At 36.6% G+C, this 122,007-nt stretch overlaps 4 protein-coding genes across 15 annotated transcripts in view; 3 read left to right on the top strand and 1 right to left on the bottom strand.

Moving 5' to 3' along the window:
- The first annotated feature begins 8,653 nt into the window (after positions 1 to 8,653).
- Positions 8,654 to 94,325, top strand: LOC129757913 (extended synaptotagmin-2). 12 transcript variants are annotated; one of them, XM_055755297.1, is made up of 14 exons: positions 8,654 to 8,736; positions 9,273 to 9,411; positions 51,123 to 51,302; positions 55,089 to 55,530; positions 59,824 to 59,865; positions 59,933 to 60,073; positions 60,148 to 60,558; positions 60,832 to 61,002; positions 67,043 to 67,093; positions 68,182 to 68,279; positions 89,913 to 89,961; positions 90,036 to 90,212; positions 90,276 to 91,253; positions 93,368 to 94,325. In XM_055755297.1, exons 3-14 carry the CDS (start codon positions 51,298 to 51,300, stop codon positions 93,455 to 93,457), a joined length of 2,655 nt encoding a protein of 884 aa, XP_055611272.1. In that variant the 5' UTR covers positions 8,654 to 8,736; positions 9,273 to 9,411; positions 51,123 to 51,297; the 3' UTR covers positions 93,458 to 94,325. The 12 variants fall into 12 exon arrangements, with proteins under 12 accessions (XP_055611272.1, XP_055611273.1, XP_055611274.1 ...); XM_055755298.1 differs by having other exon boundaries at positions 8,675 to 8,752; XM_055755299.1 differs by having other exon boundaries at positions 8,684 to 8,700.
- On the bottom strand, positions 47,230 to 47,787 carry LOC129757915 (uncharacterized). Its single transcript, XM_055755308.1, has 2 exons — positions 47,615 to 47,787; positions 47,230 to 47,497 (listed from the first exon to the last, which is right to left on the bottom strand). The coding sequence occupies exons 1-2, from the start codon at positions 47,769 to 47,771 to the stop codon at positions 47,274 to 47,276; spliced, it is 381 nt and encodes a 126-aa protein (XP_055611283.1). The 5' UTR covers positions 47,772 to 47,787; the 3' UTR covers positions 47,230 to 47,273.
- On the top strand, positions 82,532 to 88,502 carry LOC129757912 (uncharacterized). The gene has a single exon (XM_055755294.1). The coding sequence runs from the start codon at positions 82,820 to 82,822 to the stop codon at positions 88,148 to 88,150; it is 5,331 nt and encodes a 1,776-aa protein (XP_055611269.1). The 5' UTR covers positions 82,532 to 82,819; the 3' UTR covers positions 88,151 to 88,502.
- A 26,719-nt stretch (positions 94,326 to 121,044) lies between the features above and the next one.
- Positions 121,045 to 122,007, top strand: part of LOC129752987 (uncharacterized) — a 5,265-nt gene continuing 4,302 nt past the window's right edge. Inside the window, exon 1 of the mRNA XM_055748780.1 lies at positions 121,045 to 122,007. This exon is cut by the window's right edge and continues 4,302 nt beyond it. Coding sequence (XP_055604755.1) covers positions 121,045 to 122,007 — 963 coding nt within the window.

Raw genomic sequence — 122,007 nt, 5'->3', positions numbered from 1 at the left:
CACTCTTTCTATCGTATTCCACTACAACCATCTCCAGGTATTGAAGTCGTTAGTTGCCAAGCTAGAATAAAAGGTCAAGACCTTTGTCTAGCCTCGGTTTATATTCCGCCATCTTCAAGCGTGAGCCGGAACCAATTGGCGAATATCATTTCTCTTCTCCCAGAACCCCGGTTAGTTCTGTGAGATTTTAACTCCCATGGCGTGGGCTGGGGTAGCTCACGTGATGATGATCGTGCTAACATTATTTATGAGCTGTGTGACGACTTCAACATGACTGTCTTAAACAATGGGGAAGTGACTCGAATTAATGGATCCCAATCACAGCATAGTATTTTAGACCTTTCTTTAGCTTCTTCCTCTCTGAGCTTGGATTGTACGTGGAAGGTAATCCAGGACCCTCAGGGAAGCGATCATTTGCCTATCCATATTTCTATCATCAGTGGTCGTAGTCCACCCGGAGAAATCAATATTCCTTATGACCTCACAAAGAATATAGATTGGAAAAAGTATGCATCGGGTGTTAGCGACGCCATCAACTCAACGAACGAACTACCTCCGGAGGCAGAGTATGGTTTCATCTCCGAGACGATTGTGGAATGTGCAATCGGGGCACAGGTCAGACGTAACGAAAACTCAACGATCCTGAAAAGACCTCCTACTCCGTGGTGGGACGGTGAGTGTTCTCGCGCGGGAAATGAAAAGCGCAAGGCGTTTGTCGAGTTTCGCAGAACCGGATTGCCAGAGAAGTTCCAGCGTTACTTAGCTTTGGAACGCAAGTTCAAGAACCTGATCAAGGCCAAGAAACGTGGATACTGGCGGCGGTTTGTGGATGGGTTATCTCGAGAAACGTCTCTGCGCACACTTTGGCACTCCCTCGAACGAAAGTGAGGAAAGTTCGAGTCGATGGCTATTAAAGTTCGCGAAAAAGGTCTGCCCGGACGCAGCGCCAGCTCTGAAAATATATCGGGATACAGAGAATAGCTCCGACACCGAGGATAAATTCTCGATGGTCGAACTTTCACTTGCGCTCTGGTCCTGCAACAATTCAGCTCCCGGACTGGACAGAATCAAATTCAACTTGTTGAAGAATCTGCCAGACTCCGCTAAAAAACGGTTATTGAATTTATTCAATAAGTGTTTGGAACTGAACATTGTTCCGCATGACTGGAGACAAGTGAAAGTCATCGCCATCCAAAAACCGGGAAAACCAGCTTCTGATTACAATTCGTATAGGCCGATTGCAATGCTCTCGTGTCTCCGGAAATTGCTCGAAAAAATGATTCTCTTTCGGCTGGATAAATGGGTTGAATCAAACAATCTGTTGTCAAGTACACAATTTGGATTCCGTAGAGGCAAGGGTACGAACGACTGTCTAGCATTACTTTCATCAGACATTCAATTGGCGTTTGCCCAAAAAGAGCAGATGGGGGCAGTATTTCTGGACATCAAAGGGGCATTCGATTCGGTGTCCATAGAAGTGCTATCTAGTAATCTTAACTCTTGCGGACTTTCACCAATTTTGAACAATTTTCTATATAACCTGTTGTCTGAAAAAATCATGCATTTTAGCCATGGAGAAACCAATATTGAACGAATTAGTTACATGGGTCTACCCCAAGGCTCATGTTTAAGCCCCCTGCTATATAACTTTTATGTCCGAGAAATCGATAGTTGTATGGCACAAAATTGCACGCTACGACAGCTTGCGGATGACTGTGTTGTTCATATCACAGGTAAAAAAGGCACTCAAATTAAACCTCCGTTACAAGAAACTCTAAATAATTTATCACATTGGGCCAGGAATCTAGGCATCGAGTTTTCGCCTAGTAAAACAGAGTTAGTAGTTTTTTCAAGGAAACATTCCCCTCCTCAAATAGAGCTCCTTATGATGGGTAGAACTCTAACTCAATCTCTTAGTTTTAAATATTTGGGTGTCTGGTTCGACTCTAAATGCCTTTGGGGAAAACATATTAGGTACTTGACACAAAAATGCCAAAAGAGAATCAATTTTCTTCGAACGATTACTGGAACCTGGTGGGGTGCTCATCCACAGGACCTCATCAGGTTATATCAAACAACGATACTGTCGGTCATAGAATACGGAAGCTTTTGCTTTGAGTCCGCCGCGAAAACTCACTTGATCAAACTAGAACGAATACAGTATCGTTGTTTGCGTATTGCCATGGGTTGTATGCAGTCGACACATACGATGTGTCTCGAAGTACTGGCGGGAATAATGCCGTTGAAAAATCGGGTTTTCGATTTATCGCTACGTTTCCTAATTCGAAGTGAAACTATGAATCCTTTGGTGATAGAAAATTTGGAAAGGCTTATGAATATTAATCCGCAAGTAAAATATGTAGATAATTATAAAACTTTTAGTCAATTAGAAATAAATCCTTCTTTATTAAATTCGGACACGAGTCACTTTTACCCGAGTAGCAGTTCCTTGATAAAATTCGATCTGTCCATGACCGCTGACATCCGTGGAATACCAGATCACGTCCGACCCAACATTATTCCTTCGATCTTTGCTTCAAAAGTACGTGAAATTGATCCTATAAAAATGTTCTTTACTGATGGTTCTAGAATCGAAAACGCGACTGGCTTCGCAGTGTATAATGAGGGCTTTGAAGCTTCGTTCAAGCTCCGAGAGCCATGCTCCGTTTACACTGCTGAGCTAGCCGCTATTTACTGCACCTTGGAACACATCCGCACACTGCCCGTAGACCACTATTTCATCTATTCGGATAGTCTCAGCTCCGTTGAGGCAATTCGATCGATGAAACTGATGAAGCGCTCTTCCCATTTCTTGCTGGAAATTTCAGGGTTATTGGGCGCTTTGATCGAAAATTCGTATAGAATTACCTTAGCTTGGATCCCCTCTCATTGTCTTATACAAGGCAATGAGAAGGCGGACTCATTGGCTAAGGTGGGCGCGTTACATGGTGAAATCTTTGAGAGGATAATAACTTACAACGAATACTTTTCAATACCTCGCACTTTAGCGATTAACGCTTGGCAGTCTAGCTGGTATAATGGCACAAAGGGACGTTGGCTCCATACGATTATCCCTAAGGTTCCGACGAAGGCATGGTTCAAGCATTTTAACTTGAGTCGCGACTTCATTCGCGTGATTTCTCGGCTCATGTCAAATCACTGCCGGCTTGACGCGCACTTGTTTCGTATTAATCTCGCTGCAACCAATGTTTGCGTTTGTGGGGATGGCTACCACGACATCGATCATGTTGTATGGACGTGTGAAAGGTATGGTCAAACGAGGGCTTGGCTACTGGATACCCTTAGGGCCCGAGGTAGATTACCTGGTGTTCCAATTCGAGACATTCTGGCAAACTTAGATTTTGGATATTTGTTCCCAATTTATAAATATCTCAAGCTGTCTGACTTGGTCGTTTAGTCCGCTTACCATGTAAACTCTCCCCTTATGTGTTCTTCATTTAATGTCTGTTTTGTTTGTTTAATTCTTAGTTCCACCTCTCATCCAACGGGTTCGACAATAACGTAAAGAAGGCTGGCCAGAAGGAAACCAACATCAAACCGTAGCCATCGAAACTACAGCTGCAGGAGGCCACCACTGAACCCTAATGGAAAACTGTTCTCGAAGAATACCCCCCTATAAACCCCCTCCTTCCCCTTATTTAAAAAGTTCTAACAGTTGAGTCGCCGCGACTATTACGGCCCCCTACCCTACTAACCTAGTGAAACGAATACACTCGGCACATTGAAACTTGTAAAAGTAAAAGGCCTTTAATAAACTAGTTGTTAAATAATAAAAAAAAAAATAGGTATAAAGATATTGACAGATAATTGTAAATAATACAAATGACAAACGACAAGAAAAATAAAAACTGAGTTGATTGGTTTCCCATGATTGCAATGATTTTGTTTTTAAAATCGTTTCTTACGTGTGATTAAAAAAAAACCTACCCCCTGAAAACCGAAAGCAAATGTGCATTGCGATCTATTGAGCCCGCGATCATGATATTTTCAATGCATATGTTTTAATGACGATTTCGATCATGAAAACTAACATCAAAAAGTTAAAAAAATAACTATGAATTATTGATTTCAATCTCTCTACGAACGAAAATCCGAATCTTCAACTCAAACGTCAAATCCGTATTGCTTCACCTGGTCCCAGTCTAGATTCTCGTCGACAGTTCGGATTTCAGCGGCTAGGCTTCGCCGCCACGACTTTCTTGGTCTGCCTTTACTTGGATGTCCTTCTAGATTCCATTCAATCCATCTCCACTTACGTTCCCAAATCTCGATTTCTAGCGCCTTTGATGACACCGGTGATGTAGTTCCTCATTTGAAATCCAGTGCCAGACCACAAAGCGCGGATCATACTCCACAGGCGCGGTTTACAAATACGTAACCGCATATGTGCACCAAGTTTCGCACCCGTACAGCAATACGGATTTGACGTTTGAGTTAAAGATTCGAATCTTCGTTCGTAGAGATATCGGACGTGAACGCCAGATGTTACGGAGACTCGCAAATGCAAATCAGGCTTTTCTGATCCGGGTTTTGATGTCTTTCTTGGTATCACCATCAGATGTTATCTGACTACTAAGATACTGGAAGCACTCCACTTCCTCAACTTGTTGCCCAGCTACCATGAAACTGGAGGGATTTTCTGGGTTGATCTCCTTCGACTTGGTCTTTCCAACATTGAATTTGAGACCTGCTGCCTTGGAGCTTTCGGTGAGGTCGTCGAGTTTGCTCTGCATATCCGGGTATGTTTGAGCTAGCAAAACAATATCGTCTTTTTTTCATTAGTTGATCACCCAGGTGGTAAATCTTTTTTAGGGATTGCATTCCAAGGCGGGGCGAGCCACCACGTCCCCCCAGTTTGCTACTCTGGGTCTATGGGTGCGATTGGTGACTCTGATACTGCGTACCCCTACACCATAAAGTCCACCTGGGGCCTCTGGCCATATTTCCAATCCGGACCTGCAACAAAGGCTATACCCGTGATGGAAAGACCATACTCGCGCAAAGCGCTTCACGGCAATACTCGTTTTTAAACGTCCTACACCAGCAATCGTCATCCACTCTTTGTCACGATTCGCGACTCACGGGTTGGCAGTCCGTTCGCCGCTACTCGTGACTTGAGTCCCACTTACGTCCTCTTGCCACAATTCGAGACGTCTTGACCCACCTCTCCTCGTGACTCGAGACCCTCTCACACTCCTCTTGACACAATTTGATGCGTCTATACCCACATCTCCTCGTGTCTCGAGGGCCCTCATTCGAAAGGTCTCTTGACCCAATTCGAGACGAGTACAACTCGCCTCTCCTTGGGTCTGGAGATAACCTCACACCTATCCTGTTCTCCGTCTCGACTCTTCGAGACTCATTCTGAGGCCCATCTACTGGGCGCCACATATTACGGCACAAGGCCCCTCTGCCCGTCGTGAGTCGGTCATATCCGCGAATCGGGGCTAGGACCACCCGACGCGCGAATTCGACCGACACTCTCTCGAACATTTGGTCGTCCCGCATATCGAGGTCGCGACTACCCGATACACGTTACGACCCCTCCTTCTTGCAACTGAGCACTGGTACCAAGGTGCCCAGTCGCACCACGTTTTTGCCACACTCGTCACACAGCTCGTCGGCAGCTGGCTGCACCAAGTGTGACTTGTAGTTCTCTTGGCCGTACGCCTACAGGTGACAAGTCTGTAGACACGTTTGCACTCTGCACCACGGGGAGGCGGGACTACATCGCAGAGCAAGGCTGGCTACACCAATTGTGACGTGTAGTTCTCTTGACCGTACGCCTACAGGTGACAAGTCTGTAGACACGTTTGCACTCTGCCCCACGGGGAGGTGGAACTACGTCGCAGAGCAAAACAATATCGTCTGCCAGGTCAAGGTCGTTCAGTTGCTCCATTGTTGAAGGGTTCTATGGCAATCCTTGTTTCGAGGCACAGTCGATCGATCTAGTCAGAATCTCATCCATTACGATTAGGAAAAGTAGCGGTGATAAGATACATCCCTGTCTCACTCCAGCAGTTACCGAGATTGGATCGGACAAGACACCGCCGTGCAAGACCTTGTACAAAAATGCCTCGTACTGTGCTTCGATGAGATGGACTAGTTTCTCTGGGACTTCTCGTCGTCTAAGAGCAGCCCAGATGTTTTCGTGGTTTAGTCGGTCAAATGCCTTCTCGAAATCAGCGAACACCAGCAGAAGAGAGTCCAGGAACTCGTTGATTTGTTCCATTATTGTTCGAAGCGTTGTGATGTGGTCCACACATGATCGTCCGGATTGGAATTCAGCTTGTTGCCGTCGGAGTGTAGCGTTGATTTTCTCCTGAATCCTGTTCAGGATCACTTTGCAAAGTACATTGAGGGTTGTGCCGATCAACGTCATGCCTCGCCAGTTACCGCACTCTGTCAGGTCTCCTTTCTCCGGGACCTTTTTGAGGATACTCTGCATCCAGTCGGCTGAGAATGTTGCAGTATCCCAAATGTCAACGAAAAGACGGTGCAGCATTTGTGCTGACAAAGCAGGGTCAGCATTCTAGCATTAGTCCTCGCACCACTAAGGCGGCGAGAAATGTCATAAAGTAATCGGGCTAGGGAGTCTTGTCTCGTCGTCAAGCTCGTTTAACTGTCTTTTCCAGCTCCGCATATCGTTTACGGGCGACTGCTTTGGTTGACCCGGTACATGCCTGCTCAATTCCGACTTTCGTCTTTCTCCGATCCTTCCTAAAAGTTTCATCCGACATCCATTCACTTCTTCTTCCACAAACTTTAGTAAGAGTACCATGGCTCTCGTGATAAAGGTATTCTTGATTTCACATCACTGTGCTTCGACTGTTCCGTCTGTCAGCAATTCCGAGGCTCGGGATTCTACACTGTAAATTTTTGCCTCGATTTCCAGCAAAAAAAATTGCTGGAAACGTTCAGCAATCCAAATTTTTGCTGGAAACCAGCAATCTGTTTTCGAATTGCTGGATTTTTCAGCATTCGGTTATGTGCTTGTCATTTTTGCTGAAAAATCAGCAATCGGTTTTCAAATTGCTGGTTTTTCTAGCAATTGATCTAGTTTGCTGGAAAATCAGCAATCGAGTTGTCAATTTGGAGTTTGTTTTTGTTTCGTACGCTGAAGTAAGGTGAGATTCTATTTTACGAATTAAGGTTAAATTAATATAATTATTTTATTTTCCTCTATATTGTAGCAACCAGGCATCAAGTCAAGGGTAAGTTTTTATTGTACAGGTAGATATTCCATAGAAGATACTTATCAAAACTATTTTTACAGGTGGCGGATGATCAACATTTTGGCACAAAGCGGCCACCCCAGAGCCGGTGTGAAAGTTGTGAAAAAAAAAGTTTTTTTTTGGAAAATAAATCAATCCCTTATTGAAAATGGGAGAAAATAATTGTTTTTATTGCTTATTATATGCACAGCCAATATTAAACTTTGAATTGAATATAAATTTCATACTAAATACTGCCGGTTGTGTTGAAAGAAATAGCTGGTTTCCAGCAATCTGGATTGCTGATTTTCCAGCAATTTGAATTGCTGGAAACCAGCATTAACGTTTGCTGTCCAGCAATTTAAATTGCTGGAAAGTCAGCGGGACAAAAACCAGCAAAATTTTGCTGGTTTCCAGCAAAAAAAAATTTGCTGTGTAGCTGTTCAACGTATATCCTTTTCACCTCAGGATTTTTCAACCGGCGGACTTTCTCCTCGCGCCGTTGGACACGCGCAACTCTCAGTAGTATCTCGCCAAGGACGAGGTGATGATCAGATGCAATGTCTGCTCTTCGATTGTTGCGGACATCAATTTAAGGCTCCTTCTCCATTTTCGGCTGATGCAGATGTGGTTAATTTGATTTTCTGTTCGGCCATCTCGGGATCGCTCATCTGTCCTATACCATGGCGCCCCATGATGCGCTCAAGGTCCTGATTGTCGGAGTCAATCTTTGCGTTAAAGTCGCCAAAATAGATTTGAATGTCACCCTTCGGAATTTTCTCAAACACGCTGATCAGTTGACTATAAAACTGTTCTTTCTCCTGCAAGTCGGCAACGTCAGTTGGCGCATAACACTGGACTTTTGTAAGGTTTCTAACCCGTGTTCTAAATCTGGCTACGATTATTTCTTTGTTTATCGGTTCCCATCTAATGGGGGCCGCATGGACCTCGGCAGATGATCTGTTACATAGTCGATTTTTTGTAGTTGTGATTAGTGGAAAATAACGTCACAAACAGTCAAAATCAAACGGTAAGTTAACATTAGGAACACATGCCAAATTGGGAACACCCACTCTACTTGTGAATTCAAAATCGCAATTATAAACACTTTAATTATATTTCATTAATCATCGTTAATTTGTGTGCTTATTGCATTATTTTTTACGACTAAATATATTGGTGATTCTTCCTTGTTTAGCGTAATATGAATTTCTAAACCATTTAGAATTTAAAAGAGATTTGTTTTTCTCCGAAACTGCCGCTGATTCAAGATTTCGTGTGCGCCCATTGTGAGAACCCGCGGCTCCCCATCGATGCTCTCCCCAAACAATCTTCCATCCAACGGCTGTTTACAAGGGGGCACATGTTTCACGATTCGTGCATCGCTGGGGATCTGCACGTTTCGGTTCTCTCATTCGTGAGTTCGCCATTGACCGGGACGGACGTTTTCGCTCGGGTTGAGTTGGTAAAGTTTAGTTCTAAACTGGCGCTGATCCATGCGGTAATTTTGAGGGCGGGTGGGTGTCTATGGTGTGTATGCGTTGGGGCTGCCGAAGGGTGTTTTCAACCATCCCAGAATCAGTAGCAGCATCAGCATAATTTCGGTCTAGGTCGTGTCGTGTATGTGATGATGTTTAGTGGAAGGTGTTTTTTTGGCCCCAAATGCTTGGAATATTCCATGAAGAATCGTGTCCTCGACGTTTGGTGAAAAGTTTATCTTCAGCCGGGCCTTCTTAGATGGAATTTTTAATGAGTGAAATTCATTTTTGATGGCTTAATCAGAGGATCGTGACACAGCCAGATGAGTGGATATGTGAATTATATTCCAGGTTGTGTGGAACAAATGTTAGTTTGGCTGTGAGAAATATCCGAGTGTGAAGAAACAAAAAAAAAGCTAGTAGCACTCTGTTTGAATAAGTCCCAAATGATCACGCATGTTCTTATTTGAGTGTTTGCAACTCAAATTCGTTTTTCTTTTGCAAACACACACAAAAAATTCCTAAGCTCTGGTACACAAATGTTGTCAAATATTTACAGAACGCACTTAATCTTGGATGTTGATACAGATAGCGTGCTATAGGGTGTATGAAAACAACTTCCCGCTATACATGGCAGCACTCGTGCGATTGAACAACTGATAGCCCGCTATATCGCATAGTAAAAATCAATCGAAAAGGTAATTATTAAAATCGTTATCGGCATTATGGCTCAGCGGTGTCAACGTTGATATTACCAATTTGAAGTACTTTTTGTGTGTGTCTTCGGTAGATAAGCAATGATCAAAGTGATGCTTGAGCGAGCGATATCAGTCAACCCAGCCACACGACACTTACTTGACAGTTGTTGAAGAAGGAAATGATTGAAAAGGTATTAATTGTTATTAAAACTATCAAGTGGTGAAACGTGAAACAGTTTTTTATGATAATTAGCATAGTCCCGTTTTAGGGAGCCTTTAACCAAGTTGATGTCGATGATAGATAAATATTTTCCAATATGTCAATACTTTGAAATATCAGTCGATAAAAGATCAATTTTTTTTTTTTTGAATATTTGAGACAAACATGAACATTAAATTTGCATTTAATATACATTAGATGCATTTCTTATATGTAATAGGTACTGCAATGTTGAATTAATACTAAACTATATCTTTCTTTTACTAACAGCACAATACTTTGGAAAAATTTTATAACAGTTTACGGTTTGAATAATGTACAGGGGTAGTGTCATTCGATAAGCCAATTTCATTGATATTTGCCTTCAAGATAGTAACTATGCAGCAACAAATCATTCACTCGTAGGAGATTTACATCTTTTTCTATAATTTTATAAAACTATTTGAGGAAAAAAATCAAACCACATTTTTACAGTATTTGCACTCGCAAGACAGCTACCGGATTTAGGACATTAAATATGTGATCCCAAATGATAATAAGGCCTTCAGTCAGACCCAAAGCGGTATAAGTTAAAGAACGATTGATTTTGAGTTTTGAATTGCAAATGATTCTTTATATTTTAAACTATGTATGGTGATTTTTTCAGATTTTAAATTTTTGTTTACATACTTCGACGGTCGAAAAATATACCAGGTTTTTGAAAAATATATCTATAATAGCAGGACACAACAAATTGAAAACTTTTTTTCTCAAAAAAAAACTCTTATTTATTTGTAGCCCTTTGGCTTTAAGGGGTTCAAATAAGAAGTATTTTGTAGAATGGAGTTTTTCATCATCTTTAAGGGGAAATTCCCGTTTGGAAAGTTTTTCTAACTTATCATTCTTATATTCTAATATGGAGTCGCAGCAAGCTTTGGTCGAGTGCGGACGAAAAAATTTTATGGTGTCAGAAATTTTAATTTTGTTTTTTCCAAGTTGAATACTAACTGGTTTGATTAAATTTTATTGAAAATTAAGTGCATTTTATATTGATACCTCCCGTGAAGTGATGAATAGTTGTAAAAATGTGAAAAGACTTGAATTCAAAGTTCGTAATTTGAAAGGGCCAGTGCTACGCTACCCGGATCTTTCCTGGCCTATTGATCAGCTAGGTGGGCGTTCAATTTTGAAGAAGCGCCTCATGTATATACCCATAAGCTAAGTGGATTTATTGTTTAATTTATTTCCAGTTGTACGAGGAGATTGATAGATATTTCAATTTTTGAAATATGTATTTTAGATTATTTTCTCCATCAATATTTTGCACCTGTCTTGAAATATTTCACCTAGTTAAACTTCACATCCGACTGATCCAACCTTTTCATGAATCTTGTATACAAGTTAACCCAAGAAAAGGAGTATGGTGAAAGTTCCTTCCTTTGAGCTTTGAGTGTTGCTGGAATGGTTACGTATTCTCTCAAAAAAGCATTGAGCATTGATGTTGAAATAACCAAATAACTGAAACTATATTTTTTATGATGAGTGCAATGTAGTAATACAATGTAGTATTAGGAAGCTTCGTAGATTGCAAAAAATAGCTCGAGATTGATTAAAAATGCTAATTTTATCAAATTATTCATAATTTCAAGCGTTCCTAGTTGTATAGACTTGTTTTAATTGTGAGAATAAAATTAAATTATGATTATGAAATTTTTTACCATTGACAAAATCGAGATGAATGATACCGCAGCAATCGAAATGATTCCATCTTTAGCAAATTATATTTTCTTAAATCTACAACAATAATACATTGGTACAAGGAAAGTAAAAGATTGTTTCATGATTGATGAAGTTAAAACAAAGTTATGATTATATTAGCCAGCATTATAATTCATCAAAAAAGTAATTATTGATTAAACAAATTTTTTTTCGTGTTTTGTGAAAAAATAATTTAAAATATAAAAAAAAATCGTTTGAAAACAAATGCAATAAAAAAGGATTGGTTGAATAATGTTAACAAATAAGGAATTTCAAGCAGGGAAAGAAGATGTTCAGTGCATTTTTTTTTTGGTTATTTGTTGAAAAAAACGTGAAACACAATACATTTGAATTATAAACATTTTACATTCCTTCAGAAACCAATATAAGTTTAGGATAAAAAGATTTTACAGTTTATTTAGATCTTTACACTAGTCAAAAGTGTCTCCTGCTCATATCCTTTCACCCCATCCCAGAAAAAATATTTGCTAGGATGCAGAGGTGACCTCGGTCCTAAAGCGCAAAGTTATATCTTTCAACCCTTTCTACATTTTTCCCAACTATCTATTGACTACTAGGACGTGGCCGGCGCCGTTATTGATGTTCAAAGAGAGAGCATCAGTTTTGTACAATGAGAATGAACTGCTAATCCCAAGTACCATTATTTTGACCTTTGTACAAAACTGATGGCCTCCGTCAATCACGGAGTAGCAACCATTGGCGATGTGGAATCATTTCTACTGAGCCACGCCTGTGATCATGGTGTTCGGAATGCATAAATAAAAATGATATAAATCAAGATATATTCGTAAAGTACATTTAATTTAAAAAGTCAGCAACATGTACAGAAACATAACTAAAAAATCTTTTCAAATCTAATGATGAGGCATTTCGGATTCAATGATTAAAGGTGGATGTGAGTAGTCAATCAAGCTAAGCTAAGCTAAGCTAAGCTTATCATTCTTATATTCTAATATATCAGAAAAGGGGTAGGCTTAATAGCGGCATGTTATCTAAACGAACAGAAAAAATGTGAAAATATGTTTTTTGCAACTTGCTCCTGCATCAATTTTCATGAAAAAATTACATTTTTCGGGGTTTGTGATCATATTATATACCAGTTTCTGCACAAAATCCCCTGTTTACAAAATATCACGTTACTCGATCAACCTATTTTCAAGTGAATCGACCATGGACATTTGGTTTATTGGTTCAGCATTTTCTGTGTCAAAATTCGTTGGAGAAAACAAGACTTATTCAGCGGTTTTCAGCTCATCATCGTTGGTTTTCGACGCAACATAAAAAAAAGAGTTTTTGAGAAAATAGTGCTAATTTTATTTGTCCAAATATATTTTTTTTGTAATTTCAGCATTTGATAGGAAGTGTAGTTAAACAAGCGAGGTCAAGTTATTTTAATCAATATCCTGAAAGAAGCAATTGTTTTCTTTGGATGTTGGAACTCCAAATCTGTGAAATCTAAATTTAGAATATGAATCTTAATTTCCATCTGAAACTGAAACTAACAGTGAAAAACAGGAATTCCCCACTTTCGCGGTTTTTTTCAAGCTGATGCTTCCAATTTATAGTTTTATAACATAATAGTTTGACATCATCGTTTTTTTCCCAAAAGAATAATTAGGTGTACCATTAAATTTAAATTTATACCAATTTGGATAATTTCAGTACAACGACTAAATATGACCCTGAAACCTTGTGAATGGAACGTAGAACTAGAACAAAAGTTCAATCGTTCGTAACTAATAAAGTTCACCTATCCCGCCACCGCTACACAGATACTATATAGTTGCTTCCATCTAGTCGAAATAAACTTAGTGTCTCGTACTTTGGGCACTAAATCGAGTCTCCTTGAGGACGGAGTAGCATTGAAGCGGAAAAGAGCACTGACGGAAGTTTACTACCTAAGTAGTGTTGTGTTCTTTTTACCCCCTTTCTGACGAGCTGTTCTTTCATGGTTTAGCTGTCCAGATTGGTTCCATCCATATAATTCCAGTCATCGCAGCCAGTCTGTTGCAATGCACCTTTTGCATAAATCATGAACGGATTGAAGGTTTCTGTTTTCCGAACATTTCACTGTCCGTTGATTACTATCGGGATCAAAAGGAATGCATTTTGCGGATTTAAAAACAGTTCGATGTGACGGGAATGGTATTCTGGAATTGAAATTCAGAATTAAGAACTTCAAAATAGGGTTATAGATTCTGGCCAAAAAAAGCTTAAACGAAGACAACAGACTAAGAACATTATCGTTTTTTATTTTTGTTTAATGTGATTGTAAATCACTTTGCTAAAAACCTATCCCAGTGCAGTTTTAATCAAAATTAAATTAAGAAAATCTATGAAATCCGTAAAAGAATTTCTAGAATAAAAAAATGTAAACTGTAACTTTGACAAAGTTTGCTTAAAAATCTGTAAAATTTTGATTTTTTTTTTGTGATTTTGACAGCCTTTGCTCAACATGCAACAATGTAATGATCTTATCATGAATTTAAAAAAAAAAAAACAGTTTTCACTGTTTGAAGGTAAAAAATCGAAGCTTCGAGGAAAAAAGAAAATAAAATTGTAAAATAAGTTTTCAAAAATGCGCCCAGAAAAACGATTTTAGTCATAAATTTCATTAACGATTCAATGCGGAGTAGTCAGTGATTTCTTTAACACGTTCGTCGCCACGTCACCCATATTTGGCAGACGGGTGTATTTCCTGGGGGGCCCCGTCACATCAAAAAGCAGGTGACGCTCTCTTACTGGAGTTTACCGCTCAGCTTCGCCACACGTTTCAAATATGGGAGTTCTCCCTCTTTGCTTTCTCTCTCTGAAAATTTCTTTGGGCCCGGCTAGCAAAACTACCAAAATGAGCGTGGCGACGAACGTGTTAAAATGTATTTTTGACACTATTAGTTATCTTGTAATTTAGTTCCATACCAGTTTTAACCCTTTCCTTCCCATGGTAGCACAGGTGATCCACAACTTTGCACAGCTTGTATCTGAACTGGGGGCTTTGGATCAACACCATCAAATGATGGTTTACTTAGATTTCATCCAAAACACATAAATTTTCGAAAAATTAAGTGGTTCACTAATGATACACTGGGAATAACGTACATTTCTTCTTGTGAAGCTTTTTATCAATATTCATAAACATCACTCTGCCAAAAAAATCGCTTCAGGATAGTTATTTAATCTGCTAAAATGAGTCTCGAAACATTTGTAAAAGTTTTTGTTTTTTTTGGAGAAACGGCATGTTTTGTTTCTCTGGCGCAAAGTGTCATGGCGCTCATTGCTCAAAGTAACAATAAACACAATATTTAAACTTTTTAGGGATGGTTGAACCAAAGAAATATTTTACAAAAAAAGGATCGTTTTATTTTGTGATCAACGAGGTAATGAAATTACAAGTATTTTGCAATTATTTCTTGTTTTTCACTCTATGTGTTGTTATCTTCCCAATAGAACATGATCCACCTCAAACTCCAAATTTATCAAATGGATCATTCAAGTAGCCTAAAATTATGTATCTTTTGTTGTTGAACTTTAAGCGTAAATCAATATTTCTATTTTCAAAATGTGGAAAACCTCGTGGGAAGGTAAGGGTTATATATAAGTTTTGACGAAAAGTACCATTAGTTCGAACAAAAAAGGGGTTTTTCCTAGGTTCAAACCTTTTCACGAACATTAGAAAAACCTTCATTCATTTTCATTTTTAATAAAACAAAAAGTGAAACAATCGATATTTCTGTTTGTAAAAATGAATATTCGCTAAATTTAATTTATTTGAATAATTTACATTTTAAATCTATTTGATCTTTAGATTTAAAATGTAAATTATTCATGTACCGATTGGTGTTATCCATGTTGTATTTAAAAATGGAGTTAAATTGTTATCTGTTTTCTATAAACACATGAGTTCATTTTATTTTTCCCATTTTCAGTTATATTTTTGTCAAAAATTTGTCGTTATAAAAATGACGAAAAGCTTTGCCAGATATTGTTAAGTATAAGTTTAAGTGCTGCCACCAAAAAGATTTTGAATTCAAATTGACCCGTTGCCTCAAAAGTCATCCCTGGTTAAGTCACAGGTCTAAGACGCATTGTTTCGGCAGAAATTTTTTTATGGTTTATGGTTTAGCGTTTATAATTAGCTCCTGATTTGGGTCATTCTAGTACAAGGAATTAAGAAAATGTTCAAATGAATTCAGACTGAATGGATTTGTTATTTGAACAGCAACTCACTCAAACGGTCTAGAAGCACATAAAAATTCAACTGTATAACACAATTTTTCATTCATGTAAGCCCATTAGTAGTTTTACCATTTTAGAACAGTTCTTCGAAGTGACAAGTTAAATTATATTTGAATCACTGTTTCCGATGACGCAGTGTTTTCAATCCACATTTTCTACAATGCCTCTTTAAAAGAAAACTGTTTCCAATTTTTTAAGAATAATCCATCCACTGCTGAGCTTACTATGAATATATATGATATGAAAATGTCAATGAATCTTGGACTGATTTGAAAATAATTATACAGATAGTACAATATTTGTGCAGACAAGGCGGGGTCGGCTTTGTACATTTTCGTGAAAATGTAATCTATTCCAGACAGCCTTGTTGGGTTTAGAACCTAAAAAATAGAAAAACAAAAATTAAATTTCAATGATAAATTACACCAAGTTTGGAACAAAAAACGCCAGAAAAACGAAAAAAAAAATTACAAAAACTACCAAAATGTACTCAAAATGGAAAAGATTACGAAAAATTACATCAATGGAAAAACGACTAAGAACGACGAAAATGACAAAAAAAGGCAGGAATAACAATAAAAAAGGTTAAAAAAGAATAAAATGACAAAATTTATTGAAATTCTGAAAATATCAAAACATAGTTTCAAATTACAAAAATGTCAAAAATGTAAAAATTTAAAATTGCCCAACTTGACGAAAAATTTTCGAAACATATAATTCAACAATAGGTACAATGTACAGTAGGTAAAAGGTGTTCGGATCAAAAAGTGGTCCAACTAAATTCCGTTTAAATCAATTTTTGTTTTTTAATAAAATCAAAGTATCTTTCTTTATGAAGTTCAATATGTATAAAAGACGGAATAAATACTTAGCTAGGATTCCGGTCGACCTAGTTTAAATTGGCAAGCTTTATCCGCAGTCATCTAATCCACTTTCTTCGCCGTAGAAAGCCAGTCCAGGCTATGATCATTTAGAATCCGGGCAGTTACAAACGTGTGTATTTTAAAAAGTATTCGTTTGATCGAAAAACTTTCTATGGAGGAAATGAAGGTGTTAATAGGAAATTAAATGTAGTAATATAAAAAATAATTTTCGTTGATTACAAGTAATGCTCTTACTTATCATAAAAACTCTTTTTTTTTATCTTTGCACACTTGTTTCAGTAATGTATTGATCTATTATTTTTACTACAGAAGCAAAATCACACAAATTCACCTGGAAAATCCAATTGAAATCTGGTTGGGACCTTTTAATGAATAGGCATTTCATAGAATTTGACCTCTTAAATTCGGTTTTAACATAAATTTCTTGTACATCAGAACACATCTGTCACAAAAAGCAACACTTTGTTTCGTGAATAACTTTTAAATGCATGGATGGAAATTGAAGAAATTTTAGTGAAGTGATATAACGTACACAAAATTTGGTAGCAATCTGTCAAGGGGTTTTGAGATAGCGTCCAATAATGAAGTTCATTGACAAAATCTTTTGGGCAGGATCGAAAAAATCCAGATTAGTCCCAGTGGGAGACCCAAATATAGCAGGAAATCTATTCGACGAACTATTCGACCAAAGTTCACATGACAAATCGTTAAAGAAGTCCTAGAGGACCCAGTAGTGAGCTAAAATATGGAAAAAAGTGAAAATTGTTGATTCCATGAAATGAGAGGCGTGTGAGATTTTCTCAAGCTCAATCCGAAAATATGAATGAGGAAGTGATGAAAAGGGCATTTTTTTCTGACTGGTTCGTCTAGCTGACTTATAAATAGGCTTGACTTCATTTCTACAAGGTAGAAAAGCTGTCTACCGGTAAAATAAAAAAAAAATACGGTGGTAAAATCGTGCGCAAAATATTTGGCCTTCTTGTGGAGAGATATTTTGAAAAATTTCGTAATGGACAGCTAAATGAACTCTTTAGCGGTGACCTGGAAGGTTTTCTGCCAGAAACTTTTCGTTGTTAGGTCTCGCCTGTATATTCCGAAGATTCGTGTCATAACGCAAAAACGGTGGTGGAGTGATAAAAAGTCTAATATGTATGCTGTTTTTGTGCCGAAGGAGGACAATCGGCTAAATTTGTTATAACTTCGACCAAATTCCAAATTTTGAGTTATTTTGAAGGTCAACAAGCTTCAGGAAACATCAAACGTTATCAAAAATAACCTTGATTTCAAAAAAGATGATTCATAGTATGCATTGTAGATGGCGCACGTGTTGCCCAAAAATTAAAGTCGAAAAATTTCTGCATCTAACGCTATCTCAAAAACAACTCAAAAACAGATCATCACAAAAATTTGCATATGTAAACTTTACATTACCAAGTAACTTCGCTCAAAATTTTATCAAATTCCATCCATGCATGCAAGAGTTATTCACTAAACAAAGTGTTGCATTTTTTTCGAATACACTCCTTAGGCAACACTTTAAGTTTATCAGAGAAAAAATTGTGGGACATTTCAGCGATCTACACTTAGTTTTTCGCTTATTAAAAATTTAAAAAATCTGGTATGACACTTGGCTTTACTGATGACACTTAACCGTAGTTGTCGATCATATGCTCCACTCCAATGCTTGATTTGAACTTTGTGGACATTTTTGACAGTGTTAACATACTTTTCCACCACTCACACACAGTAATTTTCTGAATAACCAACGGTTTTGCCAGTTATCAATTTGATAATGATGGATTTTGAAGGAAACTGTGCAGATTTTTTTTTCTCTTGCATCGAAAATATTTAAAAAAGCGTAAATTTTAAATTTTGAGATAGTAATTTTTATAGGTTACAAAATACTGTCAACATTTTGAATGTTCGATTACTAGGAAATGAGCTTTCAGCAAAAGAAAGTATCCCATTTCTAAAAGAACTAAGCTTTACAAATAAACTATTATTGTTTTCACTACCTCATTTTTAGTCAATTTTTGGCCATTTTACGTCATTTTTAATAATTTTTACCATGTTGTAGATGCATTAAGGACTTTTCTTGTTTTGTTCATAATAAATGTTTTTCTTGTCATATTTGCAATTTTTGTTATTCTTTTTAGCAATTTTTTGTAATTTCTAGGTTTTTTCTAGAATTTTGAATGATTTAAAATTTTTGTCTTTTTTGAGTGTTTAATGATTTTTTTTTTTAAATTTATATTTTTGTTGTTAAATTTTTTCACCATTAAAAAGGTGAAAACATATGTATGGTGTTTGTTCACATTATATTGGTCCTCTTATAGCGAACAATATTAGGTAATGTTGTTTCAAAAATCGAATGTAGTCAAAATCGAACAGGATCTGTACTGTAGTTGTGATTTTATATGAATTTTGAAGATTTCATAAAATTTTCAAGTAGAATAACTTGAACCAACTACTAGCTTGACAAAAGCAGGGCTCAATATGCCTTTTATTTTTGTGGCTCAGTGTCACGTAATATTCAGGGCAGAATTTGACCGTTTGTTGATTCTTGTGCGTGTTATTTTTCGTTCTGAGAGCAAAGTGGGTGATGGCTGAAATGTAGGGCAAGAGGCGGGAGGGGCCTAATGTTTTTGGGGTTTCTGTTTTTCTCGACGGGACGAGTTTTGGCAGCGAATCGAGAGAATCTTCTGCTGAGACCCGACCAATGAGAGTACCCATCAATACGACGGACGATATCCAACCGTGGCGAAAAAGTATTCCGGTTCCCAATTCACGACGACGATTCCACAAAGACGACGACGACGACGTTCGCGATGGGGAACGAATAGCAAGCATATTGTATATTCTCAAACGCAGTTCAGTTTTAGTGCCGGCATAAAATCGTTCGAGTTGAGACGTGGTTTAAGATATTTCCGTCCATTCGTTTGCCCCGCGGTATCCAAGAACCTGAAAGTCAATTTTTGTGGAAGTGAAAAATTTGCTTTCATGGTCAAAAAGTGATTCAATCGATCGGTATGATTTATTTTACTAGTGACCTATTGCGTTGCTGATAAGTTTGGAGTACATTGAATATTTTTCGATTTATTGAAGGATCACAGAAGGAAGTTATAACGAAGCTGAGGCTCACCGAGTGAATATGTTGGGTCGACAAAAATGTGCCGATGAAAATTAGCAACGATTTTAAGATATGCGTCATTTACAGTCAAATTAGGCATAACAAAATCATTGTTCAAACTTCCTAGGAACAAAATTTGCACTGTAGTATCACTATTTTGCGACGTGCTAGCCGGATAAATGCCGGCATGATGATGTCATATTACGGATTTACCTCATCCTGCACGTTGCAATTTGTGTGTTCTCTGCTCTTTGCTGCTTAGAAGCATCAGTTAGTTAGCCTTCACGAGATCGATTCTACCCAACGTCGACGACGACCGAACAGCTGTTTGCCCGGATCGATAAATAAAAGGGGTACATTCCCAGTGACACAATTATGAAATTCATAATGTTTGCAACATTTTTAAAACAAAATGATTGAATTTGTTCAATACAGCACCGACAGTTGTTTGATAAGTGCTAGGTATTATTCTTTAGCCGTAACATATTTGTCACGTTGCACCTATTGGTTCTGTTTACCATGAAATATAATTGACTTCAGTTGAATTAATTCAACAAGAAACGAATACTTTAGTTCCGTTTCCCCTCGAGATTTTGTTATGAATCGGAAGATGTAAATAGGCATTAAGAACATGCGAACGGTTAGCTGTGGCGCACCAAAACAACAAAGCGATGTTGTGCGGGGAAAGGGAATCAGCAAAGGTCAGCAAGATTGTATATTTTTATATGAATGAACTCATCGCCTTCGGTAGGTGGTATAAGTAATTGACAGAGTAAAAAAGCATCTCCTATGGAGGGTTCAAGCAGGTAACCTGTTTTGACATTGTTAATTTGATAAACATCACTGTTTGCCGAAGATTTTTCACAGTCAAACTTTTATCAACAGTTATACCTCCACTTACTAATACTTTCATCAAATTGTTTCGTTAAAATTTTATAACTGGGGTTGAATTTTACTGTCCAATTTCTTCATTACCCTTCTACTACCCTCAACTCTACCTATTGTCTACAATAGGTCACAAAAAGTTAGTCGCAGTAAATCTTCTCATACAAAAATAAAAACCCTCTACTGCATACTAACTCATACGAAGTTTTTTTAACATGTTTAAACTTAACTCAGTACTGTGAACTATGTATCTAAATGCATGAAAAATCAATTATCAATTACGAATCCTAAATAAAATTTTGAATTTTTTTCAAATCGTTCCTTAGATGTTTGAAACAATTAAAATTATTGAAAAACAATTCTATTTTTTTTTATATCAATTTATCAGTTATTTGAGATCAATGAAGCTATTTCATTCAACAGACTCATACTTCATGCGGTAGAGGGTTAATAAAAACGTAACCGGCTGATTCATTCTGACTGTTGGTCAATGATTGTAAAACATTTTATCACCACAACGTGTTTTCCAAAGCATCATTTCACCTACCTAGAAAGAACGATACTTCATTATTCTATGAACGATTATTTACAACCTGACACATCTTTTCTGTAGAAAAACGAGCATTTCAATGTATTGAATTATTCTCTTATTATCTGGCAAACTAGCTTTAAATGTGATTTTGAAAGAATTGAGTTTTATTTGGTTCAGTAGTACTTATCTTCTTCATTTACCCCCAACTTAATTTTTTTCTGAACTCTGCATTTCAATTCGAAGGTCTGTTTTTCTGATTTCTAATTTCTGATTCCTGCTTCCTGATTTCTTATTTTTTATGTCTAATTTTTTATTTTGATTTAGATTTCTGATTTCTAATTTCTTATGTCTGATTTCTGATATCTGATATCTGATTTCTGATTTCTGATTTCTGGTTTCTGATTTCGGATGTCTGATTTCTGATTCTGATTTTTGATTTCTAATTTATGATTTCTTATGTCCGATTTCTGATTTCTGAATTCAGATTTTAAATTTCTGATTTCTGATTTCTGATTTCCGATTTCTGATTTCTGACTTCTGATTTCTGCTTTCTGATTTCTGATTTCCGTTTTCTGATTTCGGATGTCTGATTTCTGATTCTGATTTTTGATTTCTGATTTCTGATTTCTGATTTCTGATTTCTGATTTCGTATGTCTGTTTTCTGATTTCTGATTTCTGATTTTTGATTTCTGATATCTGATTTCTGATTTGTGGTTTCTGATTTCCGATTTATGGTTTCTGATTTCTGTTTTTTTATTTCTGATTTCTGATATCGATGTCAGATTTCTGATTTTTGTTTTCATAATTCTTATTTCTGATTTCTGATTCCAGATTTCTGAGTCCTGATTTCTGATTTTTATTGATTTTTGATTTTCGAATTCTGATTTCTGAGTTTTTATTTCTGATTACAGATGTGTGATTTCTGATTTCTGACTTCTGATTTTGTTTTTTTATATTTTAGATTTATGGCTTCTTATTTCTGATTCCCAGTCTCCGATTTCCATTCTGATCTCGATTTCAGATTTTTCTTAGGTTTTTAATTCAAGATTTCTGATTTATGATTCCTGACTCATAATTTCTGACTTCCTATTTGTGATTTCTGATTCCAATTTCTAAACCTAGAAAAAATTCTTCCGCTTTCCTCTATAAATCAAATGAGCAAGTCTTGAGCAATCTTCATAAGAAAGTAAAGAAAAATTTAAGGTCAAATTACTTTAAAATATTTAAATTTTTCATGATTCGCAGAAAACTAACAAAGTTGGTAGCATTTTTTTTTAAATTGTTTTTGGTAAAAAAATTTAATATTAAATTTTTTACCAAAAACAATTTAAAAAAATGCTACCAACTTTGTAAGTTTTCCGCGAATCATGAAAAATTTCATTTTCAATTACGTAGAAATTGTTTTAGCTTTTTGGTAAAAAATTTAAATATTAAATTTTTTACCAAAAACAATTTAAAAAAAAATGCTACCAACTTTGTTAGTTTTCCGCGAATCATTAAAAATTTCATTTTGCACTGCGTAGAAATTGTTTCAGCTTTTTTATAAATTCAGTAATAACAGATCATACTTTTGTTCAGTCTAGTTCAAAACTACCTATATGGTAATTCACAAAATTTTAAGTTAATGATACCCAACAATCCTTCATATCTTAATAATTAATTGGTGAAGATTCAGTTTTTTTTTATTTTTTATATTTATACTTTTTTGATTGAGTGAAAACTACATATTACAAAATAAGTAAGAAATTGTTGAACACTCAAACTTTGGATCATGTTTATCCTTTAGTTCATGGGTTGCCAAAAGATGACCAACTTTTTGAAGCCTGCGAAGCTCTTTTGGAAATATCATGTTCTAAGAATTGAACATTTTCTTGGTCTATATCGTTAGGATAAAAATACCTGAATCTACACTAGTTACATTCAAAACAAAGATCTGAGAAATCTCTTCGTTATGATATACTATTAAAAAGGTAACCGTCACTGAATACAGAAACAATTAAAATTGACGTCCTCAGAGCCAAAGGGGTTGTTGTGTCAGATCATTTGATCTGACTTTCGGATGGGAAAGAAAAACTTGTTTTCCAATCGACTGATAAAACGGAAGAGAACTTTCCTTTTATTTTTCTTCAGCATTACAGTTTTTGGCGCTTAAATTATTTAAACTATTGATTACAGAACAATAAAACAAGCTGGCAACATTTAACATTTAAATTTATAGCAAACGGTTCAAGGGGTTTTGTAAAGATCACTGGATATTTGAAATCAGGGTGACCAATATGACCGAGATCGATCATACCGGCCACCTTAAACTACAGTTTAAATAATGGGAACCCTAGCCTGTTTTTAATCTAAGCTATAAAGAACAATGATCAAAACACACAACAAAATACTTGCAGCAGGAACGATGTCTACACCTTCGATCGAGGACATGGCTTACACAAAAACGTAACGGACCATGTTGCTGAACTGGACAATAATAGCTGGACATCGGTTATTTGTTGCATTGGAACTGGTAGGTAACCTCGGCTGCTCACCTTTGGAATCTTGGACATCGAACTTAGAGGTAGTTTGGACAATCGGCACCTGGATTCTGGCAGGATCGGGACAGTTAGCTTGGGATTCTGGACTTTCCTATTTCATGCTGTTTTGGTTCAGAATCTCAACTAAATGGTCAGTAAACGGCACACTAACTTCGAAGTACGTTCGAAGTGAGTGCTGACCGGACAGTCAGCACGGCAGTTTCCCGAATGGCTGATTGGCTGGGGCATCAGTGCAACCCATTCGAGACGATTTACTGACCGGGACAACGCATATCAGTTGGTAGGTAGCAGGCAGGGTGTCGAAATACTAGGGCATGTTGAAACCACAGCAAATTTGATGCGGACGGGCACTGACTGGCAGCCAGTACCGCAGGATCCCGGATGGCTGATGTTAGGCCGTCAACATCAGTGCTCCCATTCGGGTTGCATGGTCGATCCGCTGTGTGGTGGCGGCTTATAGAATACTACCACTGGGATACTGGTCCACGTCGTAAAAGGCGACTTATCCAGTACTTCCCATATGCGTTAGTCATTCTTCAAATGCGACTATCACATTGGGAGGGGGGAATCTTGGCTTGGTTCCAAGCCAAGTTTCTTCAGGGAGGATTCACCAATTGTGCTTATTGCTATTAATGAGCATGCACGAGTTGTATTCTCCTAAATTTTGTAAACACCCGCTTCAAGGTGGTTCTGTGCGTGCGGGCCCCAAGTGGGGGTAGGAGGGTGTATAATAATCCTATCTTAAGCAGAACGTTGTTAAGGTCTGCCCTACAGCCAGGCACTGGTGCAAAGGGCCGTATTTTTCCTGGCAACTCGTGGGATTCAGATTATACACACGATTTTAAAATTTTCATCCTGTATGGGATACCCCGCTTCATGCGTCGATATGATGGTGCAGGGGTTCTTGTGTGTGATGGGAATATGTGTGGAATTCTTTGATAGAAATGCTTTCTATTAAGGTTGCACAGATAAATCTGCAGCACAAAAGAACCGCTACACTGAACTAATGTCGTTTAATCCTTAATGGAACTGCATCAATCGCCTTGGTCCAAGAACCCTATTTCCGAAATGGAACTTTTTACTTAGGGAATTTGCTCAAACCAAACTTTACTGTGTTCAGTGTAATTGGAATGACTAATGCCCGAATAATGCCTCGTGCATGTATATTGATAAACAATTCTTTAAATGCAACACTTATACCCAATCTAACAACAAGAGATATTTGCGTCGTTCAGGTTTCGCTGCCTGATAGAAAATACGTCTACTGTTCAGCATACTCACCATATGAACAATCATCCCCTACGGATGATTTAAAAAATGTCATTTCATTCTGTGAATCACAAAATATACCTCTTGTAATTGGCTGTGATGCCAATGCCCATCATTTTGTATGGGGTAGCTCAGATATCAATCTGAGAGGCTTAAATTTAATGGAATATTTAAGCAGCACTGATTTAGAAATTCTAAATGTAGGAAATAAACCAACTTTTGTTAGGTGTGACAGAGAAGAGGTGATTGACATCACACTTTGTTCTAGAACAATTTCTCAGGAAATTTCAAATTGGCATGTACCTAACGAAGAATCGATTTCTGACCACAGGTTTATCTATTTTGAACACTCAGGTGAGTTTTTAGAAACAATTACATTCAGAAACCCAAGAACAACTAATTGGGACCTATATTTGGAGCATCTTGCTACTAAATTTCATGGATATACACCTGAAATTACTACTCCTCTTGAGTTGGATGAAGTGGTTGCAAAAACCACCGAAATTATTTTGAATTCTTATGAAGAAGCGTGTCCCTTACGAACGTTGAAATTCAACAAAAACAGTACACCATGGTGGAACTCAAATCTCAGTAAATTACGAAAAAACTGCAGACGCTCTTGGAACCGAAGGCGCACGGAAGGTTTTGATGCTTTCAAGTTGGCTCGCAGAGCTTACCGGAAAGCAACAAGAGCTGCCGAACGCTCAAGTTGGCAGAGCTACTGCACAAACATTTCAAGCTTGCACGAAGCAAGTAGGTTAAATAAAGTCTTAGCCAAATCAAAAGATTATCAGGTTTCATACCTTAAAACCCCTAGTGGTGATTATACATCAAACGACGAAGAAACATTAAGTTGTCTATTCAATACTCACTTTCCAGGATGTGTTGATCAAGATTCATCGATAGAGCCTGAGTTCTTTTCTGGAAGTCTAGATTCCTTGCATTTTGCTCGGAAAATAGTTACTACAGAATCGATCAAATGGGCAATCGATGGTTTTGCTCAATACAAATCTCCTGGTAGTGACGGTTTATTTCCAGTTTTGCTTCAAAAAGGTTTCGATCATTTCAAACACATATTAAGAAAAATAATGATAAGCAGTTTTGCTCATGGATATATTCCTAAACTTTGGCGGGAGATAGCCGTGAAATTCATCCCTAAAGGGGGACGATCATCATACGACGAAGCCAAAAGCTTTCGTCCTATTAGTCTAAGTTCATTTCTATTAAAAGCACTTGAACGTTTAATTGATCATCATATCAGGCAAGAATGCCTTGTCCAACATCCGCTTAATGCGACACAACATGCATACCAAACAGGAAAATCAACATTAACTCTTCTGCACAACGTAGTACACAATATTGAAAATAGTTTTTCACAGAAAGAATCATGTCTAGGAGCATTTCTAGACATAGAAGGAGCATTTGATAATGTCTCGTTTACATCAATAATGGATGCGGCACTACTTCATGGAGTGCCTAGTGTTATAACTAACTGGATTAGCGCAATGCTAAGTAACAGGAATCTTCATTCGTCTTTAAGACAGGCTTCAATAACAAAAGTTAGCACACGTGGTTGCCCACAGGGAGGTGTACTATCACCTCTTTTGTGGAACCTAGTTGCAGACGGCTTGTTGAGAAAACTCAATGACCGTGGAATACCAACCTATGGATTCGCTGATGATTATCTTCTGCTGGTAAGAGGTTTGTGCATAAGCACATTATTTGATATAATGCAACAAGCTCTGCGCTCTGTTGAACGATGGTGTTCTCATATAGAACTGTCAGTTAATCCTCTAAAAACTAATATTGTATTATTTACTAAAAAACGTATCACCCGCGGGGTGCGCCCTCTGCTGTTTTATGGTTCCGAAATCACCGTGTCTGATCAAGTTAAATATTTGGGTGTCATTCTTGACTCCAAATTAAACTGGTCTGATCACATCGAATTCAGAATCAGAAAAGCATGCATGGCCTTCGGACAATGCCGACGTGCAATCGGGAAAAACTGGGGACTCAAACCCAAACATATTCACTGGATTTACTCCACAATAGTAAGACCAATTCTGGCCTATGGGTGTCTAGTGTGGTGGCAGAAAGGAGAAGTTGCTACAGTTCGGACTAAACTAAATCACCTTCAAAGAATGTGTCTTTTGGGGATGTCCGGATCGTTCACTACAACTCCTACTGCAGCACTAGAGGCTCTGATTTCTATCAAACCTCTACACTTGTTCCTAAAACAGGAAGCCTTCTCATGTGCTTTTCGTCTACAGGCAGTTGGTCTCTGGCTGTCAGGAAATATCGAAAGATCATCGAGTCATACAAATGTGTGGCCTGAATTAGTTAGATTAAACAAGTTTAATCTAGCGCCAAACGATTTAACACTTTCGAGTAGTTTTCCCTACATGGGGTTTAAAGTCAAATTTCCTTCTCCTCAAGAATGGTTATCAGGTTTCGTAGAGGACCAAATGTCCTCTCATATTGTATTCTATACTGACGGTTCATTATCAAACGGCCGTGCAGGTGCAGGAATTTACTGTCACGAGTTGAACATAGAATATGCTCAACCTCTAGGAAAATATTATACAGTCTTTCAGGCTGAGCTATATGCTATTATGTATGGAGTGCAAATTGCACTTCAAAAGAAGATTATGTTCAGAACAATTTATTTCTGTTCAGATAGCCAAGCAGCTATCAAATCACTCAGTGCTTCCAGTTCTAGATCAAAACTGGTAATCGCATGCCGGAAAGCAATCGAAGAACTTGCTGAAGGCAATGGATTCAACCTTCTATGGGTACCCGGACATAAGGGAATTTTTGGAAACGAATGCGCCGACGAACTCGCTAGAGCTGGATCGGAAAAGGAATTTTACGGACCAGAGCCGGCTGTCCCAATATCACCATGTTGGTTCAGAAACCAAATTCAAACTTGGTCCTCTAACCAGCATAAACGATACTGGGAAGAATTGGACACTTGTCGCCAAACTAAATTATTTTTAGAAAAACCATCTCCAAACATATCGAGTTACTTATTAACTTTAAATAAATCTCATTGCAGCATCTTGATCAGAGCACTCTCCGGTCATTGTAAACTCAACTATCACATGCACAACATTCAGCGTGCTGAATCTCCAGTATGTGGTAGTTGTGAATCAGATGTGGAAGATCCCTTCCATCTTATATGTAACTGTCCCTCATTTGCCAGACTACGTTTTTGTACTCTGGGATCTTACGCTATAAGCGAATCTGAGTTTAAGAAATTAAACTTAAAAAACATTCTATCATTCCTTACCGAATGTAGAAAAGAGCTTTAATGCTAATAATCCCTAGTGGAAAGGCTTTATGCCATCTTAAATAGATTGAATTTATTTCTTCCTTTTATAGGTTTTTCAGGTTTCTCAGGTAAATGATGAAATCTTGGATAAAAAAAGGCTAGGCACAATTTTCCCGTTTGTTTGGATAACGTACCGCTATTAAGCCTACCCCCATTCTGATACCTGATACCTGAACCACAGCAAATTTGATGCGGACGGGCACTGACTGGCAGCCAGTACCGCAGGATCCCGGATGGCTGATGTTAGGCCGTCAACATCAGTGCTCCCATTCGGGTTGCATGGTCGATCCGCAACAAAGGCTGTCGCAATGTGGTAAACCAATTTTGACGGGCTAGGGTTAGGATGCTGGTCGCGATGAATAACTGGGCGTCTCGGATCGTCAATTAACAGGGTCCAACGTTGTGTTTTCTTACGGTTTGTTAATCAGGTACGGTGAAAATGGTCCGGAAAAGTGAACCCAGGGCAGGGTTGCTTAACGCTGGGCAGGGGTGACAAACTCCTGGCGAAAGCCTCCTGCATCCTGGTCACGGCACCAAAAATGTTGTGTCAGATCATTTGATCTGACTTTCGGATGGGAAAGAAAAACTTGTTTTCCAATCGACTGATAAAACGGAAGAGAACTTTCCTTTTATTTTTCTTCAGCATTACAGTTTATGGCGCTTAAATTATTTAAACTATTGATTACAGAACAATAAAACAAGCTGGCAACATTTAACATTTAAATTTATAGCAAACGGTTCAAGGGGTTTTGTAAAGATCACTGGATATTTGAAATCAGGGTGACCAATATGACCGAGATCGATCAGGGGTATAAGTGCAAGAATGATCAATTTGGAGTTGATAATGCCAAACGTTTTTTCATATTTCAAACTATATTTGGTAATTTTTTCCGATTTTTTTAATTTGATATAAACACTTTACGTTGAAATAGAAGTACAAATGATCGAAAAATATATGGAACATGGCCGAACAGAAAATCGGGTTTTCTTGAAATTGCCCTTTGGCTCCGAAGGCTTCAATTCCATTTTTTAGTACTCAAAATTGTACGGTATATGAAACATTGTACATTCGATCACATATTTTTTAAAAATGTTTTTCGAATAGTTTTAATATTTAGGAGTTTGGATTGCCTCAGAAAGATAGTAAGACCATATCAAACTCGTTTCAAAATCGTAAACACTCACCAAATCATATCCACATCACAATTAAAATTAAATCTTATAATAATTTCAACCATTCGTAACTTGAATTATATTTTGACAACTTCGTTCATCCATCAAAATTAAATAACTTTTGCAAATTATGCAAAAATCAAAACTTTGCTTTGTTAATGTTTTCTATTTTTTTAGCTAAGCTTTAAAAAAAGAGAGTAAATTTATGAAAATTAAACAAAATTCAAGTAGTTTTTAATAGGCAACGTGTTCTGTATTTAGGAACATCAATAATGAAAAACTACAAACTACACAGAATTTACAGTTGGGTAGTAGATTTCAACTGGAACTGTTTGGGTACTTCCAACTCTCAGGACAACAAAATTTTTATTTAAAAAGTTGCAATGAATATAAAGCAATCAAATTCGTATTTATCCTGTTTAAAGAAGGCTTTCCCAATACACTTATCAAATCGAGATATTTACTGGAAAATGGAATAGAGTTTCCACTGATTTTTTTTTATCTTTTTGGGTATTTCGATTCGAATTACCTAATTGATTAATTAAGGCTGAGGTCTGTACTTTGATAAAAACAATATTTTTCATTTACTTCATATTACTTTTTTATGGAAAAACTCTGAAGGCCCAAGAAAAAAACTCTCTAATCAGACCTTGAATGTCTATTGGACACTCCTGACTAGAACCGCTATATCTCTTTTGTTTCTCATTTTTACTAAATTTATGGTTTTGGAAACCTCGTAATGTAACTAATATATTTCTCAGACATTGTTCACCTAAAACACTTAAGTTCTTTGTTGAAAATCTAAGAAAAAAAAAATCCGATTAAAAATGCTACGGTATGCTAAAAAAAATTTCATGACCACAAAAAATGTAAAAATATGGTGTGAAAACCGTACTTTTCAATCAATGAACCGTCAAAGTTGTTTAAGTCACACTATATAAATTTTGTAAAAAAGGATTGAGAAGATGAAGTAATTTGCCACATTTTTGCATTTTTGGATTTTCAAAATACGAAACAAAGAATTTTTGACAAATTTTCAAAGGCAGCTGTTTTTTTTTTGACCATTTTAAATTTTTCAGATTTTTTTGCACTCAAATTCAACTTTGCACTGGATTTTGCGTATATTCACGCAAGATTATAGCAATAAATTTATATTCATCAGAAAGACGTATTGGTTTTAGTCAGGAGTGTCAAATTGACACTCAAGGCATGGATGCCAGGTGTTGAAGATGAAAAAAAAATGAGGGCAATCAGGAAAAAAGTATGTACCGTAAACTGGGGGAACTTTGATCAGCGGGGTAACTTTGATCAAGATGAAATTTTTGCAGATAATCATCATTAACTAAGTTTAAAGTTAAAATATCTGAAAACTGTTTACTACCTTTGAAAGCCTATAAATTAAGTTACAAATAAGCTAAATTTGGTTTTTATTAGAAGATTTTTTATATTACTTCAAATGTAATTTTAAAATCTTAAAATATCTTGGTTTTTGAAGGCTCACAAACAAACATCTCTCCTGATCAAATCTAAGCATTTAGGAGCAAATGGGTTGTTTAATGTGAAAGTTCCACTTTTTTCTTGGTTTGGGTTTAGTTTAAGTGTTATTTTTATGGTCATTTGATGATAATTTTTGGATATTGAAAAAAAATCGGTCATTTTCTATGAAAAAGCTCGTATAGAAAAAATGGCTAAAAACCCTATCAAATGATTAAGTTTGTTGAAAAAAAAAAGAACATAGGAACAGTGCGAGGACTCAGGGAATTGCATGAAGATAAAATTTCATTTGTTTTTGAGGCCAAAAAATATAAATAAATGTTTATAATTTTGCCCCTAAATGTATGCAGCAACATTGTACATCTTTTGAGTATATTTATTTTTGAAAGCAAACGTTGAAAAGTTCAATCGAGTCCAAACAAAAAATACTGTTATCGATATTTTGAGCCTTCTGTGCTAAATGGCATCAAAACAATAAATTTGAAGATGTTGAGATACGTTTAAACCAAAGTGATCAAAGTTACCCCGAAACTCGAAATCTGGTTTTGTAACAAACATTTAATTTTGGCCACAAATGTCGTTTGAATTTACTGCAATCAATGATCATGTTTGATACTCCTCACCTCAGTAAGGGTTTTAAAGCTTTTAGGTATTACGAAAAAGCAACCCCTTCCAAAATATTCAAAAATTAATGAAAAAAGTGATCAAAGTTCCCCCAGTTTACGGTACCGACGTCAGTAAGTCTGTAAATCTGTGCACAAGCAAGGACCATAAATTTGGAACCAAACAAGGGTTAGGCGATGCGTTTGAGCGGGGAAGGAGCAGCGGTTTTGGTGTATTCGGGTCATTTTCCAGTTAAGACTATATAACAAACACACTTTACCACGTACCATGCCGATCTGATTAAAAAAATTAGTTTTTAGAAATGATTCGTGAAATGTTAATGCATACAGAGAGATTTCTAGTCAAATTTGACACTTACGGATCATATTCGATACATGAATATCGATTTCATCGTACCATTTTGAATGTCTGAAAAATCTGGGCACTCTTAGCAAAAATCAGGGCAAAATCTGTGTCTGACCAATATCTGGACGATGGGTCAAAAGTCTGTGTTTTACAGACAAATCAGGGCACCTAGCAACCCAGACTCCAGGGACTTTAATCGTTAAAAATTTCTGGGACGGATGAGAGTTAAGACAATCGCCTAAGGAACATTTTTCTGTGTTGCCAGAACCATTTTCCGTATTTCAGAGATAAACCAAATGCATATCAGCGATCTGAAATTAGTTAAAATCAATTTCTAAATCCTTGGACCAAGAAAAAAAATTTGTAGACTTGTGTATAAATTTGTTGTAACCTTTTTCATGAGGAACGTGTACATAGTTAAACTTTTTTGTTGCCAATTGATTAATTGATGTGTTGGCTACATCCAGGTGTCTTCCATAGACCATCTTTGGCATCCATCATTTAGTATGATTTAAATGAACCTCAGTCAACATTCATCTATAACTGAAAATAATCGATGTACTGTGTTGGTGATTCTCCACAGCTTGATTTATTTAAATTTTTATCATTCTTAGTAGCATTTTTGGTTCAAACCAATCTATGTTTAAGTTCTCATATTTCTGAAAAAAACCCCGAGAATAAGGTTGACAGAATTCGAGTATCTTAAGTGGAATGGAAGTTTATTAAAAAGGAGTTTGTTCGGTTATCGAATGATTGGTTGCTCACACATGTAGTCTACCTATTTTTGACACTTATTCTCCAATGTCAAATTAAAACATTCCACGAAAACTTCTCGGCATAGGCGCGGGTAGCCTGGGTAGAAATTTTGCCAAAACTTTGAAACCCAGAGGAAAAGCCCAAATCCAATCTGATTCCACTTCAGTCAGCATCCTTTCCGCCGCGCCATGCCAGTAGATGGGATATCGAATCCGATACGGCGTGAATTTGGCTCTTAAACCGCCGTTTTATCGCTCGGGTGTTGTTGGAAGTTGGTGTTTCTTTGCCAACTTCTTCATAACAGAAGAACGCAGCCGGACCAATATTGTAAATATGTTCGCGACGACTGACTGCGGCTGCTTCTATACCTACCAAGTGCGGGTGTTTCGATGGTTTCGAGCGATATCAAATATTCATGGTGTGTTCCGTACAATGGGGAAAGCTAAATCTTCGGAACGGTTTATGGGCCACCGAACATTGGGTCATGAGCCCTTTGGAGAGAGCATTTTTTTTTCAGAACAGTGAAATGTGTGTCAATTTAAAAGTTCTTCCAGCAATGTTTTAATCAAATTCATAGAAAAAAAAAATCAATTAGTATAATTTAACCTAAGAAAGTATGTATGTTTTTTTTAAAATTTACAATACTTCCAACTTTGGATCACAGTTTCACTTGAACTTGACGACTTACATCGTAACTTTTGTGTGTGTGCCCTATTTATGTAGATCTTATCATCTCGTTAGTTTTTTTGCGACCCCAGATCGATAAGGTTAGAAAGAGGTTGCGAACATTCCAACAATAGTCGGTTACCTAGTAGTAGGTACCGTAAAAAGTTTTACAATATTACATCGACCGGTGCGATAAGCAAATGGCCAAATGGCACTGGACCTTCTAGAGTAGTAGGTATATGGCAATTTATTTCCTGGGCACTGACGACGATGACGATGGCGCCAGACAGTCACATTAGGTGCTGTGTATTGATTTTCTTTCCCACTTTCTACCAGGATCAATGGCCTGCAAATGAAGTACACATTTTAAAACTTATGAAGAGAGTATGGAGAACAGATAAAGAGTTAAATAAAAAAAAGAATCATAAGATTGTTGTGAGCTACACTTGACCTTTCTTGTTTTTTTTTTCGATAATTTCAGTGAAACTGCGCCTCACATGTTTGGAATTTGCTAGAACAAAACAAACTAATTGCTTGGCAAGTTGATAATCTCGCGTGAAGGACTTTTTCCTGAAGCGTTAATTACAGGTTGTCGTAACTTATGTATAGTAGAACGCAATTTTTCGGCTAATTAGCTTAAGAACTTGTAAAACATGTGCACTTTGAAAAGTACTTAAATTAAATTGGTTTAAGAAACTCGATAAATCAAATCGTATTTTCGAATCGAGGGATTGTCAGTTTACTATAAGAACTCACAATAACTATGCTAGAGATAAGTGGAAGTGTTTGATTTTTTTTTCATTTACCAGAATATGAAAGAGGCATGCAGTTCTCCAATCGAATCGAAATAGTCAGTTCGTTCGCGCACTCCATGAGCAATTTGAACGCATTCTGTTCTATTTTTAATCAACTGGCCACGCTTCCAACCCACCCACACGAATGTATGATGTCTCATGCTAAGTTTGTTTCAGTACTAACAAAACTAACCAAAATCATGTAAAATCGTAAATTGTCGTATCAAACTAGCCGTATATGTACAAATTACGACTCACGCGGCACGCCTACACTTAAAAACTTAATATGCATTTTCCCAGAGAGCATCAGTGTTCAGTATTGCGTCTCATATTTCTGTTGCTCTTCAGTACACGCAGATGCCGTATATCTCTACGAAATCACGATTTTTTTTTTGGAAGATTGGGTGGGGTAAGTAAACGTTTGGAATTTTCACGGATTTTTTCTCCTGATAGAATAAATCACAGGACACATTTCACCGTGACGTGAAATAACTTTCCCGGACTTTTCGAAACTTTTGTCATCCTAGAAGTCAACCAATTCACTTGAAAATTTAAAAAATAGTAGCAAACGGTTGCAAATTAAATTTCTTTCAAAATGAATATAATAACTCCTTAAAACCTTTATGTACACTTTTAAAAATGATATTTTGTAATTCTAACTTGTTAATTCATAAATTTTAAGTATCTTTGCCTAACTTTTTGCTTATTTTGACTGACACTTGAATAGCAATATATTGAGGAATCAGACGTTAAAAACTGTGTCTCACAGTCTTTATTTGAAAAAATCACCAAACATTTTTATAAAAAAATTTTTTCAATATTTGTGTTTTTTATTTGGAAACTAGCTGACCCGGTGTGCTTTGCAACACCTTTCAAAATCGAATGAAATTTTCAGAATTTATTCAAATTTTTATAGTTTTGTTGGCATTATTTTAAATCAAAATATAACATAATTCATAAGCAACCGCTATAAAATGAGAGTTGCAGCTGGGGTTTCGGATTGCTACAAAAAAATAACTTAAACTTATACTCTGAATCTTGATTTGTGTTAAAGATCTGATAATTTTAATCTGTTACTTTAAGCTTCGCCCTAAAAAAGAAGGGTTCCAAATAAATCGTACGCAAACTATCCAACTGATAAAATATGGTTGTTTTTGATTGATATGTTCTGGATTTATGCTCAAAAACTGATGAGAGAGACCTTCCTCCCCCCTGTCCTTCCCTTCCCCCTGCTGAATTGAGATCATGATGTTTAATAATCATACCCATTTTTTTTTCGTTCCCAAAAATCGTTTTGTATCAAATGTAGAAATTTCGGATAATAGATCCAACTACATCTATGTCTGAACTAAGACTACTCATGTTGCTGCCTCTTCGTTGGCCGTCGTCGTCGTTGCTTCGATGTCGTCGATTTTCGGCTGTTATTAATTCAGAGAATTTTTACAATTTTCTGTTTTTATTGCCACTTTTTCGAGTTCCAAAGAAAAATATTTTATGGCCTTTATAAAAACAAAAATCCAATTCCATGCCATCCATTTGGCCAATTCCATGCCAAATTTGATTCTATTTGCTGTTGTAGTTCTTGAGTTATGCAATAAAAATTGTATGGAACTTCCCTCCCTCTTTCCTTTCTCCCCGCTGGAAGAAGGAAGGAGTCTCAAACAATTATTAGAACATGTCAAGTTCCCAAATATCCGCACATGCCAAATTTGGTTCCATTTGCTTGATTAGTATTTGAGTTGTGTAAAAAATTAAAAAGAGGGCCCCTCTCCCCTTTATAACTCCCGATTGGAAAGAGGGAGGGGTCTCAAATAATCATAGAAATATTTTTCGTATCCAAATGCCTTCCCATGCCAAATTTGGTTCCATTTACTTTATAAGTTTTTGAGTAATGTAAAAAAATATGAAAAAGGCCCCTCCCCCTTTCAACTGCAAAGAGGGAGGGGTCTCAAATAATCATTGAAATGTTTTTCGTATCAAATACCTTCCCATGCCAAATTTGGTTCCAATATCTTGATTAGTTTTCGAGTTATATAAAAAATTGTAAGGTAGCCTCCCTCCCCCTTCCTATCACCCCACTGAGAGGAGGGAGGGGTACCTAATATTCATTGAAATATTTCCCGTTCCCAAATATCACCCCATGGCAAATTTGATACCATTTGCTTGATTGGTTCTCGAGCTATGCAAAAAATTGTCTATTGTTTGGGAGGCCCCTCTCCCCCTTCCTGTTAGGGATAGGGGTCCCAAACCATAATAGGAATCTTCCCTGGCCTCCAATACCCCCACCTGTCAAGTTTCTCGCAAATCGGTTCAGTAGTTTTCGAGTCTATAGGGAACAGACAGACAGACAGGCAGACTGACAGACAGACAGAAATTTATTTTTATATATATAGACAACGAACAAATTAAAAAATCAATTTATGTTCGATTTGTAAAAATTCCGACCATCAGGAGGGTCAAAATAGCTTTCAGAGCATATTTTTCTTATAAAATTTTACAAAAAAAAAACAAAATTTTGTGACGTGAGTTCACTCATTCGCGCTGTTGTTACTCAGCTGGATTCCAACCGATTTCTATAAAATTGAGTGTTTCAGAATCCTCTTATCATTTTCAAAGAAGATCTTATTTTTTATTGATTAACAATGTTTAAGTTTTCTCGTAAAATTATAAAGTTTCCTTTTTTGTTACGTGAAATTACTCATTTGCGAGTGTTTTTGTTCGCTTTTTAGAACAACCCCATTTGATATAAAAAAATCTTTTTTCTTAACAATGAAGCAGTGTTTTTGCTGGCTTCAAAACGTATTACAAAAACTTCAAAAAAATATCAATCCATATATATTAATTAATTATTTTGTAAATGTTGTCAACATTTACACTTTTTCCAACAAAAAAATGATTTTCATGATTATATAAAAGTTGTAAAAATTTTTTTTTCTCTTTTATCGTTGGTTTTGTGTGATTTGAATAAACAAAACTATTAACAAGTTTAAGATTTTTTGATACGCTAACGGCAGTGGTTTTCAAAGTGGTCCCTACCGCCCCCTTGGGGGCGTTGTGAGCTTCTAGGGGGGCAATGAGCTCAACTTTGAAGTTTTGAGGGCGTTGGAAAGGATCAGGGGGGGGGGGGGGTCCTTTTTCAATTCACATTTTCACAAATTATGGAACAACTAAGAATTGCAATGACAACTAGTACGTTCTATGCCCAACAATGAAACGACTTTGAAGAACTCTGATAACAAAATTATAGCCAGGTTGAGGACAAAATCTGTAAACTCACAGAGTTGTTAACCTTCCAAAGTCGTTCGGGTCAATATGACCCGAAGCACACATTCAAATCATCATAACTCTTCGAGAAAAAATCGCTAAAACTTGATTTTAAAAACCTCCCTGGGGAATCACGAAATACTCAATCTGTAGTACCAGGCAACTTCCTGTGACCACCGGAAGTGCTCCCTCAAAAAAATCCGTAATTAGTCTGTTCGGGTCTATATGACATGAGAGTTTGCGTAAGTTCCCCTGGCCGCAAATATTGACCGATTTAGATGAATTTTAATTCATTGTATAGATAATTTATTCTAGTTTCTCAATATTGAAAAACTTCCGGTAGAAAAAATTCTCACTTCAAAAAAGTCACCCAATATTGGCTTTGCATTGCTGCATCTTGCTTAACAATGGACCGATTTTCTAAATTCAAATTTTAGTTTTTTTTCGTTAACTTTATTATTATTTCCGTAGAACATTGTTGATTCCTCAAAAATCTCAGATGATCAGTATATTGTAATGAAACTCACATCTTTTTTGTCATTTTTCAAACTCCCCATCGTGTCGGTGGGTTTACGGGATTTTGATAGCGTGGTTTCTCTAAAATTTGAACTCAAATTGGTCACTTTTTATATACCTAGAGATTCAGTAGAATCTTCTCTTTCGATTGACATACTTTTTATGTAGTGTTTTGAAAATTTGTAGCAACGTTTTTCGAATTTACTGAAAGCTGCCAGATTTCAACCAGTTTGGCCCACGTTTTCAGTAGGTTGGTGTACAAATCTCGCTCCCCTTACGTAGCCGCGGGAGTAGGGGAAAGGTTTCCTAAATGGGCCTATCGGGTTAAATGACCCTATGGCTGTTTGATGAAATGGCTGAATAGACAGCTTATTTAACCAATGCATTTTGAGGGTGATACGCTTAAAACATAAGGCAAGAAAGAATTTTATGAATTTATAAACCCAAAAAAAATTAAAAATTCATACAAGGTTTTGATACTTTTTGTAATATTTTGACTTTTTAAAAATATACATAAAGAAGCTCAACATAAAAACTTGGATGATTTTTGTTTCTGATTTGAATGAACTTAAAAAATAAAACATATTTTAGCTTTTATGGAGGTTTAATATTAATTATATAGTGGAATAAGAGAGTGTTTTTGTATGCCCCCATCATGTTTGTAAAATGCCTCCATCCTAAAATAACAGGTTAAATAGGATAAATAAATGATTTTTATCATTGAAACTTCAAATCTTAGCTCTGATTAACATCTTACGTGAGAACTGAAGATCTAAAAGCAGATTTGATAAAGTTTTTCTCATGGATGAACTGCCTCCATAGTATGGCAACCCTAACTTTTGTTTTATTGCTTAAAATTATAATACCAGAGATTTTTATAAAACTTCAGCTTCGTCGTACAGAAGCTATTACTTTCTAGCAGTTTCAATGAAATTATACGGAAATATTGCCAAAAAAACAGGAATTTTGTTCAAAACATAAATAGGCGCATTTAGCCTGCACGATTTGAGGTTCGGCATTTTAGACAACAGTTATAATAAAATCGTTTTCTCGAAAACGAAAGGAAATTTTAACATAAAGATTACTCCAATGTATAGAAAACAGATGCTTGCACACGTGAATATAGTTTTTGTAGACAAATTCGATGTAATATTTGATTAAATAAGTGTTCTGCTTAATAGGCGCATATAGCCCGCTTCTCCCCTAACAAATCCTTTAGCTCTCTTTTTGTCGCTCACCAAATCTACCACCCAACCCAGCAGCAGGAGGAACTGCCGTCCGCGTGGTTTGTTGATTGATTTTGCTGATGCTGATTACGAAATGAATGCTTTATTGTTGTAGGTATTGCTTAAATCTTTTTTGATATTATATATAATAAATATTTTAATGGATGGGTACAATTTTTGATCTTGTTAATCGATTTTGACGAAACTTGGCCAGATACTAGATCAATCATTTTAACATATATTGATCAAATTTCAAGATTTTTCAATGAAAATTATCAAAGATACAGCAAATTTAATGAAGCAATTCAAAATTTTTCTTCTGTTACGGGAAATGCTGTATCTTTGTTTCCAGTCATTGTTAAGAATTCAAATTTTGCAGAGCGTTGGTTGGATAATTGAACTGAATTGTGTGAAAATTTCATGAAAAAATATCAACCGAGAGAGAAATGGCAGCTTGTCAAATTTGGAAGAGAGTGCGCAGCTTCATGCGATTTCATTCTTTTATGTACGCAACTGTATATCTGCGCCCCAATTTCAGCTTTCGTGCAGACGCTGGTAGCTTCCGCTTCAAAATATCCAAATAAACCTCCTTGGTCATGATTCTATCGAAAAAATCTAGTCCTTCAACGCCAGATAAAGCCATAGATCTCCAGACCGTGACTCTACCCAGCAAACATTTTTGTAGGTATATTTCTCAACAACTTTGTTATACGTTTCATATACTTGATTATAATTGATACTTGATGAATTACATATGAAGATCTGCAATTTATGGAGAAAAAGGCTTTTTGAAGAAAAATCCATCCTTGGTCGAGGTTTCTTTGAAGATTACAATCATTGGTACAAGAGGATCCAGTTTATTTTTGTTAGAAACGACAGAGAGAACAGACGAACAAGCTAGCACACGAAAAAAAATGTGGTCAGTTTTGAAAAGGTCGTATGAACTGTTTAGCATGTTTCAAGAAAATCGCTGTTGATGTTTCGTAACACTTTCATCACGTTGCATAACGGAAAAATATCTTAAACGTTAATTTCTTCAAGCTATTTGCTTCACTCAATCAAGTACTTCTAAATTTTGAACAATGGAATGCAAAAGCGATACACGAAAGTGATTCGGCTTGAGATGTCTAAAATCAGTTATGATGGGTAAGACTGCATGTCGGAATGTTCCTAATTGACGGGATATAGGGATATAAATTCTGTCCAGCCAAAGGTAACTCTTATTGCATTTATCTAGCAATGACTTGAACTCGTCTATTTTGTAGCGGCATTATTTGAATTATTAATAAGTTAATATACGATTAGGCCTTTTCGAAATCTGGGCACTAGACAATTTGATTAGTAACTTTTGAACGGCGCAATAAGGCATTTCCCCACTTGTTAGACGAACAGCTCATTTCTCATGTTTACATTTTCTCGGCATATCGTGGTAGGGTAAACATAACAACAACATTACGCATGTTCAATGACGAAATAGTAACGAAATAAAATTGGCAATGCAATTACAGTGGTTTTGCAAGCGCACCGTGTTGAGGAGAATATAAACTCTTTATTTAATTAATTTTAAATTCATAATATGTGAAGACATGAAGGTATGTTAATGTTTTTGATTAAAGAAATTTTTAAAAGAAAGCATTGAACAGTGCATATCATCAAAGATAAAAATGGCGACCAGTTGGTGTTTACATTTTTTAAAACAAAAACAATAAGTTACCCTTCCACAATCTGTCTCAGGAAATACTCTATAGATGACACTCTTTCAAGTCAATTTTTCAACGTATTTTTTGGATGTCAGCATTTGAAATTTTACACACTTTTTGAAGATTTTTTATTCGAGCTCTGTTCTCTGTGCTTCTACATCGTAAATAAGCTTCAAGAAGTGTTTTCAAGTATCGTCTCCATCACCAATAAAGAAGTTGATGACTTTTTTTGAATTCCACCGCAGTATTTAAAAAACAAATCCAAATACTAGTATTTTACTAGACCTGCAAGCATAGTTTAGCGTGGTTGCTGATTTTGCTTCAACATCACGTTTCAGATCTTATTTGTCTACTAAATAGTCAAGCTTCAAGGTACTGGAAAAGTTTTACTATTGTCATGGATTTTTGTTCGCGTTACGGCCATTATTTTCCAAACTGGTTCAAAGGATTTATACATGATTCGAAATTTTTTAAGTATTTTGATTTCTTATTGGATGATTTGCCAGCATCAAAAACAAATGAAATTCAGATTTAAATAATACTAAGGCGACTATGACTATTCCGACGCTTCACATGACTAAAGGTTTAGGCGAGATTGTTTGCTTGGATACTCATATTAGAGTTGAGCAGATTTGGATCCAATTTCACGCAGTTCTAAACCATTTGACAGTTAATTTATCACGAATGGTGTTGCCATTTATTCCACTGTGTTGGATCTAATTTTGTTGGTTCAATTTTTGTATAAATTATTGTTTTGATCTGCCTGCTTTATTGGATGTTGGTAGCCTTTATTTCTAGTATTTCTTCTTAAATCCCGATTATCCTATTCCAATTCATTCTGATTTCAATGCATCAGGTAAATCTTTATGTATTCCAATTGATCTGAATTGTAGTGTTTCGGAATCCAGTAAATCAGATTTTACAAATGAACTGTTAGTATGTAAGAGTTGCAGAACAATAAAATAAAAATATTAGGAAAGTTAGATATCGTTGAAAATAGCATATTTTTTTCGGGAATCAAATTTTCGAAATTTCCCAATACTGCCACTATTGATCAAAGTGACAATATCCTAATAAAATAAAATAAAATGCATAATTGTTGAAACACGAAATCTTATTTATCGTATTTTTTTCAATATTGTTTTCTGATCTTCCTCTTTTCCAAATCACTCTGTGGATTTTGAACAAAACCAAATAGACCCTGACATCACTTTTGCATAGTTAAATATCCGGTTTAAGTTGTACCAAGAATGTAGCTGGTGCCTTGTATTGATTGTTTGAAGATAGAAAGCATGCACCCTGTATTTAAACATGTTACGATTACAGCTTTCCCCGCCATTTTTTGTAAAATTAATGGCGCTAGCTTAAGGTCGAATTCACAGTGAGCGCGGTGCGAAGTGCGAAGCGAATTTCCAATTCGCGCGAAAAACCGCTTCTCATTGAAACACGTTGAAAAAAACATCGACCGGCCACAGTGCAAGCGAATTTTCGTGCGAAGACCCGGCTGGATCGCGCGAATTCATTCTGTTCATCTGGACATACACTGAAAATATTCTCTCGGAAATGTTTTATCGTAAAATGATTTATCAAAAAAATATTTTTCAAAAGTTTATTTATTTAATTATCATTGCCGTTTCTGTGTTAGTAATAAAAAATGTACGGTTTTTTAGCGCAGATTTTCGAAAGAAAAAAACGCGGTTTCAGTCTTTATCAATTGAAACAAATTCTAACTGGCAATAAACGACCGGTGGCATGGAAGCCCCACAATACGTGTATAGGGCGAAGGGGCTGAACGGATAGAAGTTGGAATTTGTTATCCGACGCCATCTTGAAATCCAATATGGCCCCTTCCACTCAACTTTAAAATGCTGGAAGTGACTAAAAGCAGATGAAACTCCCACAATATGGGTATTGGATGAAAGTACTCAATAAGTAGAAGTCGAATTTGGCTGTCCGACGCCATTTTGAAATAAAAGATGGCGGTTCCCGCTTAATTCAAAATGCAATAAAGAACTGAAAATCGTATGGTCCATCCACAATATAAGAAATGAGTGAAAGGGATAAAAATTTGATGAAAAATTACTGACAAAAATTTAACAAAATTTAAAAAAGCATGAAATGAATAAACAAAAATATGACAAGTGTTATAAAACTAAAGTAATATTGACAAAAATATAACAAAACTGTGGGAAAATATGAATAACTATTACTAAAATTAAAAAATATGACAAAAATAATAAAGACAAATGACAAAACTTTGAATAAAACACGACAAATGTGGTAAAATAATTATGCCAAAAATATGACAAATTTAAAAAAATTAGACAAAAATATGAGGAAAAATTCACAGAAATAGCAGCAAAACTATGACAAATGAGAAAAATGACAAAATAATAACAACAAATTTACAATAAAATCACAAAAATCTGACAAAAAATTAACACAAAATTAAAAAAAAAATGACATAATGTTGAATATGTTAAAAATGTAACTCAGTTGGCAAGTTAGTTCCCTCCTAAGCCAATGTCCGTGAGTTCAAATACAAGAGTAATCATCGAATGCAGTTGTACTGGGTAAGACTTTCAGCACTGACCACACTGACTTGACTCTTAGAACAAAAATTCAACAATTTTCTGTCTAATTTTTTGTCGTCAGATTTTGCAGGTTCGCAATACCGACGGCAGGTGGCGAACCTGAAAAATTTGACAAAAAATGCCCTGTAGGAAAAATGGTCCTGTTTAGCCCGATTTTATCGTAGAAATTGCGTGTTTTATTTTTAAAGTTGGGTGGCATTTCCTAACTGGGATAGCATTTCTTCAAATCGATCGATGCGCACTCTGGAATCGACATTGCGTACTGTTGGAAAAATGATTTTTTTTTGTTTTTTTTCTGGAAAACTTATCCAGAAAACGAAATCGAGTGTCCAGTCAGTATGGTCACCCAAGCAACCAAAAGTCGCGTTTTTACTTAACTCCGAACTCCGAAGTTCACATTTGGCTGAAAAAATGTATTACGAGAACTTCAGGTGACTCTTGTCGCGTGAAAGTTACTCAGGAACTTCCATCGCCCTTTGAAAGGTCAAACTATCGATAACGGAACTTCTAAGCGCTTTTAATGGAACTTCTTTCAAGAAGGTCGATAATGTTCGCGTAACATTCCAAAACGCACCATTAAGATACTTGAATGTGTTTTAAAGAACCTATATGGGAAATCAAAGCGACATGTCAAAAATGTTTTTCACGAAGGTCGATAACGTTCGCGTAACATTCTAAAGCGCACCATTAAGATACTTGAAGGTGTTTTAAAGAACCTATATGGGAATTCTAAGCGACATGTCAAAAATGTTTTTCAAGAAGGTCGATGAAGTTCGCGTAACATTCTAAAGCGCACCATTAAGAGACTTGAAGGTGTTTTAAAGAACCTTTATGGGAATTCTAAGCGACATGTCAAAAATGTCAATCAATTTCTTGTCATGGTATTTGTTTTGTTTATATCTGTACGGATATTTACAAATGGAATTCAAGAATTTTTCGAATTTTTCTTATAAATGATAAATAAGATATTCGAATAAATTTTTGATGATGCGAATTTTTGTTATGATTCATATTGTGTACTGAAAGTCCTTTGAACGAAATAAGGTACCTTCTATTGACCAACCCACTCAATCATCTCAAATGAGATTAAGTTTAAGTACTAATCATTACAGTGGCAATTAGCTATTGCTGGATTGGTCGAGAGGCTGGTGAGTTTCATTGCAACCTAGAGAGCAGCGGTTCAATTCTCTAGGCGTGTAAGCAGCTTTTGTAATCAAAACAATATAATTAAAATCAATGAGATAGACCATGATAGACCTAGCAATCTGACATGTGGTTGTCAGAGAAATCTGTCAATCGGATTTTTTTTTTCGGCGCGTAGAAGTTTCTTGACATTCTCTTAGAAGCTGAATAGCGTTCTCTACAGCCACCTAAACGAACTTGAAAGTAGCTTTCAGAACTTAAATTTTGGGCTGATTAGCATTCTCTTCAGACACAAACGAGAGCTGATTAAGCTTCTATGGAACCTTTTTAAGGGAATTCTGGTTGCTTGGGCAGTGCTTTCAGTATGAAGAGAAGATGTGAAAACGACTAAAATCGAACGAAAAAAGACAAAACTCACAATCAAATGAACAAAAAATCTGACAGAACTATGACAAAAATACGACAAATGAAAACATGACAAAATTATTACAAAAATTAAAATAAAATGACAAAAATCCTACAGTACTATAACAACCTTTGTCAACTGTTTGTCATAATTTTGTTTTCTTATCGTTGTTTTGTTAAATTTTTATCATATTTTTTCATAGCTTTGTTACATATATATTTATTACATTTGTAAGATTTTTTTTCATAGTATCGCCAGATTTATGTTATTTTATTGCAACATTTTGTCATATTTGTAAATTTTGATTACACGCAGAAAAAATTATTTTAGAAACAATAAGATTTCGAACGAAAATAATAAAATTTTTGGTTGGGAAAAAGCACAAATATATTTCTGGTAGCACTGACTAAAATTATCGATTTAATTTAAACTTATCGTTTGATTGAAAACGAAATACTCCCTTTTTGAAAATGATCCGCCATTCCAGAGTGCCTCCAGTAGGGTGGGTGCATACTGAGGAAAAGTAGGCAAGGGGTACTAAAAGTTTCTCATTGGTGGGGGGTGGAGACGGTGCGCTTTTTGACAGCGAATTGTTCGCCTACCATGCCTACGATTACGATTGCCTGTCACAAGGGTCACAAGATGGACGATTCCGTGCATTGGTATAAGAACACACCTAGCTTTACCCGCCTTGCGCCATTCTTGTCAAAATAACAAAAAAAATTTGATTAAACTAAACTAAAAAAATTAAACTAAAACAAAATGTGAGGTTCAAAACAGCGAAAAAAATCAGGTAAAAAATAATGCATGGAGTTAATGATTTGAAATAATTTTCTTTTTCTTTCAATAAGACAGAGCGATAATTTTAGGTTTTTGGATCTTTTCATTATATTTAGAATCCATTTTATTATTTAGTCAATTATTTTTTCAAACTTATTATTATTTTGGTTACTTTGATTTTCTCGGGAATCGAGTCATCCTCTTCAAGCAACAGCAGCAGCGGCACCTCCTCCATAACCGCGCACTGGTCAACAGCCCAACCGGTGTTGTTGCTGCTCGGTGGTCAAATTCGGCCATGTTCTAAAATAAAATAAAAATGTAAGAAGCATAAGATTTTTCAAATGTAAAAAAAAACATTACCTTCAAAACTATTCCTGCCGGTTCCTTAGGAGGTTCCAACTCTCGAAAAAATATCCTCCGCGATTCCACCGCTGCTGCTGGCCTCCTCCCTCAATTTTCGCAGTTTTCGCCATGGTGTGTTCGTATCAGATGAATCATAAATTTCTCAATCTTTTTTCTTTTTTTGTTTATGTTTATTTTGTTTTTCAACTACACGTTTATTTAAAAACAACTAGGTTTGCGTTTGAACACAAACCAAATTTAGATTTTAAGTAATAAAAAATGAGTGTGCAAAAATTACAAAATTTTGTTATTATTTCCAATCGATTTTTTCATGAAAATAACGGAAAAATATGCATTGAGAAAACAAAACAAAATAACAAAACGTTTTGTTGAACCGACTCCCCGTCTTTTTTCTGCGTGTAGTTATTATATTTTTCATATTATTATTTCAATTTTCATATTTTCCATAATGTTGTCAAGTATTTGTTAAAGTTTTTATTTCGAGTTTTGGAATTATTGTTAATTTTTTGTTATTATTTAGTCAACTTTATTAATTTTTGTCAGATTTTTTTAAAATTTGGCCAAGGCTTTGCCATTTTAATGTCAAATTTATCATAGATTTGGTATATTTTTATCATATTGTAATATTTGTGTCACCTTTGTCATATTTCTATCAAAGTTTTGTCAGCGTTTCGTAATATTTGTTGTTATTATATTGTAATTTTTTTTTTCATTATTTTGTTATATTTTTGTCATAGTTTTGGTAGATTTTTTTTCTTGCGATTTTAAGTCATTTAAAATATTTAAAAGTTGAGCGAAAGCTGCCGTATTGGATTTTGAAATGGCGTTTCATACACGCAGAAAAATATATTTTAAAAATAATAATATTTCGGCCAAAAATGATAAAAATTTTGGTTGGGAAAAAGCACAAATATATTTCTGGTCACACTGACTAAAAATATCGATTTGGTTTAAACTTATCGTTTGATTCAAAATAAAATTCACCCTTTTTGAAAATGATCTATGACTCTTATCAAAATAAAAATTTTTTTGGGTAAAACACATAAAAATTCATTGATTCAAAAGTAATAATAAAGTAAGGTTTTAAGCAGTTTAGTTTTTCCAATTAAAATTAAATTAAGTTATATTTCTTTTAAATTTATGTTTATTTATGAAATTCGGAATTTATAAATTATGAAATTACACAAATATAATGAAAATGCATTTTATTTCGGAATATAAATAATGCCTAATCAGCTCCGATTTGTTGCCACTATCAGAGCAGGACATCTGCGCAGTTGGGTAGCCAGCTTGCGGTCCTCAGATGCGGCACCACCATCACTTTGATACGGACCAGGTACGACGGTTTCAATTGACCTACCTTCCATGCAACTGTCGTCCAAATTTGAAAGGGGCTGCAGCCAATGGGTCCGGGACGTACTACGAGAGTTTTTAGGTGATTCTTGGGTCGTAGCATCTGAAAAATGAAAAAAAAAAATGTTGGAAAAATTATTTTAATTGGCAGTAGAATAATTTTGTTTTCCCGGACGGGCTTGGGTAGTTTTCAAGATAAACAGCAGATTTCGAAACCTACCTTGATAGCTGCTGGCCGATGGACATGCCGTTGTTGTTTGTTTCGGATCATAATTGTTATAATTATTTTCCGCCTGGGCCATGGCGGTGTACTCCGACCATTTTTTCACTATTGTTGTTCCTTTTTTTCGGTTTCGCTTATTTTTTCTTTTTTCCATTTTTTAACTTATCGTTACACGCTCTTTTAAATAGACCTATTTTCGTTTTAATTTAAACCAAATTTGATTTTTAAGTAATAAAAAATGTGAGTGCACAAATAAAAAAATTGTTTTGCTAATTTCGTTCGAGTTTTTTATGAAAACCACTGAAAAAAATGCATAGGAAAGCTAAAATAAAATAACAAAACCGTTTTATTGAAACCATTCCCCATTCTTTTTCTGCGTGTAGCGTCAGACTGCAAATTTCGACTTTTTCTAATTGATTCAGTCATTTAAAGCATGTTGGTGTTAGGCTGAAGCCGTCATACAGGATTTGGGTGTCAAAAATCTATTCTCCGACGTACTCATAAAGTCCAGGCAATTCATGACCTTAAGATTCCTTTTCATAATCCCCGCGGTCCTAGAACGCGCAAGGTTTTTCCGCGGTTTTCCGAAGTTAACGTGGTTTTTCGGAATTAACGCGGATTATTTTTTTTTGGCGCGGTACGTATCCCTCGCTCACAGTTTTGATTCTGCATATTAATTTGCAAAGATTTTTTCACAAGTGATTAATTTTTGCAAAACAGAAGGTTTTTTTTCAGTGTTGAACCGCTTCGCAATTCGCGTACACTGTGGCCGGCCTTCAAAAATGAACTTGCGAAATTCATCCGGTGAATGAATATTTCGCTTCGCAGTTCGCTTCGCGCTCACTGTGTTCGTACCCTAATGAATGAACAGCATTCGTTTACGTTTTTCATTTTATTCTGCAAAGATATGACCAGGACACTGAACAATTTCGAAGTCTTGTTGGGTTTGGTTTTTTCTTTAATTCGAAATATTGTGTCGTAATATTTTGTTCTCATGACACTTAATATTGAGAAAGTAAAGTAAATACAAACTGAAAAGAGCTACATAACAATAAACATATATATCTGCCTATTACTGTATAATCTCAAAGACAGCTATTAGGAAAAATAAACTACGATCAGTAGTATATTTGATGCTTCGAGTGAAAAAAAAACCTTCTTACCTGCATTTGATCTTTCAACGCAACGAAAATAGCCCCCAAAAAGCTGATGAAGGTGCACTGTTTACAGTCAGTAAACACATGGCGAACTAAATTGTGCGTTGCGTGTGATTTCAAACACGAAACAGGAGAAAAAAGTAAGAAATTTACCAATTGCGAACACTAGGAGACAAAAATAAAGTTGTTTTGGGAGTTTCAATCGCACCGATCAAATGATAAATGTTCTTTAGGTATAATCAGTTTAAAAAAATATTAAGCTCTTTTTTCACATAAGCCTTTACTGCATAAGAATATGTTTGTTTGTTATCCACCATGGGTGCACGGATTAACCGCAGTTTCTGCCAAAGTATGTGGTGCTCACATGCTTTCTGTAGATTATTAAATTCGACAACTCTGGTTTACGCGCTGAAACACCATACTCGTTCCTCATGGCTTCGTATGAACTGTTAAGGAGTGAAAGTATTGTGTTGATGTAGGTTTGTTTTGGAAGAACGAGTCAATCAGGTGGGCTTGTGTACTTACAGGTATTCCGGCATTCATGTATGGGAGAGTGGAGAATCATGGGCCACTTTTTTTCGTTGTTCCATAACTTCTTTATTATAAAAGATAAAATGAAAATAAAAAATGGTATGGTTTTTTACATTTTCAAGGTATCATTAGGTTTTTTTTTTTAATTTTTAATAATTTATTTTCCCCAAATTCTGACTGTTTGAAAAAAAGCAATATTTATTGGATTTCGAAAAATGGTGAGGAATCGTGGGCCACCAAATCCAAATTGACCAAATAACATGCAAAGTTTATGAGTTGACCCAAAACTGTGATTTCCTAATTCATTTCGTTATTTTGAAGCAATTTCAGATGATGAAATAAAAAAGTGACCTGTGTATGATCGCATAGATTCCAAAACCTGGCTCGCGATCGTTTTGGCAAAATTTCTTATATAGGATGGACAAAATATTTTTCAAAACTCTTAATTTGGCATAAGAAAACTTTACAGATAAGTAAAACGTATTTTAAGTTCTGAATGTGCATAAAAACATAAAAATATAGGTGATTCAAGATGTGTGGCCCACGATTCCCCACAAGCTATGATTTGCAAATTGGTTGCGTTTGTGTGACTTATTGATGTTTCATCAAAAATTCCTTTTCCATGTGAAAGATCATGACAAAACTAAGATCATAAGCGTATGAGCATATTTTTGTTATGCACTTTAGGTTCCCCATCGATGAAATTAGCGGGTGTTTTTTTAATTATGTAAGTAAATTTTTCTAACTTTTTTTAGCTTGATAAATAAAAGAGACATATGATGCGTATTTCAGTCAATAGCATATAGGAATATATGCTCACGCAAAGCGACGACGATGACAGTTGGTTTGAGATTTTTATCTCAACACACATCTAAGATATTAAAAGTGGCCCACGTTTTCCCATGGCCCACGATACCCCACTCTCCCCAATATAACTGGCCAGCTGACATCTGATTGAACATTCTTATTATATAGTCAGTTATATGATGAAACACATCTTACCTGTCGGCTTGCGGCCACCTATGGGATTCGAACTCAAAAGTTTTCGTGCTGATATCGGGAATCGAACCCTGTACGTCTGGCATACCGAAACCAGACTCGCACCAGCTCAAGACCACATCGGCGCTCAAGATATCGAATAGGGTTTTTATATAATGGAAACATTTGAAAACCTGATTCTGTACAATAAAACAGTTTAAACACTTCCAATGCAAAAAAAATGGTAATGGTTTGAGCCGTTTCAAATAAACTTTCAATGCATCAATTAAACATTTAGTAATGATGATATTTTTTTCATTGCTTGCAGATATATAACAAGATTTGACTGAATTTAGATATTCCTACCTTAAACTTAAAAATTTTTTTTAGACAATACGAAATTTTTCTTGAGATAGTGTTTCCGTACTTCAATTACTGTAGCGTTTTCTTTTTTTTATTGGCTAGTGTTGAATCGTTAATACTAATGCCATATTCGTTTTCATTCTGGTGGTGCACCGGTAGTGCACCAAGTGCTGTCAAAGCGTTTTTTTTTATATGAAGTTGACAGCAGTTGGTGCACAACCATCTTTCCACCAGATGAAAACGAATATGGCATAAGTGTAGGTACTTGCTTGCCGGTCAGCTGATTTTCCCAGCCCGGCAAACAGGTGATTTGTAGCCGTTCTATTTTGGTGACACGGCATCCGAAATTTCACTCGAAAAGCGGCTTTCACCTAGATGCGTAGTGAACGAAAATATGGTTCAATTGCTTTTTGTTTGGTCGTTTCGTATTACTTATTTACATTTATCTTTTTTTGTTCTGTTTATTTCGTTCGCAGTTTTCGCCGCTATCAGTATTCTAGAATAAATTGCAACCCAATTGGCGAAATAGTAAAGGCGGGCAAATCAAAACAGCTGGTTTAGAGTTCATTCGGTTGAAGATTACGGTGGTAGAAAAAAAATCGCACATTACTCTGAGCTATACACGTGTGGATCCCCGTCGATGCGAAGATCATGAGGTTTGTCAAAAAGTGGTCGTCCGTAGATTGTAGCTCTATCTTCTATCACATTTTAAATGCTTTTATGGAGAACTATTTCAACTATGCTGTCTCTGAAATTTCAAAATTTCCCTCATATGACCTTCTTGGAAATTTTCTTCCATTTTATTACTAAACGAACTCGTAGTGTTGTAAGTTTTAGTTTACTTTATTTAGTCATTATTTAATAGCAAATAAATTTTACGAAACTTTTAATGAAAGCTCTTTGTTGTTTTATAGAAATTATCTACATAGATTGACTGACTACATGAAAAAAAACTATCTATCTGCATTCGTGGTTTTGTTTGCATCTTAGGATAAAACCAGAAATGGCAAATATTTCACAATAAATATTTAGATTCCAGAATAAGAATTATTTATTAAAAACGATCTCAAATTTTGGGTTGTTTTATCTTCTACTTCTACAACATTTTTGTGTATTTTAAATTTCACTTCAAATAAGCTAATACTGTATCAGAATGATAACCTCATTTTATTTCTGGTTTCTTAACCCCATCCGCCCTTGAGTGTCAATATGACACTATTCGAAGTTTGGCGGCTTGTAATTTTATTCTGGTGAATCTAAATAAAAAAAAAATCTTCTAGAACCCCACTAAATTCATGAAATATTCAATTTTGCATCATTACTATTTTATGGACGCTCCCTGAAGGCTAGACAAAAAACTGCTTAAAGTCGCTATATCGCTCTTGTTTCTCAATCGATATTTACAAAATGTATAGTTTTGAATTTACGCCAGAGTTCGCATAGTGGTCCAGGACGGAACTTTATCGTGACAAAATAATTACGAAGATACTATAAGAGATAGACAAATGGTGTCTTCAGCAAAAATGCTCATCAAACTATGTGCTTGAATAATCTTAAATCAAATATGTGGATGTGTTATTTTTGCATGATTTACACATAAAAACTTTTTCCAGTGAACAGATAGAGCCAAACTGTCTTCTAGAAAGTTGTAGCCAACGGTTTTTAAGGCAACTTTACCCAAGACACTACATACATATGACGTTTCGTAAGCGAGTTATGATTTTTTAAATATAAAATGCTAGGGTGTGCGGAAAAAACAGTATTCTGGCTCTAAATTTTGCGAATGAACTCATACAATAAGAATGTCTTCTAAGCATTTGTATGAAATAAAGATTCGCACATTTTTCTATCAGAGCGCAAATTTGTATTTGGAGGCGTTCATTAGTTATAAGGGTTTTATTTAGCAAAAAAATGTACTTTTTAACTGTCATGTCTCGGATTTGTACTAACCAAAAAAATATATTATGGCGGCATTATTTAGTTCAAATATCAAATATTTGATTATGAAATTATGGAAGATGGGTAATTTTTTAAACTGGAGAGTTATTGTCTGAATCTATTGCGATGCTAAATTACCGATTTAGAACATTTTTCTTGCTTTTAGTCAAACTCGCAAAAAAAAACATTTAAAAAAATAAAAATAAAAAAAAATAGTTATTTTTATTTATATTTATTTTTTTTAAATTCAACTTAATACGCTAATTCGCTTATTTAAGCATCGCAATGGACTCAGCCAATAACAAAACGATGAAAATTTGGCTTTTGCACGAGAAATAGGGATGTCCTCACAGGGTCTTCAAATGTGTGAATTTGTATTGAAATTGAACAAACTTTAGAATTTTTTTTTCTTGAGTTTCGAGTCACCCTTACATTTTAATATTAAAAAAATCATAACTCGCTTACAAAACGTCATATGTATGCAGTGTCTTCGGTAAAGTTTTCTCAAAAACCGTTGACTACAACTTTCTAAAAGACAGTTTGGCTCTATCTGTTCACTGGAAAAAGTTTTTGTGTGTAAATCATGCAAAATGACACATCCTAATATATGATTTTCTAGACACGAATGCCATAATGCTGGTAAAGTTTAAAAATAAAACCTAAAAACAAAAAAATATATGATTTAAGATTATTAAAGCACATAGTTTGATGAGTATTTTTGCAGAAGACACCATTTGTCTATCTCTTATAGCATCTTCGTAATAAGTTTTGTCACGATAAAGTTCCGTCCTGGGCCACTGTGAAATGTTCTATATTTACTGTTTAGTTTTATATTTATCATATTTTTATAAGTATTGCAGCGCCAATGTAATTACATCACAAGTATGAAATTTCATAGGTGTAAAGCGTCACTAAAAAAAACTTAAAAAAGGATGAAATTGCCTTTTCGGAGAATATATTTTTTTTGAGAAAATCTTGCTTTTATATACTTTAAGTAAATATGGAATCCAGTGATTAAATTGTTAGAAAATCTGAGAAATTGTAAATAAAAAAAAAGGTTCGAATAACAGCTACTATTGAAAACTAGTCAAAAATTCTGTGCTTCGTATTTTGAGAATCTAAGGATGTAAAAATGTGTCAAATTACATCAACTTTTCAATTCATTTTTCAATACATTTTCTACAGTGACTAAAACAATGGCAACGGTTCCTTGATTGAAAAGTACGGATTTAACACTCCTTTTTTACATTTTTGTGGTCAAGATCTTAAAAAAAAAATTATTAAAAAATATCTATGTGCGCAACGTATAGCTTCTAATTTCAGCTTTCTGAGGCACTAAGTTCGTATTTTTGTTTTTGGCAATTGAAGTCTTTTCCAGAAGTATATTGTTTGGATTTTTTTTCTTAAACTTTGAATAACTTAAAAATGAATTGTTGTAGCTGAATATTGTCTGGTAAACATATTTAAGTTACACCACTGATCACACTGACATGACACTTAGAACAAAAATTCAACCATTTTCTGTCTAATTTTTTTCAGATTTTGTAGGTTCGCAAATACCGACGGCAGGTGGCGAACCTGAAAAATTAGACAAAAAATGTCATGTAGGAAAAATGTATCTGTTCAGCCCGATTTTATCGTAGAAATTGCCTGTTTTTTTTAAAGTTGGGTGGCATTTCCTAACTGGGATAGCATTTCTTCAAATCGATCGATGCGCACTCTGGAATCGATATTGCGTACTGTTGTAAAAATTATAAAGAAAACGAAATCGAGTGTCCAGTCAGTATGGTCAGTGGTTAAATACACTACGAAGTTTCCAAAACTATAAATTTTGTACAAATCGGTAAAGAAACAAGAAATATATTGCGGTTTTAGTCAGGAGTGTCAAATTGACACTCCAAGATCTCTAACGGGTAAAAAAAATCTATAAGGTGTTAATGTACACTAAGTAATACATCGAAGCAATTCTAAGTTTAGTAAAAAAAGGTTTCAGAGATTTACATATTTACGTTTTTTTTCTGTGTTTCTACAGAAACACATATTTTTCCACTGAATAAAATTATTTTTAAGGAGAAATAAAAAAAAAATCATAAAATGAAGGGTAAATGTATTATTCATCTAGAAATGAATCATTAGTGTAGCTTTTGTTTCGTAAATCAAATCAATATTTGTTGAAATGACTGAACTTCCACCAAGCCATTAAAATTTAGGTCTCCCATTTATGGACGTACTGTAACCGATTTTGTTTACGCTTCGTGTAATAAACTATAATGTGTGTCGTGTGCTGTGTGATTCCATTCTCGCTCCATCACTCGTTCAGCAAAGATTAGATCATTCATATAGGCCGCTCTCCCGGATCGCGTAGACGAAAACAACTCACCGCTTGACTCGTACCTACCTAGTTGAACACGAAGGGCGAGATTGACTTAATTATCAGATCCAAATTCAAGGTGCCTAACATTCCATCTATTGTGCTTTTTTCTATATTTAACTCTGATTTCTAGTGACACGACAAGTGGCGTAAGCGACGTTGGAGGGCCTACCCCAACTTCTTCCGAGTTCTCCGGCGAGAGCGATAGTCTTCTACCCGACAGCGCTGGAACGACGGAAACCGGCTCCGAAATGACTGGCGCCAGCAAGGAGCAAAATCCGGAAAAAGCCGAGGCGGATCTGCAGGCGGCCACAGCAGGAGGAAATGCAATCGGCAGTGATAGCCTCGGGTCGTTGCTCTACTCCTTTGCCAAAAAAGTGGTCACCGTCGGTATCATCTACTTCGTTGGCTACATGGGATGGTCAGTGGCCTGGCTAATCACGCCAGTTATTTTGTCGGTAGCACGCGAACAATGGCGATCCAAAAGCGAAACCCGCCGGAATGTGGCCAAAGCTTCGGCGCTGGCCAACGATAAAGAAGTTATTCTGGCCCGTCTCGGCGATTTGCCAGCCTGGGTAAGTGATTTGAATTTGACCACATCGTTTGACATCCCCAAACTTGGTTTACAACGGTTTAGAAAACAGCCGCCTACCCAAACTTATGTTAAAGTCATACACATTCGTTTCCATAAACACGTGGTGGGCTGATCAAATATTTATGTTTCAATTTAACATAAGCGCTGATGTTTGTTGATATGTCCCATAACGATAATTTGATTCATTTATCACATGAACGCTTGAGGGAAAGCTTTTTAAAGGTGGGCAGATATTTTTTGCCGTTAAGTGATGTTCCGAAATGTTGAATGAAATGTTAAAGTGGGTTGCCTTATTACGAATTCTCAAGAATGTTGTATTCTGAGAAGGTTATTTTGCCTATCATTTTTAAACGACTCAATTTCTCAATTTCAACGTCATAAGAAGATAACTTTCTTCGCTGAAGGAGACTGGGGAAAAATGTATGAAACTTGATCTGAAAAAGTCTGAATCAAAGAAGTTTTTTTGGTACATTATCAGTATTTACTAAACTGATTTTCAAAACCAGACGCATGTCGACTATATTTAGAAATTGGCCCCATTCAATTTATATCATTATTATTAAGTTTTATTAGTGACACTTTACCATCTTCGTGGCATTCGTGTCATAAAAATTCAATTTATATCGATTTATGATAAACCTACCTAAATTGTGTAAATTACAATGTTCTTTGGTCTTTTATATAGTACCACACGAATTACGTTCAATTTTTCACGTGTAAAAGTTTGCCACTTTTTGATTGTAATTTTACGTTTCCCCCATATCAAAGCTACACGCATATGGATTGTTCTCTATGCAATTTTTGCAACGTTGTGCAGCATGTAATTATTCAGAAAAAAAATCCACAAGAACAATGCACAGAAGCCCGACTTTGATCTCCGAAGAAACGTAAAATTTGAACCAGTGTGTGGCTGCACTATTCTATAAGTCAGGTTTTCTGAAACTAAAAGTTATTTTAAACAAATTCTCAAAAATATGTCAGGTTGAAAAGATATACCTCCAACTTAAGGATAAGCAAAATTACAGTTTTCTCACGTTCACTTTACCTGCCACCTTCTTTTTCCAAATAATAATTTAACAAGAAGCAAAAATTTGGCAAGTGCTAAGTATCTTAATAAGTAAATTGCTTTTCGCTTTTTTCAACTCCTTTGGTCACATTCCTTCTGATCTTCTATCCGATTATATTTTTTTCATGACCTAGCTTATTATTTCTTGAGGAATTTTAAATTAACCGAGTAATGAATACGTTTTAAAGGATATTGAAATCCTTTCGAAATATTTTTTTTTTCTTTTTTTTTTTGGCATTTTAAACCAATTGGTTTATTCATCCCCCTTTCGAAATATGAATAAGGTTGGAATATTTAAGGTCGATGAAGATTTTCGTCGGTCAAAGATCTATAAGATCTAGGTCAGGAAAATAGAAATTCGCTGCAGATTTTTTTTTACTTTCCGACAAAAAACTGAGCAGTTTTTTTTAAATGAGTTGTAATCGTTTTAAATGAAAATTCATGCCGGTACCAAACAAAATGAACAAAACAATTGTTTTATGTATAAAGTAAGGTTGCCAGATTGCCCGGTTTTATCCGGGTTTGCCCAGATATTTATTAGGACTAAATTTAAGAACAGTCCAGCACGGCTATCACACCTAATACTTATAATACTTCCGAAGACTTTCCGAAGATTTTTTTTTTTCAAATACAAACATTTTATTTCTAAAAAAACTGTGCCGTTTCAAAATAGGTCGTTATTGATAAAAAGTATTTAGCCTGTGAATTTGGTTTTAAATAGGTATTTAAAATTCAACTTTCCATTCAAATTTCGCAATTTTAAATGCTGATTAAAATTTAAAAAAGCTTTCTGAACTTAAACTTGAAGTACAAATTTATTTTTTCAGCTCTTTGGGTCGTGGAGTATATTAAATTCTGCTCCTTCAAAAAGATCACCTTATTAATTCTTCATAGAAATTAAAAATTATCGATTTGAGTTCAAATAAATTAACTTTATAAGATTGAGATCAATTTTCTAGTATTTTTTTTTACTATTGCTCAATATTTTTCGATAGAATGATTTATTGAAGCACCATTTTGGAGATTTTAACAAACGTAAGTAATAAGAATCACGTTGATTATCAAAAAAATATCTAAAATCTACTTTTGAAGATTTATAAAATCTACTTTTGAAGATTTATAATAAACTTTCATTTTCCTTTCAAAAACAGCTATACTTTCTTGTTGAAGTTATGGAAAAATATACATTTAATTTTCGCTTGCGTTTTTTGAAAACAACGTTTTTCATCAAAAATTGATGAAAATATAAAAAGCTTATCTCTAAATTCATTCCGATGCTTCATTGATAGCGCCAAACAAAAAATGATAAAATTAGGTTTCAATCCTCATTAAGCTTTTTGTTTCAGAGTCAAATATACATAGGTACAGCACGTTTTTAACATTTCTTTAAAATAAATATTTGCACAGTTAGATAAAGAGCCGCAGTTTTTCAAGTTCCAACCAAAGAGCAGCATGCGGCTTGCGAGTCGCAGGTTTCCGACCACTGCCGTAGACTCAGAATCACCCCTCCACGACGGAATTTATTATTATTATTATTATTATTATTATTATTATTATTATTATTATTATGTATATTTTATTTAGCAACGTAAGATATTAGATCTTTTTTAATGTTACATTATGTGCGTTGATAGAATTCAAGTGTTTTGATCTGATTTCAAACTATTAAATTATTTATAAGAAAAAAAACTCTAACTTAAATTGTAAAGTGCTCAATTAATTTATTCTTAAAAACTGCAAAAGAATTTTCTAGCGTTAATGAATTTGGAAGTGTATTCCAATAGCTTACACCTCTTACAAAAAACGAATTACCATACAATTCTGATCTGTGACGAGGGATAACAAATTTTAAATATTTAATTAAGTTTTTAAATATTTAATTGATACATATTACTCAGCTTTATTAATCCCTTTAGTTGAAATGAAAGTACATCTGTGACGTGAGTGGGACTTTGAGGCACAGGTAAGTTAGAAGTATTTTTTTTTTCATTCTTCGCTTGGGATCAGAGGCGTGCAAGTGCTCAAAAGCTATATTAGACAAACACCTGCCTATTAAAGTTGTCTATGTGCTTAATTTTCCATAAATTTTTCGAGTTTCATAAATTGTATTCATTTGAAAACTTGTTAAAAAATCTGAATTTTGTACCAGATATATTTTCTGTGGTGAAGAATCGTTTGGCATGGCATAAATCAAAATTTACGATATAGCACATAGAGTTGCTGATAGCACTTAGAATTTGAAGGCTTCAGGTTTTCGAGTCCTGTAGAAGACAAAATATAGTATTTGTCACTAACAATAGTTTGGGCTGCTGTAAAGGCCAACAAATTATTCTCTTTGGGCAATTCTAACAAAAAAAAAAAATGATAAATAATGTACGAGTCAAAAAAACAAAAGCATACCAGTCTCGAGACCTCGAGAAGATTGGAACGCTATGGCCATTTTACACAAAAATTGAAACTATTGTTCAATCTGAAGTTTGAAGTACACTTATTATAGTTTGAAAGTAGTCCAAAATATGTACTGATGGTAATCCAAAATAGAAACGCGCAAACTAATGATTAAAATCACTAGGGAATCATCGGATTTGTAGTCTTAAATCTTGTCGAATTGTAAAAAAACATTAATATTTTTCAATGTATAAACCTTTGATCTTCGTTATGAATGCATGAACTAGTCAAAAGTAACTTTTTTTAGATTATTTCGACAAAGAGCATTTTCCAAAGCGGTCCAAAAAATGTCTTAGGAAAATTCATGGGACTTATTCTGCGAGTCATCCTAACTGTTGTTTTTTACTTGAGGCGTTTCCTGGAATCAGTAAATCAGAGTGAAATTTAGCGAGAGATTTCTTGTGTGATTTCAAACAACGTGGATGCTATTCGATGGAAGAATAAGTTCCAAAAAAAGGTGGACAACAACAAACACTTCATTTGTTGATTAGGGGATGATCAAAAATTTACTCGGGGGTGAAATTCATTCCTAAACAAATGAAAAGAAATTGAGAAATTAAGGTTATTGGAAGTTAAAGTTAAAACAACTGTGTAATGGTCTGACATTTTGGTTGACTGTTTTATTCAATAGTACAGACCGAAAAGAGGTTTTAAATGACACATTTCGTTGAGTTTAAATGGTGATGTCAGATGATCAACTATTCAGAAATAAAAAGATATGTAATTTCTTATGTCTTTCAAATTTATTCTCACTTTTAGGTATTCTTTCCGGATGTAGAACGATGTGAATGGTTGAACAAGGTACGTTCATATGGCACGTGAACATATCTGACACACTTTTTAATCCCTTGGTTTCCTTCCGTTGCAGATTCTCAAACAAGTGTGGCCCAATGCAAACTACTTCGCCAAGAACCTCATCAAGGATTCGATTGAACCGAGCATTCAACAAGCCCTCACCGGCTACAAGCTCAATGGATTCAAGTTTGACCGCATGATTCTGGGAACAATTGTACGTTCGTTACCTTTCTTTGATAAGGGTTAATCCTAACAAGATGTTTATTTGCTTGCCTTTTTTCCATACAGCCTCCCCGAATTGGCGGTGTAAAAGTGTACGATAAAAATGTTTCCCGAAACGAAATCATCATGGATTTGGATCTATTCTATGCAGGGGATTGCGACATCAATTTTTCGCTGAGCGGCCTTCGTGGAGGCATTAAAGACTTCCAAATCCACGGAACGGTGCGAGTGATAATGAAGCCGCTCATTTCGCAGATGCCATTGATTGGGGGTTTGCAGATTTTCTTCCTTAACAATCCAAACATCGATTTCAACCTGGTTGGGGTGGTGGATTTGCTCGATATGCCCGGGTTGAGTGACATTTTGAGAAAGATTATCGTGGAACAAGTTGCTGCCATTATGGTGCTACCGAACAAACTGCCGATTATTCTGAACGATGGTGTTCCAGCGCTTTCGCTGAAGATGCCAGAGCCTGAGGTGAGAATTTGAACTTCTGGAAAAGTTTTCTTTCCACTTAATAAGGAAAATTCCATTCGACAGATTGAGGATTCTAGATTCAATCATTATTGCTAGTCCTTCATTTTTGAGTTATGACAAAATGGAACTTCTTTATGGAGGATTTTTTTTATGGAACATGAATGAAAATTAAAGTCATAAAAAAATTTAATTTTTTACATAATTTAAAAAAAACCATCAAAACAATTAACTTTCATTCTAAAACATTTTCAATGACTTATATGCACCCTGCAGGGCGTCCTGAGGATCCACGTGGTCGAAGCCAAGGATCTGATGAAGAAGGATATCAGCGTTCTGGGCAAGGGCAAATCGGACCCGTACGCCATCGTTTCGGTTGGCGCCCAGCAATTCCGTACCCAAACCATCGACAATACGGTCAATCCCAAGTGGGACTACTGGTGCGAGGTAAGTAATTTCCATTCCACTATCATGTTTGACGATTTCGGTTTTCCTCTTGTTTTTGGATTTTTCCTTGGTTTCTTTTTTTTGTTCCTACACGGACTTTGAACAAAAACAAAAAAAAAAACGTGTTGTGTTGTTGTGTGTACGTCGTCACCCTGCACGATTCACCAAAGGCAAATTTAAAAAAGGATTAGCAAATTTAGGAAATGATAACTAAACTTTAGTTGAAGCAGAGTGGGTATGAAGTGAAAAGCGAGTGGCTGTTGTTTTATTTACCCTAGTGTTCATCGTTCAAATCTGGCGACGATTGATACGCCTCATGGGAAAACAAGAATCAGAACGGCGTGTTTAGAGGTTGGACAACTGTGAATTGTGCTGAGAATGCATGCATCGGAATAGGATTCATAATTGAGCGGGCGCTAGAATAATTGAAAGGCATTTTAGGATTCTTGTCCAGTAGAATTTGAAAAGTTGTCATCATATTTTAGTTAGAAATTCATTTGTTTAAGAAGGTGGATATATTTAATTTTTGGGATTTTTTTTAAAATGCTCGAAAAGCCACTTATTAATTACACTCATCATAATTCAATCATTTCTTCGATATTATAGCATCTTGAAATCATTAAATAACTCAATGCCATTTAAATTTTAGACACATTTTAGATTTCATGAAAATATACTTTTTCTAGTTTTTTTCGATTTTTTTTTTAAATAAATAAGTTAAAATAACTTTCATTGGCTTAAATCATACATTGTTTTCTATTTTCGTTTTGCTCAATTTAAAAATCCCTTTGCCAAACCATTAAATCGATTTTTGAAATGAATGGTTTCTTAACTAATTAGAGTTAAAAAACACTTTTCTGAAAATAATAAAAAAAATGTGATCTGAAATTACGAGAATCATAAAGAAATTATTGAAATTATAATCAATTTGCATACACAATTTTAGCTATCCCCCCTATTTCGACATGTCAACTTTTATGTTAAAGTGCAATCTCTAGACAATAAATAGAATTTTCTTTACTTGTGCAATTATTTGTAGAATACCTTTTATAATTATAAACACGGCATGTTTTTACTTTTTGGTTTTAAGTATTCCACGAACTGTGTGGTTTTCCAATTGCTTGGTCTTGGTTTGAAGTTAAACTCAATGAAAATTATACAACTTTTGAATATTTCAAATATTGCTAAACACTAGACTTTAAACTTCAGCGGACGCCAAACTTTTTTCAGGAACGTCAAATTGAAAAATTTTAAGTTTTGAAAACCTTTCTCCTTTTAAAGTAATAAAATAATACTTGGAATTTTGGAAGTTCAGGCACGTTTCGTGTTCGACGTTGGATGAATAAAAACAAGTGCGTAATTTATTTCAATAAACAATTTTTTTTATTATTTTTGATACTGACTGTCGTGAAAGTTTCAAATCGAAAAGAGCTAGTAATAAAAACCTATGTTAATAAATGTTGCCAAAAAGTTAAAACACAAAAATTTGAAAAAAGCAAGACGTTTTAGAATAATTTTAATTTTTCTTAATGCTGCTCTGTGTAAGTTCTTTGAATTCTTCAGGAATCTATAAGGGTGTTCGGATCAAAAAATGGTCAAACTTAATTGCGTGTAAATCGATTATTATCAAAAAATACTCAAAGTATCTTTCTTTTTAAAGTTCAATATGTATAAAAGAGGAAAAAAAAACTCAGTTAAGACCTCGGTCTACGTAGCCCAATTTTTCGAGCCTTTCGTTCGACGCCTGCCAACAGATTCTGTACAGTCACCTTTTCCATTTTCTTCGCCGCAGAACGGCAGTTGGTTTAAACTGCTTCTCGCTGCTAACAGTTTGTTAGGTCTTCTTAAGTTTCTGCTTAATTATCGCCCAATATTTCTCGATTAGGCAGAACTTCGCCCAATCGAAAAATATTGTGTTGGGAGGGTTCTTATCCAGAGTACAACCTGAATGTTGTTAGCGGCATACCACTCCATGGCTTTTTTTCCACAATGCACAGTTATCCAGAAATGAAATTTAGCGGGAAACAATTATTTGCGCTCTCGCCTTAGGTTTAAGACATTTGGTGTCCAAGACAAAGTTATACAACTTTACAAGGCGTTACTTTTGAATGAAACAATTTAAGGGTGGTTGATAAAACTTCTAAGATACGAAAATTAATTTTTTACTGTAATGAGATAGTGCTGTATTATGTTTAGCAATTATGTAGAACAACAAAATTGATGAAACTTTGTAGAAGGCTTTGAATGTCTATCTATTACCGTTTAGGTTTTATGATGATTTTTCGTGTACAAGTTAGGGTGGTCCTATAAAAACAAGTTTTTTTGTTATAACTTTGTTGGGTTTGAACTTATCAAAATCATGTGTTCGGCAAGTATTTAGCAAATCATTATGCGCATCGTTTGTAGCAAACAGATATCAAATATCTGTTTTTGATTCGCAGTTATCATGAATTTTGTGTTCAGAAATGGCCGTTTTGTATGAGCCATAACTTCAAATGGAGCAAACCATAAAATTCAAACTTTGTTTTTTTTAAAGAACATGTCAACTCTGCTTCTGTAGTGGTGAAAAAATTAGTATTGTTGACTAAGTATGCGAACGCAAAGAAGTCAATTCCATGTCACAGCACATAAGTGGTTCATACTGTTATATGAAAAATGGAAACTTTGGTCAAGTTCAAAGGTAAATAAAAAGCTTAAATTTGAAGTTATGGCTCATACAAAACGGCCATTTTTGAACACAAAATTCAAGACTGCTTTGCCAGGAAGACCCAAACTGACGCCATTTATACTGATCTCTCTGCTGCGTTCGACAAGGTGAACCATGATATTGTTATTGCAAAGCTCGGACGCTTAGGATTCTGTGGATCTCTTCTGGATTGGTTCCGGAGTTATTTAATGGGACGGAAATTATCCGTTCGAACTGGTGAATCCTTCTCCAGGCAATTCCCTGCCCCTTCAGGTGTGCCCCAAGGAAGCCATTTAGGACCGATAATTTTCGTAATCTACTTCAATGACGCACTCTCGCTTCTGGACGGCACCAAACTCGCTTATGCTGATGACCTCAAACTTTTTCACGCCATAAACAACCAAGACGACATCGACTTTTTACAGCAGCAATTTTCCGAATTTGCTCACTGGTGCGACATTAACTGCCTGCCTTTGAACCGCAGCAAATGCTCGGTTATAACATTTTCCCGTAAGCGGCACACTCTTCATGCTGAGTACATCCTTGGAAGCGATACCATCACCCGAGTCGAACACATCAACGATCTAGGAGTTATCCTCGATCAACGGCTGGAGTACAAGACTCACATGAACTATGTTGTTGACAAAGCTTCTAGAAACCTTGGATTCCTGTTTCGCATGGCCAAAGACTTTAAAGACGTGTACTGCCTTAAAAGTCTTTATTGCTGCATAGTTCGTTCCATCCTCGAGTACGCATCAGCTGTCTGGTGCCCCTTCTATCAGAACGGAGCTGAACGAATCGAGGCTATCCAGCGGCGCTTCCTGCGGTATGCACTACGTCACCTGAATTGGCACGATCCGTTTCGTCTGCCAAGCTACGAAAATCGTTGCCGCCTCATAGATTTGGATACGCTTCAAGTTCGTAGGAACGCTACTCGAGCTCTGGTTGTGGCTGACCTGCTGACATCAAGAATTGACTCTCCCACGCTGCTGGAGGCTGTCCCTCTTAGTGTACGACCCCGAGGATTAAGAAACCAGCATTTGCAGCTTTACGTTCCCATTCGTCTGAACAACTATGGGGCCAACAGCGCTTTTGTGGGAATCTTAAAAACTTTTAATCGTTTTGCTGAGCATTTTGACTTTGACATTTCGAGAAATGTGTTCCGAAGGAAAATATTAGACGTGTCTAGAACTGTGTCGAGTGGATTTTAATTTTAGAAAGTTAATTAGGATTAAGTTATCATTTGGATCAACATGTGATCCGTTGATTTTTTATACAAATAAACAAATTGATTTGTTCTCGATTCAACAAATGATAACTGCGAATCAAAAACAGATATTTGATATCTGTTTGCTACCAACGATGCGCATAATAATTTGCTAAATACTTGCCGAACACATGATTTTAATAAATTCAAACCCAACAAAGTTATAACAAAAAAAACTTGTTTTCATAGGACCACCCTAACTTGTACACGAAAAATCATCATAAAACCTAAACGGTAATAGATAGACATTCAAAGCCTTCTACAAAGTTTCATCAATTTTGTTGTTCTACATAATTGCTAAACATAATACAGCACTATCACATTACAGTAAAAAATTAATTTTCGTATCTAAGGAGTTCTATGAACCACCCTTAAATTATTTCATTCAAAAGTAGCGCCTTGTAAAGTTGTATAACTTTGTCTTGGACACCAAATGTCCTAAACCTAAGGCGAGAACGCAAATAATTGTTTCCCGCTAAATTTCATTTCTAGACCACTGTGCAATGGCAGGATGTCAAATCCGATCAGAATAGCACAGACAAGTCATGTTTCTTCAGGAAAGGGAGCAAACACTTTTGAAGGCACTCTTTCACGTAAATTTCCCGGTTGACGGTTCCGGTTTCAACGAAAATGTCACTTTTCAAACCACAGTTACAGATAGTTGCCAATCGAGATATTTCTTGGCAAACTTTGATAGTTTAATATGTTTGAAATTGTCTGCCATCTCCTTCTGGTTGCTGTATAATACTCTTGTCCAGGAATCTGTCTGAAGCCTGCCTTGGCGTTGGTTTCGTGGTCCACGATTATCCAATCAAACTTTGTAAACAATTTCGTGTATAGCTTTTGAGATCTTGTGTTTGCCGTAAAGTTTTGCTTATCGTTCCGACTTGCAGTCAGTTTCTTCTTATAAGTCGATAGTCCGGATCGTTTTGCACGGTTGTAGACGGTATTCTCAACTTATTTGCGACATTGATTTCCCCCAAATCCAGTTGTCGAAAAATCTTCCCCGAACACTTTTATTGTTATCTTTTAAAGTTGATATTTTTCCGAGTCACATAATAACCATTTTTTAACGTTCCGGCCTACTGGATAATTTCCGCCATCTTCAGAAAAAAAATTGTATCGCTGCGTGTTTCCATTACGGATGTCTTATTTAATTTAAATAAGACAACCGTAATGGAAGCACGTGGCGATACAAATTTTTTTCTGAAGATGGCTGAAATCATCCAGTAGGCCGAAACGTTAAAAAATTGTAATCATTTGACTCGACAATCGTCGAAAAATATCAACTTGAAAGATAACAACAACTGGCGGTGATCAAAACTCGTCAACATGAACACTTTTGTTACATTGGTGACGGTTGATTCGGCAACATTCAACGACTTTGATATTTCTAACGTGTAGTTTGGATTTTCATGATTCATTTACAAAATTTTAATTCGTAGCTCCTCTTGCTTGAACGCCTTCTTGATAACTATAGATTTTATGTCAAAATTCGTATAAAAGCATCATTCTACACTCACACACCCACAAAACGAGGGGTGTTCAGGTTTTTTATATGAATGTTTAGAAAAAAATACGGCGAATTTAATTTAATTTTACCACTTTTTGATCCGAACACCATTTGATTAATTTCTAAGTGATAAAATACGAGATATCTAGTCTTTTTTTGGCCTTTTAATATTGTCACACTAAGAAAAATAACTCTAAGGTAAAAAATTTGACTATAAAGAGTGTTGTTCTTTGAAAAACTCAAATACACCAATGTTATGAAAATTGTTCCAGTGTTCCGAGATATAACTAGCACTTTAAATCTAGAAAATTTCCAATTTGAAATCTTTGTAATCCCTAATGTGATTTTTAATACCACCCAAAGGTTTAAACTTTCATTTCCACTGCATATTGCCGTGCTTAAATTTCCGTGTGATTATGAAAGGTATTTGTACTATCCAGAATGCTGTAAAATACGCATAAAAGTGCCCAAATTGGACTGGCCTGCCATAAATTTTTTATTTGTTCTCGTTGATATTGTTGGTGGTTTTGTTCGACCACACTTATGATTTATTTGCCTTTCTGTTCTTCTTCAGTTTTATGAACCCTTCATTTCTTACGGTAGTGGATTGGGTCCTAGAAAACGTGTAAGTTTTGAGCGTGTGGCCATTCAGTTTGGTATATTTTGTTTCCAAATCGTTCGAATTGTACAATGTACACAAAAAGAGTGCGCATACATGATTTTCAATTTAGTTTAAACGCTGCTGAGCCACTTTCAAAGCCGAATCGTTTGTCAGACACCGAAACAGAGAAATACCGAGTCCCAAAAGTTTTCCAGTAGAATAGTGTTATCGATAAACTTCACTCAGCATCGCACCACTTGTTAGTATTATTCATGTTGACTTCGCAAAAGCACACATTATACTTCTTTTTACTTATCTTATGCATCTGTATTATAAATTGCCATCTACGCTACAACCACGAAATTCATCACAATCAAATTTATGAAAAAAATCAACATAAACTATGACTCCAACAAAACCCCCACATGATGCGCAACACAAAAAAACTCAAAACCATGCTGTACGATTGAATGCTCCTCTTGACAAAAAAAAGGCGTTTATCCATGCGGAAAGTGGCCAGCAAGTGCAGATTGTCCTAAACGACAAGGACACCGGTGACGATGAGTTGCTGGGCAGGTGAGAATGCTTTTGTTGTTTTTGTTTTGTTTTTTGTTTCGATTTAAGTCACTCATGATTATGTTACTGTAGTTGCTGTACATTTGAGTTTGGGTATGAGTTTCTGGAATTGGTTGAAAAAAAAATTAAGAAAAAAAACAGCATTGTCAGTTCCATGAATCATTTACTTTGGCGTAAGAAATTGGCTGATATGGAGTTAAGCTTTGGTGTTTTTGGGTACGTTTGTTTGAAGGCTTTAATAAAACGTAAGTGTTTTAAACGTGGTGTAAATAAGTTTTACAGGTAGGAATGCGCTTTCACGTTACAAACCGGTGAAAAACATGTTTCCTAACGCAAATTCGCCAACGCTTCTGCATGAGACCAATATCTAACAACAACAAAAACAGCTGTAATAATTCCGCCTCCACATACAATAGCAGTTGTTCTAATCAATCATTACCGAAGCAAAGTTTTGCCAAGGCAATATTTCCCATTATATAAGTTAGTTTAGTTCATGCTCATGAAGGATCTGTTGAATATATTTTTTGGTTCCGTAGGCAGAGGTGAATGCTACCTTAGGTCAGGAAATTGAGCTCAACCTTTGGGACTGGGATCCCGGCTTTCCAGGTGTCCAGAACGACGATTATCTTGGCAGGTGGTGATGGTTTTTATGTTTTAAGCCTGTCAATCCTTTGCTTTGTTTCAATTTTGGGTTCGTCATTTATGTATGTTCGTGAACAGTAAAAAAAGGGATGCCGCATTCCTGAGCCGTGTGAAGAGCGCAACGCTACATTATCCACTGTAATTTTCTCATAATAATCCTGGCGCGAGTCCATAAAACCTTTTAAGCTGTAGCATTCTTCAACTAACATTCAAGCAAATAAATTCATGAATTAGATGACCCTACTAGCACCTGTTTCCGACATAGTGGGTTCGTTCAGTAAGAGGGCCTCGTGATTATAGATAACCTTTCAAACATTAAAAAATCGTAGTGTTAAGGGAAATACTGATTATCGGCTTCGAACTGAACTCGATTTCGTTCTAATGTGAATAAAAAAAAATATCTGTAGGAACACAGATTCTTTAATGGGAAAGCAGTACATTTTTGAAAGCCTTCGAATTTGAAAAGAAGAATATGGAAAGAATTTGAATTTTCTTGAAGTTTGGAGAATGAAAAACAGAACTCTGAAACAAATTTAAATTTAGCAATACCAATAAAATAAGCCAAATAACCAGTAAATAAGTATATCGATTTCTTAAATGAGTTAATTTTTTACGGTAAGTCATTAATAAATTATTCCTTATGCTGAACTAGAAATTAGCTTGAAATTAATTTCAAACAGTCTAGTTTAAATAAAAATTTAAAATCAATATTCCCGAAACACCACAAAACGAATACTGACTCAAATGTCGAATAAAACAAGAATTTTAACTTCGGACACAAGAATCAGTGTTCGCAATAGAGTACATAAAATAAAAAAAAACTGATTTAAAAAGAAATTAGATCCGATTTCGAAAATAAATTTAAAATCAGGTCAGAAATTAGCTTTGATTAAATTTGGTAAGCAAAATGATAATATTTTTTAATCATTATTCATCTTAAATAACATTTCTTTATTTTATTTTTAATTGAAGGGTTGATTTAAAAAAATCCGCTGTAATATCTTGATTGAATCTTGATTTAATTTTAATCACGATTTAAAATATGAATTCTCGATTAGAAATAAAATAACCATTTTGAACTTCAGCACATACCTAATTGATGATTGAATTCAAGTTGACAAAATTAACACTAAACGTACCGGAGGCGGTCAAATGACGGTTTTTAAACTTTGAAGGATGATTACGCCTTATATAATTTATTTTTCGCCAATTCAACGACAGGACTATTTTTATTTTCAAAATGCAAGTATTTTTGCGTTTTTAAGAAAAAAAAAGAGCTGGCACCCCTGGCTCAAGCTGAAAGTGTTTTTTTAATATCAGATTTTATAAGCCGATTTTCAGGTGTTAAATAAGTGCTTTTGATAAATAATTTCATTTAGAGCCTGGCTGAAGTGTTTGTGCTACTGACGGTTATGGAGGTATAGGTAAAATTGTCGCAGATAACAGGTAATTTAAGAATTCTTATTTTTCGATTTTGCAATGGTTGTGTGATGACGTGTCAGTGCATGGTGGTTTTAAAAAAATCCGCTAGTGACATACAGATGTCACTAGTAGAGTTTAGAAAAGGTTCGCGTACCTTGTGCTACCGACATCTGGTGAGTAATTTCGTTTTTGAGCTAGCGCTATCTAGGGAATGATTTTTTAAAATGTCTGTAAGATATGTGATAAAAATGATAAAACTATTTGTTTTTCAAGGTAACCCAGCAAGAAAAATATTCATTACTGTTCATTTTCCGCTTCGCAGCGAAATAAATCCGAAGCGGCCCGCCTCGAATTTATTTCGCTGCGAAGCGGAACATGAACTTAAAAATCACTGGGAAAGAGATTGAAACATATTTGTCATAAAACGCAAACAAAATTCAAAAATCCTCAATCATCATCAAGTTAACATAATTCTGCGTGTGTGTGTGTGTGTGTGTGTGTGTGTGTGTGTGTGTGTGTGTGTGTGTGTGTGTGTGTGTGTGTGTGTGTGTGTGTGTGTGTGTGTGTGTGTGTGTGTGTGTGTGTGTGTGTGTGTGTGTGTGTGTGTGTGTGTGTGTGTGTGTGTGTGTGTGTGTGTGTGTGTGTGTGTGTGTGTATGTGTGTGTGTGTGTGTGTGTGTGTGTGTGTGTGTGTGTATGTGTGTGTGTGTGTGTGTGTGTGTGTGTGTGTGTGTGTGTGTGTGTGTGTGTGTGTGTGTGTGTGTGTGTGTGTGTGTGTGTGTGTGTGTGTGTGTGTGTGTGTGTGTGTGTGTGTGTGTGTGTGTGCGTGTGTGTGTGTGTGTGTGTGTGTGTGTGTGTGTGTGTGTGTGTGTGTGTGTGTGTGTGTGTGTGTGTGTGTGTGTGTGTGTGTGTGTGTATGTGTGTGCGTTAACGTGGCGGAAATTGACGTGATTAGGTTCGGTCGGTCGTCGGTGTTAATAAATAAAGTGTATTAATGCTGCTGAAGCTAGAGGGCTACAATGGTGATTTCCTCCTCCGTTCAGTTGCTTGGGAAAAGTGTACATCAGGCGCCTCGCTTGCCTTGCGCTGCGATCGGATGCGTATTTTCTTTCCTATCTTTTCCTCTTTCTCTCCCCGTTTGCATAATGCGTTAGATCGTTCTTGCTCTTCACGTTTTAAACGCGTGAAAAACTTCGGTGAGTTTCATCGGCGCCAAGTGCGTTATACGTGTATGACAATGCCACGTTAGGACGTTTTTGCTCTTCTAGTTTTGAGCGCGCGATAATCTTCGGTGAGTTGCTCCGGTGCCATACGTGTATGACAATGCCACGTTAGGACGTTTTGCTCTTCTCATTTTAAGCGCGCGATAAAATTGTGCTATGTACGTGTATGACAATGCCACGTTAGGACCATTTGCTCTTCTCATTTTAAGCGCGCGATATAATTGTACATTGTACGTGTATGACAATGCCACGTTAGGACGTTTTGCTCTCCTCGTCATAAACGCGCGGTAATATTCGGTGAGTTGCACCGGTGCTAAGTACATTGTATGTGTATGACAATGCCACGTCAGGATGTATTTGCTCTAAATAAAAACGCGGTGAACTCGATAGTGTGCGACGCGACGAACATTAAATATTTAACTTTGCTTTGATCGCATCCCTTCCCAAAGGGAATCCAGATCTAATTTACCTTCCCCACTAACAAACCACCCTTCCTGTGACGACCGTGGAGATTTAGAGGTGTATTCGGTCTCTAGTAGCAACGGAAGTCGAACTAACAATCCTTCCCTTTCCCCGATGAACCGTAAGGACGTGGCCGGCGCCGTTATTGACCATATAAGATAAGGAACCTTCGAAACGTGTACACAGAAAATGGTAAGCTAATCCCAAGCCCCATTTATTTGGATCTATGTACAATTTTGATGGTTCTTGTCAATCACGGAGAAGCAACTACTGAAATGTACGGTTTATCTAAGCTCAAGCTCAAGCTCAAAATGCAAGTATTTTTGCGTTTTTAAATTTTTTCTAAGTGTTGTGGTTTTCGAATAACGCATGTGGTATACCTATTCATACCGCGAGCGGTCAAATGACGGTTTACACTGTTTTCGCTAAAACTTTCTTGTTTCTCAACCGATTTCTTTAAAATTTATAGTTTTGAAAAGCCTATAATGTGACTCAAATATGTTTCTCAGAAAGTTTTCAGCTACAATCATTCATTTCAAAGTTTTTTTAAGTCCAAAAATTTTTTTATGAAAAAACATGCTTCAGGAAAATTGCTATAAATCAGTTATTTAGTGCTCGAAAAAAATTTCACTTAGTGCATGAGAAAGCTGAAGTTAGAAGCTATATGCTGCACATACGGAATTTTTTATCAAATTTTATTTAAGATCATGCTCACAAAAAATGTTAAAAAGTTGTGTAAATCCCGTACTGTTCAATCAATCAACCGCCAAAGCTGTTCCTGTTACAGTAGAGAAAATTTAAAAAGTGAATTGGAAAGGGGACGTAATTTGTCACATTTTGGCATCTTTAGATTTTGTGAAATACGAAATACATAATTTATGACGACTTTTCAAAGGTAGCTGTTTTTCGAACATTTCATCAATTCGGATTTTTTATACAATTCCTACACCTAAGCTCAGCTTTGCACTGGATTTTGAGTACTTTAACGTGAGGTTTAGGCGATAAAACTATATGCAAAAGAAAGCTAATTTCATACCGGTTCTAGTGGTGTAACTGCATTGGCGGTGCAATGCTTAGCAAAAATATGATAAATAAAACAGTGAAGGAGTTTCTGAATTTTGAGAAGTCAGCACAAATTCTTGCTTGGCAGACGGGCGCAGTGGGTGGTAATATCTCAAAGCTATTTTGCACACGAAGACGAATGAAAGGAAACGAAAAAACCAACAAGCATTCGCTCAAATTTTCTGGTTTTAAAGCTTAGTTCTTTTAGAAATGGGACAGTTACGAATGCGTGTATCTCAAAAACCATTCGTTTGAACGAAATACTTTCTATGAAGAAAATGAAGGTAATGTTATGATATTTCATGAAAAAATTTGAAAAAAAATATTTACCGTTTTTTGTTAAAGAAATTTCTACGTTATTCTTGGTATCTCCCATTGGCCGGCGCACACTTTATTCAGTCATGGTATTAAACAGTTTCTCCAACTTATACTTCGTAAAATTTATAATTTAGGTGGCTTCATCCTCCTTCTTCAATTTCTGATACTTTCCAGTCCAATACTTCTCTTTTAAAAGAAACTGGAAGCATTTGAGTGGATACAGTTGTTTCGAAATGAACAAATTTGATTATTTTTGACCACATTTTTTAACGTTTATTTTTTCGGTACCGGTTTTACAGCTTAAGAGCTTTGGAACTATCAAAAAATGTTTTTTTGTGGTTGGATTTCAATGAGTCATCACTAGGCAACACATTCAGCTTATCGGAGAAAATTGTTTTGGACATTTCAGCGATCTACCCTTAGTTTTTCGCTTATTCAAAATTAAAAATGCTGGTATGAGACTTGACTTCCTTGATGACCCTTAACCGTTGTTGCCGATCATGTGCTTCACTCCAATGCTTGATTTGAACTTTGTGGACATTATTGACAGTGTTTGCATATTTATCCACCACAAAAACTCAGTAATTCTTTGAATAATCAACGGTTTTGTCAGCTATCAATTTGATAATGACGAATTTTAAAGGAAACTGTGCAAAATTATTTTTTTCTTTTTCTTTTGCATCGTACATATCTCAAAAACGCGTAAATTTTAAATTTTGAAAAAAATAGGTCAAATAGAACTTTTTGCAGGCAACAAAATACTGTCAAAATTTTGAATATCCGATAACTAGTAAACGAGCTATTAGCAAATGAAAGTGTCCCATTTCTAAAAGAACTAAGCTTTACTTTCAGAAATATATTATATTTTTGAAAAGTATCGCACCGCCAATGTAGTTACGTCACTAGAACCGGTATGAAATTTTCTTTCTTTTGCATATAATTTTTTGCCTAAACCTTACGATAAAATACTCAAAATCCAGTGCAAAGCTGAATTTAGGTGTAGGAATTGTATAAAAAATCCGAATTGATGAAATGTTCGAAAAACAGCTACCTTTGGAAATTCGTCATAAATTATGTATTTCGTATTTCACAAAATCTAAAGATGCCAAAATGTGACAAATTACGTCCCCTTTCCAATTCACTTTTTAAATTTTCTCTACTGTAACAGGAACAGCTTTGGCGGTTGATTGATTGAAAAGTACGGGATTTACACAACTTTTTTACATTTTTTGTGAGCATGATCTTAAATAAAATTTGATAAAAATTTCCGTATGTGCAGCATATAGCTTCTAACTTCAGCTTTCTCATGCACTAAGTGAAATTTTTTTCGAGCACTAAATAACTGATTTATAGCAATTTTCCTGAAGCATGTTTTTTCATAAAAAAATTTTTGGACTTAAAATAGCTTTGAAATGAATGATTGTAGCTAAAAACTGTCTGAGAAACATATTTGAGTCACATTATAGGCTTTTCAAAACTATAAATTTTAAAGAAATCGGTTGAGAAACAAGAAAGTTTTTGCGAAAACAGTGTAAACCGTCATTTGACCGCTCGCGGTATGAATAGGTATATACAAAGTGTCGGTATGTTTAGTGTTAAGAACAAAGAAAGATAGGGATCAAAAAATCATTTTATGAGGAATTCCAAGCATTGTTGTACACAGTAAGATTAATTCGTGTAATTTTAGATTGAAAACGATGCACGCAAACGGTACAGAGATTTTGACCTCAAATTCTATCATGGTGTATTTTTCAATGATATAATTTTGGGAGCATGTAAATTTAGATCGAAATCGATGCACGAAAACCGACGAAGAAAGCTGTCGTGAAAAAATACACAGGGATATAAGTTTCAAGCCTTTTCAACGTTTGTATTATAAAATACTAATAAAATTACTTAAAACACTTAACAACAAACGGTCACTCACTACCACGAGCAGGGCTAGGCTGGAGATGATATATCTGATGATTTATAATTAGCATTTTATACGGGCCAGTGCAAGGAATATTTAAAGAAGGTAGTGCCAAGGCAGCCCTGCTCTATTTAGTATTGGTACAAATTGAGACGTCAAAATCACGAAAAATCTGTTAATTTACTACACAGTAAACGGAAATTACGGAATTTTAATGTTTTGAAAATTTGAGTGGGGAAACCCCACAATTTCTTCGCACTTCGATGGTCTTTTTTATGAAAAAATATTCTAGAATAACATGTTTTCAAAATGAAAAATTTCCAGCAAATTCTTCGAGTTTTCAACGAGAAAGGCAAGTTTCCTACACAGTAAACGAAAATTACCGAGTTCGGTAATTTTTTTTTACCGAAATCTTAACATGTGTAAATCGTTAAACTGTTCAGTAATTTTTTCGGTAAAAAATAAACGAACATCGGTAAATAAAGAATCGATTTGTTTTTACCGAAAAAATTACCGAACAGTTTAACGATTTACACATGTTAGGATCTCGGTAAAAAAAACCGAACTCGGTAATTTTCGTTTACTGTGTAGGAAACTTGCCTTTCTCGTTGAAAACTCAAAGAATTTGCTGGAAATTTTTCATTTTGAAAACATGTTATTCTAGAATATTTTTTCATAAAAAATACCATCGAAGTGCGAAGAAATTGTGGGGTTTCCCCACTCAAATTTGCAAAACATTAAAATTAGTTCAAAGTTTTTCATGAAAATGTTCAAGTCAGTGCAGTTTAAGCTCTTTGTTGCAATAAAGTAATCAATTCACAAATTTTTATACAAAACCTCAATCTTTTATTGGTATTTTAGAAAACTGAGTTAGCAATCATTAATTATTTTTGTTTATTGTTCTACATAAGAATTGTATATGGTAAACCGGTTGTATAAAAATCATGACAATCAGTTGAACACTCAATAACTACCAGCTAGACCTTTTTGAAGCTGAATTTTTCTTCATTTCTGCACATTTTACCTTCAAGGTTATTGCATTTATTAATAAAAATCCTCTATATTCTTGAGTTATCCAAAGTTCCATAGAACGGTCACTTGAAAGCTTATTCAGCCTTGAATTAAGCTTCAATATTCTGAAACATTTTACTCGGCACAATATTTAACTTGTTATAGATACTTTCAAGTCTCATATCAAGGTTGCCGAAATCATAGAATAATCTGTAATTTCAAAACTTTTGCAAATTTTCGTTACAGAATCTCTGTCACAGATCACAGAACATTGAAAATTCTCACAAAACTTATAGAATTTCTGCATTTTGTACATACTTTTGAAATTAAGAATTTTGATGTCACTATTAATCTCATATTTTAAAACTTATTTATGAAATATTACTGCATTTGTTATGTAAATTTCATTTTTCTAATGAAAATAGTAAAATACGATTAAATTTTAGAATATTTGACTTGACTTTTCTGTGAATTTCTAATGAAAATTATACCTAAAAAATTTGGATGCTTGAAGAATTGAACTTAAGCCTTACAGATGATAGACGAACACGTTACCTTTGTGCTATGACCTGTGGCTGAATTGATAGTGTTAAAAACACTGCGTAAATAAAAATCCGTAGACTTTTCAAAATAAGCACTTCACCAAGTGAACTTACTTGAAAAGGTTGAATAGCTTTAATCAATAAAATTACAATATTTAGACTTATTGCTATCTAACTTGTTTATAACTTGAATTTGAAAGTATGTTGTATGGAAAAAGCATATATTTATTCTGTTATTGTATGACAAATACGCTAAGGTTGCCAGAACTATTTCAGCTCGTATCCGGGATGGACAAATTCGGGCTATTTTATCTTAAAACCTGGAAAAATCCGACCGTTTTATTTCAAATTTTTCAAACGAAAATCCGGGCATTTTCCGGGTAAATTTGGTCAAAACCCAGGAAAAACTCAACTTACTCAACAAAAATCAAGAAAAAAAACTTTTGTTCATCCAAACTCATCAGCAGCTTTTAAATCGTGGTTTAGGTTCCCAAAAAACCTTTTATGATTGTTTTTATAAAACTTGCTCAAAAAATTTCATTTTGGTCGCATTAATAAAACATTTTTACTACACATTTTTTGGCAAATAAAGCGAATAAATCCGAGCTTTTACAATGACACCGGCAACCAGTCCGGCTGTACTTTCCCCAATTTTTTTTTATTAAATATTCTGGCAATCTGATACTCAACCAAAGTCACGAAAAGTTAAACATTCTGATGTCGAATTTGAAAACATTTTTTTTAATATCTTTATTATACAGATAATTTGAATTTTTTTTGTATTGCTCATAAATTTGATGTTGAAACGTATGAGTTTTCCTATCATTTTTACTTTCTACTTAAGCATAAAGCAGTCCTCATGCAGCACTTCTTACAAAAATGTAGAAGATCGATCTTGCAGAGATCGATCATTTTGATCTGATTTTTAAGTGGATCGATCCTCGAACCATTTAGCTGAATCAATCTTGGGAATCGATCTTTTCCAGAAGATCGAACAAACCTAATACCTACACCAATCCGAAAGAATTTTTCCTGGGTGGAATACAACAGAGATTTCCAAAGGGGATTTTTGGGAGATTTTTGGCTAATCGAACAAGAACCACCATCTCGAGTAAAAGTGCATAAACTTATGCTGCGAAAGAACATTGCATCTCTTATGTTTCACATAGTTTTCAATGTAATTTTAGATCTAACTTGTAATATCTAATTGAACAAGTATACTTTTACATTATTTATGATATAAATTCAATGGACCGTTTGAACTTTGCATTACGGAATTATACTACAGCAATTTATTTATTTTCTAACTAAAATACATCAAAATGAGTTTAAAACTACATCTTTTTAGAATTACACTTGTGAAAAAAAAGATCAATCGTGTTTTATATTCCGTATACTTGTACAATTTTTGGTGTGTATAACAAAAAAACAAATACTTTATTTTTCTTTTTTTTTTTCGCTTTTGGCACCGACTAGAGTGTTCCATAATGCAAATATGTACTTTATCTCGTCAATGCAGTTGAAATCAGAAGTTTTCGCGCTGGTGATTGGCAACCCTGCTAACCAGCGACGATGTAATATTCATCAAAAACCCCTGCAATCGGCAACCTTTTCTTTTGCTTGGTTCCGACACTTTAAAGATGTTTGATAGATGTCTGGTAAAGATGAAATGTCGTCAGTGATGTCGCCGTCGCTGATGTTGACGAAAACTCCGGTTTGAGGATTCAGTGACGATAAATAGTTAACATTGTGCATTGAAATTTAAAGTTAAAGTGCTTTAAAGTTGGTACTTCGAATCATTTTTCGAATTTTTCGTAGAAATATAAAATAAATATAATCAGTTCCAAAAGATGATTTAAAATATTAAAAATAAGTGAAACGTTTATACATTTTCAAGATTATGTTTTCAGAAAAAAAAATCAGAACTGCAAAAATAGACAAGCTTATTAAAAATGTTTCAAAAAATTAAAAATGTTAAATTTCTATAGTTTGGCAAATTTAATTGAAAATAAAAAGCTATACTATAAAATATGGTTAATTTATTTGAAAATTTTGAAAATACGAAGATGAAATAGATAAGTTTTTTTTAACATTACATAAGGAATTTTTTTCAATAAAAACGGCTTACCATTTTATAATATACTTAAAGAATTTAATTGATAACTCAAGGGAACAGCATTTTGTTACCTATTTTTTATGATTGATTTGGTAAATTTTGACGTCTTGAGCTCGAATCTTTTGTCGGAATTTATCTATCAGTTCTAGTTTCGGTGATATGGAGTTTATAAGTTTAAAAAGGTATCAGTTTTGAGTGAACTCAATCATTGATTACTGATGAACGAACATGAAAGAAAAAAAAACGATTTTTTGACTATTTAATATTAAAAAAAAATATTTTGATTATTAATGATCTAAATAAGTTAAATTCTACAGTTTTTCAAAAAATTTATAAGATATCATCACAAGTATTTTTGACCTTGCTGAAAAAAAGTTTAAAAAGGTATTATTGGAATTAACAAATTTGTAGAAGCATGCTAAACTATTTTAATTTTACCTTAAAAATAATCCTAATTTAATTTGGTTTAGTTTGGAATTTCTGTAAAAATTCGCTAAAATACCATGTTTTACAGAATGAAGACATTGAAAACTCTATAACTTTTTTTTCGCAAAAGTCAACATTACTTGCGGTCTTGCGGAAATTTTATAATTAAATTAAAACCTTTATTGTAAAATATTTTGTAATGTTTTTAAGTTTTGTCAAAGAAGTGCTGAAATTTCTTAAATGATTTTGACCTATTTTAAAAATTTATTAAAAAAAAGTAAAAGATGATAGAGAAAAGAACTAATTGCATATTTGCATTAAGGGTACCCAAATTAATCAAAATTAGCTCTTAAATTCTTTGCACCTCAGAAGATTGTGAGTTCTGTAGCCTTGTGTAATTTCTCAGAATCCTTTTGAATATAAAGCTGAGCATTAAGAAGAACAAGAAACACGAAGCACATCGTGGTTGAAATGGATTAAAAAAAAAATATTTCGTATCAGCATAAAATTTATAATGACATCATAGTTGGCAGTGATAAATACAGATAGAGTTGCATCTACACCACACATTAGTAAGTAGGCCAAACGTGGTTCATCCCACAAGCGGAAATTTGCAGTGCAGAACAGAAGCATGGTGTGTGAACGCTCAGATAAGCTCCCTTCAACTCAGAAACGAATCTATCGATGCGTAGCCTTCTCAGTTTGTTATCATCGCGTTCGTTACAACCGGGATCGGGTTGCAAAACGTCACGGTCAATAGTCTGATAGTGGACTACTTGATGCCGTGTTTTTTTATTTTTAAGCCAAAGTTTTTAACTTTTAAGAAGAGATTTATCACCGTAATTTATGTTGATTACTAATTTATCGGTCTTATCGGTAAAAAGTGATGTCCTTTTTAGTAAGAACATCTAAGAATTTTGAAATAGACGGATGGAAATTGAAAGTTTCCGCTTGTGAGGCGAACCACGTTTGGCCTGTGCCGAGCAAAAATTTGGTAGGTATGTGATGATAATACTTCTACCGGTCATTTTCACCATCTTTCATTTCTTCTAACTTTCTCTCCGTCTATAAAATTTCAAAATTATTAGATGTTCTTACTAAAAAGGACAAAACTTTTCTCCGATAAATCTATTCTTAAAATTAATAATAATGAAACCTTCACTTACTTTTGTATAAGAGCGCTGAGTCTGATAACCCAGACGTACTGGTTTCGATTCCCGGTATCTGTATGAAAATTTTTGGTTTCGAATCCCATAAGTTGCCGACAGGCAAGATGGCTTTAATTGTAAAAATTCAGAGGAAATGCATTTAAGGTGCGTCTGAAGAGACTATTGCAAGCGGAGTGGATTGCCAACCATTGTAGGTCTCTGAAGGTTGGATGCCTTTTCTCGACGGCAGATGGTTCGTGGAAGCTTGAGCCGTACAATACCTTAATTTACTTTTGTTTTGAATTTTTCATAAAAATTATCAATTCTCAGAAATAAATAGGAAAGAAAAAATCTAAAACAGGAATTGAAATGAGTAAGAATCAGGAGAAAAGAAGAAAGAAGGAAAGTGAAAGATAATGTTACTTTTTGATCCTCTGTTAAAAAATAAATGCAGTATGAAAGTGTTTATAACAGACAAATTAACTCGGAGAAGATTAATCTAAAAAATGTATATATTAAATCACTTGAAACCCTGTACAATTGTAAACTAACATACTAGCACTATCCAAAGCAACACTGTTGATATTAATGAAATCTTACCGAAAATTGCTTCCTCTCCAATGGCGATAGCTAACAAGATATCTTTCCCTCTCTATTTCTTTTCTCCGCAATGTGCATTGTCTTAAAACAAAAAAAAAAAACCGTGTTTGTTTCTGCAAAATCCTTTAACCAATACAATATGCACACCTTCGACGCTGACGACGCCTTTCCCTTGACTCTCACGAACTTCCGCAACCGAACAATCAAACAAACAACATCAACACTACCACGGCCAACGCACGTCCGTGTCCTCGATCCGATTTCCGGCGTGTCAGGCCTGCGTAGACGTATCGCATCAGACCTTGATTGGCATAAAATTATTCGACTGGGATCGAACCGGTGACCACGATCCGCTCGGCAGGTTCGGAGACAAACGAATGTTTCTTCTACTTCTTATTTTCCTCTTCTGTAATGTACCAGACGAGGCACGTCATGCTCGTGAAATTTTCTTTTATTTTCTTCAAACTCCATTGTACATTCTCCCGAACCTCTGTTTCTTTTTTTTCTTTCTTAAATTATCACTTCTTTACCCTATCGACACAATCAACTTCAATCAACGCAAAAGTTTTGTAAAGTTTTATTTCGATTTTACTCACACATTTCAGAATGCTGATTTCAGCTAACGCCTGTTCTCTTTGGCTCATGCTTGGTTGTTTGTCTGAACTTTGAATTCACAACTTTTCATGCTGTATCATAACATTCATACTTAGATGGTCATCTTAAAAATTGGAATGGTTTGACTACTCATTAAAATGTATTTTCTATAACTTTGTTTATCAAATAACTTAAACTGGTATTTAATGAATACCGGTTTCTGCTAAACTTACACGTTAGAAAGTGCAAATTTCGGGAACATAATTCCAAAAAACTATTAAAAATTGAAAGCGTACATAAAACGTGCATTTATAACTGTTTAAACAGAGAAAACAAGGAAATAACTTTTAGACACTTACTTTCAAGCGAATGTACGCGTTCATTTGCAATCTGGAAAACCTAGGTACACATATCTACATTCTTCAAATTCTGTTTACAAAATTTACTATACTTGCTTTAAAGTTATTTTCCAAGTTTCTCTTGAACCAAAAGTGTCAGAACCGCATACAAACTTGATTGTATTTCTTTTATTTTGTAAGGTGTTTTCTAAAAAGCGAAACGAATTTGTAAATTTAAAAAAAGTTAAATTATTCATTTAAGTATGTTCATTGACACGTGCGGCGAGATGAAATGCTAGGTAGAAGAATTTTGTAAAGGAATTAAGAACAGGCGGATAGGCAAGCATCAGATGAGCTTCGTAGGATAGATCGTAGGAACATGATCTATCATGCGCCACCAAAGCAAATTGCTAATTTGCTACGTATTCCGCATACAAGTTGTGTGAAAAATGAGTGTAATCGTTGAAGAAAAGTTTTTTCTACAAATGCCTATGATATGTTTTTACTCAAATCCCTTAAGTTGCATCAAAAACTAGATTTTTAAAAACCATATTCAAAGCCACAGGAAAAAACTGTGATGCAAATTCGCGCCACTGTGTATTCAATACGCGCCTAGCAGCCGAGCATACCCGAAAGCAGCCGATGACCGAAAACACACCAATACTTACAAACACTTAGACTGAAAAGAACATCAAAATGGACAAATCAAAATTTAAAAAAAATTAAAAGAAGACTTTTTTTTGGCTAAATTAAAGCTCAAAATATGGTTTTAGACTTTTTGTTTACTTACAATGAAAATTGACCGTTTTGAAAAATTTATGTTATTTTCAGCATACTACGATTGGCGCCTTAGAACGAACGCATGGGTCGTGATAAAACATACTCGTAAAATGCATATCTTAGCTAGTTCAGTATGATTTTTTATCGTCAAATCATAGTTTAGATTCTCCTTTATCGATGTGTCCGGAAATGTTGTCTTCTTTATTTTTCTCTGCTTGGTGACACCTTATTGAGAGTGTTTAAAAATTTACATTGAAATGAAGAAAAACCTAAATTGTGAAATTTTCACGACACAGAGGTGTTGTTCGCGTTCACTAAACGCACCCGACGAATGCTGTACCTGTAGTGTAGTCTAGTTACATTGATCTTAGAACAAAGAAAATTCGCCCCAACGGCAATTAGAGTCAGTTAGAAAAACGCATTGTTAGAAGACAGACGTAGAGAAAATAAAAGTCGAAGTTTTGTATTGTAAAAAATCCGTTTGTACCGCGTTATTTCTTTTCGTCCGAGTGTCTCCGTTTTCCAGTCCAAGTTACGCACATTTTTTTGGTCCTTCAGCGTCGGATAGAAGGAATCGCGATGGAAAAACTAATTTCGCGTCGTAATTCGGTTCTAGTGCAATTAAAAGGAGAGCTCTCGGCAGCTGAAGCCATTCACGATCGGATGGCATCCCGTAGTGAAGCGTTGGACCGGCTCGAGCAGCTTAAGGAACTTGCTGGAAAGTTCCGGAACACGCAGTCGGAAATCGAGGAGAACCAAACGGATCCGGAAGTGTTAGCATCTGTTCATGATGTCCGGAAAGAGTTTTCCGATCTGTACTACCGTGCGAAAGACAATCTGGAGTCTTACATCGTAGACTGTGAAATTCGAAACAGTGAGGTTAGGTCGACGACAAGCGAAAGAGGACTTTCCGAAACATGCGGCGATCTGAAGCAAGCCATGCAGTTGCTCATGGAAACGCAACGCCAGATGATGATGCAGCAAAACGAACAAAGAGCCCATTTGCAGCAAGCAACGAGTCAGGTATCGAACACGGCACCCCTCATCAATGTAAAGCTTCCATCTATCAGTGTTCCCACTTTTTCTGGAGAGCGCAAACATTGGCGGTCGTTCAAAGATATTTATGAAACGACTATCCATTCTCGCAACGACCTAAGAGACTCGCTCAAGATGCAGTATCTGATATCCTACCTTGAAGGTGATGCCAAGCGTATGGTGAGTTCTTTTCCGATATCAGATGCCAACTATATGGAAGCGTGGGAAGCACTCACAAGTTTCTACGACAAGAAAAAGTACACCGTTTTTGCTCTTGTCCGTGAGTTTGTCGATCAGCCAGCAGTTTCTGCTACCACCCCGCAAAGCCTGAGAAAACTTGTTGCAACATCCGATGATGTCGTCCGACAATTAAATGCATTGGGAGCAGAATACAACACTCGTGACCCGTGGCTGATTCACCTGGTTTTGGAGAAACTTGACAAGGAAACTCGTTCGCTCTGGGCCCAACGGATAACCGAAGTCGAGAACCCATCCTTCGAGCAGTTCCTGGAATTCCTCGACAACCGGTGCGATGCATTGGAAACATGCACGGCTTTCTCGAGGATGGAAGTGACAACGGGGAAGAAGGAGTTCGAGAAGAAGCAGTTTCAAGGCGGCAGAAAAGTGCAAACGTTGCATACAACTGCAACTGAAAATAAACAAAAGTGCGCGAAATGCTCCAGTGAGCATCCGATTTACCAGTGTAGTGATTTTAAGAACATGAACTTGAAAAGTAAACGTGAATTAGTGCAAAAAGAACGATTGTGTTATAATTGCCTGCGAAATTCGCATACAGTGAAACAGTGCCAATCAAAATCAGTGTGTAGAACAGCAGATTGCAAACAACGTCACCACACATTATTGTGCCCGTCGAACAGCGTTCCGGATCAAGCACCGAGTGGTGATAGTAAGCAACTGCTGAAGAATCCCGAGGAGAACAACGTAGTCAACATCAACGTCGCTCAAGTTCCAGTATCGCCTCGTCGGATAGTGGGAGTCCTGCCAACAGCAATCGTCCGAGTACAAGGATTCGACGGCAACTTCCATCAAGCACGCGCACTGATCGATTCCGGATCTCAAGCATCGCTGATCTCTGAAATTTGCGTCAACAAGCTCCGACTGCCACGCACAAACGCCAAGGTAGTGGTTTCTGGAATTGGCCAACAACCGGCGGGAACATCCCGTGGTCTAGTGAAGCTGTCAGTAGCTAGTCGTTTCAACAATACGATTGTGCTGCGAACTTGTGCCGTCGTGCTGGGCAAACTTACGTCAACGTTGCCAGCACAGCATCTGAAGGTTAATCCGAGTCTACTCTGCGAGCAAATCCAACAAAGCCTCGCCGATCCGGGTTTCAACCAGCCAGGACCCATCGACATCATTCTGGGTTCTGATGTCTTTCTTGCTCTGCTGGAGGCAGGTCAAGTCAAGGACGAATGTGGAGTTCCTGTCGCACAGAATACGATTTTCGGCTGGATCGTGTCCGGCAATCAAGGCATCCAAGCAGATCTCCAGGTCAACTTTTCGATTGTCAATCTGCATACGGATTTGGATATCAACCAAACTTTGCGACAGTTCTGGGAGCAGGAAGAAGTTCCGAAGGCGAAGCAACTTACTTCCTCCGAGCAAAAGGCAGTCGACTATTTTCGTTCCACGCTCTCTCGTGACGAATCAGGACGTTTCATCGTGCGACTCCCGTTCGACGATTCGAAACCAGCATTGGGTGAATCTCTTACCGCAGCTGTAAGGAGATTGCGATCCATGGAAAAGCGATTCCGACAAAATCAAGAGTTCCACAAACAGTATTCGGAATTCCTTCGTGAATACCTGGCCCTAAACCACATGGAGGAAGTTCCAGCAGACGAAGTCAGCGTAGAAACTAGCAAGTGTTTCTACCTCCCACACCATGCTGTTGTGAAAACCGAAAGCACCACTACCAAATTGAGGGTGGTTTTCGACGCCTCTAGCGCGTCATCCACTGGTGTATCCCTCAATGACAAACTTCTCGCTGGACCAAACGTGAATCAAGAGCTTTTCGATGTGTTTCTCCGATTCCGCACAAAACAAGTGGCATTTACGGCGGACGTCGAGAAAATGTACCGTCAGGTGTTGGTACACGAGGCAGATAGAGACTTCCAGCGAATCGTATGGCGTGAATCCGAAGAAGAACCGATTAAGCATTATCGATTGCGAACTGTTACGTACGGGACGAAGAGTGCTCCGTTTTTGGCGATCGAATCGATGAAGGAAGCAGCACGAAAATACAAAGAAGTTTATCCAGAAGCAGCAGAGCAAGTAGAACTGGGCACATACGTTGACGACTTGTTGTCCGGGTCGCAAAGCGTCGATGGAGCCAAGGGGCTTAAGGAGCAATTGGTTGAAGTATTTTCCTCAGCAGGTTTCCACCTGCGGAAATGGTCGTCGAACTGTCCAGAAATCCTCCAAGAGACCTCTGCAGAACAGCAAGCGCCAGTCGACGTCAAACTGGCCGAACACATGGGGTGTACCAAGGCGCTCGGTATCCAATGGAGACCCGTGGAAGACAGTTTCTCGTTCAAGGTCAACCTCGGTGCCACCGAGGTGAGCAGCAAAAGGCAATTCCTATCTGATTCTTCCAAACTGTTCGACCCGTTTGGATGGCTAGCACCGGTGACTATCAGCGTCAAGATTCTTTTCCAACAACTTTGGCTGTATAGTACTTCCTGGGACGATCCACTACCACCAGTTATTGAGTTGACGTGGAACGCTATCAAAGACTATCTCCACCAACTCGAAGAGATCCGAATACCCCGATTCGCAGCGAATTTCGATGGAAGGGTAGAATTGCACGGCTTCTCCGATGCCTCCGAGGCCGCCTGCAGTGCTGTGGTATACACAAGAGCAACCGACGAAAAAGGCAACATTGTGGTCACCCTCCTGGCAGCGAAAACAAAAGTTGCTCCTCTCGAACAAGTGTCGCTTCCTCGCCTCGAGCTGAACGCGGCTGCGCTCCTTGCAGACCTGATGGAACGAGTGGTGTCAGCTTTCGAGCACCTCAAGGTAGAGTGCTGGGCTTGGACAGATAGTACCATCGTTCTCCAATGGCTCTCAGCTTTGCCCCGCAAGTGGAAAACATATGTCGGCAACCGAACAGCAGCAATTTTGAAAGTTTTGCCTCGACATTGTTGGAACCATGTTAGTAGCACCGAAAATCCTGCAGACTGTGCGTCCCGCGGTCTCTCTCTCAAGGAACTCGTGGAACACGAGTTGTGGCTTCAAGGTCCGAAGTGGTTACGCCAAGACAAAGAAACCTGGAAATTATTGCCCGCCGAAATTATTGAAGATGCCGAACTTCTCGAAGAGCGTAAGGTGAAGACACTGCATTCTACGACTATTGCCTTGCGACAAAACTACGAAACCGAATTGGAATTGTTGGAGCGGCGCTCTGATTATGTGCTGATCGTGCGCGCCCTGGCGTACGTGAACCGTTACTGTCTACGACTGAGAACCAAGACCACTTTCGAATCAACGTTGACCCCAGAAGAACTCTATCAAGCCGACAATCAACTGGCCCGAGCAGCTCAACACGAAGCCTTCAAGAGTGAAATCGATCAGCTGTTCAAAGGCAACGAATTATCACCCAAAAGCAAGCTATCGTCACTTCATCCCTTCATAGACGGTACCGGAACTCTGCGTGTAGGAGGTAGGTTGCAAAATTCCTCTTACCCATACGACCTGAAACACCCAATTATCTTACCCCGTGACCATCGATTCACTGAGCTTCTGCTACGAACAATGCACCTTCGAAATCTTCATGCGGGAGCTAAGCTGCTCACATCGACAGTCAACCAGCGCTATTGGATTGTCGGTCTCCAAAACGCAATTCGTCGCACCGTGCAGAGCTGCACCCGGTGTGTCCGTTTAAAGGGACGAACAGCTGTGCAATTGATGGGGAGCTTGCCATTGTCGCGGGTAATGGCAACCAGAGCATTCTCACACGTCGGCGTGGACTTCACCGGCCCACTTCTGCTGCGCGCTGCTTGCGTGCGTGGTGTCAAGACAACGAAGGGCTATATTGCAGTTTTTGTCTGCATGTCAACAAAGGCGGTGCATTTGGAGGCAGCAAGCGACTTATCGACGAACACCTTCATCAGTGCCCTCAAACGGTTCATCAGCAGACGTGGATACCCGAACGAAATTTGGTCAGACAACGGCACCAACTTTCTTGGAACCGATCGTTGGTTGAAGGAGCTACAAGCCGCACTCGAAACCCACAATACTCAAGCAAATCGTTTCTTGTCCAACCGCTGCATCCGATGGGTTTTCAATCCGCCTTCCGCTCCCCATCGTGGCGGAATCTGGGAAGCTGCTGTCAAGAGCGTCAAGAAACATATTATTGCCGTGGCCGGACCAGAAGCCATGACATTCGAAGATTTGACAACCCTGCTAAGTCAAGTGGAGGCATGCCTGAATTCCCGCCCGCTTTGCCCACTTTCGACTGATCCCGAAAACTGCGATGCGCTGACCCCAGGCCACTTTCTGGTGGGTCAACCGTTGAATCTTCTTCCTGAACCTGGACTGAAACATGTGCCGGTCAACCGACTGGACAAGTGGCAGCTGCTGCACAAGAAGACAACCGAAATTTGGAACAGGTGGCGTGACGAATACTTGGCCAGTCTACAACTCCGTTCAAAGTGGCGCATCACCGAAGCGAATCTTCTGCGAAACCAGCTCGTTTTGGTGAAGAACGACAACACTCCTCCGGCGCAGTGGGAGTTGGCTCGAATCATGGAGGTGCACCCGGACTCGACAGGTGTCGTCCGGACCGTAACTTTGAGGCGTGGAAATGCGGAATACCAGCGTCCCATCCAGAAGATCTGTGTACTACCAACGGATTGAGGCACATGGCCTCAAGGCGGGGGAGGATGTTCGCGTTCACTAAACGCACCCGACGAATGCTGTACCTGTAGTGTAGTCTAGTTACATTGATCTTAGAACAAAGAAAATTCGCCCCAACGGCAATTAGAGTCAGTTAGAAAAACGCATTGTTAGAAGACAGACGTAGAGAAAATAAAAGTCGAAGTTTTGTATTGTAAAAAATCCGTTTGTACCGCGTTATTTCTTTTCGTCCGAGTGTCTCCGTTTTCCAGTCCAAGTTACGCACAGGTGTTTTAAGGAAAAATTCATACTTGCCATGGCCTATCACAGCATTTAAAACAAATTGGTAAAATTTTGCAGGCTTAAAATATTACAGATTCTTCAAAACACGAGTGGCGCGTAGGGGAAAAGTTCATATAACGCCCCATGTGGCTAATACGCGCCACCTTTGTTTTGAAGAATCTGAAACATTTTAAGCCTGCAAAATATTACCAATTTGTTTTAAATGCTGTGATTGGTCATGGCAAGTATGAATTTTTCCTTAAAATGCCCCTGTGTCGTGATAATTTCACAATTTATGTTTTTCTTCATTTCGATCTAAATTTTAAAACACTTTCAATAAGGTGTCACCAAGCAGAGACAAACGAATAAGAAAATATTTTCTGACACATCGATAGAGGAGAAATTAAAGTATGATTTTATGCTAAAAAATCATACTGAACTCGCTAAGGTATGCTTTTTATGGGTATGTTCTATCACGGCCCATGCGCTCGTTATAACGCGCCAATCGTAGTAGGCTGAAAATAGCATAAATTTTTCAAAAAGGCCAATTTTCATTGAAAATGAACAAATATTCTAAGCCCAAAAAATCTACTTTTCATTTTTTTAAATTTTGATTAGTCCATTTTGATTTTCTTTTCAGTCAAAGTGTCTGTAAGTATTGGTGTGTTTTCGATCTTCGGCTGCTTTCGGGTATGTTCGGCTGCTAGGCGCGTATTGAATACACAGCGGCGCGTATTTGCAACACAGTTTTGTTCTGTGGCTTTGAAAATGGTTTTTTAAAATCAAGTTTTTGAAGCAACTAAAGCAACTTCAGTAATAAAAAATCATAGGCATGTGTAGAAAACACTTTTCTTCAACGATTACACCCATTTTTAACACAATTTGTACGTGGAATACATAGAAAATCAGCGATTCGCTTAAGTGGCGCATAATAAATAGGGCATGTTCCCCTATTAGCCACATGGGGCGTTATATGAATTTTCCCCCTAATGTTTTGGATAGGGGTTGAAAATTGTAACTCTAGGGCATTTTTGTATTGGAAAGCATGAAAGTGTGGTGGTACGCCTTTACAATTTTCAACATCTACTTAATCCTACTAAGCTCATCTGATGTTTGCCTATCCGCCTGTTCCTTTACAAATCTTTTCTACCTAGCATTTTATTTCGCCGCACGTGTCAATGAACAAACTTGAATCAATAAATTTATCGGCGATGAAAACTTTTCATCAAAGTTAAATTATGAAAATGAAATAAGGTTTAGGAGCTACTAATGAGTAGTCAAACATTGATTCCATAGCTTATTCTAATAACAATAGACGCATTGTACTCGGCTGAATCAATACTATTAATCTGTTCTCTACTAATTTTAACCTACAATGTTCATGGAATGAGAAGCTTTGTTTAAACAGTATAGAAAACTTTGAGTATAGCGTTTTGATTAGTTTTTCATTCATTAAAATTAACATAATTATTGTTTTTCACACCAAAAATCCGAAATACAGAGCAACGGTCGAGATAAGCAGCGTAACCAAGAATGGCGAGATCGACACGGTGAGTCCAATTTCACTAAATCCATCTGTTGATCATTAGAAAACAACCATTTCAATTTAATCCTTTCTGTGTAGTGGCTAACGCTGGAACAAGCCAAACATGGGTTAGTTCATTTGCGGCTCACTTGGTTCACGTTGAGCGCAGAAAAGGCTGATTTGAAGGCTGCCCTGGAAGAAACGCAACTACTACGCGTGACTTCAATGAGTACGGCGTTGCTGACGGTATTTATCGACTCTGCTAAAAATCTACCGGTGAGTTTAACATAGATGCATTTTCACAGCAAAATTTTATAACTTTCGCAATTTTTCTTACAGCAAGCTCGCCAGCAAAGCCAACCGGATCCGTACTTAATCCTGAGCGTGGGAAAGAAAACCGAACAAACCAGTGTACAAATGCGCACAGATGCTCCGGTTTGGGAGCAGGGATTCACATTCTTGGTAGGCAATCCGGACAATGACACTTTGCAGCTGAAAGTTGTGGACCAAAAGACTGGCAACAGTCTCGGCAACTTGACCTACATTCTGAGTGCATTGATGGAGAAGAAGAATCTAGAAGTGATGTCGCAACCGTTCCTGCTTCAAAAATCTGGTCCGGAAACGAAAATAATAATGTCCATGTCATTGCGCATCTTGAAGCGCCCAATATCCAACGATGCCAGCCTCGATAAGGTATCTTCGTCTGAGGGATATGGTGGTGACAGTACTCTGTCCCGTACTAGTTCCATCCGTTCCGCACCAATATCGGCCGCTGATTCCACTACAACCGAGCCTGCTGTGTCGACTGGTTCCTTCCGGAAACAAGAATCGCGTAAATCAACCACATCTGCCATCGTTGATCAGATGTCCATTCAAGAAGAACCCTTCATACTATCTACATTGAACACGGCCATGATGGCGACACCACCGAGCCCAAATCTTAGCGATCATGGTACTGAATTGCTTCGCCGTAGTCCAAGTACCACTTCATCTGCAGGATCTTGTGGACTAGGACGTATTCAGCTAACCATTGCTTTCAGCGTACAACGTCAACGACTGCTAATTATTGTTCATAAGATCAACAATATCCCACTGAAGGACCCAACCAACATTCCGGATCCATACGTTAAGCTTTATCTGCTACCAGGCCGTTCGAAGGATTCGAAGCGGAAAACAAACGTCGTGAAGGACAATTGCGATCCCGTCTTCGACGCCACTTTTGAGTACATAATCTCCAATGCGGAATTGGTAAACTCCGAGCTGGAAATCACCGTTTGCACCCAAAAAGGATTTTTTGGAAGTCCTGTTATCGGAATGGTAATTCATTTTTAAATTTGATTGATTATTTGAAAAGAACTTGGAAAAACTAACTTTAAAAATCAGAATAATGGTATCGGCTGTAGATCGTCAGGTCGGTTTTCAGGCCGTAGTTTGTCAGGTCGCAGTTTGTAAGCCCGTAGCTCATGGAGACGCAGATCGTCGAAACGTAGATTTTCACGCCGTAGTTTGAAAGATTGTAGGCTGTCACGCAGTTGGTCGTCAAAGCCGTCAGGTGGTAAGCCGTCAGGTGGTTAATCGTCAGGCATAAGGTCAGGCCGTAGGTGGTAAAGCCATAGGTCGTTAAGCACACCGGAGATTATCGATCATAAAACGTTCCTATTTCGCCACTCTTTGTGTGTGTGTGTTTTTTTTACAAGATTGAAATTTGAATTCAAACCATAACAGCCGGGTTGCTGGGTTCGTCCCACTAAAACCACCTTGGGCTTCGTGTGCCAGATGTGCTCCTTGGTTTCACCCTATGATACTACATCAAGGGGTAGGCTGTGCTCATGCACTTATACATCTAACCCTTTTCCTCTTTCTCAATTTTGGTCTTTCTCCTCTTTCTCCTTCTCCTTTTCCTCTATCGCCAACTTCAGACTGGTACGGAAGACCCCGAGACGTGTTCTGCCGATTCCTCCGTATCTACGCATTCCGGGCAATAAGGCGAGCTGATAAGCTTAAACCGATGAAGGTATGGCTTAAAGCACCCATGACCCGAAAGGAACTGCGTCAGGTAAAAGTTGACCTCTCCATACTTCCGATTTACCCAGTCTGAAAGTCGCGGGATTAACCTATGCGTACATCTTGCGTTGTTCGATGCGTCCCATTGCTCCTGCCACTTGAGCATTGACGCTGCTCGTTGAATTTTACGCAATCCTCTAATAGCTCTTGCTTTGTAACACTCCATATCCTCCGCCAGAGTTATGTCGATGGGTATCATGTCCGCGACGACAAAAGCTGCATCTGCTGATGTAGTCATGTATGCACAGGAAACTCGCATGGCTATCAGCCGATGTGTGCTCCGTAATTTGGATCGGTCGCGCTCTACCTCTATCGCGGAGCTCCAGGCCGCTCCTCCGTATCGTAGTTTCGACAGTGCTACGCTCGCAAGGAGACGTCTCTTGCTGCTCTTTGGACCATGTCAGCTTAGCACAATCCAGGCCAATGAATCTATGACTTTCGATGCACTTTCACAACAGTATTTGACATAAGCATCAAAACTTAAGCGATTGTCGACCATTACCCCAAGGTATTTTGCTGTTTCGAAGATGTCGTGTGCCCTCCAACAGTAATCTCCATGTGAGGCACAACTCTGTTGTTAGTCACGAGAAGAACTTCGGTTTTATGGTGAGCTATCTGAAGCTTAACTCCCTCCATCCAGATGCCAACCCTTTCTACGGACATCGTTGCAAGGTCCTCTACCTCCTCGATTGTTTCGCCAGTGATCATGAGCACGATATCGTCAGCAAATCCGACTATCTGCACGCCTGCTGGTAGTTTCAGCGTTAAAACGTCATTATACATGGCATTCCAAAGCACAGGTCCGAGATTGGAGCCCTGTGGAACACCCGCTGTTAAGGCAATAGATCGTAATCCCGTCTTGGTTTCGCACGTGAGGACTTGATTTTCGAAGAAACTTCCTATTATCCTGCAGAGGGTATTGGGAACACGCATCCTGTGAAGCGCTTTGGAAATCGCTTCCCAGCTGGCATTGTTGAAGGCATACTTAACGTCGATTGTCACAATGGCGCAGTCCGCTTCTTTTTATATGCGCGCTTCGCGCACTCTGTCACCATTCGGATGGCGTCCACCGTAAATCTCCCTTTCCGAAAACCAAACTGTCTGTCCGACAGTCTCTTTGTGTGTAAACGAATAAGGTACCCTTTTTTTTGAACGAAAATCCCCAATATGCAAAGGTCATCAAGCCATAGGCCGTCAAATCGTACGAATCAGGAATTGAATATAGAACTAATGAATACATAAAGTCAGATCCAGTCAGGCCGTAAGTCGTCAAGTCTTAGATCTTCAGGCCGTAGAAATAGAACGAAATTGACTGTTTAAACTGAAGAATTACGTTATTCATTTCACTAACCTTTTATTCCTTCTAGCAAAAACTATCACTGAATGACCCGGAGATTTGCTCGCCCCAAGGAATCCGAGCATGGTATGACCTGTTGCCGGAATCAAAATTTGAATAAACATCGCACCAGTGTTAGATTTGTTTTATGGAAACAAGTAGTTTACTCAAATCAGATATATTTAGAAGCATTACTTTACGATTGCATCGATTGCAACGCTTAATGCATTTGAAGATATTTTTAATTAGATATTTACAGTCCATCGGAAATTTTATGGCACTTTCAAAAGAACAAATTCATCCACGACACGAAGAGTCTCTCAAGCGTTTCTATAGAATCTATTCACCAGCAAATTTTACTATTATTGCACGATAGCTCTTATATGCACTTCAACTGTTAAATTTATTCATTGAATGAAGAAAACTGCATTCAGCAAAAAAAATAGATTTGCCTGTTTATAATAGAAAAAAATTGTAACATTTAACGATGAACGAAATGTTTAAAGTTGTCTCCAAAACGTGTCAATTAGTAGGAAAATCCCATTTCAATATATGCCTCTCCTCTCATGTTGACAAATAGATCGTTTTTGTAACACTCGACAGAACCTGTAGTAGAAGTTTTGTTTTTCGTTTGAAGCGGTAGTGCAATCAAGCAGCGCAGCGGCCTTCCCCCTACACTTAGTCCAAGAACCAGGAAGTTGTGTTTCGATATATAAAATAAACTGAATTTGGAGCTTATATAGTATTGATGATAGAACGCTGCACCATATGATCAAATCCATGAACAATTTACAAAAGTTTCTCACAAACGTTCAAATTGGTAGCAAAAACTGCACAAGTCAAGGTAAGAGTGAAATGACTCAGAAACTTGGTGATAATAATTGCTTAAAAAAGATTTAATGTTGCAAAAAGTTTTCAGCCTAAATCCATAAGAAGATAAAACCATTTGTTACTCAAAATTATGTATAAATAAAATACTTTTGATTTTTTCCGAAACCGTTTTCAATCATCCGAAAGTATAATAAATCAACTCTAATTTTAAGTTTAGAAACTTTTAATGAGAACCCTGGTTATAGACGATTTTTTTTCCTTCCATTAGAATAAAAAAAAAACAAGATTGACTCCATGTATGAACCGAAGAGTTGATTTAATACTAATCGTATCGTATCGAAGTGTTTTTTTTCGAAACTGTTTATTCCTTGCACAGTCCTCGACCTACTTGATCAGAAAATATCAGAACATTGACATGGTTGTCCACATGCGGTAGTTTGTTGAGATTAGAGATGTACCGAAATTCGGTCGGCCGAATATTCGGCGCCGAATACCGCCAAAAAACCGTTAAGCCGAATATTCGGCTCACCGAATAGTTGAGCTAGGTATTCGGCCGAATAGGCCGAATAGGCCGAATATTTATTTTTTAAAATTTTAACAAAAACAGACTTGTAAAATTTTTCAACTGATGTTGGATAATTTATAAAATATCCAAAAGTAATGTTGAAAAAGCTTTAAATTACCAAAAACTTATGGTTTCAGTAAAACATGTTAAGTGTACCCGTGTATTTTTCACTTTAAATAGGATTGTATATCGATTATACTTCTTGATATATGCAGACTTGTCCATAAACCAAATAAAGATTTCGAGAAAAGTTAAATCTAACCGGGATGGACACATATTTTTTCAAACTTTCCGGATTTTACCCGGGTTTATTCAGATTTATTGTTAATCAAATTAGAAACTGAAATGTCTCTTTGAAAATTTTAAAATTTTGCATTACAAAACGATTGTTTAGATTAAATTTATTCGTTAGATACGATTTGAACACTGCTGTTGTGATTCGATGAAAACTTTAAATTTCAAGTAGTTTTATTTCTTTTCCTTTTGTATGTCTGAGAATGATGCCTAGTTTCTGTTCAGATTTTCCTTTTTTAATACAAGTTATTCAAAGAATCGTTCAGACCCAACCCAGCCGTGTGGATACGTGTCGTAGAAAGTATTGTATGCTTAAGATTAAAGATCATCGTTCCTTTTGGCAACTATTTTTAAGACATCTAGCAAAAATAAGACATTCATCTAATTCGATATAGAAAAAAGCAAATTCAAATAGCTTGACACCTGTTTTGAAATGTTTTGCCCAGATTTCACTGGAACCTAATCTCTTTTGTAATAAACGTCCCAGAAGCGACAAGTTATCTGATGTCAAGCTAATGGTGACATTCTGAAAATTTAAGAGATATCTACTTAAAAAAGATCTGATGAATTATACATCTGGTTAGAAATAATCAACTAAAAAACATGAGGGGCATTAAGATGGTAGAAATAGAAGAAAAATGAATTTATAGTTTTGTATTGAAAATTCAACAGAATATTCGACCGAATATTCGGCCGAATATTCGTTTGGCCGAATAGTTGAAAAGGTCACTATTCGGTATTCGGCCGTTCGCCGAATACCACTATTCGGTACATCTCTAGTTGAGATGTTCTTTGTAGGTTGATTAATGATTTCTGAAGAGATTTTTTCGAATTTGCATAAAATTTTGTAAGTTTATAAAATCATGTTTATTGAAAGGATATAGAAAATATGCCATTTGGCTAGTATCACAATTTTAAAACGTCATATTTTCTGTTCAAGAGACAGTCCACTGCGGTTACATTGTGTTATTCTCTCTAAACACTATTATCATTTAGTATTTTTATGCTTTTTTTTTTAAATTATGTCTTTATTTGTATCAATGCATCATTACATTTGTATTACATTATTACATTAAATTAAGTGTTCAGCTCAATAATGAACTGTTCAGAGCCCTATAGTTAACTAGATAATAAAAATTTATTTATACGACTTAAATTTGCTGAGCGCAATCAAGTATTTAATGTAGGAGAACATCCTGTAATGTCATTATTTTATATTTTATACTTAAAACTAAAAACTATCCTAAAATTAAACTAATCATAAAGAGAACGATGGAATGACTGCATCGATTTTCCTCTGAAGTTAGAGAAGATATTGTTGGCCATCTCTTCGATCGATTCAATGCCCGCAATCCGATGAAGATCTTCGGTGCTGTGCCAAGGTGGAAGCCGCCAAATCATTTTCAAAACTTTGATGAGAGAATGAAGAAATTTAGTGTATTTATTACATTCAGATTGAATATTTTCAATGTGATTTTTAAAAGTAAGATTCCGATCAAGTGTGAGTCTCAAGTACTTCACGTGATCAGACCATTCTAATGAAACCCCATTAAAAGTTATGGAATGATTTTCATTAGGTATTATAAATTGAGCTCTTGGCTTAGACCAAGCCCACCGGGCGTTCCTATTTCGGTCGGTATTTTAGATGGTTTAATTGGTTGCCTTTTTATCTACTTACTGATTTTCGCACCCATTGTAGCCATCCAGGTTGGTATTTTTGTTTGTTTATTTTCTCATAGCGATGACCGGTTGTGTTGCTACCGGGTTGCTACATAAACGCATCCAGTAACAACCTATTGCTCGAATGCTATTTCTCGAATCAAGTTAGCGACTGTTGGTGCGATGATGGATTGATAGATATGTTGCTGAATGTACTCGAATCGAGGTTTAGCAACCTTTGGTGGGCTTAGTCTTAGACCAAGCCCACCGCAAGTTGCTATTTCGGTCGGTATTTTAGATGTTTTGATTGGTTGCGTTTTTAAATACTTACTTATTTTCGCACCCATTGTTGCGATCCAGGTAGGTATTTTTGTTTGTTTATTTTCTGATAGCGACTACCGGCTGCGTTGCTACCGGGTTACTACATAAACGCATCTTGTAACAACCTACTGCTCGAATGCTATTTCTCGAATGAAGTTAGCGACTGTTGGTGCGATGATGGGTTGATAGATATGTTGCTGAATGTACTCGATTCGAGGTTTAGCAACCGTTGGTGGGCATGGTCTTATGGGGATATAAAATAAGTTGAGTTTTTGAAGCGTTAGGAGAAATTTTCCACATTTTCAAGTAATTTAAAAAGGAATTTAAATTTTGTTGTAATCTACTGCTTACCACCCGTAAATTTCGATCTTTGGCTGAAAGCAAAGTATCATCAGCAAATAATTTTCTACCTTTTCCTTCTGGTACATCAGGAAGATCAGTAGTTAAAAATCTATATATATAAAAAGCAATTTCTGTATGTTTGTTTGTTTGTTTGTTTGTTTGTTTGTTTGTTTGTCCTCTATAGACTCAGCCGTCTTAAGGGCTAGAGAGCTGAAATTTGGCATGGATGCTCATTAGGACCAGGAAGGATGAAAAATGTTTTTAGATTTTCGGATGACCCCTTCTGAAGGGGGTCGTCCATAGAACACAAATATTGATTTCGCGATATTGACGTTACATTTCGTCGGATCGTGTCAAAAATTTGCACATGAGTGTTTTGAAAGACGAGCAATCGATTTCAGGTGTCAAATTTTGTGTAAGGGGTCAGCCAAAGGGGTCGTCCATATTAACTGATCGCTGTTTTTGCGATATTGATGTTATTATACATCGTATTCAGATGAAAATTGGTACACGATCGTTTTGAGTGACGTGCAATCGATTTGAGGTATCAAATTCAGTGTAAGGGGCCGGCAAAAAGGGTCGTCCATATTAAATTTTCAGTATCTTAGTGATATTGACGTTTTTATACATCGGATTGGGGTGAAAATTTGCACATAGGAGTTATTAGGGACAAACAACTGATTTCACTTATCTAAACTAAAATCAGGGGTCGGCCAAAGGGGTCGTCCATATTAACTATTCACTGTTGATGCGATATTGTCGTTATTATACATCGGATTCAGACGAAAATTGGTACACGAGAGTTTTGAGAGATGAGCAATGGATTTCAGGTCTTAAATTCAGTGTAAGGGGCCGGCAAAGGGGGTCGTTCAATATTTTTGCAATATCGTCGTTATTTTACATCGGATTGGGATGAAAATTTGCACATGGTAGTTTTCAGGGACGAGCAACCGATTTCAGATGTTAAATGTTTTGCCAGGGGTCGACGAAAGAGGTCGTCTATATAAATTAATTCTTCACTGTTTTTAGCAATATTGACGTTATTATACAATCGATTGCTTTGAAAATTTGCAGACGGGAGTTTGGAGGGAAGGGCAATCGATTTCAGTCATCAAAGATTGTATAAGAGCCCCCGAAAGGGGTTTAGCTTTTTGGCAAAAATTGCGTTGTTATGCAATGATCGAATCGAAATTTATAGAGGTGGTTTTTTGGCACGGTCAAAGGATTTCTGATTTCAAATTTAGTAGCAGACGACAGACAAAGTGATCGACCAATATTTTTGCAATTATTACTTAACAATGAATTCAGAAGTGCATATGGAAAATGTTTGTCAATTGGCTTTCATACAAACTGTTCATGACATATTCCAAGTTGAAAGCGAAACGGAGTTCGTATGGGATCAGCTAGTATTGTATAAAATTGGCCCAGGTATACTCCCCTGAGGAACACCAGCTCTAATGGGTGTCCTTTCAGAGCATGAATTTTGATAGCTTACTTGTAAGGTTCGGCTAGTCAAGTAATTTTGAATAACTTTGGTGAGATAATAGTATTTTTATGCTACTTTATCCTTTGTACTTAATATTCAGTACACAGAGGAACAGCATTTTTGGTGTTCACGTTTTAATAACTGATTTGGAATATTTTGGAGTCTGACAACAGATTTATCAGAATTTTTCAATCACCTCTAGTTTTGGTGATTTGGCGTGTGGGAATTTTAAAATTGGTCAGTTTGGAGTGATATCGATTTTTAACAAATAATAAACCTACATGAAAACTAAAAGTTGGTTTGGAACCAATTTACTATCCATCATTCAATCATGGATTCAGATATTGCCTAGCTGTGCTTGTGTCAAAGATACAACGTTTTGAACTTAAAATTCAATTTTAAAAATTGAAATAGATAACATCTATTTTTGACATCATTCAAGAAAGTACGTGAGTATTTGATATGCGAAACGATTTGTCTTTTGGCTTTAAAACAAAAATTCAATTCAGTTTAAAATTTTCTTAAATTTTGTCAAAATTCCCGTTTTTGTATGATTTAAAAAACAAAACGAAAAGAAAACTTTATTAACTTTTTTCTTAGAAATGTTGATTATTGAGTAAAAACCTTTATTTAAAAAAAAATAATTTCTAAGCTTTGCCGAAAAATTCACAAATTTATTCATAGAACTTTCAAAAGTTATCTCGAACACGAGAACAGACAACAAAAACTTAATACATTTTTGGAATCAAAATTATTTAAAAAAAACAACTCTTATATTCTTTGCACTTATCTTGGTCTCTTAGTTTTATACATACAACTTCAAGATATGATCTATTACGTCTTAAACTGCAATATTCTCGAATCTTGCATGGTAGATTCGATGATCTAAATTTGATCTCAACATAGTGAGAAATAGAAAAAATGAAAAAAACGATAGTTTTAGTAAAAACTTTGGAATTAATTTTCCTGATTGAACGAATTTTTCAAAAATGGATATGTTTTTTACATTTTCGTAGGTGTGGAAAGAATCAGAGAAACATGAGGTATCAAAGAACGAAAGAACAGCCGTAAATATCATGAATTTTTCGAAAAAGATACAACGGCTCACCGGCAGGACTTGAACCTATGGGTATGTTTTGCCAAAAGTCAATATTCGGTATATACCTAGGCACAGGTCCAGCAAAGATCATTCCGAGAAATAATGTTCTTCGAATCGGAACCAGGAACAAGTTTGAAGAATTCTTACTCACAACTGCACTTATAGATTATAAAATATCAAAAACTATTAAAATTTACAATTTTTTGACACGAGATGAAATTTTCGCGTCTTATCAAGCCAGAGCCTACTCAACCGATCGAGGTATAAGTAAAGTCCACCACAGAAGTATTTTAACCAATTAGAAGTATAAAAAAACCTAGTAATTACTTTTGCTAAACCAAATCGAGCAGGTGAACAAACTGTTTCTTGGTTGCTAGTCCAATTTGAATTGCTTCTTTAAGTACACTATCAAACAAAATACCCCTTAATTTATTCAATCACCTGCTATGTTTACGTGTTCAATAATTCGGACACAGGCTGTAGAATCGGTGTGTTCAATATTTGTGTCGAAAACATTTTTAAATGTACTAAAGTAATGGTTTTAAAAAATTATTCAGATCCCTCATATTTATATGATTTTTTTTATATAATTCTAAGATTTAAAAATATATCTAAATTAAGATGCGCGCCTATTGCTTTTTTTTATAAAGTCACATTTTTTAATTATGTTCAAATTTGCCTGTTTCTTTATACTCCTCCCGCTTCAAAAAGGGGCGACTTTTTTATTTAAAGGGTTTTTTTTATTGTACTGAATTTTTCTCCTAATTTTTTCTAACGCGTGACTCTTTCAACCTTAAAACCTGTACCATGTTACGGGTCTTCCTTGTCTTCATAGCAGGTGATTGCGATTTTCCAGCAATGAAGGAGCCAACTCTTTTAAAAGATCAACAAAACACTGATCCAATTCGTTTTGCCTTTAAATTTCGCGCTTTCGGGACTGTCCTGCTGCTGCTGCAAATTCTTCTCTGGATGCTGAAAATAGTGTGAAACACGTTTCACTCACTGCATGCACTCATTTCACACACGGTCTTTTTTTTTTAACTCAAAATTAAGTATGACCGGGGTTCAAAACATAGTTCGATTCTATGAACTTAAAGCACAGATAACAGATAGCGAGCCCCGAACAAAAATGTGTTGAAACCGTGTGTGAGAATACCAACCTAAGTTTAAAACCAATTCGTAAGTGGACTAACATCCATAAGATGTCGCTACCAGTACAACAATTTTTTTTGCCATTTTTTCGACACGCTTAGAAATGAATACTCATCACTTATCTTAAAGGGGGCCAGTGCAATATATGACAGTAACGCATTTTTTGTGTAATAAATTTAAAAACATCATGATTTAAAAAATTCAAATCATATTCCAATCACACTTCAATCGCTGTCTATACTATCTATACTGTCTATACCAGTGGTTTTCAAAGTGGTCCCTACCGCCCCCTTGGGGGCGTTGAGAGCTTCCAAGGGGGCGGTGAGTTCAATTTTGAAATTTGGGGGGCGTTGGATGGGCTCAGGGGGGCGGTTAGGTTGTAACTCACATTTTCACAAACAACAAAACAATGTAGATTTGAAATATAAACGAGTAAGCTCGATGCAAAAAAATGAATTTACGTCACAGAACTAAACATCAGTTTTTATGACTTAAATATCTATAATTTCAATTTTGATCCAGTATCTCAATAAATATTTTTTCTTAAAATTGTGTCTAAAAGGTTCTTTATAAATCATCAAAGATTTTGTATACGCTCGCTCTATATGTTGATCTCGTATTGTAAGAGAATTTTGAGTTATATTCAAAAAGATTTATTTTAGATGGCAATGCAAGATAATCTTTAAAACGTATTGTTTAAAAAAATATGCTTAGCAGATAAAAAACATTCTAAAAAATCTGCGTCAAAAGGCGTCATCTGTGATTAAGTGATAGATTTTTTTGGAAAGGAACTATGAAAGATTTTTTAGGAACTTTTTATAGGTGCTTATTTGTTCATCTTTATTGCAATCCATTCATAAATCAATTGTGTCATATGCCATCGATAGACTTTTAATCTTTTCGCTAATCCTTACATTTTTGGAATTCAGTTATTAGAATCTTATTTAAACTTTAAAGTCCGTGAAGAACTAAGAACAGGACTCAAATTCAGATGTCAAGTAATAATACTGTCTTTTACGTTATTTTACCGGCTTGTAAGTGATTAATTAGTTTTCAATAATCCAAATTACCGATGGACATAGAATTTGATTACCATAATTAAAGATATAAGATACATATAAGATATAAGTGTTTACTGTAGGTTTAAAGCAATATGGCCTTGGAGCCAGAAGAGCATAAGTTAAGGTTGCCGGATTGCCCGGATATTTCACAAAATAATTGAGAAAAGTCCGGTCCGGACTGGTTACCGGATTTCGTTTAGGTGATTAGGATTAGATTAGATTCCTTAGTATTATTAACACTTTTTATATTAACGTCCAATAAGAATTTTTTTATGGCATTATCCTAATGATCATGACTTGTGTTTTGGAAGCCTAAAATACGATTTAAAATTTTCCGATTGGATTTGATGAGAAAAAAATATTTGATAAGTATTCTTTTTGATTTTTACTAAATTATCCCGTGATTATGACCAAATAAACCCGAAATTACACAGATTTTGGGTTAAACATTTTGAAATCAAATTCTTGGATTCGTCCGGTCCGAAACGTCCGAGAAAAATTCTGGCAAACTTAGTATAAGTGCATCAAAGCTTACTTAGAGGAAAACACGCTTTTAAAGTTGTTATGTTCGCTCATCTTCCATTTCGAAAATTTGCATTTTTCTATTGAACGAAATAGTATGTATAATAATAAAATTTAAAAATTCTGAAAAATCACGAAATATATTTGAAATATGAAGAATCGATAGACATTATAAAATTGAAATCAACCTTTTTTACACTTATGATACCCCCTACATCTCTGGCTCTGAGAACACTTACAAATTTGACTGAATTTTGAGTTGATTCTTACAACAACATTAAGCTATAGCAAATGGTTTTTCGATAATCCAGATTATCGTTTTATTTTAAATTATCTTAAAATTTTCCCAGGGGGCGTTGAGCTCAAAAATTTAGCAAAAGGGGGCGGTGAGTGAAAAAGTTTGAAAACCACTGGTCTATACTGTCTATACTATCGGTAAATAGTTTTCTAGAACAGAAAATGTGAACATAAATGTTATAATTGTAAATTATGGGTCGATATCCCGGTTGGTGTTACCTGGGATCGATTGAAGAGGACTTGTAAATCATGATTAATAATAACTTTATTCATTTCTACTGATGACTTATCCTGAGTTACAAGTCCTCATGTATCAATCTCAGGTAACATCAACCGGAATATCGACCCATAATTTACAATTATAACATTTATGTTCACAATTTCTGTTTAAGGAAATTGTTTAATGATAGTAAAATCCCAGCCCAAACTCCAAAACTTGGAATTCAACTTTCAATTCAGCGCCAATATTGATAGAACAATATGGGGCATATGCTGAGACATATGACAGCGATTAAAGTGTGATTGGAATATGATTTGCATTTTTTTTAAATCATGATGTTTTTAATTTTTTTTTACATAAAAACATACATTACAGATATATTGCACTGGCCTCCTTTAAGATAAGCTATGAGTATTACTTTATAAGCGTGTCGAAAAAAGGAAAAAAATAAGTGTACTGGTAGCGACATCTTATGGATGTTAGTCAACTTACGAATTGGTTTGAATCTTAGGTTGGTAATCTCACACACGTCTTGAGCTCCAGCCCGAACTCTGTTCTCTGTGCTTAAAGTTAAGTACCATTTTTCCTCCTTGCGATGGATCAAAACGGAGTTCGAACTGCGAACTCAAAATTGATCCCTTTTTTCCTTCGGCGAGAGATCAAAGCTGAGTTCGACCTTATGAACTAAAAATTGAACTCTCTTTGTTGGACTGAAAACACTTAGCGAGTTCAGTCCGAACTGGAACAGCAACTAACGAACACGTCGCAAAATTTTGTCGTTCCGGAACAATTACCGGAAGTCTATGAAGTAAATTCATAATGAAATGCATGTTCACCGTGTCAGCGTAAAATTCTGTCCGTCATTGTCATCATATGGTGAGCGGCTTGGAATGTCCGGAAACTTCCGGATGTTGTGTACCCGTGGGAAGTAACATCCGGAAGTTTTCTTTGACCGGGAGTGTCAAAACTTTCCACCGCTCTGTAATTGCAATGCAATGTACCGGAACAGCAACATCCGGGTACAACAAATTTTAATTATCCTTTAATTCCCTGAAAATAAGCTACCCTCGAAAAAAATAAAGATAAATTCGAGTTCGGCTGCCGAACTTAGTATTGAGTATGCCTATCAGAACTTAATTTTGCTATTGCCCAGTCAAACTCAAAGTTGAAGGCGGCCACCGAAGTGCTGTTTTGAACCAAAACAACTTAATTTTGAGTTTAAAAAAAAGAGCGTGCATAAAAAGTTTAGTCAGAAAAGTATGGGCTGAGATTTTTTTGTTTGATTGGTAGTAAACGAAAAACCAAACAAATTTACCATACAAAATAACCGAAAAACTTACCCGAATCGTGGACACTTCCTTCTGACTCGGCAAAAAGAGGCGAGGGCGTCATGTACGATTTCTCTAATGAAATCAATTTTGAACTGCGTAAAATTTTAAGTTAAACTTAAACGAACACGGTAGAGGTAATTTCCAAACAAAACTAATTGTCAAAATACTGTCAAAGGCTACTAAGCAAGCAAAAGCTACTTTCAGTCTTAGTACATCTTCGGTAGCTAATCTTTATTCATTTCAAACTAAAAGCAAATGCTTTCGACTTTTGCTTTGCTCGATTTTGAGCTCAGCAAAAGCTACCGTAGCGATTGCTAGACCTTATTCATATCACTAAATGTCTGCATACTTCCTGCAGTAGAAGGAAAATTAAACTAAGTCAAATAAAAGTTTTTTTCTACAGAACATATGTGACAAATAAGAACCAGCCCAAGACCCAGCCCGAACGGTAAATTTTTATAGCGTTTTTCAACACTGACGCTTTTTCTCCGCATTCAAAGCTTTAAAATCGATGAATGAAAAAAGTTCGCAGTTACCTCTCACACACCACTAACAGTGCCGTTGCTTTACTCGCGTATGGATGAATGTGATTGCTACAGTGTTGGTGGTGTGCCATTCAAGAACAAAGAATGGAAAAGCGGGGCTTCGTTCGCTTCGATACGAGAGGGGAAGTAAATAGGATACTACAAATACGTGCGCGAATGTTTTCATCAAAACAACACAACGAGTCTGCACAGTGGAAAAAAATTATTTTTTTTGAATAATTCCGGAGTATCCCATTGATTGATTGATAATAATCCAATCTGGAGAAATTTACAAACTTCCGATTTTTTTTAAAATTGAAACAGATCTGTTTGTTTAAGGTTGCCAGAATTTTCCGCGCACATATCCAAGCCGATCATTTTTTTTATCTTAAAAATCTGGCTAAATCTGGGCAATTGATTTCAATTCAACTCAAAATCGCCAATAGTAAGTGCCGAATATCGAGGAAATAATGATGCCATTTATTCTTTTTTCCTACAAAACGATGGGTGGGGGACGACGCATTCGTTCGGCAAGTATGATATGGTTTTATCGATCCGGGGAACTTTGTTTACAAACATTACTCAGTTTCAAATCGAGCGTGGGAAGCGTATGTTGGTGGTCGACTGGCGAAGAAATAGAATGAAATTTCAATGCTGTTTCCTAAATGTTCTTAATAGAAAATATTTGCTTGAATGATCTCTCAACAATTTGACTATTAAAATTTACTCTAAACTATAACGCTTTGTTGTTTATGTTTTGAATTTCACAACAAACTCCACGCAAAATGTGGCGCATGCGCATACCGCACGAGTTGTTCAATTAATTTATTTGCACAATTTTGTATACAAAGTCACTACAAACCTAGTCAAAACAGAATCGTGTAAAAACACGCGTTTCATTATGTGTATATGTCAGTGGAACATCGGGAATCGGAGGTTCGTTCACACGGATTGAACGGAACGGAATAATAATAAAAGCGACAGTGCAAAGTACAGCCACGCTTTTTTGTGTTTGTGTTCGTGAGGGTGCTCGTTCGAATCGAATAAAAGAATATATTTTTATATCAGAATTGTAAACATCGCCAAGTCATTCATTTTCATACTGAAGTAGAAGCTATTCAAAGATGGCCGTGTGATGTTTTCGCTCCGCAAGTGATTGCTTCAAAACAGTGCAAATAATTTGGAAAGTGACAATTTTCCCTTCAAATGTTTGTTAGACCAAACACTCTAAAGTGAAATTAATGTTTTGTGGAAAGTGCTATATTGAACAGCACTCTAGATTTGAAAGCTTTCAAATAAACCAGTTATCGTTGTTGTGAAATTGTTAAGCTTATCAAGCTTATACTCTCGTAATATAATTTAAAGTGTAAAAGTGAACTGTAAGTTAGTAAGTGACAGAATCTATAAGAAAAAAAAATAAATTCAAAGTTGTGCATTATCGAACTGAGCCATATTTGAATTCGGTAGCCATATTTGAAAATACGAAAACAAAAACAAAGGAAATCATCTGTTCTGCTCTGACTGGGCAAGAATCAACGTGTAAACCCAGATGAAGGGATGATATAATCGTTTTTCAGAATAGACATTAGTGTTCCTTTAAAATTGCGTATATATCCACATGTTAAAAGGGTAAGTTGTATTTATGTATTCAGTAAATGAAAAATTTGTAATAAAAATTCATTGGTAATATTCCAATACTCACATTTGAGCTGCAGAAAACTAGCAAATTTGTTTGTATTTTGAGAAATACTGGGGAAGCGACAGCTTAGACCACCACATCTCCGTATTTGCTACATGAGTGTTGGAGCCAAACAAAAAAAAACTGAAGGAATGAGCATCCCACTACAATCAAGCAGTCAAAAGGCGATCAAAACACGCCTTTCCCTCCCCCAATTCTGTGTACCCCCACCAGTATTCGCAACTTCCTGTTGCTGTTGTTCTGAAAATCGTAAACAAACACGTCCGAACACTTTCCATCTATTTGACAAAAAGTTCAGCGAGATGTTTTTGACTCTCGTGTCTGCGGACAATTTTTGGAGGACAGGACAGGTAACAGAATCCGGTCGATAATTTTCGATAGCTGGCTGTGGGGTTGTTTGGCGTTTCAATGTTGTTTTGTTTTTATTGGTGACTAATGGTGGGGGAATTCGGAGATCAAAATACTTATGATTGCTTTCGTTCAGTAGCCGAATCACATTAAACGCGACAAGAAATTTTGTTTTGTTTTCCCCCTCAAAATGGAGGCATTTTTCCTTTAATTTGTCAGATTTGAGTTGCTAAAACTGTCAGAAAAATATGAAATGAGAACGTAAGGCCCTCAGGATCAAACAGATATGTTTCAGGCAATTTTTGATTATTTATGTGTGTTTGCGGTTTTCAGAGGAAATTCAAACTGACTGACAATTGTCGTTGGAACATTTAATCATTTTCCACTGACCTTGAAGTTAAATCTAAATACATTTAATCGATTCTGATCACAAGGCAACAAAATTTACACTTTTCCTAGGTGCAAAGAACTTAAGAACTGATTTAAACTTATTTGGGGGCGCTGATTTCGAAAATGCAATTATATTTTTTTCTAGCAGCTCTTGTTTTTTTAAATAACTTTGGAAAATTGGTAAAAATTTATTTAATCAATTTGTGAACTTTTTTGGCATAACTGCAGAAGATTTCAAAGACTTGGAAATTAAAGGTTTTAATTCAATGATCTGTCCCCAATATTCCGAGTAGTTTGACTTCTCAGAAAAAAAGTTATTGAAGTTTTCAATTATTTAAGAAATATTTTAGAAATTGCAACTCGAATTGAATCTTAGATATTTCTTAAACCATAAGCCCAATCGTTTCAAGCTATATATCTCTTAATCTATAATATCTAGGCAAAATCTGAAATTTCGATTGAATGGAAGATAATAAATAGATTGAAATTCAGTTTTTTTTTCACATGAGTTTCTGGTTCAACAGATTTCAATGATCAATTTTACTCAAAATTGATCAATTTCAAAATTTCCACACGCCATATCACCAAAACAAAAGCTGATAGATAAAGTCCGGCAAATGATTCGAATTTAGGACGCCGAAATCTTCCAAAAACAGTTATTAAAACATAGGCACCAAAAATGCTGTTTCCTGGTGTAATCAAATCAAGTTGAATCGTACAGAAACGTTTGCTAAAAATGTAGCTTTAGCAAATTTAAACCATAATGATAAAACAATTTTCAAACTTTCGGTAGATTTTATGTTTTTTGAATTTTATTGAATTTGAATTTACAAGTGACAATGATAAATAACTACATGAGCAATTCAAGATATGATGTAGACAAGAAAGATAAATTTTAAATAACTAGCTGGGTACTTATTCCAATTTCGTGGCTACAGGTCCACAACTCGGTCAAACTTGATGCTCCTGCTCAATTCGACACACGTGTTCCCGTGCATAAATAGGCCATTAACCGGTCGAATCTCCCTGCAAATCTGCAGCTCAATTCGTCCCCTTCGATGAGCAAGGAATCGAGAATACTTCAACTTGGCAACATGTCGTTTACGCAAGGGATAATCTCGGTAAAAAAGTGGGTTGGAGGGTCACAAGAATGGATCCAGCAAACCAGTTTTCCTGTTTTATTCAGAGGGGAACTTTTCTGTAAAGGAATCCTGTTGTTGTTCTACCATTTCCATCAAGGGTGTTGCGTTACGTAAGATCTTCGCATCTCACGTGGAAGGGTGGAATCCTGGTTAAGTTTTCTTTCTTATTGCAGGGGTTCTAACCCTCCGGGAAATGACTGCACTAGAATGCTTATTCGAATGACTTCCGACGAATATCGAATTTGAAAAAGTAACACAAAAGACATAGGTTCGAATCGAAGTTGAGAATCGTTTCATATTAGAATTGACGAAACATTAAAAAAAATCTAATCTCGCAAACCGAATTCTAGATCATTTTTTTTTCAAAATTGTGTTATTTGTGAAAATATGTGAAATTCTTATATTTTTTTAGCTTTTGCAATTATCTATCACAAACAGTGCCTCTTCATCCTGTTTTGTTATACTTGAAGACGTTTGACGTTTATCCTTTAGTTTAGTTTAGTTTTACCTCTATAATTTAACTTCACTAATGCTTGCTTCAGAAGCAATAGTAAATAAATGTTTGCCATAATCAAAATTCTATCTCATCAACATTGGCTTTGAATATAAGGGAACATCCATAAATGACGTAGTTTTTTTTTTTGAGTTTTTATATCCCCCCCTCCCTTCCCCCCTCGTAGCATTTAGTCACAAAGACATAGACCCCCCCTAGATAATAACGTAGCTTTAATAAACCCCCCAAAATAACAGAAAAGCTGCTAGATGAATTTATTAAATAAAAATATTTAGTAGCATCTAAATATCAATTTGCCTACCAAGCAGGAAAATCTACTGTAACTGCTCTACACACACTTGTTACAAAAATTGAAAAGTCAATAGAATCAAAAAAAGTAGCACTTGCGGCATTTCTCGACATAGAAGGAGCTTTTGATAACGCCTCCCATAAATCAATGAAAAGGGCTATGACAAATCGTGGTTTTGATTTATCTGTTACAAAATGGATCAGTACAATGTTATCGAACCGGAAAATTACAGCCACCTTGGGTTGCTCTTCAGTATCAATTAAAGCAACCAAAGGATGTCCTCAAGGCGGGGTACTGTCACCGCTTTTATGGTCTTTGATAGTAGACGACTTAATATCGGGTTTAGAAAACATAGGTTACGAAGTAATTGGCTTTGCGGATGATATAGTGATTCTTGTTCGAGGAAAATTTCCCGAAGTTTTAATGAATAGAATGCAAGGAGCACTGCAATACGTGACAAAATGGTGTGATCGAGAAGAACTTACAGTTAACCCTTCTAAAACAACAATCATTCCTTTTACAAGGAAAACCAAGCTAGATTTGGGGACTTTAAAACTGAACGAACAATCTTTAAATCTCCATTCAGAAACTAATTTTTTAGGTATTGTGCTTGATAAAAAGCTTAATTGGAATGCTCACATAAAACATACAATTGAAAAAGCTACTAAGGCCTTGTGGATCAGCAAACAAACTTTTGGTAAAAAATGGGCATTAAAACCGAGGATGATACTTTGGATATACTCGGCTATTGTGAAACCAAGAATTACCTATGCAGCTCTGGTGTGGTGGCCTAAAACAGAAGAAGAGACCACACAAAAACTTTTTGACAAACTTCACAGAACTATACTCTTATGCATAACAGGTGCTATGCGTAGTACACCAACAAAATCCATGGAAGCGATGCTGTGGCTCCTACCTATTCATCAATGCGTACAACTCGAAGCAAAAAAACAATTTCCAAGGCTAGAAAACAACAAACTACTAATTAAGGGACCCAACAGAGGACACTCAAAAATTCTCGACAAATACAAAATAAATCCAATCATTTGCTGTAATCAGGATTGGACATTAGTTAAACCAATCTTCAATCATTCATTCAGGGTTTTAGAACCTAATCGTAGTACATGGCACTCAGGTGGTCCCGAATTGCGAGCTGGATCCCTTTTATTCTATACTGATGGATCAAAAATGGATAATGCAGCTGGCGCAGGAATAACAGGTCCAGTTGCAAACATTTCTATGCCAATGGGAAAGTGGGTGACAGTGTTTTGTAGCCCCCACTGACCGATCCCTTACTGGCGTACGACTTAAGCGCCACTCCGTTAGGAGATCGTACGCCACGGTTTAATATGCCCGGTGAGACTCCGCTGAGGGCGAGTCCATAAATTGTCCTTAAAAGTGATTAAGGATCGGATCAGATAGGGCTCTCCAAATAGCTAACCCAAAATGCGACGAAACTAACACATGACGAAATTGCGATCAATCAACATGAAATCCCAGAACAGCTCAGTTATAGATCGCCCATACCTGGCAATCACATCACCGAACTAGCGACCTCCCGAATCCCAATTACAATCGGCAATTTAGGTACATATGAACCCCCAGGTCCTTCCCCTTACTACCCCAGTGTGGTCAAGTCCTTCACTCAATTAATGAAACAGTTCAACAAACATTTACAGTTTACAATTTACAGTTTACAATTTATTGCCTAACGATCAACTTTGAATTATGGCATTTCAAATTCTATCTACTACTTGCGTGCAATACTTTCTTAAACGCCTAAATGTCCTTCTTCATCGTGCGTGCTTTCAGCGACAAGTCTCAATGCAGCATAGCTTGTCGCGCCCGGGCTTTTATGTTGAGAAGTGGGGCTTCCCTAAATTATCGGCTGGGAAATTCGGCCTCGCCACTTATGATTTCATGTTGTGGGATCTAAGTCACCGCAAATGGAAAATATTTTCGGATCAGCAATTTTTCCACTGGGGCATCATATAGGCATGACCCCCTCGATGCTATAAAGCTCCCCAATAAATTCCGACTGGAATCGACTCACCCAATCCTGCGTTCCTGATACTAGCTGGCGAAAAGGAGAGTCACTGGCGGTCCCGTTGATGACTCCTTATGATGAGTCACGCTCTTGGATGCTGTGGTTGCGCCAATTGGGTGTTAGTCGAAGGTGTTGGGTGTCGAACGAAGGTGATTTTCCAACGCGAGATGACAACGCTTAGGGATTTGACCTGCGGTCAAAGGGCGATGACCGACGCTGTGTCGCACTGCACTGACCTTGAACAGCTGCTGGGTCAGTTAAGAACGCTTGCTGTTAACTGGAGCGGCCCTCTCGGCCACGTGGAGCTCCCGTCACTCCCTCGAAACGCTGTGGTGACGTAACGTTTCGCTTCCGACCGGTTATATTGTCGGGTGTTCTTGACGTGGCGGGAAAACGGAGCAGCGGAGTACTGCGTGGTCCAGGTTTGATCCGGCTGGGGGGAAAATGTGTGCCTTCTTTGACACGGAAACATTAAAACACGCACGATTTATTCAAGCACGCACAATTACCTTGCTGGATGTAACTTTGCACGCAAAACTGCCTTTATCTAGCACGCACTTCCCTGAACTAATTCTCTTAGCTAGAAATCGAGAATTTCCTATTAATTAATGTGAAAAATCTGACCGCACTATAACTTACTTCAAATTGGACTCAAACATTCACGGCCCACACGCACTTCCACTGCCGATCACGCTCAAGAAACGTTTGATCGCCTCCTTGAGCTCTCAGTACAGGGAAGGCGACCTTGCTACGAACGCCCTCGGCGGAAGTTCACAATCCCCGAGAGTTCTAAGAGATCATCTCAAGAGATTATAATTTCGTCAAATGCATCAGAATCGCAGTAGCTAATTGGTTCTAACTGAAACAATTCAACACCTCGCGGGAGAATGTATGAACGTCTCCTCAGCGTATCGAACCGCATTGCTCAAACCGTCGATCGCGCGAATCGATATTATGTTCGAGATCGCTCGAGGGGCGGACAAACTGGGCCTACTTTAAGGCGGAGAGTAAATGTTGAATTTTCGAACATGCGGACTGCTACATAACACCAGACTATTTTTACGAAAATTTGGTTATTGAATAATAACCAAATTTTCGTAAGGGGGCGAATATGAGAAAATTCATCCCTCTATTAAACTAAATGACGATATTTATGAATGGACTGGACTATTAAACTAAATGTAATAATAAATAACTGGTACTATTGATAATCTTATAACTAACAGGTACTATGCATAAACTAATAACGGTTCATTGATCTTTGGTGTATTAATATTTGACATCACAGTTGGCTGACTTTAGTTTCAATGTATGAGTAACAATAATTTCGGACAAACTGAACTCTAAACAGGTTAAGTCAACATTGAAACTACACAATTTTCATTAGAAAACCGTTTCAAGCTAACCGTACCGCACATGTTGAATGAAATCAACGCTCCTCCTAAATATCAGGTTCAATCTACTCATAGACAACTCCAAGCCCTCAGCTTGAATACGCCTAGACAGATTTCACCGCAAAGTGAACATCTCAACAAACAATATACAGGTTTATTCCGTTTCGAATCACTCCAACTTCTTGGAAAAAAAAAATCGTCACGGAATCTACCGCAACGCGTTTAGTAAGTCACATCACGCCCATGCATAAGCTTGGGAACCCAAGTAACACAGATTATGCCAACTAGCATTAGGAAGTTTTATTATGGTTTAATTATGGCATTTTTTTGTGCAGCTCGTTTTATGACGGTTTTATTATGGTCATGCAGAATGCTTATATTTTTTTTCGACCATATGTTTGCAGATGGTTTTGAAAACGCTAATAAAACTTTTATTAAACATACTGTTTTAGTTATTTTGAAAGAGTTATGAATGCTTTTTTAAAACTATAATAAAACACAAACTTAGAAGTTTGCTTCAAGCTTTCTTTTGCATGTTCTATAATAGCACTCAGTGCCTGATTATTAAACCGCCATAAAACTTAGTGACAGTTCTCGATCAAAATGTCAAAACAGGACACGCTCAGATTAGATAGCACATATTTGAATTGGAACTCCCATTTTTACACATTTTTGGTAAGTTATGCGTGTTGGTTTTGAGTTTAAATTTAAAAAATACATCTTTGAAAACTTGAAATCACCGAAAGTGGTATGAATATCTTTACAATATGAGTATTGAGTGAAAGGGCCCAAATAGTAGGAAAAAAAGCTTGACGCCATCATTAATTCAAGATGGCGGCTTCCTCTTTTATTTTCAAAGCTGTAAATTACTGAAAATATCGTGAAACCTTCACAATATGGTTATAAGGTGAAAGTAATAAACGAGTAGAAGTCAAATTTCGTTGCCCGTCGCCATCTTAAATCCAAGATGGCGGCTACCACTCAACTTAAAAATACTGTAAATGACTGAAAATCGCATAAAACCTATATTATAGGGGTATAAGTTAAAAGAAATCAACCGGTAGAAGTTGAATTACGCTATGTTACGCCATCTTGAAATCCAAGATGGCGGCTTCCGCTAAACTTTAAAATGTAGTGAATGACTTAAAATGACATGAAACCCAAATTGGTAGTGGGTGAAGGGGTTTACGAGTAGAAGTCGAATATTGCTATCTTACGCCATCTTGAAATCCAAGATGGCAGCTTTCTATAAACTTAAAAAATGCTCTAAATCATTGAATGAAACCTCCAAAATATGGATATTTGTCAATTGGGATAAGCTATAAATAGTTTATTTTTGCATTCTGACGCTATCTTGAAATCCAGGATAGTGGCTTCAGCTGAACTTAAAAATACTGTAAATGAATGAAAATAGCATGAAACTCCCAAATATATTGCATTGGGTGCTAAGGCTAAATGATAGAAGTCAAATATCTCTTTTCGCGTTTCTCTGAAAATCTGTAAGTGACTGAAAATCCCACAAAAACCACCACAATAAAGACCCCGTTCGTTTTTGGCAACATTCGATTTTGGAATCATCGAATTTGGCACATGTGCCAAAATCAGACGGTTAACAGAAACAACATAACCTTATAGTTTTCGCTAGAATAAGACCAATACAATTTAGACATAATAGCATGATAGGAATAAAAGAATTACATAAATGGCAAAAAAATCAAAAACTATAAACAAAACAAGAAAAGTTCTAAATGCATTAGAAACATAATGAAAAAATAATAAAAGTGATTTAAAATTGTCTAAATTGTTTTAAAATAGTAGTTTTAATGTAGTATTACGTGAAAAAAAGTTGTGTTCAAGCGATTTTCATTGATTAACAGCATTTTAAATTCAGTGGAAGCTGCCATCTTGGATTCCAAGATGGCGTCGGAAAGAAAAAAAAAATCGACATCTTCTAGCTTAGCCTTTTCATTCAATACTCGTATAGCGGTGGTTTAATGCGACTTTTTGTCAGCAAAAGTTGAGCGGATGCCGCCATCTTGGATTTCAAGATGGCGTCGGATAGCGAAATTAGACTTCTACTCGTTTAGCACTTTCACCCGATACCCATTTTGTTGGGGTTTCATGCGATTTCAAGTCATTTACACCATTTTAAAGTTCAGCGGAAGCCGCCATCTTGGATTTCAAGATGGCGTCAGACAACGAAATTTAACTTCAACTCATGATTTATTCCACGGGTCATTGAAAACCAATCCCTTTTCATTCAAAAAGTCTGTCCTCATTTACTGTACTAATGATTAACAACTCGAAATGAGGAACTCAACCTTAGCGTGTAATTGGTTTGCTTGCGAGAGAAACGTCAAATCGTAGCTTTTTTTGGGGTCATCATTAAACCATAATAAAACTATGAATTGACTCACGCCATGTTGATTGCAAAATCGAAGGGTACAAAATGACGCCATGTTGATGGATTCACAATGCCAGCATTGGAAAATTTTTTTTCAGGCCTTTTTTCCATCAATCCCATCATGATTGACCATCAGATTTGACGAGGCGCATTTATTTTAAGATACTATTTCATATACATTTTACCTAAAATCTTGACTGGCAGTAGAAAAGACGCTCATTATATGGGTAAAACATTGGTTTTTTAGCTATTAATTTTACCAGATTCATATCTGAATAATGCAATCATCATTCATCAACCATTACGGTTGCTGGAAAAAATAAAAAAAAACTCCGAGAACTGACAGAACCGAAAAAAACAAAAATTTCTAACATGTTTTATAATAGCTTTTTAAAAGCTTTGGTGACCAATATTGATGACTAACAATGATTGGTCATGATGACGTTCCTAGGATAGGGCCAAATAGCCTAATTTTGGCTTTATTAGAGTCCAGGTGATGTTATAGAATGTACTTTAGCTTTTTATGAAGATTAATGCTATGGTCCAAACGACATTTTGCTGACCATAATAAAGCTAAAATTGTTACTTGGGAAAAGTTTCATGACTATCCGCCTTGCCAGGTAAATTTTTTGACGTTTCGGAGTTAGGACAAATGTATGGCCGTTTTCAAAAGCTTTCCAAAAGCTCCCTAACTAATCGAAACTTTTCTATGGAGGACATGGTGTCGCTAGTGTTTGCTTAATAACTCCCATTAAAACGCAACGTCCACACAACTACTACAACAATAACATCAATGCAGAATCTAACGCCAAACATAATGCTGGCTATTCATGCTTTCTGTTAGCATCAATGAAAGCTCAATCAGAATGATTGACTTCTACCACGTAACACATACATAAAACGTCCGAAATCATTCTAGCATTTATGTTGCTGCAAGCACAGCTTCCGAAGCACACTTGAATGCTTGTGCTATAAAGCTCAATGAAACAAAACTTCTGCTAACCATAATGAATAAACACACTAATACATCGAAACACTGCCTGCCGTGGCTGTAAACGTCAAAATTAATAAAGTAAACAACTCCTCATGGGTGGGAGTGAAATTTTTGTCTGCGGTTTTTTTACGGTGAATATTCGCTTTTTAAAGCGTGTAAATCTGTTCAAATTGGTCGGATTGTGAGTAACTACTTTCGAGGTGAGTTTAACTGATTTTTAATCCATTTATATTGTTACAGGAGTGACGTCGTTGTGTCAATATCACGAGCTGGAAACTGCCCAATTGGATCGTGTGATGTGTGGACGGGGTCGGACTGCCGAAGGGATGACGGTACCAACCAAACGGCCAAATTATCCAACTGTGGAGGATGATGGATCCTGATAACTGACAGGGAGGATAAGTTCCATAGAACAGGTGAGTTTATGAGCATTTACTGATGCTATTTGTTTTCTTTTTAGGTGACGATCGGACTAGATGAGGATGGCAAATCAAGTTGGGTGCTGCGATATATGCTACAATACATGCTACGATACTTTATTATTCATACGATGTCGCGCGACACGGAGTGTCCATAAATAACGTAACATCTCAAGGTAATTAATTTTATTTATTTTTTTAAATAGTGCAATAACGAATTTTAAATTACACTTGATATAAATTTACAATTGAAACCATTAAATAATATTAATAATCAACTTGAACATGCCTTAACAACTAGAATGACGAAAGGAAAAATGAACAATAATATATATTAAAGTACGGTAGGAAATTTTCACAAAATAAGGGACGATTTACGCGATATGTAGTCGTTACATGCATACGATGTTGCATGGCAATATGTGCCCTCTAATTATGCAACATCTCAAGAAGTTTCACGGTTTTCTAATCAATCTTCTGATTGTGACCTACATTGCGGTGAAGCTGCAATCAAAGATTGACGATATTTTTAAATTTAAATTTCGTTTGATTCGTGGGCTATTCGGCAGGCTCGATTGACTAAGTCGCTCAACATGTTCTTCCGCAAAAGGCATGGAGGTAAGATTGGTCATCATTTAAGTTTCCCCAAACTTAAACTCGCACTTTGTTTCCCTTTCGGTACTCCTCATCAACGCTTTAAGAGCTCCGAGTTTTCTGGTTTTATAGGTCATCATTCACTAGATTTTTGCTAGATCTAGGAACTCGCTCTGACTTCTGGTCGAGGGGAAAGGCCTTGCCAATCAACGTACGAACAAAACGGTATTTTTTTCAAATATGTTAGGGTGGTAGTTTGGCTAATCTGCCGGGGTTGTAATGCTTGTTCATGTTGTGGGTGGAAGTGAAAACAAACGTACAACTATTGAATTGATATTTTATGCAACCAGAGCTATTCGCGTCATGGTGCTTTGTCGTTTCAGTAAATACTTGAGTACATAGCTTGATAAATACAATGATTGAATTGATTTTCAGATTCAACCAGGATCAACAAATTTCTTTAGGAATTTGCAATTGAAGATTCCTAACGATTTCCCTTTAGGGCTAACTAAATCGTAGCAATGTCTTCCTACCAATCTTTTTACGATTGCGGGCACATATTTGGGTGCTAGTTTCCCGCAAAATCCCTTCCCCTTGTCCGATTGTTCAGTATTTTTCTTTAGGACTTTTTCGCCTAAGGAATAAGTGGGGCAATTTGAGTTCGATCGTAAATTATATTGCTTGGAATGTTTCTGATATGCTAATTGTAGGTTTTTTTGGATATCCGCGTACATTTTCTTCCGGTCTTCGTCGTCGATCTCGTTCGTATTACCATTTGGTGAGTCGCGTAAACTACGATATTCGGTTCCCTTGCTGACCATGTTCCGACCGAAAAGAGCGAAGAACGGAGAGTAACGTGTTGCGTCGTGCGTGGTGTTGCGTATGGCGTTGGCGATCCTCTGGATGTTGTTAGCCCATTCTTTATGATCTTTCACGATCGATGCGCGTAGAGCTGTGGTGATCACCCGATTGACTCTTTCGGTGTCGTTGATTTGCGGGTGATAGTTGGGCGTTCTCCAATGCGTAACCTGATAGCGCTTCAACAAGTCTTGGAATGTGGCGGAAATGAATTGGGAACCGTTGTCGGAAAGTATCACTTCTGGAGCTCCAAACAGCAGGAATATGTGGTTTTCCACGAACTGGACAAGAGATTCTGCGGTGGCTAGTCTGAACGGCTGGACTAGTATGAATTTGGTGAACAAATCCGTCACGACAAGCAGACATGTGTTCCTGTTTTTACCAGATATTGGAAGCGGACCAACGTAATCCATGGTTACGAACTGCCACGGATATTCTGCAGTTTTCCTCTGCTCAGCCATCGGTGGTGTTGAGTTCTGATTCGAAGCTTTGCTCATCTGACAACGAACGCAATTCCTGCAGAAGTTTTTAACCTCGCTGCTCATCAAGGGCCAGAAAAATCGTTCTCTAATTAGAGTTAGCGTTTTATCTGGTCCGAGGTGAGCCTGGTTGTGGGAGGACTCGATGATTTCTCTCCTCTCCGCTTTCGGCGGGTAACGTTTCCATTGAAACCTGGGGTCTTCGACTTTTCCTAGCTGCTTCACGTACTTGAAGATTTGTCCTTCGACCACTCGAAAGTCCGCGAAGTCCGCTGGGTGTTTCCTGATGTTTTCGATCAGCTGCTGGTACTCGTCATCGGTCTGGGAAATCGCGAAAATCGACTCAACGGATCGGGAAAGGCAATCAGCAAGGATATTGCATTTTCCCTTTCTGTACTCTAGCTCGATATCGTACGATTGGATTTTGAGTGCCCACCGAAGCAGCTTTGCGTTACCGGTTTCGACTCCCATCGTGAAAAGCCAGAGAAGACTGCGCGCGTCCGTCACAACCTTGAAGCGCGTACCCTCGACGAAGTGGCGAAAATGCTCTATAGCTAGCAATACGCCAAGGCATTCCTTCTCCACGCTCGCGTACTTGCGTTGCGTACTGCTCAGCTTCTTACTGAAATAGGCGATGACTTTGGACTGACCTTCCACGCTTTGAATCAGGGCGGCTCCCACGGCATTGTCCGATGCGTCTGATTCGATTGAAAACGGTAAGTCGAAGTTGGGGTTTCCGAGAATCGGGGCTGATATTAGGGCGGACTTTAGCTCCTCGAATGCGGATTCAGCGGCTTCAGTCCAGATGAATTTCCCTTTAGCTTTCTTCAAGAGGTCGGAGATCGGGGCTACCACTCTGCTGTACTCCTTGATGAAGCGCTGGTAGAAACCTGCGAGGCCTAGCAATCGGCGAACGTCCTTTACGCTTCGCGGCCTTGCGTAGTCGAGGATCGGCGAAATCCTAGAGTTGTCAATCGCGACTCCATCCTCGGTCAAAAGGTACCCTAGGTAAGTGACCTTTTTCCTGCAGAATCTGCTCTTATCCAAAGAGATGGTCAGCTTGGCTTTGGATAGTCTTTCGGCGACGATGTTTAAGAGGCGGACGTGTTCGGAGTATGACTTCGTGGCGATGACTATGTCATCAAGGTACACGAATACATTGGGCTCTAGGTCGAACCCTATGACCTTATCCATCAATCGGCACATCGAGAATCCTGCGTTGCATAAACCAAAAGCGCAAACCTTGAAGCGGAACAAACCACGGCTAGTCCTGAACGCAGTATAGTCTCTAGATTCCTCTTTGAGGGGAATCTGGAAATACGCGTCCTTGAGGTCCACCACCGAAAAATACTTTGCCTTCTCCAGTTTGTGAAAGATTTCTCCCATATTCCTCATGGGGTAGGAATCTTTCTTGGTCCAAGCGTTGATGTTGCGAGAGTCCAAACAAACTCTTAGTTTTCCGTTCGCTTTACGAACAGGGACTAAGCAGTTGGCCCACTCGCTTGAGCATTCCTCGATAGCATCCATGCGTTTGTAACGTTCTATTTCGGCGTCCATTTCGGACTGTATGGCCGGCGAACACCGATAGAGTGGCTGACGTCTTGGTGTTGCACCTTCCTTGAGGACGATGTTCGCGCACACACGAAAATGGGTAGAAACGAAAATGCCCGCTGCTGAAAACATTTCGCCGCCGGGTTTATTGCGATGGGTTGTCTTCGGAATGCTGTCAGTTGTTCGGGAGTTAAGAAACATCATAAGAAAAAGAGGAGTTTCCGGCATCCCTAGATTATAAAAGGCCGATCGAGAAGTCATGTGTTTCTCTTTTTGGCACTGATACCAGCTACGTCAACCGCTCGGCGAACGCACTCTGTTTTGTTGTTTTCCTAGAAGTGATACTTTAATTGATTGTTTTGTGTAAAGTTTTGTAATGTTAATTAAGTAGATAGGCTGTAAATAAATTAAGAAATAAAGTTAAGTGGTTAAAAGTAGTTAAAAGAACTGTATAAAGTGAGTGAGAAATAAAAACAAAGGATACTTACCAAGGAAACAATCTCGACCGCTTCATCACCTGAAAGAAAGAAGATAGAAGAAGAAGGAAAACTTACCTGCTACCGATTCAAGGAATATTTTACCTGCTGCCTTTAAAAGTAAAATCCATCCGGACATTATCATCCTGCCGATCCTGCTGAAAGGTACTTCCATTTGGTCCTTCGAACCGGATGCCCGTCGAACTCCGAGCATCCGGAACCTATACACGATTTACGGAAGTCATCAACAACACCTCCACGTTGCCGGATTTGGATTCGTTCCTGCTGTAATAAAAATACAAGGCAATCTAATTGCCTCTAAAAGGTAATTATAATTCCATTAAACCTATAAGAGTGTCGTTTGTGCTTCGCTGGTTTTCGATTTCCAGACCTTCCGGCGTTGGAAATGGCTTCAGAGCGACGTATTAAGTCTCTGAAATTGAGGATTCGCAGCCTAGAGACTTCTTTCAACCTCATCAAGGTTTTCGTCGACAACTACGACGAAGACACTCAATCAGTTGAAGTCCCCGTGCGGCTAGAGAATCTTGGTGTTCTCTGGGCAGACTACTCCAAGACCCAAGCTGAGCTGGAAGCTTCCGATGTCGACGACATGGCAATCGTCGAGCAGCAATTCAAGCAGCGATCACATTTCGAGACAGAATACTACAGAGTGAAGGGATTCTTGCTGGCCGTAAATAAACATGCTTCGACTCCGTATTCTCATCCTGTTCAGTCCCATGCGCACTTCCCTGCTTCCTCCCAGATCCGGCTACCCGACGTGAAGCTCCCCGTGTTCAACGGGTCGTTAGAGCAATGGTTAAACTTCCACGATCTTTTCGTTTCTTTGGTGCACTCATCAAGTGATTTATCTAACATCCAAAAGTTTTATTATTTGAGATCGTCGTTGAGTGGAGATGCCCTTAAGTTAATCCAAACTATTGCAATCAGTGCCAATAACTATCCCGTCGCCTGGAATCTTCTCATTGAGCATTTTCAAAATCCGTTACGTTTAAAACAAACTTATGTTGACTCGTTGTTCGAATTTTCGCAACTTAAGAAAGAATCAGCTTCAGATCTTCATTCGTTGGTCGAAAGGTTTGAAGCTAACGTTAGAATCCTAAGGCAGCTTGGAGAAAGAACTGAATATTGGGACATTTTGCTCATACGAATGCTGAGTATCCGCCTTGATTCAACAACTCGTCGAGATTGGGAAGAGTTTGCGTCTGCAAAAGAGTCAACTACATTCCAAGATCTGGTAGGCTTTCTTCAACGACGAGTTACGGTTCTGCAGTGTATGAGCAATGGCCAGCAAGAGCATTCAGCAACGACTTCAGCGAAAAAATCGACTTCTCGTCCTCCACTCGTTAGC

This window comes from Uranotaenia lowii, chromosome 3 (genome assembly GCF_029784155.1).
Source record: "Uranotaenia lowii strain MFRU-FL chromosome 3, ASM2978415v1, whole genome shotgun sequence".
Classification (NCBI taxonomy): Eukaryota; Metazoa; Arthropoda; class Insecta; order Diptera; family Culicidae; genus Uranotaenia; species Uranotaenia lowii.
This window is presented reverse-complemented; position numbering and strand designations above follow the sequence as displayed.

Excerpts from the sequence above, each read along its gene's own strand:
- LOC129757913 (XM_055755297.1), top strand. Across the intron at positions 59,866-59,932 it reads GATGTGAATGGTTGAACAAG|ATTCTCAAACAAGTGTGGCC; the intron begins GTACGTTCATAT and ends CTTCCGTTGCAG. Across the intron at positions 89,962-90,035 it reads AGAATGGCGAGATCGACACG|TGGCTAACGCTGGAACAAGC; the intron begins GTGAGTCCAATT and ends CTTTCTGTGTAG.
- LOC129757915 (XM_055755308.1), bottom strand. The coding sequence starts at position 47,771 with ATGGAAAAAAGAAAAAATAAGCGAAACCGAAAAAAAGGAACAACAATA. Across the intron at positions 47,498-47,614 it reads ATCGGCCAGCAGCTATCAAG|ATGCTACGACCCAAGAATCA; the intron begins GTAGGTTTCGAA and ends TTCATTTTTCAG.
- LOC129757912 (XM_055755294.1), top strand. The coding sequence starts at position 82,820 with ATGGAAAAACTAATTTCGCGTCGTAATTCGGTTCTAGTGCAATTAAAA.